The sequence below is a fragment of the Chelonoidis abingdonii genome, chromosome 1 (genome assembly GCF_003597395.2).
Source record: "Chelonoidis abingdonii isolate Lonesome George chromosome 1, CheloAbing_2.0, whole genome shotgun sequence".
NCBI classification, from domain to species: domain Eukaryota; kingdom Metazoa; phylum Chordata; order Testudines; family Testudinidae; genus Chelonoidis; species Chelonoidis abingdonii.
This window is the reverse complement of record NC_133769.1, coordinates 88,825,360-88,969,538: the sequence shown is the minus strand read 5'-3', so window position 1 is coordinate 88,969,538 and position 144,179 is coordinate 88,825,360. Positions and strand designations below refer to the sequence as shown.

The 144,179-nt window shown below is 41.9% G+C and overlaps 2 protein-coding genes across 2 annotated transcripts in view; one reads left to right on the top strand and one right to left on the bottom strand.

Moving 5' to 3' along the window:
* The window catches only part of CDK17 (cyclin dependent kinase 17), a 131,236-nt gene extending 89,902 nt beyond the window's left edge, over positions 1-41,334 (top strand). Inside the window, exons 5-17 of the mRNA XM_032788532.2 lie at positions 17,214-17,339; positions 21,834-21,890; positions 23,155-23,269; positions 23,885-23,979; positions 26,334-26,396; positions 30,046-30,169; positions 34,023-34,143; positions 34,676-34,773; positions 35,122-35,227; positions 36,156-36,198; positions 38,485-38,575; positions 39,128-39,205; positions 39,649-41,334. Of these exons, the coding sequence (XP_032644423.1) occupies positions 17,214-17,339; positions 21,834-21,890; positions 23,155-23,269; positions 23,885-23,979; positions 26,334-26,396; positions 30,046-30,169; positions 34,023-34,143; positions 34,676-34,773; positions 35,122-35,227; positions 36,156-36,198; positions 38,485-38,575; positions 39,128-39,205; positions 39,649-39,686 (1,155 nt within the window). The 3' untranslated portion in view covers positions 39,687-41,334. The remainder of the gene's footprint in view (positions 1-17,213; positions 17,340-21,833; positions 21,891-23,154; positions 23,270-23,884; positions 23,980-26,333; positions 26,397-30,045; positions 30,170-34,022; positions 34,144-34,675; positions 34,774-35,121; positions 35,228-36,155; positions 36,199-38,484; positions 38,576-39,127; positions 39,206-39,648) is intronic.
* Positions 41,335-48,979: 7,645 nt separating this feature from the next.
* ELK3 (ETS transcription factor ELK3) lies at positions 48,980-106,848 on the bottom strand. The gene is made up of 5 exons (XM_032788530.2): positions 106,443-106,848; positions 79,975-80,183; positions 62,743-63,540; positions 55,471-55,593; positions 48,980-50,847 (listed from the first exon to the last, which is right to left on the bottom strand). Exons 2-5 carry the CDS (start codon positions 80,179-80,181, stop codon positions 50,749-50,751), a joined length of 1,227 nt encoding a protein of 408 aa, XP_032644421.1. The 5' UTR covers positions 80,182-80,183; positions 106,443-106,848; the 3' UTR covers positions 48,980-50,748.
* Between the last annotated feature and the right edge of the window lie 37,331 nt (positions 106,849-144,179).

Sequence of the window (144,179 nt, the reverse complement as noted above, 5' to 3'; positions counted from 1 at the left end):
CTGGCCAGGCTACGGTGTGAAAGTTCTGTTTGTTTCTCCTTGATGAAAACCCGCCCTCTTAAGTGACTCATTCCATGTAAGCAAGCCACCTTCCCCCTTCGATCACAGTGTGCTTTCTAAGGAAATAAAGTCAGTATCATTAAAAATCGTGTATTCTTTATTAATTGATTATAAAAAGAGGGACAGAATTGACAAGGTAGCCCGGGTGGGGTTTGGGAGGAAGATAGGAAGGAAGGAAAAGGTCACTTCAAAAGTTCAAAATAATGACAGCCTTTTGGTTGGGCTGTCCACTGGGGTGGAGTGGGCGGGTGCATGGAGCCTCTCCCCCGCGTTCTTACAGGTATGGGTGAGGAGGCTATGGAACTTGGGGAGGGGGGAAGGCGGTTATACAGGGGCTGCAGCGGCACTCTGTGATCCTGATGCCGTTCCTGAAGCTCCACCAAATGCTAGAGCATGTCAGTTTGATCACGCAGCAGCCCTAGTATTGCATCATGCCTCCTCTGATCTTCCTGCCGCCACCTCTCATCTCGAGCTTCTCTCTTCTCCTCACGTTGATCCCTCCTGTCTTCACGTTCACTGGCATCTTTCCTGTACTTTCCTGTCCTTCCACTTATTCAGATGAGCTCTTTCATTGCGGGTCGATTCCATGATTTTAGAGAACATTTTGTCTCACGTCCTTTTTTTTCGCCGCCTTGTCTGAGATAGCCTTTGGGACAGAGGAGGGAAGCTTGAAAAATGTGCAGCTTTGGGATGGAGGGGAAAAAAGGGAGAGAAGTATTTAAAAAGATACATTGTACAGAACAATGCTTATACTCTTTCATGGTGAGCAACACTATTCACATTACATAACACAATATTTCAGTACATGGTCGCATTTTGCATCTTAATATTGAGTGCCTGCGGCTTTGGTGTTAGAGATCACAGACGCAGGTCCGGGCAACAGAATTTGGCTTGCAAGCGGCCATGGTAAGCCATTGTCTTTTGGCTTCTGCGGCCTTCATAAAAGCAGCGCCCTCCTTTCCCACATACCAAGCAAAGCCTGTTGAGTGCTGCAGTTTTCCTGTTAACGTGCAGCAGCAGAAACCAAACTAACCCGTCCCCCTTCCAATTCTCTGGGATGATCGCTTTACCCCTCCCCCCACCACGTGGCTGGTATCAGGGAAGATCCCTGCTAGCCAAATGCGAAAAGCTCAGCGCCAATTCCTCCTCCCTCCCCCCGCTTGGCTAACTGCAGGGAAGGATTTCATTTCAGCCACAGGCAAACAGCCCAGAAGGAATGGCCACCTCTGTTCCCTTAATTAAATTCCTGTATTTCAACCAGGTTACCATGAATGATATCACTCTCCTGAGGATGACACAGTGAGATAAAGAACGGATGTTGCTTGAATGCCAGCAAACTCTGGGACCATACGCTGCCAGGCTTTGTCATGCAATGATACCAGATTACTTGCTACTAGCATGGCGTGGTCAAGTGTCCTACCATGGAGGACGGAATAAAGTTGCACTGCCCAGAAACCTTCTGCAAAGGCTTTTGGAGTACCTCCAGGAGAGCTTCATGGAGATGTCCCTGGAGGATTTCCGCTCCATCCCCAAACACGTTAACAGACCTTTCCAGTAGCTGTACTGGCCACGAATGCATCTCAAGTCCTCAGGGCAAATTATTAATTAAAAAAAACTTACTTTTAAATCATGTTTTATATTTAGAAAGGTACACTCACCAGAGATCCCTTCCATGGCTTCATGGTCTGGGATAATGCCTTGGGCGGGTTGGTAGGGTACTTCAGTCAGGCTGAGAAAAAGCTCCTGGCTGTTGGGGAGAACGGAGTGCTGTGTGCTCTCTGTAAGCTTGTCATCGTCCTCATCATCATCATCCTCCCCGTCCGGAGAATCGTCAGCCATGGCTGAGATTACCCCATCTTCGGAATCCACGGTCAAGGATGGGGTAGTGGTGGCGGACCCCCATAGAATTGCATGCAGCTCAGCGTAGAAGTGGCATGTCTGCGGCTCTGCCCCGGACCTTCCGTTTGCTTCTTTGGTTTTCTGGTAGGCTTGTCTGAGCTCCTTAACTTTCATGTGGCACTGTAGTGACTCCCTATTGTGGCCCCTCTCCATCATGCCCTTGGAGATTTTTTCAAATGTTTTGGCATTTTGGAGCGAAGTTCTGCTAGCACAGAAACCTCTCCCCATATAGCGATCAGATCCAGTACCTCCCATACAGTCCATGCTGGTGCTCTTTTTCGATTCTTGGACTGCATGGTTACCTGTGCTGATGAGCTCTGCGTGGTCACCTGTGCTGTCCACACTGGGCAAACAGGAAATGACATTCAAAAGTTCACGGGGCTTTTCCTGTCTACCTGACCAGTGCATCCAAGTTATTGCTATCCAGAGCGGTCACAATGGTGCACTGTGGGATAGCTCCCAGAGGCCAGTACCAACGAATTGCGGCCACACTAACCCTAATTCGAAATTGCAATGTCAATTTTGGCACTACTCTCCTCGTCAGGGAGGAGTACAGAAATCGATTTTAAGAGCCCTTTATGTCAAAGTAAATGGCTTAGTTGTATGGATGGGTGCAGGGTTAATTCGATTTGATGCTGCTAAATTTGAACTAAACTCGTAGTGTAGACCAGGCCTAAGATCCTCACATCCTGAAGCCAACAAAAAAACCCAGTCCAGTATATATTGGTTTATATATTTGCAGGGGAGTGACAGTTTTTATGTTCAGTGGGTCATTCTTAAACAGTTTAATTTTCTAAGGAATGGTGTGAACTCTGAGTCTGGGTGACAAAAGGTCTGAAAAATTGGTTCACTAAGCATATAAGTGAAAATCCAAAGTCATAATTTAATTAAAGCATTCAACACCTCTGTGTATTTAGGATCTAATTCACAAAAGCATCCTAATTCAGGAAGGGCACCTCAGCACGTGCTTAAAGTTACTACTTTCTTGAATTGGAGTCATAGTTTGTTAGGCTGGTTGGAGAATCATCCATATGGACCTGAATTGATTTGCTTGGTGGTGATGATCATTTGTAGATATTTTTTTTAATTTTCTAGTGAGATTTACTTCAGAAATTACATAACAATCTAAGAAAATAACCCAATATGTGAGGTCCAAGACCACATATTTGAATTATTTAACATTTACTGTGTTAAAAAAGAAGACGGCTTCAGAATATAACTTTCATGTGTTTTACTTCATTTAACAGAACATTCAGTAGTTGCATTTAATTTAGCTAGTGCTATCAGCAAAGTGAAGTCATATATGAGATCTAAAACCGTTGTAAATCATTCTGTGTAGGAGAAACATTCATTTCCTATATGATGGAAGTGTTAGTCACTACCTTCAGTTGGGCGTGTGCCTGACCTGGGAGGATATTGTAGTGAGCCAATGTAGTGTGATTCATGTTTCACCGTTTCCTGAAGCCTATGGTTAGATAAGCAATTGTATAGTTACTCATTAGATACTTTTATTTATTTGGCTTTTTCAAAAATTAGAAAATACTACTCTCTTTTGGATTTATTCGTCATTCTGGTGATGAAGCATTATCTAGATGTTAGCCAGTGTCAGATCACTGTTAATGAGTATAGACTTGTCATATTTTTATTGTCTTCCTCTATCCCAGTGACAAATATTTGTTGTGCTTTGAAATTATTATTATTTATATTACAGTAGTGCATAGAAGCCAGGGGCTAATTGTGCTAGGAACTGTATAATGTAATAGAGACTAAATGGATGCATGGATAGATTTAAAAAAAAAAAAATCTTGCAGTTGGTCACAATAAAAAGATTGGGCATTACCAAAATATAAACATATGCCAATAAGATAACAATTTGCATAGACAACCCTCCCAAGATATTAAACCAATCAACTAAAATGCCTATTTAACAAGGATTTCTTTTATAAAAAAACGAAACAAAACAAAACAAACTCTGAAGATTGCACATTGTCTGGAATGAATGGGGTTTTTTGTATGTGTAGATTTTGATTTTCATTTCAAGGCTGCAGAAATTACTAACTCTAGAGCACTATAACTAAACAATAAAAAATATCTGTAAATCTGTTCTCTGTGGTAGTCTTTTCTGCTAACTTTTGCCTGTAGCATATTTATTATATGTCAGGTTTCCTTAGATAATCCATTTGGCTGTAAGTGTGCCAACTCTGTCATGTTACAAAAATGCAGTGAAATTTGATAAGGCATCCTTCAAAAACAACTCAATACCGTATAGGATCATAGCAAAGAATAGAAATACGGTAGATGTGTGCATAAGTATGATATAGGCTTCTACATTAGTGTTTCGTGTCTCATTTGTACAAACAAATACTTTTCATTATTTATTTTGCTTCCAGTCTGCATAACATTAAATAGCACATAGTATATTATGTCTGTTTTTATTTGTAAATTGTGCTGGGTGTGTGTAAATGTATATAATAGAAATAACAGACTTTTAGAGTCAGCTTGTTATGAAGTTGAACTGTGTAGAGTAGACAAATTATTATGTGGTTTGTTTAATCTCATTAAGTGTTCTTCAGTGAACAAAAGCATTACTGAGCAGCTTGTGGCTGCAGCTGACATGTTGTCTTGCTGATACTAGCTAAAACTAGTGAGATGGCTGATTCAGGCTGATACTTACGCCCACAAGAGAACAAATCATTTTCGTTTGACCTATTGTTGATTACTTGGGCAATCATACTGACATCTATGGACTTGAAAGTACAATTCTTTTTCTTGGTGGTGATGGTAAAAAACCTCAGTGATCAAATCCCAAAGTTCATCCTGAAATGTGAACATGGCATTTCATCTATTTGCTTGGTCTGTGCCAACATGCACTACAATGGTCTGGAAAATAAGTGCCTTATCTGTCTGATTACTGTATGCAACCTAAAACCTCAAACAGTAAAAATTGAGACTCTAAAGAAATTACCAATCAAAGGCAACATAATTCTCTTTGTTTGGTGTCTGAGACCAGATGGTTTTGGATAGTTAGGCATTTTCTTCCATTAACTTCTTCCCTATAACTTGGTCCTGCTGTGCTGCTTTTATTTTCACCTCCTGTTACCTCAGTGACAGGAAGAATCTTGAGCATTGTTACTTTAAAACTCCAGTTGTAAGCACACCTGTGGGAGGCACAAATGAAAGGAACAGTTCTGAAGTAATACTGTGTCATTCTAGTAATTGAGAAATTGACAGCATTTGCAGCCCAGTGTGTCTCAGAGAAGATTATTCATTGTTGCCTTCTACTGCCAGTCTAACAGCAAGCAAAAATTTGCAAACTGGCACATTGGTGGAAGACAAAAATGAAAGTAGTCTGGCATTTCGTTTCTCCCCCTTCCTACTTGAGATGCAGCATGTGACATAGTGGGAGTTGGAATCTGAAATTCTGCAACAAATCCTTCCATGTGGCTCTGTGGTTTCCTTTGTTATTTTGTTAATAATATGTAATATTTCTGATCATCAATAATGTCTTCTGCATTGTATAAAACAGAGAAAAACATCATCCCCATTCTAAAACAAAGTACACAGGGTGATCAGAAGATACTTTAACATACCACTGCATCTTTTAAAAAATAAATATTTTACACGTATAGCATATTCTAATCTGTAGATTTTAAACCAGTCCAGGTCGCTCTGTAAGTTTTAGTATTTCTTTTTATACAAATGGGATAACTGAAGCCCAAGACAAGTCTTGCTTAAGGCTACATGGCGAAATGGCATAAGTCAGAAATATAACTCAACTCTTCTAACTGCCAACCCCATGCTTAAAAACAGTTTAGCACTGCATCTTTGGTAGATTAAAGTCGTTAGACTTCGTGGAAGTGTGTACATTTGTGGCAGAATTTCAATGATGGGCAGGAAGCCTGATCCATTAGGTGAAAAGGAGAGATTTCCTAGCATAAAGTGCAACATAGAAGAAGGCTCACAAATCCAATTACAAGGATAGTTGGGATATTTGTGCTGAGCAGGGACAGGGGGAATGGAGATGAGAGAAGCAGTGAGGAAAGGAGTCGAGTTGTATAGAGCTGAATGTGAGAAGTAAAAGTTAGAGTTTGAGAAGGAAGGCAAGAGAGTGCCACTGGTGAGGAGACTCTTGAGAAGGGAGTGTCCTGATTGAATGGCCTATGAGGAAGTTGTATGCAGTGTTGTTGTAGCTGTGTTTGTCCGAGGACATTAGAAAAGGTCGGAGGCAATATCTTTTATTGGACCAGTTTCTGTAGGTTAGAGAGACAAGTGTTCAAGCTTACACAGAGCTTCTTTAAAGAGCTCTGAGTAAGCTCAAAAGCTTCTCTCTCCTGAACAGCAGAAGCTGGTCCAATAAAAGATTATTACGTCATCCTTTGTCTCTCTCTAATGTGAGGAAGTTGTTATTCAGAGTAGCAGTTTGGAGTAACTGAAGAGAACACAAGACGGGAAAGCCAGAGAGGCCGAGTTTTTTCTTTCTTTTTTCTAACTTGTTTGAAACTACAGGAGATGTAGTTTTTATATTGCCTAACTGGAATGCTGCACTTAAATCATCACTGCAGATATGCCAAGTAGGATCAAAAACAAGTTTTTCAGCTTCATACACCCTAAAGCAAGGTATTCTGGAATAACCTGGGCAGATGTATAAATCAACAGCAACTTGTGAGTTTAACATTATTGAAAGGCAGAGCTGAGAAATAGCTTGGTATGAGGAACTCAGGTATTCAGGGGTTTTTATTCCAGACTAGGTACAGCTGGGATAAATGTGATTTTGGTGCCCTACCAAATATTAAAAGTGGTCTGTCACAGTTCAGACCTGTAACCACACCTGTATTTCCCCTAATAGGGAACACACTCTCAGGCATCCAGCTCCTCAGCTGTTAACTCTCCTGGGTGGAGATGCACATCTCTTTTCCTTCTGGCTGGAGTATTTCTGGGCTACACAGTTCCCCACTTATACTGTGTTGTCTCCAGCAGAGACAGCCTGCCATAGCAGAATCTGCTTATTGTCTCTTTAGAGATGGTTAACAAACATAAATGCTACAGTTATAAGGTACCACACAGCACTTCCTTTGCAAGCCTGCTTTATTTTTAAGGTAAAAAGCATCAGGGAAAACATATTAAAAACAACAAAAGAAACTACCCATCCTAATGAACTTAATAGAGTTATCCCCCTACCCTAACATGGATTCTGACAGGAGCAGTCCTTCAAACCCCAACCCCAGGGAGATTCCCTGTGGTTACAAGTTCATCACAGCTTCAGCTCAGAACTAGCACCCCCACGACCTGATTAGTCCACTCTTTATAGAGTTCACGGGTTTGATCTGGTTTTTCCAGGAGCAGGTAATTAGTAGACAATGGGTATTCTTCCCAGGGTGTAGATTGACAAGGGAAGGTAGGTCACTTGCATTCCTCAGGTACTTCTGGGAAATCCACTTCACAGGTATTGTTCCAAAAAGGCCTTTGGAGTTCCTAATAACTTCCAGCAATTGCTTTAGTCAGTTTCCTACAGAAGGTACATATCTACAATTCCATAGTAACACATCCAAAGAAGTGGGCTGTAGCCCATGAAAGCTTATGCTCAAATAAATAGTCTCTAAGGTGCCACAAGAACGCCTGTTCTTTTTGCAGGTACAGACTAACATGGCTGCTACTCTGAAACATACATAACTGCATATTTAATACAATAAACTCCAAAGATGCTAAACTTCATTCAATAAAGTTTAACTTAATTCAGTAAAGTTCATTCTAGGTATTGCAGGATATTGTCAGTCTGTCACAGTCTACACTTAATTATTAAGATTCTATTCTAATATTAAAGCATGATTGAGAATACACACAATGCATGAGGAGAGGAAATGCAAGATAAGCAGAGGGAAAGGGGGTGGAGGGGAAAGCTCTCCTTCGTATTGTTACCTTTAGTGAAACAACTGGCATGTAGCGTGTTCTGGAGATAAATTCAAAGAAGGATGCTTAAAGCAGAACACTGTGTTGCTCATGGGTGCATAAATACATACTCTGGTTCGCCTGTATTTTACCATCCAGCAAACTTAAGTGGCACATCTTTTGAGAATCACTCAGATTTTTCTTTAAAAGTACAGTCAATCTGTAGTGAACACATTTTCTTCTCTTTTTGTCCATGATCAGCGATTGCTTCTGAATTTATTATTTGTAAGGATAGCACCATAATCTTAAAATGTTCCTCAGCCTGATCATTTCAAACAAAATGAGACTAAGCGCTACTTATCTGTAATAATACCATCAGCGGGGCCTCATCTTGACACCAGACCAGACTACCTAGATTTGTTTGAGTTCTGTAAGAAAATAGAATTAATCTGAATTTACAGAAAGGTTAAGAAGTTAAATTACTTTTTGACTTGAGCTGTTAAGGTATACAGGGCTGGAAACTGAGAAGAATTGCTGAAACACCTCAACGAGAACATAATTCAGTATTTCTTTATATCAAAAATCCATTGACAGATATAGCGGATCTATTCTTAACAGCTGACCTGTTTCAAAACCAGGCTTACTGGCCAGACAAAAAACAGTGGCTTACTGTTCAGTGATAAAATATCCCCAGGGATAGTTATGAAAGAATCATAATTGAAAAACTATCATCTTCAAGCAACAATATCTGACATACAAATTGAAGTTAGTTAAAGGTGACGTGCAAGGAAAATGCCATTAAATTAACTGCCTAAGGTGAAGATTTTTCATTTTATATATAGCATTCATAATCTACATCTTGTCTCTGAAGTCTAAAATTTTGAATACCGGGTGTCTGGGAGATAGGAATTAATTGAGAATATTTCTGTGCTCGCTGTGTAGAGGGAGTCACCTACTACCATCTTTTAAAATACTCTTGAGATCAGATGAATCTTGCTTTAAAAATAAATAAATACGTAAATAAATTCATTTAACCATCCTGGGATAGGGTGTCAAATTCTGGTTGTCTTACTTTTGAAATTATAGCAAAAGTTCAAAAGCTGAAGAGAGAGGGTGTCAAATAGGTTACAGAGAGAGTGGAACTTGTGTGATGGGAGATGACTAAAACTGTTTGAACATTGTGTAATGGAGATAAGTTTAAGGAACATAATTAAGGTACTCAGAATTATAAAGAACATAGGGAAAATCATCAGTCCCCCTGTTGTTAATAAAAGAAGGGGGCAGTTAAAATTTAAAAGGTAGAGCAAATATTAAGGCAGTGATTATTTAGCATCGACTAGATAGCTATTGATCTTTCCATACAATATTTAAAACCTGCTACAGCAATTCTGTCATCACAAAAGATATATAGTAATTAAAAGCAAATTCCTCCTCAATATGTTAAACTTCCCAAAGCTATATATATATATTTTGCTTTTGGAAGTGTGTGTGTGTGTGTGTAATATACACACATACACACTTCCAAAAGCAAAATATATTTATATATATAAAATATATTTTGCTTTTGGAAGTTTAACATATTGAGTAGGAATTTCCTTTTCTTTACTATTGGACGATTTCACATATAAATATCAAAATAATGTATTCTTAACAGATAATCGTGATTTTAAAACAGAAAAAAGTATTTTCATTCTCCCTCACCTTAGAATTGTTTACTTACATATTGGATACATATTTCATTACACAAAATCCATGTACAGATAAAAAGCCACAGTCCGAAATTAAAAAAAAAAAAGTATATTTTCAGTCACTTTTGCGTTTTCTTTTAGAAAAATTTGCTGTTTAGGGACTTATGTGTATAAAGGAGGTGGGTTTTTTGTTTGTACTGGTATTTTTCTGTCTGAGTCAGTCGTTATCCTTCTATGTTCAGTTCTCCTCACACCTTCTATGGGTCATTGTGATACAGCATGGCCAGAGGGCAGCAGGAGAGTGTTAGCAGGGAGCCTTATTCCCTGCAAGGGGAGGAAGGTTTGCTATAGATTAACTAGAGCACCTGTAGCCAATTAGAGCACCTGTAGCCAATTAGAGCACCAGCAGTCAGTCATGTGATAAAAACCCCGCTTCAAGTCAGACAGTGTGGAGTTGAGCAGAGAGCAGTTTGAAGGAGTTGGAGAAGAGAAGAGTTTTGAAGAGAGACAAAAGGAAAGTTTGGAAGGAGTGCTGCGGTGGGCTGAGAAATCCAAAAGAAACCCTAGGTAAGGGGCACCTGGCTTGTGTAGAAGGAGGGCAAGAAGCCCCTTCACAAGCTGAAGGGCAGGAGAGGGAAGTAACCCAGGGGGAGGAACCGCTAGTTCAAGTGGTTCACCACAAACCTCAAGGCCCCTGGGTTGGGACTTGGAGAAGAGTGCGGGCCCAGGTCCCTCCCTCTCCACTCCCCTCCTCAAGGACACTAGTGGTGTAATTAAAATACCTGTTCAGAGGCAAGCAATGGCGCCCTGAACCTTCCCCAAAGAAGAGAAAGCACGAGACCCAGCATAACAGTACCGGCAATTTGCCACAGTCATCACAATTATCACTTCAAAGGTGGGGTTTTTTTTCTCCTGCTGAGGATAGCTCACCTCAGTTGATTAGACTCTTCCACTTGGTATGCATACTTCCACCTTTTCATGTTCTCTGTATGTATAAATATCTCCTGTCTGTGTGTTCCATTTTATGCATTTGAAGAAATGAGCTGTAGTCCACGAAAGCTTATGCAGAAATAAATTTGTTAGTCTCTAAGGTGCCACAAATACTCCTGTTCTTTTCACATAAGTATTTACTTACAAACCCATACTACCTGTATTATGTATTGTCGGCACACCGTACTCCAGTTTAAAGTTCACAGTTCAGTAAAGTTAATTGAGACTAAGTGTCTCGTAGCTCCTGGTTTAAAAAAAAGGGGGAGAGGTTAGGAGCAGTTTTTTAAAAGTTCTTTGCAGATGTGTTCTTGTAATTACTGTACTGAAATATTTTGTTTCCAGTTCTTTACAATAGCCTCCAGAAGTAGTTGTTAACCTTTTTAGGTCCTCTGACCCAAAATTTAGTCAAATAATCATCCCACAATTCTTTCCATCTGTAAAAACTATCCATTGTTAGTGCATGCTGGGGCTTGTGATGTGAGTGGTGTGAAGTTTTTTGGACAAATAGTTAATTTGCTGAAAAATGCAATTTCAGTGGACCTGTAACTATTCATAAATTTGACACGAATTCATTGAATAGTTTCAGTGCAAAAAACAAACAAAAAACCCTTCTTTCACTCTAGATCACAAGCAGACTTTGGTGGCATTCATAAAATGGGATGGTGGTGGCGTCCCCCTTGTGACTTTAGCCCAGTGGCTGGACAGTTGCCCAGGATATGGGAGGGGTCTGTGGGGAAAGTTTCTCCTGTCTCCCTTATAACTTTTAGCAGTTGAAGCAGTTCCACTTTGTATGATATACTTAATAGTCACTGAGCCAGAGAAAGAGTGACTCTGTGGGCAGGTGGTTAGGGCATTCTCCTGGTAACATGGAGACCATGTTCAGCTCCTTTCTCTATCAGGTGTGTTGGGGGGTGGTGGGGGGAATTGAATCCTGGTCTTTCCCATCCTGGATGAATGCCCTAAACCACTAGGCTAAAAGTTAAGTACTCCTGGAGGGCATTCTGCACCACTGTGTGCACACAGAATTCATGTCCCCTGCAGATTTGTTTTGCTTCCTGGCAGAAAAATGACTTTCTGAAGGGGAAGCAAAGTGACACCACAAGACTGGTCACGTATCCCTCCCAGCAATGTGGGTGCGTTGCTTCAAGTGCCCGGAATAGCTAGTAGAGAGGTAAATCACTTGGCGGGGGGATGCCCTGACTGGTGGCTCCTACGCAGCACCAGGCTCAGCTGCTAGCTTCCTCTTTCCCTGCAAGGAGGGGCTAGAGCTGGGTCAGACACGTCCCCAGAAACTTCCCCCAGCTGCAGGAAGCTCCGCACCCTCAGCCCCACCCTGCCTCCTTCCCCACTCGCTCCTCAGCCACAAGGGGAGGTGACACTGTATGGAGAGCTGCTGCCCTATTCATCCAACCCAATGCATCTGAACCCCAGTACCCAGACAAGCTTCCCTTGTGCACCCAGAACTCTCCACCCCACCAAGACCCCTACACCCAAATCCCCACTCCACTGACCTCCTCACCCCGTGCATCCAGAGCCCTCTGCACCCAGACCTCACCCCCACTGAGACTCACCCCCCACAACCTCCGGACCCTCACCCAGACCCCATACACCCCCACTGAGCCTGCTGTACTCCAACTCCCACCCAGACAAATCCCACCCACCCCTGCACCTGGACTCCCCTGACGAGCCTGCCACACCCACCCAGACCGCCAACCAGCTGCACTCAGACCCCGCAACCCCCCAAGCCCCACTCCTCCAGCACCTGGATTCTCCCCACTGAGCCCCCAACCACCTTCACCTTGACGGCCTTGTAGAGTCCCATTCCCCCTGCACACTCCAGCAAGCCCCTGCACATCCATATCCCACACAAACACCTGGACCCCCAATGAGCCACCCACACCCACATTGCCCCACACAGAACCCTCTCACCCTATGCCTGGATCCCCACACACTAAGCCCCTCCACACTTGGATCCTGCTAGTCTGAGCCTGCTTGCCCACACCCAGATCAGTTGTGCATGACTGTCCCTCTCGCTTTCTGGGCAGGCCTTGCCCTTGCACTGTGTCAGGATCGGATGCAGCTTTACTGCTGAGTCCGTGTCCTGAGGTGAGGGCTGTAGGGTGATCTCTCACCTCTGTGCAGCCAGTGGCCTGTGCTCCCCACTGCTATGCCGAAGGCTCAACATTTATTTATTGACAAATAAAATATGCAGAATTTTAAAATATTGTGTGTGGGTGGGGGGAGAGTGGCACAGAATTTGTAATTTTTTTGTTGCACCATCGCCATCTCCTTGTTCTGTGAATCAAGCCCTTTTAAAAAATATCTGGAAACAAAATATTTTTGGGTCAAATGAAATGTGCACACTTCATTAATTTACCAAAAATTCTGAAAAATTTCAGATTTGGTTTGAACAGAACTGAATGGTGGGGGAGGGGTTTGGAACTGCCAGTGAACTTAAAACATTAGTTATTTACCTAGCTCTACATGTGAATGCTAATGGAACAATTTCTGTGGATTGGGAGGTGTTGAGAGAGATACTGGAGGTTGGCGATATGTCTGTTCCCTCTTTCCCACACAAATCTTAGCTCTGTTGGTTTGTCAATGCTGCTTCAAGGCTGCATAACTAACTGTGAATCACCAGTTTCTATGCGCGGAAGAAGAGTGCTCTGTAGGAAGGGAAGGAGGGATAAAGGGAGGGCGAGAACTTCTCTGTGTCAAGTGACAGTAGAGCAGCAATAGCAGACATGAGAGAGCTGCATCCCTTCCCTGCATAAACTCCTGCTTAGATTTAAGGACTGCAGCAATATTTCTGCTTTTCTTCCCCTCTCGGCTGGTAGAATGTAACTAGCTGAGAATGCCTTCCCAGCACCAACTGCTGAGTTGTGGCCCACCACTTGAAATGCCCTGGTTCACAGTTTCTTAAGATATTTGCTGTCCAACAGTATCACTTAATAGGGAATAGGGTGACCAGATGTCCCTATTTTGTAGGGACAGTCCCAATATTTGGGGCTTTTTCTTATATGGGCACCTATTATACCCCCCACCCCCCACTTTCCCGATTTTTTTCATATTTGCTGTCTGGTCACTCTAATAGGGAACCATTGTGTAGTAATACTCAGCCTTACTTTCATAAAGTCTGTAGATAGTTCAACATAATCTGATAACCTGCCTCTGTTAACCAGTATGAGATACTATCTACTGAATGATTACTTGACTTTCTGAAAAATCTAAACTCACCAAATATAATGCTTGTGGAAGATGACATTTTGAAAGCACTGGAAAATTAAATTCATGAAAATATTCTGCTTCTGTAGGTAAGATCATTGGTAAATCTTGGCTTGTTTAGAATCCAGTGTCAAGAAGGCATTACGTGAAGTTGAATGCTTCACCCTTCACCCCAAGTGATACAGCAACCCATCTGTACAGTGCTATATAGAAAAACAGAAAAACTTTATTGACCCTTATCACCAGAAACTAGCAGGAGATTTTATTATTATTATCAAGATTTCCGTTTAAACCAAAACAAATGTAGATCAGTAATAAAATTATCTAGCTCCTTTTTAAAACCTAGTCATAATATTTAATTTAATGATTCACCAGAGTAGTTCATTACATGGGTTGATCTGCATATCATGTAAACCTTATTTTTTCTAAATTTAATTATATACAAAAATCTGTATTAAAAAAAATGTATTTAAATTGTAGTATCATGCATGATCAGCATGGATTGAACTCTGCACCCACAGCATGGACATGTACCACTTAAGCTACAGGACTATGTTAACTGGCAGCAGGAGTACACTGTTATCCCAGAGTGGGAAATGGTGGGCTATTAATTCTATGTGCTGGGTCTAGGAGGTGGTTGGGAGACCCAGCTGAACTCTCTTCTCCCCTCTATTCTTGAAGCTGGGGAGTATTTGCCCTATGTTATGCTCCTGGAGAAGGCAGGGAAGGGAGGATGAAATGCTTGGGTCATATGCTGGATCCTGGATCTCTTGGTCTAGCCCAGTGGTTCTCAACTAGGGGTACATGTTCCCCTGGGGGTACACACAAGTCTTCCAGGAAGTGCATCAACTCATTTAGATATTTGCCTAGTTTTACAACAGGCAACATAAAAAGCACTAGTGAAGTCAGCACAAACCAGAATTCCATACAGACAATGACTTGTTTATAGTGTTCTGTATACTACAAACTGAAATATTAGTACAATATTTATATTCAAAATGATTTATTTCATAATTATGTGGTAAAATTAGAAAGTTGGCCATTTCTCAGTGATAGCGTTTTGTATTTTTAAGTCTGATTTTGTAAACAAGTAGTTTTTGAGTGAGATGAAACTTGAGGGTACACAAGACAAACCACTCTCCTGAAAGGGGTACAGTAGTCTGGAAAGGTTGAGAGCCACTGATCTAGTCCTCTCCCCTGTGCTCCCCATCCCCAGTGCTCCAACAGCTCCCACACATTCCCAGTACACTATGTAATGCAATGGCTGCAGCTGCTGCTTTGGTGGCAGGATGAAGCCTTCTCTTCAGAGCGTTGGTGTTTGGTTATTATTTTGGCGTGCTGCCAAAGTCTTCACATGGAATGCTAACAGCAGTAAGGAAATGGTGATTTTTTTTAAATGGTTTATAATTGAGGTAAGCTGAAACAGAATTTCATAGGACAATGAAAAGGCACTTCTCTAGCTCAGGGGTTTCATCCTTGCTGATTTTTCAGTGTTCCTCTGGAAACAATGGAAGCATTAGACCTTCTTAAAAAGAAGTCACAAGAATCGCTTATTGTGTCAAGTGTTAGGTTACCAAACTGAAATGCTGATTGACATTTCAGTCATCGCTTATTGTGTCAAGTGTTAGGTTACCTAAACTGAAATGCTGATTGACATTTCAGTCATCTCCCTCATTCAGATGCTCAGCAGCACTTCATTTATTACAAATTGTGTGCCTAATTTCATACTTCTGTTCAAAATATCAAACATTCATTTTGAGTTTTCAAAGTATGTCATGACGTGGGTATTAGACATAATCCTCACTCACTACAGAAGTCTAGATAAAGCACATAGCATTATATCTCATTAATGGATTTGGGGAGTGAGTGAAAAAGAAAGAGGCCTCATGGATGTGAGCCAAGTGCCAGAAATTCAGGTCTCGGTGGCATCTCACTGAAAATGTGCAAATGCACTGGCCACAATATGTAGCACATGCCCAAAGGTGAGTCAGTCTCTGGCATGCATTGTGGTGTGCCTATCCCTATTGGAAATGCCATGAACTGCTGAGTTTCATGCAGCTTTCTTGTATATTTATTTCAGAATAACATTATTCTAGGCACATAATGCAAATACATTGTAAACATGAAATTCTTCCCAGGCCAACTAGTCCATCAAAACTTCAGCTGTTAGGCAATGTGAGCATATAGGTAGGCTTTGCAGCATGCCCTACTAGTCAACAGACCTTGCCTTTGTTGAACCAAGGGGAGGAGCAAATTCCCGACTTAAGAATTCTTCACTAAAAACATCCTGCTGCCGACAGTGTCATTCTTGTTTAAACCTGGAGGCTGTTAGCTTTAGTGTCTCATCTTATCTCCATTGCTGTGGAAACACTTGATGAGCAAGGGAGTCTCTGAGGTACCCAAGTTAAAAGCATTCAAGGTTTTTGCTCTGCACAGCCAAGAGCACGGGCTCCTTTAGCAGGGTGTATATAGGGGTATATAGGTATAGGCAGCTTGTTACTGAACATGGAGTTGTTTACCCTGGGTAAACCCTATTTATTTGACAACAATGACTTTATTTTAGGAGATAATCATCTGCCCTTGTTGTGTATCTCGGTATCTCCTTCAAATACATCTCTGTGGTGGCAACTGAGCAACTAAAAAGAATATTTGATGTCTCATTTTCTGATATATTTAAGTTCAAAACCAAACTGAAAACAACCTGTGAAAATCTATATCTCAGAAATATCATGAATTTCTGTTTCAAAATTTACTCGATATAAAGGCGTTTTGACCCATACTAGCATTGGCTGATGATAGCGTTCTAAAAGTTAACAAAGTAAGGAGAGCTTAACACAGTAAACTGGGAAATGTATTTTTGACACTTTAAATTGTAATTGTCATATGATTCAAATAAGGGAGGTGGCCATTTTGCTGAAGTGGTTCTATTTGCTACATTGGCAAGGTAGGAGCGGAATGGATGAGATTGAAAACCAATTTCTAAGTTACTTTAATATTTAACAGAATCGAAACAGATGAGCTAACTCATCAGTCTACACAAGGGACACTTTTCATTTCACTGTTTTTATGAAAAGAGATTTCCTTACTAGTCTTGGGTCTACCTATTTTCTAATATCATAAATTATTGAAACTGAAAATATTTTTAAAATGTCAGTTACTTTTTACCATTTTTATTTGCTTACTTTTTACATTTCATTCAGCTTTTCCTATGACAATAAATTAGTTTCTAGATCAGTTTCTGAATTCTCTGGATCTCCTTTCGTAGCCAGTTGCTGAAGAGTTTGAGTTATATGTATAACAGGAGAATGTAATTTTTTTAAATTAGTAAACTGTTTCCCTTGATTCTTTTTTTAATTGTAGAAATACTTCAGTTGATCATCTTTTTAAAGACTTGTTTTAACAAAACCTAATTTTGAGCCCTAAATTGACCTGTGTCCTTTTGACAATATTTACTTATTTCTCCAGGATCTGAACAAGCGCTTGTCACTACCTGCAGACATCAGGATACCTGATGGATATCTAGAAAAGTTGCAGATAAACAGTCCACAATTTGATCAACCAATGAGTCGACGTTCTCGTAGAGCATCACTAGTAAGTTTCTGTGATCTCTGGTTCCCAGACAAACCTGGTCTGCTTGAAAAGTGTCAGTTCCAGTCATATCTCTCCATACCATGCATTTTCATGTTATATATTGTTTAACTCTATTTGAGACTACAAGGTGCTGAGTGCAGCCCAGAGATGCTGAGCACCCTTTACTCTCTATTAAAATTCATGGGAAAGCTCAGTAACTTACAGGATGAAACTCTACATTTTTCTCTTCCAGTTTTCTTTATTTCCATTTTGCAGACTTTTCTCACCATCATTCCTCACTGAGGGCCAGAGCCAGCATTCATTGAAGTCAGCAGTAAAGTTCCCACTGACCTCAGTGGTGCATATTTTATCCCTAAGTGAGCGCAGCCTAAGAGGAAAATGTTTTTTAATCATAGAGTTTGGGAAGAGCAAAACTCCACTAAGAAGTCCTCTATGAACGGTTGCTATGAAGATCTGTGTTACCTGTTCACCAATTAGATACTAATGACTGCTATACAAACACACATACATACACACACACACACACACACGTTCTTTTGGAGTTCAGTAAATATGGTGATAACAAATGTTCTTCTTTTCCCACTGTTATGCTGACATGGTGTTTTAGGTCTTTGTTTTATTTAAAAAAATAGATTCAAGGTTAGTTAACAAATCAATTCAAATAAAGTATGCAAAATTATATTTAGGTAATTTCTTCTTTTAAATAAATGTATTCTTTTTGGGGGAAGAGCTCTGTGTTTATAATTGGTATAATTATTATAGGTCTTACAATTTGAATTGGACTTAAGAGTTACAGTTCTGTCTCCTAGGAAGTGGACTATTACTTCATTTAACATAGGCCATCAAGTAGCCATCTGAAAAGTAATAATTTTTCAGTCATTACTGATCTAGGTTGGATTCTGACTATTGACCCACATATGAAAGACTTTCTATCCCATTCCAAACCAGGCCATTATCAGGAGCATTTTTAAGCATAAAAAATAAAGAAAGAAATTGAATAGCTTTATAAATTCTTTTTGCTGATTTTATTAATTTTTCTTGCAAGAACATTCTGCTTTATTTATTAATTAGATATGTGAAAATATCTAAATGTCTCTGCTGAATTGATTTAATTAGCTATGTAATACCTTTGTTTTAATACTTTGTAGATCATTAACTATTTGAGTATTTTGGAGTTACTGTTATTACAACTATGAGCTGTACCGTCCCCTGGTAACTTTCTCTTTTCTGAGGTAACAGTGTACTGCAGTAAATGTTGAAGGCTTGGATTATAATATTTAGTCTTTTTTTTCTCTGCATCTAAAATTCATACATATTAAATGTTAGCTCTAAAGCACTCTGATCTAGGATGCCGTCTGCATTCTAGAATGAAAATAAGAAAAACAGTGCCCTCTAATGAATATAATGTGTATTTAAAATGGTACATCTGTCACAAGTTGTTGTGGGGGTGGATTGTGGAGGTGTTGGGGTTTTTTTGTCTGCTTTTTTTTTGTTGTTGTTGTTGAGGTTTTTCTCTATACTTTAAAGATATTGTCAGGGCTGCTAAGTCTAAAATGAAACCTGCCAGCTGCATTTTGGTTTGTGGGCATGCACGTGCTGCTTTGTCCTTCCACCCTGTCAGTCTGTACTGCTCTCTTGAAATGAAATTAAACCCAGTTATCTGGGGTTGTGACTGAAAGGTTGCCTGAAGAGTAGTAATTACAGTTTACATATGTTGCATCCTTTGTTTTGAAACGTATGTTTTGAAAACCAATATATGTTCAAGGATTAGTAGAAATTTAAAAATATACAGTGAAGATTGGTTGAATTTTCGACCTGACTGTGCCTCTTTCAAATTTTACCACTGACATTATTGCATAATTTTAATAGGTTTGTGTAATAATTCATTTAATATACTAACGTGTATTGACAAATACAGTACTGTGAATGCAATTACATAATGTCCTTGGATACCTTCAGTGCATCAACTATTAAAATAAGAGGCTATAAATAGACATTTGAAACCTGCATATATAAGTCCTGATTTGCAGAGCATTACAGCAAAACTAATTTACAATTAATAAATTGCTTAGGCACCCTTTGAAGGAAAAATGAAAGCTTCCTATGTTTAAATATTCTTTCACTGGAGTTTTTTTTCTTTAGTGTTGTTCCACTAAAATATACCGCAACTGGTGCCAAATCTTCTGGGCAAGTAAGCCTTGGATACTGTTGAATATCTGTCTTGACATATCTCCATTACCCACCTTCTCCTCTAGCCAAGTGGTGGATTTTAATTAATGCTAGAGAACATGTGTCTTACTCTGATAGAATGCTGTATAGCATTTGATCTTTATACTAGGTAGCCTAAAGTCAAACTACAACTCTACCTCGATATAACGCTCTCCTTGGGAGCCAAAAAATCTTACCGCGTTATAGGTGAAACCATGTTATCTTGGACTTGCTTTGATCCACCGAAGTGCACAGTCCCGCCCCCCCGGAGTACTGCTTTACCGCGTTATATCCAAATTCGTGTTAGGTCGGGCGGCATTATATCGAGATAGCAGTCTACTTTCGAAAAAGAGTTTAATGCAACATACATTAAATTGGGTAAGTAATGACATTATGTTAACGTGTTTCCACAACTGTTAGAACATCCACACTATCTCCTTAGAGTACTAGTTCATATATGCTTTACAGGGAATGTAGTAATGGGACAAGGTAAATACCATTCCATGGTCCCTGACACTGCTTACAGTGATCTGCATTGTAGCATCATGAATATTGTAATACAAATGAGTAGGAGGCAGATTAGGTATCCCCGCCTCTGATTAATGCACTTGTATTGTATTGTATTGGCTACTCTAGATTCTATTCTTAATTAAATAATTGGAGAAAAAGATAGAGTAAACATTGTAAAATCTGCCAAAATGTACCCAAACTCATTATGTTAATTACAGTCTCGTAGCCTCCAAACACTCAGGTTAGTTCGTGAATTATCCCTTGAAACTGTTTTTAAATGCCAGAAACTGTCCCTGGACCCTGACACCAGCAATTGGGCTTCATTTCTCCTGCAGTACAGAAAGTGGTGCCCTGAAGTTCCTCCTCCTTTTTACTTCCTGCAAAACTGTATTTCCTGTACAGCCTCATGAGAGGAATGAACATAAGATTTGTAATGGAAGCCTGGAAGCCTTGTGATGGAGTGGGCAAAAAGCACATGCTGGTCTGTTTGGGAAATAGGGGGTGAAGCTAGCTCCACCTCACAGCACCTGCTACAAATACCAAAACTGTGGGGAAAGTCCCTCCATCTGGAAACAATGAAAAAGGAGGCTTCAGAGTAGTACTTCCCTGTCAGAGGAATCTTGAATCTGAGACATAGAGCTGCCCTGAATTAGAAAGTGAAGAAGCAGCCAAACCTAGGAAGTAGGCTTGGATCAGACTTTACTACCCTATTGATCATTAGTTTGTTAATGAAGGCAAACCCCAGGAAGAGCTGAGTTTTGACACTGCAGAGGCTATGGGCCCATTTTAAATATCTGCATTCTGGCCCCTTTTGGGCCAGAGCAGTGTAAAGTGGTCTTATTGTAAATAGGAATTACCCTATAGTGACCACATTGTAGTTACTTGTAGGCATCAAGCAGATGAGTAGAGAAGGGAATTGAAAGAGGAGAAGTTAGTGGGGTTGCAATCCAACTCGTGGGGAGCATTTGTTGGAGATGTGGACAAACAGTGCACCAAGACTTTGCATTGGCAAAGAGGAGGGGTCAGGGCTGGCAACATGCAAAGAGACAAATGCTGATAAATAGGGCCAGGTAGAATGATGCAGGTCCTAGAAGGCAAAGACAAGAAGTGGGAACTAGATGTGGGGGGATTCAAAGATATGGGGTGACACAACCAGAATGAAGTATGAGGATCTTACTGGCAGTGTTTGGTACGGACTGAAGTGGGACAAGATTTAAGTGTCAGGGAGGTCAGAGAGGACATGGCAGCAATAAGCAAGCCAAGTGATGGGGGCCTGAACAAGTGTTTTAGCTATAGGGATAGCAGGAAAAGACGTGATCTTAAAAATGTTTTTGAGGGAGAAGCATGAGAATTTGGATATGGTGAGTGGGTGGGGGGGGGGGGGGGTAGAGCAGTCTGAGATGACCACCATGTTACAGGCCCCAGTGATGGTGTCAGCAGTGACAAAATGGGGAGAATAAAGAGAGTTTGGGAGGGAAGATAGGGTGTTCAGTCTGTACCTTCTTAAATTTAAGTTGATAGCTGACTAGAAGTGATGTTAGGAGGGCAGGCTGAGCTTCAGGATTGATTCTTTGGAGACAAAAAGTCCTTGTAATATGATGTGCTAAAATAATTCTTAAAACCTAACAATTTTATAAAGATTGCTTCACCGCTTTAGGATATTTTCTGAAACAAATGTTTTTAGTTTGTTGAATAAGTGATATATACAGTGAAATACTTCTCCTGATTAATTTTTATGTTTATACTAAATGTACCATCTTTTTGCTTGCATTACAGTCAGAAATTGGATTTGGGAAAATGGAAACTTACATCAAATTGGAAAAGCTTGGAGAGGTTTGTATAATTTTCTTCAGTAGTGATTATCATTTTGACAATAACATGCTTTCTTTACTTGGAACTTACTTATGTGCCCTTGGTTTTAAAGTTGAACTACATGTATCTACATATTTGATAGAGCTCTTTCATTAAACTAAACATATATATTAACACACAAAGTAATGTCACTATCATTCAGCTTGTAAATATACATATGTTTATGTGCATACTGTTACCAAAAACGAAACAGCAACAAAACACAACCACCAAACAGAGTTTCATAGAGCTTGGGAAAAGCAAAACTCCACTAGGAAATCCTCTATGAACAGTTGCTATGAAGGCCTGTGTTACCTGTTCAGCAGTTAGATACTAATAACTGCTATACAAACACACATGCAAAAGCACACACGTTGTATACTATGCTACTTGACTTTGCAATTATGAATCCTCTGTTTTTGAGATGCAATGTTTCAGCCCTCTCCAAATGCCTATCATTTAATTCACCTCCTTTTTATGTTGGATAGCTCTATAACCTGATGTAATGTTACATATCTTTGTGAAAATGTTAATAAATATATAGGATGATTGTCTGCATAGATATGGATTTATTGTATTTCACTTTAATTACTCTATAGTGTAATGAACAATCCAGGATATGTAACTTTACCCAAGATGTTATTGTTCCTTATTTTTGATATTTAATATAAACTTATTGTAGCAATCTGCTGAAAAGGACTCTCTCTCCAGTACCTTGTATAATTATGTAACACATTTTCTGGGTGTTTTTTTAAGCCTGTATTGGACTAATGAAGCAAATACCAAAAGATGAGCTTAATAATCCATACTGTCCATTATGCAGCAAAAATGAAAAATTGTGTTTGTTTTACCTGTCTTCTCCTGTGAAATTAAATGTATAGTGAACATATTTTTATTCTTTTTGATAGCATCTTTTCCGTTTCCTTGACGTAGTCTTAAAAGGTTTGGGCCTGACTTTTAGAAGGTTCTAAACTTGCAGCTTCCATTGACTTCATCTAGGGTTGAGAGTGCTCAGACTCTTTGAAAATCAGGGCCTGTGTCTGAAAGTCATTGATGAATTATGCTTGTGTCAAAAAAAAAAAAGGGGGGGGGGGTGTCATTTCCAGAAGCTGCTGCTACCAAATGAAACTAATTGTAGGACCTGTCATGTAGATCTTATTTGTTTGGGGTAGGGGTTTTGTGTGTATATATTGCGCTTTCTATAAAAGAAAAGTTTTAAATGTATTCCTTTCCCCTTACCACATAGGGTACTTATGCAACAGTATATAAGGGAAGAAGTAAATTGACAGAGAACCTGGTAGCTCTAAAAGAAATCCGACTGGAACATGAAGAGGGGGCACCATGCACAGCCATAAGAGAAGGTACAGAAAATATTTTTTCCTTTTATTTAAAATATATCATTAACTGAAATTATACAGTTTGACCAAAGAATTGAGGCTGTTCTCATGTAAACTGGATATTACAATAACTAACACTATTATATGGGGTACTGCAATCAAGTTAATTCAGTTGCAATTTTGAGACGCATTGCAAATACATTTATTTAATGGACTGTAATTGTGTTCTCAAATAAATGAAGCTTTCTAAGTGTTAGAAATTATAATTATAATTTACTGTTAATTATAACAGAAGCAAACAACTTTCTGGAGTTTAGAGTATATACCATGACATGACTAACTTGTGCCTGAAATACTGTCTGTCCATATAGTGTATGAATTAATTATAACTGCAGTTCAGTGGTAGTACGTGGTCTTGTCTGCTTCACAGTGTGCACTAGATGAAATTTTCCTATGTGAATGAATGGGTTAACTTAATGCTTTAGGAAATATTAAATTTTGAAAACTACATTATTTAAATTACCATAGAAATTAAACAAATAACTCATAAATTTGGATTAATTAGAAATACATTTACTCCTTAGTTTTCCCCTCAAGTCCTATCCTTAAGCTTTAATTTTCTTTTTTTCTCTTTTGCAGTGTCATTATTAAAAGACCTAAAGCATGCAAATATTGTTACTTTACATGATATTGTCCACACAGACAAATCTTTGACTCTCGTCTTCGAGTACCTGGTAAGCATTAAAACAATAATAAAGCTTTACATTTAATGGATCTGTTTAGAAAGTCTTATTTAATTTTCTACCTAGAGAAACACAAACATGATTAACTTTGTGGTGCATTTTAAAAAATAAACAAATAAAGGACTTGATATTATTCTGTCATCATACTATTTTCCTACATATAATCCAGTGGAACATGGAAGCAAATAGCATATTTCACAGAAAGCTAGTTGTGTTGTTAGACATAACATTCACTGTCAAATTGTCATAAATTGCTTGGTGTAGGTCTGACTTATAGGTAATTATTAAGAGCGTAAGAACGGCCATACTGGGTAGGACCAAAGGTCCATTTAGCCCCATATCCTGTCTTGTGACAATGGCCAATTCCAGGTGCCCCAGAGGGAATGAACAGAACAGTTAATCATCAAGTGGTCCATTTCTTGGCGCCCATTCCCAGCTTCCAGCAAACAGAGGCTAGGGACACCATCCCTGCCCATCTTGGCTAACAGCCATTGAGGGACCTATCCTCCATGAATTTATCTAGTTCTTTTTTGAATCCTATTATAATCTTGCCAGAGGATGTTGTGAAGGCCAAGGAGTTCCACAGGTTAGCTGCACTGTGTGAAGAAATACTTCCTTTTGTTTGTTTTAAACCTGCTGCCTATTAATTTCATTTGGTGACCCCCTAGTTCTTGTGTTATGAGAAGGAATAAATAACACTTCCTTATTTACTTTCTTCACACCAGTCATGATTTTATATACCTCTATCATATCTCCCCTTAGCCGTCTTTTTTCCAAGCTGAAAAGTCCCAGTCTTATTACTCTCTCCTCATATGGCAGTTGTTCCATGACCTTCATCATTTTTGTTGCCCTTTTCTGAACGTTCTCCAATTCCAATTTATCTTTTTTGAGATGTGGCAATCACATCTGCTCGCAGTATTTAAGATGTAGGCGTACTGTGAATTTATATTTAGGCAATATGATATTTTCTGTCTTATTATCTATCACTTTCTTAATGATGCCCAACATTCTGTTCACTTTTTTGATTGCTGCTGCATGTTGAGTGGGTGTTTTCAGAGAACTATCCACAGTGACTCCAAGATCTCTTTCTTGAGTGGTAACAGCTAATTTAGACCCCATCATTTTATTTTGTAGTTAGGATTTTGTTTTCCAGTGTGCATTACTTTGCATTTATCAACATTGAATTTCATCTGCCATTTTGTTGCCCAGTCATCCAGTTCTGAGAGACCCTTTTGTAGCTCTTTGCTGTCTGCCTCGGACTTACAAAACTACTCAAGGTAGTTACCATCTGTAAATTTTACCACCTCAGGGCTGGTCTACACTAGGGGGGGAAATCGATCTAAGATACGCAACTTCAGCTACGTGAATAGCGTAGCTAAAGTCAAAGTATCTTAGATCAAGTTACCTACCGTCCTCACAGCGTGGGATCGATGTCCGCAGCTCCCCCTGTCGACTCCACTACCGCCGTTTGCATTGGTGGAGTTCCGGAGTCGACAGGAGCTCATTCGAGGATCGATATATCGCATCTAGATGAGATGCGATATATCAATCCCCGAGAAATCGATTGCTACGCCCCAATACGGCGAGTAGTGAAGACATAGCCTCAGTTATTATACTTCTGGACCAAAATGCTCACTTAAACCAAAATTATGGTTTTAGAAGTAAGTGGACAGAGAATAAAATAATTGCAGTATTATGTTGAATGATATTGGTACTGTGAGGCACCTAGCATACTTGCAGGTGCTGTAAAACAATAATAGTATAGAAATTACTATTTTACATTTCTTTTGAAACAGGGATGTTAAATATTATGGCCTACATTTTCAAACTTGAGTACCTACACTTAGACACCTAAGTCACTTTCCTGCATGATACAGATTGATAAATCATGTTTTGTTTTAGTTTTTTTCACTCCATATTACATATACATTTGCTGAAGTTATTCTAACCAAGTCTATGGTAACTGTGATGGAACATCTAAAGGTGTAGTGCACAGAGTTCATGAAAACTTAGTTCTCTTCCAAATAAAGAGAATGGGTAATAATTAAAATTCAACATAACATATAGCCTTTGGGGGAAAAAATAAAATGTAGTATATAATAAGTAGAACTGATCTGAAAATGTTGGGACGGGGGAGTTTGTCGGAACACTTTTACTTTCCTTATGGGGGGGGAGGGCGTTTTTTCTCTCTTTGGGTTTTTGATTTTTTTTTTTTAATTTGATGAAAACTCAGAATTTTCCACAGCACACAGATACTTTTTCTGAAAAATTCCATTGAATCAAAAGCTCAATTTTCTGTCAAAAAACTGTTTTATATTAAACAGTGGTGGTGATTTTTTTGACAGGACAAGGACCTTAAGCAGTACATGGATGACTGTGGTAACATCATGAGTATGCACAATGTAAAGGTGAGTGAATGTTTTTTTTAATGATAATGATTGATTTCAAACATTTTTTGTTCTGATTTTAAAACCACAGGGAACTTACAACTTAGTTACTCACAACTGCTCTTTCTGATAATAATAGATACAGTCATATTGAAGAGTTTAATGACACAAATCATGGCTTTAGTAAAAGTTGTGTTCTTTTTTAAATATTTTCCTATTGGGAAATAAGATTTTTAACAGAACAGTGTGTCCCCTTTAAGGACAGTTATGTCCTGTTCCATGACCTAGGCCGTGTCTACATTACAAAATTATGTTGACCTAAATTACGCCAGCATACAGCCACTCCAGTTATTAAATTGTTTGTGCACACTTGGCTCATTATGTTGGCGGTGCGCATCCTCACTGAGAGCATTTGAATTGATTGTATTGTCAGTGTAGGGCATTGTGGGATGGCTCCTGAAAGCCAGTGCCAGTTGACATAAGCAACACAGTATCTATGCTGCCACTGCATTGACCGAATTACATCGACCGTGATTCTATGCCATTTATGGAGGCAGTGGTACTAAATCAGCATACAGAGAACATTTGCCGGCTTCTTCACTTCCACAGCTAGATCAATAAAAAGCAGCTTACACTGACCTAACTGTGCAGTGTAGACCAGGCCTTAACCTGTAGATCAGGCATTCTGAGACTTACACGCTTTCTCTGGCATGATTGCATGACCAACATGGGGATAAGTCCTTCTGTGCAATGGGAGGGGCCAACTGACATTCAGATGATGTGGCTATAAGATTTTTTTAAAAAGCCTGTACCTCATTCAAGGGAGAGATCTCTAGGGAGCACAAAGACTCTCTTGCAATAAATTCATGATGATGGTAGGCCAAGATTCAGGGACAGCCCTTGGAAGGAAAGCTGTGGAGAATCTTGTACCAAAAGGAGGAGGACTGTAGTTCCTAGAAAGGCGGGCCACAGAGAACTATGTTCCAGAGGGCAAAAGACTGCTATCAGAAGGGCTGTGGATGGAGCCCAGGGAATGGCTTAGAGGTACTGTGTTGCGCTCAGAAAAGAGCCAAGTAAAGTAGGAGCAGGAAGGAACTTTATTCTGTTGAACCCAATACTGTGAAACAGAAAAGAACTTTTAAAGGGACTTGGAAAGGAACCACTTGTGCTTGGAAGGGCCAAGGGAACTGTTCATATTATTTTGCACAACAGTTTAGTAAACCAGGCCGCAAGAAGCCAGGACACTATTTTGAAATGCCTTGGAACTAGAAGGGAAAATGGGGGACACTGAAGCTGAGGTAACAGTGTTGTCCAGCCATGGTATGGCTTATGCTGGACTTCAGTCAGCTTAATTATTTAACAATATGTAATTTGTATAGAGGATGTTAACTGTTCATCGAAGGTATGTGGGGAATATTTCTACTCCTGTCAACATTGAACAGAAGTGTACTTAAAAAAACAACTTGGAGTCGTGGCACCTTAAAGACTAACAGGTTTATTTGGGCATAAGCTTTCGTGGGTAAAAAAATCACTTCTTCAGATGCAAGAAGTGTATTTTGTTACTTTGCAAGTGGTTGTCCTAAAAAACAAAACCATGCATGCACACACATGCAGGGAAAATTGGTTTGATACTTGTACAATAGTTAATGGCACAATTGTGGATGATGACATAATGTACAAGAATAGTATTTGTTTACATTGTGTTTCGTGCACATTCCAGCAGAATTGTTGTCCCTATTTTTACCTTCACATTATATTGTAAAGTCCTTTCTTTGTTGAAGTACTGTAGGTTTCAATTTGGATATTGGTTACTGTTTGTCGTTTCGTTTTTTTCTGTTTCCACATTAGCTTTAATGTCCTTTGGAGGCAAAATCAATTGTCAACCTGCTTTGTTGTCTCTCTTGGGACAGAGTGAAGAGGAAAATTCTTTAATGTAAATTCCCATATCTCCTTTAAAGAGATTGAAAAAGATGAAGAGGACATGTTAAAAAATCTTAGATGAACGTGAAGAGAAAGATCTTGCAGCATGTTTTTGTAGTTTGAAGCTAACCTCTTTATAAACTGTCTGTGAGTGCCTTAATGGCCATTGATAGCCCTCCAACAATATAGGCATAACTAGGTGAGACAGGACTTAGTGGCCCACAGCCTGCATTTTTAACATGCGTGGTCCCAATTTTTCTGCCCCAGTGGAGATAATCCCATTGTGATATAAGCAAACTGAGGTTAGACAAATATAACCTGGAGCTTGCCTGTTTGTATAAGTTTGTGAAAGACTTGGGGGTGTCATCTGCTACAAAAATAACCCATGTGTTGGGAAACTGGGTTATATAAAAACTTTCTGGTATTTCCCCTCAAAAGGACTAATCATGATGAATCTGTCATGCTGACTGACCTTCTGCTCTGCATAAGTGTCCTCTCTGCATTTCCTAATCAGTAATCTTCTGTCTGCTCACTCCCTTTCACCAGACTAAGGATTGTTGTGGGACAACTGGTGCTAGAAGTAGTTACGTAGAAGCACCATGCTCACACACAGGCACTCTACACATGAAGCAACTGAAAAGCAGTTTTATTTATGGAATACCACAGGAAACTGATGAGGATGCTTAATCCTAGACTTTTGTGTGTGTGTGTGTACTTGTTCTGTGCAGTTATGTCCTTGAATGTGGAGCTACTGTTGCTGGCTTGCTAGCCCAAAGGAATAGAGGGTGACACACTATATGAAGATACAAACACAGCAAAGGGAAAACATCAGACACAACTGGTAGAGCGTAATTTCCCCAATTATATTTCTTTGATTCGTTAATGTTTAGAGGTGTTGTATCTAATTGCTTCTTCTGGTAGTCACTTTCCCTACCGTACAATAAATAAATTTACTTTAAATCAGGAGTTGGCAACCTCTGGCACGCGGCTCACCAGGGTAAGCACCCTGGCAGGCCAGGCCAGTTTGTTTACCTGCCTCATCGGCAGGTTCGGCCAACCGTGGCTCCCGCTGGCCGCGATTCGCTGTCCCAGACTAATGGAGGTAGCGGGAAGTGGCGCGGGTGAGGGATGTGCTGGCCACGACTTCTCGCTACCCCCATTGGCCTGGGACGGCGAACCGCGGCCAGTGCGAGCTGCGATCGGCCAAACCTGCTGACGCAGCAGGTAAACGAACTGGCCCGGCCCACCAGGTTGCTTACCCTGGCAAGTAGCGTGCCAGAGGTTGCCAACCCCTGCTTTACATGATGGGAGTACAGGAGTAGAGTTGCATTTGTAAGAGAGAGATCTATAGCAGAAGGGAATATCAGTATGGTAATTGAGAGTGTTACATGGAAAGACGTTTAGAGTGCAGTAGTAAATGCTTATAAAGTAAATAGCCACTTGATTCTCTTCTGTTATATAGAGCAAATCACTCTCAAAATCTTTGATGTGCTAAGTGTTTCATAATAATGTTGTAGCTGGCTGGCATAAATAGGTCTTGCATCTTTAAACGATAGTTATAATATTCAGAATACATTAGCATGGGAAAGTGACTTGCTTGTGTAAGAAGGTTTTTGTCTTGCTTGCTTGCAATGTAGCCATGTAATTGCTGCTCTGATGGCCCAAAACCTGCTGTTAAGGGAAAAGTAACATGCTGCTTTGCACATTTGCCCATGAATATTTTTGAAAGTCTAATTTGTTTTTCTTTTAGCTATTTTTATACCAGATTCTGCGTGGTTTGGCCTATTGTCATAGGAGGAAGGTGCTACATCGAGACCTGAAGCCACAAAATCTACTCATTAATGAGAAAGGAGAACTAAAGCTAGCAGACTTTGGTATGGACTGAAAAAAAATTATTATTTTATTTGAGCAGTGTTTTCTTTACTGAGTTACAATTTTAAGAAAATCTTGGAAATAAACCAAGATTTATAAACCAGTAAACCTGGTTGAACCTAGAAATCATATGGGGGTAGGAGTGTTTATGTACATAAACCATTTGTAAGCAGCAGGGAAATTAATCACTGGAAATACACATTCACACCATTTCTGTATATATCTTTATCCATTCCAAAGGCTATTACTGAAGCCAATATTGTGTAACTCTGACTAGCTTTATATAGCTGGTGAGATCCTGTCTTCATTTTTTTTGCTGTTGCTTGTGTTCCCGAAAAGGGAAAACAATATGTTATTTAATTGAGATCATTAGGCTAGCTCCATGCTGCCAGATGGTTTCTATGGCAGCTAGGATAGATACCTCCAGTGTGGTGCATACTAAGCTGTCACTTGTAGCATGAGCTGACCTGAAAAAATAGATTTTTAAGTCCATTGTGTGCTGGATACCCTTATTGGTCAGCTCACTAAGGGAAGTCAGCCCACATGGTTTAAAGCTGCTGGAATTTCAGGTTTGCAGCTCATGTCTGACTTTTTGAAAGTCATCCAGATAATTCTTTTTTGTCTGTTAATCTGGTTTGGGTAAGAGTTTGATTGTTTGGCTTCAGTGTTGCTGGTTTGTTGTTGGTTTGTTTGTTTTTTAATTTGTTTCAGCATCCAACCTGAACTATGCCTCAGCCTTACAGCTCTTTCTATGCCTCATATATGGGATACAGTGATAAGTGTCATAGTTCTTTCTGTATTCATTCTGTCTGCCACTCCAGTTTCACACATGGTCTGTTAGTAGTGTTGTTAACCACTCACTTTTATCTGAGAAGGACTCTTACACCTGCTTTATGCTCTTTTAGTTGACATTTTAAATTAAGTTAAATCATTTTTTCTCTCCAGTATATGACATCACATGTTCACTTCTCATTGGTTTGTTTTATTTATTTATCCCACAAGCATTGTACTATGTTTTCAGAATAAAATACATTATATTCAGTTACAACTCAATCCCCCTGCCCCCGACAGACTTTCTCCGGCCAGGGCAGCAGCCCTTTGAAAGCAGACCTGTATAAGGCTTTGTTTATACCACGCAGCTTTTAGTGACACGGGTGTGCCTCTGCAGCCCCGCCACTAAAAGCTGCACAGTGTAGCTGCTGTTTGTTGGCAGCAGAAAGCTCTCCTGCTGACAAAAACTTTCTCACACACACACACACACACAAGTGGCAGCAGCTTTGTCGGGCAGAGGGCGCTCCTGCTGACGCAGCATCGTTTACACCAGCACTTTTCATCAGTTAAACTTTTGTTTTTCGGAGGGGTTCCTGAATGACAACAGTTTTGCCTACGAAGTTTTGGTGTAGACAAAGCCTAATTGAACTGTAATTAATCTTTTATATCACCTGCTTTCAATTTGGTAGTTAGGACCCCAGCCCTACCTTTGTTCCCTTTCTCTGGTTTTCTGATGAAGTCAATTTTCTTAGTAATTTGTGATTTCATCCTTGGACTCAGGAAATATTCCACAAACTGTATATCAATTCCTATGGTGTTTCCTTTGACTCAGTGGGAACCAACAGAAAGGATTTGGTTCAGAAATGCCTCTGAGGATGACCAATTGCACGTAGTTGAATGTGAAGTCGTAGGCAGGGAAAAGATGAGAACCCTCGATCTAGAGCCTATATTTGTGTGCAGGTGATCTGGTTTCTGTGTACTGAACTGGAAAGCAAAAGTTGGACTTCACAGTTTATTGGTCATCAGTATGGTATATGTGTGAGTTGAAATGTCAGCTGAGAATGAACTGAGTTGAGATTAGAAGTAACATTAGTGCTTCCTTTGAAACTGGTGATATACAGGCCAAATCATCACCACAGGGCCCAAGAAACTCCATAAACTTTATCTTGCAGAATTTTTCTACAAATAACTTTGTTAAGATGATGGGGAGGAGTGTTCCCCACCTGGTGAATTGTCAGAGGGTCTGGCCCTTCTCACCTATGGATATTCTAAGATACTTTGGGAAATCCAGTGAGCATCTACAATGGATTGGGGCATTCACGTGGATCCTATTGCTACTAGCCATTATTCTCCATGTCAGTAAAGCTCCACTAGTATCTATGTTACCATTGATTCCTCACCAACACCTGGACCAAAATTCCTCTGAAAGTAGCAGTTCCCAGCAGAGAACAGAGGGTTGCCTAAGACAGTGCTGGCATGGTCTGGCATTATTACTCTGGGAAGTCCGTTTGGACATGGAGGGAGAGAGCAGTTTTCCTGTGGCTCCATCACCTCATTGCCCAGCCATCCCCCTCACTCCCAATGTCACAGAGCTCCAGATGAGATAGAGCATAGGGGATTCCATAGACTCAAGTGCAAGATGATGTCACATTGACACAATGTGCCCTGCTGCTGATTAAATGTGAATAATCTCAGCATGTTTTGCTCCTTTTTCCTGCCTCGGTGCTTGAAAAAAGAGTGGGCATTATCTAGTCCTATATATTTAAAGATGAATCACAGTTTTATCGGAAAAATATTGAGCCCTATAAATATATAATTAATTATCCAAATTGGGAGGATAAGAAGTGTATTTATCAAGTATGTCATGCTAAACTTGCCTTTTAATAATTCTTCAATTCTGTTAAAAAAAATTCTTAAGCAGTACAGTACTCAACACTGGCACTACCCTGTGCCCTTATTCTGCAGGAATTTCTGATAGCTATGATAGCCCAAAATTTTAGTCTGACTTTATTTTTATAATTTGAGGATGACTCCCCCCTCACCACCTCATCACTATAAGAAGGGAAGGGGGCAGCCTTTGTACTGATACTTTAGATCTATGATTTCTCCCTGCTTGAGGTCCTTAACTGAGCCATTATCCAGGGAAAAATGCTTTGGGACAGTCAGCCATTTTAAAAATTCTTAATTTACATTCTGATTTGATGTGGTTCTGCCAGATTGGGTTGTCAATCAGTCTCAAGGGCTAGATTGCTCTCAGCTGATTTATATCCCCAAACAGCCAAAAATATATTTACATTGATGATAACTGAAATTTATGAAAGCAAGAAAAATGCTGCTTGAAAAGATACTAAGGTTTGATTTAAGGATATTTACTAGGTATTTTTCATTATATGATATTGACAATTTGTGCTTTAACGATTATAAAGCTTTAACTTCTTGAATCTCAATGTCTGGTGTCATTAAATAATTGTTTAACCCCTCCTATGGGTGAGTCCCTTCATTTCCTGCAGCAGTGAAAAGTTAAATCAATAAAAACAAAAATAAAAAAGCATAACAATAACCATCAATAAATGACAAAAAAAGAATAAATTTTGCCAAGCCTCATTATAGCAATATTTTACATTTATTTCAAAAGTCAAACACTTCTAAAAAAAAAATTTGAGTTGCTGAGTGATAATATCCTGATCTAGCACATCACTTACAAAACACAAGCACTTAAAAGTAAGGAAGTGAATAATTAAGACCATTGTAAATCTTACACTCCCCACGTGATAAGCAAATTATTCTCAGGTATAAAGTAATGCATATTTCATCACAACACAACAACCTTAACTCTGAAAGAATGCTATTCCTTTTGGATCAGAAATAATGGGTGTTGTGAATGGTCAGTATGATTTCATTCATTTTTGAGATGCTTGCAATAATGTCACTGCTTTGCACCACTTAGCAATGCATCAGACTAAAAATGAGGAAGCCAAGAAAGCAGAAGCACAAATAAAAGCAAATAGATATACACAATATTTTAATTGCGGGAAATGGTACATACCATTACAGAAAAAACACGACATTTTTATTTTTATGAAGGTTTGGCTAGAGCGAAGTCTGTTCCTACAAAGACCTACTCCAATGAAGTTGTCACATTATGGTACAGGCCACCTGATGTTCTCCTTGGATCTTCAGAATATTCAACTCAGATTGACATGTGGTAGGTTTGTTTTGGTCAGACTTTAATTTTGTTCATACTCAAGTTGATGTGTTATAACTGTCCGTTAATTCTTGTAACTGACTATAATGGCTCCTCAAAATTTCAGACAACTTCTGCAGGGTTACCTTTAAGATATGATAAATAAAATTGCTAATAAAGAAAGTTGCTAACAATGCATCAATAGTGTGATTCAATATTTAAATCCAGTTTGACATGATGGTATTATGATATTATATTGATTAAATATTTATCTTAAATGTCTAGTTTATCAGTAGTTCCCTTTGCTTTGTGTGTGTATTTTGGAAGGAAAAGATATAATCTATGTATTCCAGAGGTTTTGTTCAGCACTTGTGAACTGTTTGGCTGCTATTTTCCTCATTTACATCAATATTTCCAATGGAGGTATATAGTTAATGGCAAATATAGTTAATCCACAAATATATTGAGGAGCTGAATGTTTTAAAAGGTAAATTTTTTGTTAGTTTATTTTTTACTTACTTATTCATCTTTCTTTTTCTTTGCCTTTATAAAGGGGTGTTGGATGCATATTTTTTGAAATGGCATCTGGAAGACCTCTCTTTCCTGGTTCAACTGTTGAAGATGAACTGCACTTAATTTTCAGACTTTTGGGTAAATTGAATATTGTTATCAATAATATTACACGTGTAGATTTACTTCACCCTTCTACGAGAGCATTTTTGAAAAAGAATTTGTTACTATAAGGTACAGATCAGATCCTTTTTCTGTAAAGAAGGAATAAACTTTAACGTTGTATTTATTCATCTTCACCTAAATGCAACATCAGTCATTCTGTACAAGGTTGAATCTGTGCATTTTAAACAAAATGACTGAAGTTGGAAAACAGTCGTCCCTTTTCGATTGTGATATGTTCCAGGGCTAAATGCTTAAAATTTATTTTTGTCTTGTCTAAAATTAATATAACTTCTATATATTTAATTTGTTTTGATTTAAACACAGGAACTCCTTCTCAAGAAACATGGCCGGGCATTTCTTCCAGTGATGAATTTAGGAACTACAACTTTCCCAAATACAAACCACAGCCTCTAATCAACCATGCACCAAGGTATTTTATGTTTCACTACTAGAATTTCTACTTGTACAGTGGCTGCTATATTTTTGTGTCTATGCACCTATTTTTACACAAGAACAAGTTTCCATGTATACTGTGCTGTTACATGTTAACTATATGTCCCTTAAAAGACCACAGGTCAAACTACATGCTGTAGGCTGAAGTTAATGGTATCTACCAGAGTTCATTAATTTGAGATTTAGCACTGCTGCATTTCTGATTACTCAGAGCACTGTAAATCCAAACACTGAGATTCAATAGTGGCATATTTAACTGTTAGTTATAATGTCTACATAGTAGGACTATTCACATTGCACCTACTGAATTCCCAAAGTCCCATCCCATCATGTAATAGGATTATTGTAAAATCTGGGAAGAATTATTTGATACAGTCTATTCTGTGGTGGTTCTAAAGCCCTGGTTAGGAATCTGAAGGGTCTGTATCTAGTACATTTCAAGTATCATTGCCATAACTGAACTTTTCAGCAAAGCCAAGAACGTTTCTTTTGATTGTAAGGAAACATAGTTTTGCACTCTTGCCCTCAAACCCACTGATTGGATAGAAGTTTTAAAAACTATTGGGAAACAATAAAATTGCTAATGTCAGATGACCTTGTCAGCCTGTTGAGTCACAATCCAGGAGTCACGGTCCTTCTCTATCTCCCCACTGATTTATCATCAGTAAATTCTACAACTCATGTGATCACAGTCAGCCTTTTGAGATGTTGGGATATCTTTATGTATGCACATATGCATATACACAAACACACAGAAGATATTCAAGGTGTAAGTATTTCTTTAATTTTTAATTAAATTAACTTTGTTTTGAAGTGGAATATAACCTTATGAAATCCACTCCTTTCTAACTTTGCACTTACGAATATTGCTCACTCAACTATTTGGTGTTGTTTGTTATTTGTAGGCTAGACTCCGAAGGAATTGAATTGATAGCAAAGTTTCTTCAGGTAAGATGCTTTCCATGTTTTAGCTCTTTTAAAATGTATTTTTGGACTCCTTTTTAAAGGCTCAGATTCACAAAATCAGTTACATCATATATGCATTTGAAGTTTGACTAGGGCTTTAAGTACAGTTGATGAGAGGGTCATTGTGTGATGGCTAAGGCTAAGATTTTTTCACAGTTACTTTAGTAAAAGTCATGAACAGGGAATAAACAAAAATTCACAGAGCCCGTGAACTGTCCATTACGCTACTAAAAATAACCAGAGGCAGGGCTAGGTAGGGGGGAGAAATGAAGTCCCATGGCAGGGAGGGGCGGACAGGCTGAGCCCCTGCAGCATGGCAGAGGGCACTGCCCTGACTCCAGTGACTGCAATGGGGAGTGCAGCCATGGGAGATACACAGACCTTGCTCCAGAGCTGGCCCAGCTGCTAGGTAGGGGTGCACAGCCTGACTGCAGCCCCAGCGAAGTCCTGCCACAGTGGCGAGGGCACACAGTCCTGAGAAGCCATAATGGGGGAGGCAGGGTCCCCACTGCAGCCTCTGGGGCTGGGGCGCACGGCCCCGACTGCAGCCCCACCAAGCCCAGGATACTGCGAGGCTGGGGCATGCAGCCCCGCCAAACCTGGGAGGCTGCAGGGCTGGGGCACACAGTCCCCGCCAAGCCTGGGATGTCATGGAGCTGGGGAGCGCAGCCCCAGCTGCAGACCCCACCAAGTCCTGGACAACACCAGGCGGGGGCACACGGCCCCATCTGCAGCCCCCAGAGGAAGCCACGGGGCTAGGGCTGCAGGATCCTTGTTCCAGCTAGCACCTGTTGCAGGGCAAGGATACGCAGTCCCGCCTCCTCCTCCTCCTGAATCCCTAGAGGCCATGGAGATCCAGCAAAGTCACTGCCGTGACCTCTGTGACTAAATTGTAGCCTTAGTGGTGGCTAACTAAGTGGGTTGTAGTCCATCTACCCCCCAAGAATTCAGGGATTGTTCTCTAATTTTACATGGCCACATTTTTCTTTTCCTGGCTTTTATAAAATAAAATTTAATCCATATAGCTGAATTCTCACTACATTTCTTAACAGTTAAAGCTGAATTCAGCAAACCTAGGCGTGTAGCACATAGTGAACAGCAAAATGAGCCAAAGGGAGAAGAAAGTTAAGATACCCAAGAATAAAATCTTAAAATAAAATCAGACTAAAATCTTAGAAAAACAGAATGTAAAAAGAGAGCATTTAGAGACAGTAATTTTATTATGTATGAATTTAATAAATATGGTTCTGGCTAACAAGTGCTTTTCATGGTTAGGCTTTGCCTTTCTGCGTTCAGGCAGCAAGTTGGACTGTATTTGCTTCCTTTCCACATTGGAAGTCATTTTAGAAGTAAGCTGAGTCCTAGGGATTAGGCTGAGGAATGTGCCCCAAATCATTGGCTGTGTGGTGGGAGCCCTGTAACTGAAGTGTGGACCCAGTTAAATGCGTGGTATGTGAAATGAGTTGAAGATATTCTGCCTGTACTTAGTATAAAATTAAGATAGTTGCACCCTGCTGCTTAAAGCCATCCCAGTATCTGTCTTTTATTCAGCTGTGTATCCTGAGCAAAAACTACCTGCAGCTCGTGTCTGAAATTTGTTCTTGCATGCTCAGCAAGTTTTCTTAGTAAAATAAACTCATCATCGTCTTTGGGGTCCCAAAATGCAAACACAACAGCAGTTGAGTACACTGTTATGGATCAGGAGTTTGTGTGAAATCCTCTTTAATAGAAAGTGCTGCAGGGGTAGGGAACCTATGGCACACGTGCCAAAGGCAGCACGCGAGCTGATTTTCAGTGGCACTTACACTGCGTGGGTCCTGGCCACCTGTCTGGGGGGCTCTGCATTTTAATTTAATTTTAAATGAAGCTTCTTAAACATTTTAAAAACCTTATTTACTTTACATGCAACACTAGTTTAGTTATATACTATAGACTTATAGAAAGAGACCTTCTAAAAACATTAAAATGTATTACTGGCATGTGAAACTTTAAATCAGAGTGAATAAATGAAGACTTGGCACACCACTGATGAAAGGTTGCCGACCCCTGGTGTAATGCATGGTGTTGCAAAATCTTCTTTTTTAAAATCCAGGAGTGTGAGAGAGACCTTATTTCATTTCAGCTCAATACGAGCATATACAAATAACCCAATTTCAATCTTTTAATTAATTGTCAGGAAATTGTCAGGAAATTTTAATTTTAATTTAATTTTAATTAATTGTCAGGAAAACGAAAATATATTTTTGATTAAATCCTTTGTGTTAACAGTATGAATCTAAGAGAAGAGTTTCGGCAGAAGAGGCTATGAAACACGCATACTTCAGAAGTCTAGGAACAAGGATACAAGCTTTGCCTGAAAGTAAGAGAAATAAAAAAATAGTAATATGCCACTGACTTTGGTTGAGATTATCTTTATTTTATTAATAGCATGACGCATTATCTAAATTAAACTCTAAAAACACCAAAGATCTTTTGACATGGTGCGTCGGTATTTAAACAGATAAAGTATGTTATATCACAAGATGGGTAACTTTCTTAGGCAAAACTCTCAAAGACAAATCAACAGCATCAATTCAAAATATAATGGATTTTCTATTTACACGAGTTGTTAAAGATATTTTTGTTGGTCTGCATAGAAAAAAATATAGTTTATAATGAGTAGATTTGTGCGTGAGACTTTTGTGTGTCTTGTTTTTACTTGCAGGGTGCCCAATTCCTAAAGAAAATTCATGAGATATCAAGGCACATTAGTGGGCTCAGATATTTATCAGCATTTTAGGGGAGGTAGTTTATTTATTCCAGATGAGGATGTGCTTTTTCCAGATTTATACTGGTGTAACTGAGAATAGAATTTTGTCAATAAAATGTAATCACATTTGAGTGCGAACTTCGTTTTCTTTTATTGTTACAGGTGTCTCTATATTCAGTCTGAAAGAGATTCAGTTGCAGAAAGATCCTGGCTTTCGAAATTCCTCTTACCCCGAGACAGGTATGGAAACATTCTTCATGGTATGTCTCATGTTTTCAATCTAGAGTGCTGTGCTAGATGCACTATAAACTGAAAATAATGTGTAAAAATTATTTTTGTGAATATATGGAAATTATTCAGATTCATAAAATACATATACAGTTACACATACAAAAACAAATGAGTTTTACTTGAGATGGGAGGGATCAAGTAGCATGAAAACTGCACTTAAAAACAGTCACGGACTGACTGTTGAATAACTTATCTGATACACAGTGGAAGGAGCACCAAATATATTGCATCAAAGGACAGAAAATACACTGGACTCCGTTAGCAAGAGATTTAATATAGGATCAGATATTACAGCAAAGGACATTTATAGAAACACATCTCAGGAGAGTGCCGTAACAATGTGTGTTGTAAGAATGCTTCAGTTTTTTAACAGAATCCATGTTATGTTTTAGCACATGGGAAGAACAGAAGGCAGAGCATGCTTTTTTAAAGATGGTAATGCAGTTTCAAGCCCAAGAGTATCTCATCAATCAAGGACTCAGAACTGAAGTTTCTTTCGGCGGACTTGGAATCTCAGTTTGTCTACACTGTCCTCTTCACAGTGGAGTCTTTTATTTCCAACATGCAGATTATGTCTTTATATTTGTTGTCACAGTGTGACAATTTTTTGTACAGTTGGTTTTAAGGTCTCCTCTGCCATTAGAGCCAGTAGGTTACAGCTATTGATGTAACTGTAGCTGCAATTTTTGTGCAGAACTGAGAAACACAGTGCATTATTTATTGCGGAATCATTGCTGCTAAATAACTACTGTCTGTATAGTTAACACAACAGTTGAATGCCCGAAAAAGTTGCAATGGCTTTAGAATATGTGAATGCATCTGTTTCTCTTCATAAACTGTTCTATGGCTGCAGTTTTGTATTTTTTAAACTGCAGTGTTTCCTGGAATGTAAACATAGCTTTGCTTGACTATAGGTGAATCATCTTTAACGCTCTAAGTTCATAGCACTTAATTCCTTATTTAACATTGGCAATACAGTAGACAAAATATTATAAAGCACATTTTGTTTTAAGAGAGTTGATTCAAACAAGTGAATGGTTATCTATTATTTGCTCTCAGATCTTATATCAGTTACAGGTAAAGGAGATGGGATGATAAATTTTGTCAGGATTTACTCTGATTGAAGATATTTGCACATTATTGTGCATATGGTTCCTCCTGATGCAATGACTTTTTTACCTGATTTTTAACCTAGTTAGAAATATAAATAGTAAAAAGATAATTCGTGTACATTATGCCCTGTTTTTCTTTTGAAACTATCTTTGTCTTTACAAGAGAACAGGATGACTAATTACAAGAGCGTGGGAATAATGTCCCATTTCGCACCCTCTTGTTGCTCCCTCATTACGACATTATTCACTTGAAATCAACTGGAAAGATGCAAATACATACTTGATAAGAACTCACTATATGCTACAGACATTTGAAAACATGGGAACTTAGAGGGTTTTTAAGATCTTAGATGTTATCTGTTTACCAGATATAGTAAACATGTTACTACTATGCTTATGCATCTCAGTGAGTATCATAAGTACACCCTTGGTAATGGTAACTATTTTTAAGCATTTGTGTTCACCTTTATGAACCTATTTGTTTAGTGCATCTTAAAGAGACTGTAAATCTTTATTGGTATATTTTGAAATGGTCATGTAAATCTTTGGCTGGTATATCATGAATATAGTCATAGATAACTTAATTTTTTCCTGACATTCACTGTAAAACATTCAGGGGTCCTACCATTTCGGTTCAGGAAATCTTGTAGTTTATTGTTATTTAACAGTATTAAGTGAATTTTTGTATATTTCATTTTAACTTTATTTGTGAATAGTGATTGTGGCATGTTTGGGAGCGTTTTATTAATATTTCTTGATACTGGTAAATTTAATTGGGATTTTTTTTTATTTTCTGGAAGAGAAAAACTCATGTGTAATGGTGAATATTGGACCACTACTGCTTTTCAGCATTTGTAAACTGGTTTTATGTTAAAGAAACCCTGTAGGCCTAACAAACTGCTGTTATTTCTAATTGACAGACCTGTATTAATATTGTACTTTTGAAAGTATAAATATTATATGGAATTCCTTGGTTTTGTTTTGAAGTTTATAATTACTAAGGCTTTATGTTGTTAAAATATGGATTTGGTGAACTGCAGTTTTTTAGGAAGTTGTTAGTACAGCTCCATAAATAGCAGGACTGATTGATTCTAAACTTAGCTTATCACTAACTCTCATAACATTGAAGCAGTAGCAGTGGCATCAGCTGGACTCTTCAGTAACTGATCCTAGAAGGGATTTTGCCAGGAAAAACGGCCTCATTGTAATTACTGAGTGTCCAATTCTTCAGTTAGAGGAAATATCCCATGGATGTCAGGTAGGCATTTTGCCTAAGACTCAGGGTCCAATGCATATATGTGCTTCCCATTGATATCAGTGGGAGAGCTCTAAGTACGTTGAAGGGCAGAATTTTCCTGCGAGGAAGAACTGAAAAGATTGTCCCTAGATAACTTATATTTTTATACATTCAGTATGGAAATCTGATACAGACTGCAATGTATTAGTAAACTTTGCAGGAAAAAAAGACTGAAGTGTCATGTATCTCCTAAGATAGATATCAGAAGAAACTGTCTAGTTGTGTACATGCGAATTAAACAAGATTTGGAATAAAATGCTCTATGTGGAGACAGTAGAAATTAACGTTAATAAGACTCTACCATTTTAAATTATGCCTAGATTACAGTCGTAAGACTAATAAATCAAAATCTGGCATTTTTTAATGATTCGAGAGTAAGAACTTTTTATCAGTAAAATGTTTATATAATACGTTTGGAAGCTTCTTATGGAGTCACAGCTGGCACCTCCGTAATTAAGGATGAGTCATTTTGCACTCAAAGCAGGAATTCATTCTCTTGCTTATGTATGAAAAATACTGTGTATCCTCCATAAAATCACTGCAGTTACTTTGAGTATAGAACAATTTTTCTGAGAATTTTCAAGTGAATCTATTAACTATTTTAGGAGTAAAAAAATAGGTTCTTTAAGAAATTTAGTATTTGGTGTCAGGCTTTTTTTATTTTTTGGCCCAAATGATATTAATAACAAAATTACTCAGATTCTTTCAATTGTCCACGTAGTTTAAACTCACTGACATATTATGCATAGGCTAGATTTGAAGGGTTTTATTTAGAGTTAATAGGCATTTTTTCCTGTTCTTCATTATTAAAATGTCTCCTTAAGCAGGAGCTGAAAAATGTTGTAGTACTGAGAATTCCATGGAAGAACTGCCTGTTTTTCAGAATGGCTGCCATCTCCAATTGTGTTTGATGGGATTGAAGCCAGAGGCTCCCTCAGGTGGACATTTTGAAAAGGGCATTTCTCTTTCATTGTTCTCAATGGAACTTTTGTTCCTCTTGGACACACAGGGCACCACCATCTTCATAAGAGCATCTTGGCTTCATGCTCTTTAAGAACAATGGGAGAAGAGGCAGTTTTTCATGAGTTTCTGTGAAGATTTTACACATGAGCCTCTGCTGCAAGATGAATTAGCAGTTATGAAAAAATGACCATTAATTATAAATATTTATTTTCAAAAGCAAACTGTTGCAACAGGTCTACTCAGGGGCAGCTCCAGGCCCCAGCACACCAAGTGCGTGCTTGGGGCGGCAAGCCGTGGGGGGCGCTCTGCCGGCGCCGTGGGGATGGCAGGCAGGGTGCCTTCGGTGGCTTGCCCGCGGGAGGTCCTCTGGTCCCGCGGTTTCAGTGGACCTCCCACAGCCTGCCTGCTGTCCTTGGGGTGGCGAAATGCGAAGAGCCACCCCTGGGTCTACTCAACAGAGAAGGTGTGCATGTTTGTGGGCATGTGCAGGGATAGGTGAGATTTATGATGTGGGGGAAATGTACGTGTGTGTACGCGCGGACATGAGACTGTAGGGAGATCTGGAGAGTGCAGGGGATAGGAGGGGGAGGAGATTTTGGGATGTATGAGCTGGGAAATACAGGGAGGTGCAGAAAGGGAATTTGCAAGACAGGAAGGGTACAGTTCAACTACTTTGCACTGCTCTAGTGAAACAATGCATGTGTAAATCCAACTTTGGCTGCTTTGTTCTGCTCCACAGTAGCATAAAGCAGGCAGGGTTTCTTTCTGAATTGGCCTGTAGAAGTTAAAATTTAAAAACGTGTTTAAAGTATTGACATACTCCACATCTACAGATCATGACACGACAGCATCCTTTTTCAGTTTCTTCTTTAGAATTTATGTATGAAAGTTGTAATTAAAAAAAACAAGGAAATTCCCAGACCAAAAAAAAATGTTAAGATAGAGTTAAAAGTGAGTACATTATCAGTAATTTAGGGCAAAGTGTATTACAGGTATGTTGTAATCATTCCATAATCAAGTATTACAAATCCAGAAATTTCAGAGTTAGGCTTAAAAGAAATCCAAACCAGTTAAGGTATGGAAATACAGATAGGGCATGCAAACTACCTTAAGTTTGCTCTGCAATGATACCATCGGGGAGAAAAAAAATATCTAATGTGTCTTAAAAAAACAATTTAGCCTAATCTGAGTAAAATAGTTTAATCATATGGTTATTGAATGCTGTCATTACAGAGCAGAGTTAAGGTTGTTTGGGTGCCCTGTCTCTCTGTTTCAGTACCATAGTTCTTTTAAGTTTAACTCTGAATTTCCTGGATTTATAATACTTGTTTTTGGAATGATTACAACATCCCTGTAACATGTATTACCTTAAATTAGTGACGTGTTCTCATCCTTAATTCAATTTTACATTTTTTTGCCTGGAAAAAAAATTACATTTTTCAGTGCAGTGACCGACTCGGTTTTATGTTTAATACTAACAATACCTGGCACTTATAATTTTTTACTTTCTTCAAAGCAGTATACTTTTAACTGGTGGATCCTCACAGCACAGATATGTAACTGATGATGGGGGAGATTTTCCAAATAGTAGTTAGGAATCTGTGCCTTTTGAAAATCTCACCCAACAGCTTTCTTATCTCATGAGTTAGAGAGAACAAGTGATTTGTCCAAAGCCACAGAGGGAGCTGGTGTTGGAAGAACCAGGATTAGAGTTTGGCTGTTGTAGATTCATAATCCATCGTTCTGTCACTAGAACACGCTGCCCCTCTGATGCCTTCACTGGCAGATATAAAAGAGTTTCTTGGATGTGGAAAACACACAATTTAAGATTTTCCACACATTCTGATATATTCTCTAGTATCCCAGGTCCACAGTATATGACTACAGTCACCTTCAGAGTTCTTAAACTTAGCTAGCCTGTTCTGTCTGTCTTTTTCTTTCTGTCTTTCAGCAGCTCTCTCAGGGGCACACCATTGTAAGGCAATAAATGTCCAAGACTGTGCTGCATCCCCTAGAATCTAAGCTTTCATTTAAGAAATAAACATCTAATCTTCCTCATGTCGATAGCATTCACAGTGCAACTAATCAAATGTTGGCCTTGTTCAGTCTGCCTGCCACATACTGAAACAAATAATCTGCAAGAGAGCTGTGAACTCCCTTTATTCATTGTAATGGAGTATTACTGCTGAATCTTAAATACCAAAACTGGTAACTGGAGAAGTTCTCTTACTGCTTTTTCCTCCATTACCTTGCAGACCAAAGCAGTGCAGCTTGCTTCTCTGTCTTCAGGCTGAAAACAAACCAATGACATGAATATGTCCATCCTGCTGCATGTTTTAATGGCATTAGTTTTTCAGAGAGAGTTGCTCTTTGTTTCGGTTTATTCTCTTCCTCTTCCCTGTGCCACTCCTTAGTCTGCAGGTAAAGAGGAAGGTGTCCCGGACACCTTTTTTAGGGGTAGTTGAGGGTGTGTTTTATCTATCTAAGCAGTCGTCGGAAAAGAGGGAAGGTTCTCTCATGGATTGGCAACAGGTTAAAAGATAGGAAACAAAGGGTAGGAATAAATGGTAAGTTTTCAGAATGGAGAGAGGTAAATAGTGGTGTCTCTCAGGGGTCTGGACTGGGTCCAGTCCCATTGAACATATTCATAAATGATCTGGAAAAAGGGGTAAACAGGGAGGTGGCAAAATTTGCAGATGATACAAAACTACTCAAGATAGTTAAGTCCCAGGCAGACTGTGAAGAGCTACAAAAGGATCTCACAAAACTGGGTAACAGAATGGCAGATGAAATTTAATGTTGATAAATGCAAATTAGTGCACATTGGAAAACATAATCCTAACTATAGATATACAATGATGGGGTCTAAATTAGCTGTTACCACTCAAGAAAGAGATCTTGGAGTCATTGTGGATAGTTCTCTGAAAACACCCACTCAATGTGCAGCAACAGTCAAAAAAGCCAACAGAATGTTGGGAATCATCAAGAAAGGGATAGATAAGACAGAAAATATCATATTGCCACTATATAAATCCATGGTACGCCCACACCTTGAATACTGCGTGCTGGTGTGGTTGCCCCGTCTCAAAAAAGATATATTGGAATTGGAAAAGGTTCAGAAAAGGGCAACAAAAATCATTAGGAGTATAGAACGGCTTCCGTATGAGAAGAGATTAATAAGTCTGGGACTTTTCAGCTTGGAAAAGAGGCGACTAAGGGAGGATATGATTGAGGTCTATAAAATCATGAGTGATATAAAGAAAGTAAATAAGGAAATGTTATTTTCTCCTCATAATACAAGAACAAGGGGCCACCAAATGAAATTAATAGGTAGCAGGTTTAACACAAATATAAGAAAGTATTTTTTCATGCAACGCACTGTCAACCTCTGGAACTCTTTGCCAGAAGGTGTTGTGAAGGCCAATACTATAACGGAGTTCAAAAGGGAGCTAGAGAGATTCATGGAAGATAGGTCCATCAATGGCTATTAGCCAGTTGGGCAGGAATGGTGTCCCTAGTCTCTGTTTGCCAGAAGCTGGGATTGGATAATACGGCATGGATCACTTGATGATAACGTGTCTGTTCATTCCCTTTGGGGCACCTGGCATTGGTCACTGTCGGTAGACAGGATACTGGGCTTGATGGCCCTTTAGTCTGATGCAGTATGGCTGTTCTTATGTATAATTCTTATGGAATGGGCATGAGACAATCTGAAGGCAGCTACTGGGAAAGAGCAATAATATTCCTGGGAGTTGGGAGCCCTTTCCTATAAGAAGCCATCTCTCAAAGCCCTGCTAAAGAAGGCAGCTCCAGAATGCACAACCAAGGTTTGTTCTCCTTTTCATTTTAAGCAATAAATTGTCCTTTGCTGTGCTCCACCCCTTTTCACCCCATAGCAGTGGGCCCGCACTCCCATTACAGTGGTTAGAGCTCTCAAGGACTGCGTAGCCACGAGAACGTCGTTTAGTAAGTCCCTTTGTTTGGGACTTAGCATTTTAATGAGGGAGCAGAACGTGTTTAAAGCTGCAATCTCCAAATAGATTAAGGATAGGTATGATACATTTAGAATGTCCTATCTCATAGATTCATGTTCGTTCCACAAGACACACAGCAACCTATCCATAAAATACTACCTGGGCCTTGTTTTTTGTTTGGCTAAGCATTATGAGGTATAGACCTGGTGGCTTCCTCAAAAGCTTCTTTCAGTCACAAGATCCTGCAGTTTTTTCTATATAACTGTGAAGGAACCTACTTTCCTCTAAGGGCTAGGAGCCAGGAGGGAAAAAATGCATAATTCTGGGCAGAGATACCAAATAATTGTTGCCACACTAGTGAAAATTCACTCCAGTGGAATATCAGCTAATAGGTATAACAAAAATTTCCTAATTCCAGATTATAGTAGTCTATATAAAGTAAATAAAAGCACCTCTAAAATAAAACTTGTTTGCTCCCAAAATAAGTTTGAATACACGTATAAACTTACCTAAAAAATCATGCTCTAAGCCCATTGACTTACCTAATAAAAACAAGGGGAGAAATAAGTCCAACCTGTTTCTGTTTTGATGAGAACATGGCTGCCTCCATCAAGTAATCTCAGAGCCATCCACTGTCATAGAAATGTTGACTCTTCCATGCATATTTATTTACTAAAATTTCTCTGTGATTTGTATCTACATTTTAAGAGATACTCGTTAATAAAATTCAATAGAAAAGCATCAGAGTTTTCCTTGAACCATAGCATACCAAAAGGAGGCTAGTCTATTTAGTAGGCATAAAAAGTCCATCTTCTGGTTTGGGAAGGTGGGCAATAAGTCTCTGTGAAAAAATGGCAATATGATTCTGTATGACCCTTCATGTGCATCTTTCTTATATAACATAAACAGTAATCAGAATTCTTATTCAGGCGACATTTTGACCAATTTGCAGGCCAGACAGTACAGCACACTTTCATTCTGCTAAGCTACTTTTGATCAAACTTAAACTAAATCCTCTAAGCAATAATAAATGTGTTGTACCATTATTACTCTGTTTACTTGTTACTCTTTGCCACTAAGATATACGAGGCAACACAAGCACCTTATGCCTCCTGGCCTCTCCTCTTCAAAGTTGCCTACATCATGTTTAACTTGGATGTTTCACAATAATTTCATTGCTGAGTTTTTGTCCAAAAATAGGTATTTCTTGGCATCAAAAAAACGCTAACCCTGCAGTTTGGAAAGTGTACAAGACTTCACAGTTTCTTTCAAAAATGGTTGGTTACTTTCCAAGATATCAGATCCAGCAACAAGGAAAGAGAGACAAACTAATGAGAATCTGGATTTTCCTCTTGTAGGAGTCTGTTCTGGTCTTTGACATCAGAGAGTCAATAAAAAGACACTCCCTCCCACAATTTTACTCTCAACTTTTGCAGAGTGGAGTTTGACAGCACTTTTAATATATATTGTATTTTAATTGATTGAGTTCTAATATTCTAGGAAATATCTTTACTTTGTGAGCTAAAGGAGATGTGCCTCCTCATCATCTATGACATCTGATTCTTCCTCAGCTATCCCAATGTAAATCAGTAATAACTCCACGGAAGTAGTTACAGTGGTGCACAATGAGAAGAGAATCAGTTCCAGAATTCCCAGCACATGGACATTGTACATATGTGACTTAATTACTGAAAAGTTCCAAGCACCTGAGAGGCCATATATATTAAAAAAGAACAGGTTTGATAGAATAATTTAATCTTTAATCTCCTGTAGTTTTAATCTCTGATGCCTCCACTTAATTTTTCATGTGTTTGACCCAACCATTCAGATTGGTTCATCTGTGGCCACCTTTTTTTTCAGTCTGTTTTCAATTTAGCTAGCCTAAAACTTGCAGGACATTTTGTGTAAGATTCTCATTGCTGTGGTCTGTCATTGGAGTCCTTCCTTTCTAGATGGACATGATGGTGCCTATTGGGGTTCCCAAATGCTGAAATGCATGATGAGATTTTTTTTTTCCCCCCTTGGGTATATATAGATATGGTGATTTCTATTTCATTTCATCAGGATGAGATTCCCTCCCCCCGCGCCAGGTATATATTATTGCTTTGTTTAGTTAGATATGGTGATTTCTATTTCATTAAGACTGGTCTGCACTACATAGCTAGGTTGTTTTAACTACATCATTGAAGGCTGTGAAAAATATCATGCCCTGTGGTCATTGTGTCAACCTAGCTACTACCTCTTAGAGAGAGGTGGATTTACTACAGCAATGGAAAAACTCCTTCTGTCACTGTAGAAAGTGTCTCTGCTATAGCAGGGCAGTTGTGCCGTTGTAGTGTTTTTAGTGTAGATGATATGCAGGCGAGACAAACGTGGGTGAGGTAATATTATTTTATTGGACCAACTTCTGTTGGTTCAAGAGACAAGCTTTCGAGCCACACAGAGCTCTTCAGGTCAATAAAATGCAGGAGTCATTTTGGGTTGCAAGACCATGGAGCCTCAGGAAGAAGCTTGCTCTCATCACACTCCCTCGCCCCCAAAAATGGCCTTTAAATATCAGAACTTTACTAATAAAATGTTTATTTAGCACCTTTCATCTTGAAGGATTGCAAACCACTTTACAACTAAACACATGCATCACCACTGAAATGCATCCAGGCAGACAACTGGCACACAGCTCACTTCATACAATTCAAGAAAGAGGAGTTTTGCCAGTTACATGGGCAAAACCCACTAGTCACACAAAAAGTGCAGTGGGATCTTTATTGACCAGCTGTAACAAAGAAGATCCTCATTTGAGTATTTTGTTGTGTTTTAAAGATCTCATCTGAGAGATCCACACAGGATACTGCACACAACCCAATTTATCTACCTTAAAAGACAAGGGTTGTGTCAGCCCTGCCAAGTTTGGAATCTGTGGTGCCATGGAGTCTAGGTATTTCTAACCTGGCACTTTGAGATGACTAAGCCACCACCACCTCAAGCTAGAGTGCATGCTTAATACATTTATCTTTAGGTTGTATACAGATAGCGATGCAGCATTACTTACAAATCCACAATTCTCAGATACTTGATGTTTCCACATGTACAATCCCATGAATATGGTAGGGCTCTTTACAAGCACAAGGTGTTAATTTAAAGGTCAACAAATTCTGCAGCTCTGGGGAAAGCCTCATATTCTGACAGCTAAGTAGCTGCAATATTCTTCCAAGGGAAGCAATGAAAGACATTTGGAACAACGGGACAAAGCACTTGGAAAACCAACAGAGGGAACAATCCTACATCAGCCAGGAGGATGGAAAGTACATGATGGGTCTTTTCAGCTGTTATTCCAACAATTCATAAGCAATTTATGAAAATAACAAGTATTGAGTGAGTCTTCTTTCTCTGCAGACACATTTACAAAATACCATTAAAACATTTTATGACTGTTCAGGGCCCAGTCCCTCCCTGGTGTAACTCTGTGAAAGTCAATGGAGTTACGTCAGAGGGGAAAGTGGGCTTCAGCATTTATCTAGCTATGGCTTAGTTATTCTTAAATGCATTTCCTGGACATAACATTTACTATGTTCTTTCAGTTTAGCAAAGAAAAATCATACGGTTATTTTTTTATACAATTTGGAAGCACTTAATACAAAGTTACATGAATACACTGCATCATTATGGCCTATCTGTGGAAAAAAACACATAGGGCTGTTCAATACTAGTTATGTCTTTCAACCTTTATCTTAATACTAGAAAATATATAAATCATTTGCATAATATTATGCAAAAGAAGGCACAGCCGGTTATACTTTACACAAGCACAATGCATAATATGCAGAAAAAAGGGATAAAAAAAGCTTCACATCCTTATTAGATACATTGTTGAAATCCATTAAGAAAAGTACTTCATCAACAACAGTGTTCAACACTTGAGAGCTATGAAAAACACAATTATAGTTCACTTAATGCAAAACAGATTTTTATATATATAAAAACACTGTTTAAAAATGCTAACATAATAAAAGTAGATCCATGTAATGAAAAGTGCAAACCAAAGAAATGGAGGGTTTCACAATGTCCTTCTCATGACACAGGAAAAACTAACCCATGGGAATGAATGCATTAAATCTGTTAATGAGTCCTTAACGTGATGAGACGTCATCAGGATTTCTGAGCATTTGGAGAAAGCAGTACTGGAGAAGAGGCCCCATCCAAACTGGGGATTGGTACTGGTATGTGACCATTTAGCAGAGTTGGAAACTGCAAGAGGACAAAAGGTAAAATTCATTCATTATCTCAAAGGATTACTGCATATGCACTCAGCCCCAGTAACTGAACCCAGATGATTTTCCTTTCAAAGGTTGTGGTTCCTAAATGACAAGCTTTGATTCAACTAATAATGAGTAAAATTTATTAATGAAAGGATAATATTCTTTTTCTTAAATGTTCAAGAAAATATAGCTAGTTAATGCTACAAGACAACTGTCATCAGCTCACAAAATTGAGCAGTATGAAGAAAGATTTCTTGATATGCATAAAGGAAGAATGTTCCGTAATCTTAACACCTCTGCATTTGTAAGGTGTCTGAAAGAGATATGCAATGAAGATTCTTGCAAAAATGAAACTGTAAACGCATGGTACAGTTTCATCTGTGGGAGGGGGGAGGCAAATATATAAGCCTTCAAAATTATTTTGAAAAAGTATGTGTGTATTCGGTAGAATCTGTCAGCTATCTACAAGGGACCCTTTGTCATGTGGCTAAGGGATCTAAGTATTAAGCATGTCACATTTTCAAAGTGCTGTGCAAAGAATATTAACTAAATTAACACACCAGTATATTCTTTGTACACCCTTGCACCCTGACTGCAGCTTATTAGCACTTAATGTGTATTGACTGGTATTTAAGATCTAAGACTAGCCAGGGAGCTAGGTAGGAAAGTAGGATAAGCCTGCTACATTAGACACTCAGAATTAGTTTTTTAAAATGTGCTATGGATTATATTGGCCTATTTTATGGCCAGACTTAGGTCCTGATTCTATGAGGCGTTACTTAAATGGGAGTGCTGAGCACCCTCAAAACTTGTTGATTTCAACAGGCATTGAGGTCGCTGCACCTTAAAGGATTAGGCCCTAAATACTGAATGACCCAGTCCAAAACTGCCACTTTGTTAAAACTGAACAGCTACACAAAACGGGGTGAATGGGTGTGTAAAAAAGATATACTATAATATTCCCGCCCCCCACAGGACAGAGAGTGAGCAACCCTAATTGCCACCGTGTTCTACTACTAGCTCCAGGTTTTAGCTAAAGATTGTACTTTTTATCATTCAGTTTGAAATTTGAAAAGCATCGATCCATGTGATCAGCACTGGGCAGCAAGGGTCAGTGCACCATGGTGAAGGCTGTATCAAAAGTCAGTACTGGTTTGTTTCCTGCAGGCTTTATGTTTATATCAGCCAGCCAGCCAGCCACAAGAATCACCACCATGCCCCTGGAAAATCTTTTACCTATTTGATTTCAAGTAATTACGGGGGTGGAGGGAACCCTCCAGTTTCTTGTTTTTATACTGTATGTTCTTCAAGAGGGATATGTAACCCAAAATGTCCTTTGGGTGGTTTCTAAGACTACAAACCATCCCTCTTTTATTATTATAACTGGCTGTCTCACTAGGCTGGTGAGGTGCTGAGACTACTGATTATTATGCAAAATGTGCTGATTTTACTGTAACCTCTTCCCCCTACCCTTTTGTCCAGTTCTTCCACCTATTCTGTTTTATGGATGAGATGGGAGACTTAGATGGAAAGCTCTCTGGGGCAAGGACTGTCTTTTTTCCACTTATTTGTACAGTGTGTTGCACAAGGGGGCCCTGATCCTTGACTGAGTTCTCAGTGCTACTGTAATACAGATAATAAATAATCAAAACCAAGAGAATAAAATAGTTTCATTGGGATCATTGGGGCAGCTGAGATTTCAATGAAGTTTGGTTGCATTCCTCTGGGGCTTTATTTTAGGATAAAACACAGTTATGTACAAGTCTCTCATTGCTCCAGTCATATGGTAACTTTCAAACTAATGATGAAAATCTAAAGTGAGTTTAATTACATTCTAGTATTATTGCCACAGAAAGATCTTCCAATTAGGCCAAATTATGGAGGTAAATTGAATGAGGCAGAATTAACTGCAGATTTCAGTGGCACTTTTCATTTTCTCCAAGGCTGAAAGGGCCCAATTTTCTTCCCACACACTGGGATGTGGGAGTTGCTTTAGCTGTGTTGTACTAGTGAGGCACTTAATGGTCGCTCACTTTCAGAACAAAATCTAAAGAGCACTTCATCCAGGAAGAGGCGTTTTACTAGAAGTGATTGGTCTCAGTCAACATGGAGTGCCACTGTCTGCCTCCGTATCCAACAGCCTTCTGCTATGATGACAGTCATGTCCCAAAGGCACGGTACATAACACTGGAGGAAGCATTCTAACAAGAATGCTAAGACTCTCCTCTTTTCTCCCCTTTCATCCAGCATAGAGTAGTCAGCACTCCATCCTCTTGCCACCTAATCCAGTCTGGCTCTTAAGGGGTACGTCTACACAGCCTTCAGCAGCATGCCTCCCAACCTGGGTATGTAGAAGCCCTTTAAAGTCCACTCTCCCCTCTCAGCTTCAGAGCTCAAGCTCCAGCCCAAGCCACACTTCAAAACACTCTCTACACAGCTGTTTTTAGGAGGCTACTGAAAGCCCCACAAGGCCCAAGTTTGTCAACCCAGGCTGGGAAGCTTGTAGCCGCGGGCATGAGATCACCCAGTACGGGCTGTTAGCGAGAACTACCAGATCCATCTGTGTACAGTAGCCTCAGTAACAAAAAAAATCCCTTTAGCTCTTTAGGGAAGAGACTTTTTTTGTTGTGTGCTTGCACAACACATCTGAGTCCCATCCTGATTGACGCCTCTGGGTGCTACGAAAATATTAATATTCAATAAATAATTCTAGCCAAGTCCTGCCTGTTCTCGACTATGGAAGATGCTACACATGTGGAAAAAAGAAATTGGGGCCTGATCCTGCTTCCGTTTAAGTCAAGGGCTCTGAAAGACAGAGTCAATCAGCTTTAGGAAGTATTACTCTCAGCCCCCACTACTTTCAGGGTTTCCGCTTCCTTTTTAAGCAAACAATGAACGTTCAATTGTCCCTCAATGGGCACAGAAACGTGTCAGTCTTAGACCACCTTTTCCTTAGGGCATGCAGCCAGCTCTTTTTTCCTTGACTCCTAGATTTGCTAGCTAGAATTCTGAAGAGTGGGTTTGCCCTTGCAGGCACACAAGTAGCATCCCTAGTCTGGGGAGAGTTTTACATGCGCAGGTGCGTGAGACAGGAAGTAGCCCAGACAGGATCACTTGGGGAAGTCTGTTTTTGTTGTGAAGAAAACTCAGACTCGGTGGGTTAGCTCCATTTCAGCTGCTGTTGCCACTTCCTATTTGGTTTGTGAATTAAAACTCTATGCACTACAGATTTGTCACCTTGGCCTTTTTTCTGAGCCAGATGTTATTCAGATAAGGCCCTTTGGGTCCATCAGATGCGACAGATCCAAATCCACTTTCACTTCCAGTTCTCACTGTAGGTTGCTAGGTGCACTTGCAGTCTCATTACAGGACAAGTCTTGGATGCTTCTATCTCAGATTAAATGTCTAGATGTTTCCAATCATGTGTGCAAAATGATAGCACAATACGAATAAATGAGTCTATATGAGGTGAAACAAAGAACCCTAGAACTGCTGTACATAAACTCACATTATAAGTGAAAGGAATGGCTGTAACCCCAGTGTGGCACTGGAGTATTTGTGGTCATATCGCTCCCAGGCCTTGTGACTCTGCTGTATGATATGGCCACCCTTTCCGCCAGTCTCTGGGAGTTCAGGGGCTGGGTCGTCTTTGTTTCCCATCTTCCACACATTGTGTCAGTGCTGGTCTGCCCCAGCACTTGTGGAATTTCATTCCAGGGCTTTTCCTTGCATTCTTTAGCTCCTCTATGGATCACCAGCTTTCTTCCTGCCAACTGATAAGTAGTTTTTTCCTGTGCCCTATTGAATCAGCTGATTGGCAACAGCTTCAGTTGGCTGGAGTGTGGAGGAGCTGATAGCTCCACCCTCTTTCCAATTTCTGGATGGACGCTGGGGCTTTGAACAGCTTGTATTCCACAGTGATTTATTCATGTCCTTATTGGGTTTTATGTGGTGCTCTTCACTGCAATCCAAATTGCTCTCAAACATTCATTCTCACAACATCCTATGCTGCAGAGAAGTGCTGTTATCCTCATTTCACAGATGAGAAACTCTGGCAAAAAGGGATTAAGTGACTTGTCCCAGGACAAACATGAAATCTGTGGCAGAGCTGGGAACTGAGCCCAGATCTCCTGAGTGCAAGGCCCGTGCATTAACCACAAATCCTCAGTGACAGGCACCGTCACACGATAAAAGGATCATTTACTGCCTTCTGTACAAGGCTAGGCTTTGGTTTGCATGATTTTTCCAAAGCCTTTTCCTTTGCTTTTCCTCCCACCTTCACCAGCTGCAAGGCAGTCTCTTTGCTCTCCAGTCTCCTTCACAGGCTCTGAGGGCTCAACTGTTCTCAGCTAGGGCCTTCAGCTTTTCTTTTCCATAAAATATCTGCTATGTTCACATTCCATAAGGGATGTTGCCCTGGAGATTCTGACAGTGTTACAGTGAATCTAACTCTGCATGTCCCTTTTAAAGAATGCCTGATAATGTCAATATTTAGTTAAACTACTTGGAAAATTCAAAACCAATGTGCAGGATGTTACCCTGATGTCTTTTCAGTATGTGCGCCAAAGAAAGCCACCTTTAGAAATGAAATGTGTCCACAACAAAAACCTACCTGGAACAAGGTGTTTGGTCCTTGCAGCCTGGCAGGACTCAAAGGAGCTACAGGACTAAGGCTGCTCCAAAAGTGAATGCTAGACAGCAGTGGACTTGGGGTCAACAGTAATCCATTTGGGGTCTGCAAGACAAAAATACCAACTGTGTGCCTTGAGGCAGAAGACTATATGGGTTGGACCATTACAGCTCCATCGACAGTTTGCAACATTCTGAGGTTTCCCCCCCACTAATCTACTGACCCTTTCAGAACAGTAATTTAATATCCCATGCTATAAAATGATCTCCTTTTCAGAGTGATTTTATTGCCATTCAGGTTTGCTTAAGATTCAAAACAGAACCACATGATTTGATGCATATCTGTATCACAGTGTTACAGTACCATGCATGCCTCATTTTAGACACTGCCTATCAAAGTAAAAATCTAATCTCTTTCACAATAATGTTTGGTTTTTTGTACACTAGCAATTACTCGCACTGGCTACATCTTCTGGACAATTAACCCAATAATGTTTGGAGTCAAAAGCTCGGCTTTGAAGCTCACTCCCCTAGCTGATGCTTCTCTTTCACTCTGGTTGAAAGAAGGCTTAACAAGGTGGCTTTGTATTGGTTTCTGCAGTGAAGGATGGGTTTACAACCAGAATGACAGCTAAGGCACCAGAGAATGCAACTAATTCTATGCTAAGAGTCTAAATCCATAGAACTAAGAATCCATGGATTTTCTGTGCTCACAGATTGCTATTTGCAGGGTCATGACTCGGGTACAGAGCTGAGAGTCTTCTCATAATGTTTTCAAAGTGGAATTGCAGGCTGGACACAGTAAAAATGCAACTGGCAAGCAGATTTCTGCCTTTAAAAGAAAAGAGTCTAAAATCATATGTGCCATTCTGTATCCAAAATAACTTCTATAATTCCAAATAAGAAAATGACACAAGTGCTGTACTAAACTTTGAACTCAAGGGTTTGAAATACCACAGCTAATCTTTCTCACACCCAGGCCCCAAATTAGCAAATTACCCCATTTCACGAAAGGATTTAAGCACTTGCTTAATCTCATTGACTTCAATGGAACATGAGCACATGCTTAAAATTGAGCCTGCACTTTGCTGAACAGGGAAGTGTTTTGCTGAATGGGGTTGGGGGGGGAGACTGGCTGTATTTACAACATTTAAAACCTTTTTGGGAAGGAGAAGAATCTCATGACTCCTTGCGGGGAATTAATGTCCCCCACTCAGGCAACTCACATAATTCTGTGTGTGTCATACTGTTATGGCTGAGGTCCTGCTCTCTTTTCACATCCGCTGTGACCAAGGGTATAAACTTTGCCCCCTAAAGGGTCTCATTTGAGTTTGTTCCAAACTGTTTACTGTCACATCTGTCTTTGCATGCGCGCATGCGCACATTATGTTGCTCAGACACCACAGTTAATGGCACAGTAAAAGACCCTAGACAGAGAGAGACCAAAAGTCAAGGAATTTTAAAATCTGAATGATGTACTATTCCTATTGTGGTGATGCCTAAGGGGTCTATGAGGATTAGAGCTCCATTGCACAGGGGGCTGTACAAATCCACAGGAAGACTCACACGTGCCCTGACATACTTGCAATCAAATTCAAAACAAGAGCCTAAAGGTTAGTGTACCAAACAGTAGCTGGGAAGGGAAGAGTGGGGCAGGAGATAACCGCAATAAGATCACACAGTAACCTAGGCGAGCAATGCACACAACCTGAAAGCCCCAACCTATTGGAAAGGTGGTTCTTTAAAAAACCAAAAAGTCTAATCTCTATTCAGTGGCTGATTCCTCACATGAAGTGGAACTTGTGGAAAGACTCTAAAGCAGCAGGTAGTTGCCTTACGGCTCACGCCGAGCAGGTGCTCCATGCATAAGGGTTAGCAAGGTGGAAAGCACAGAGATGTTTGTGGGCGATATGGACAAATGGAAGTTGAAGGCCAGTGTCATTGGCAGAGCAAGGGGGCTACATCAGAGATAAAAGCGGATGAGATGGGAGTGGCGAACTTGTGAAGGGGCTTGAAAGGAGATGGATGTCAAGATGCCTGACACTGGGTGCAATGTAAAACTGGGAATCAAAACAGAGGTGAGCTTAGCAGCTGTGTGTGTCTGAATTGGAGAGGGGTGTTGGGAAGGCCAAAGCTGGAGGAGAGTATAGTGCTTGTGTCATGATGTAAAGAGGGGGGCCTGAGTAAGAACTGCAAGAGTGTGAACAAAGGAGAGGTCAGGTTTTGGAAAGCAGCAGCAGGATTTGGACCAGGCCAGGAAATGGGAAGAGTCAAAGATGACCTCCAATTATGGTGCCTGCATGCCAGTGAGAATCTCAATAGTGATGTCAAGGAGGACAAAGCAGATGAGGGAGTGGGAAGATGATGGGTGGAGATAGAAGTTCAGTTCTGGTCATGTTACGTTTAAGCTTGTGTCAAGACATCCAGGAGGAAATGTCAGAGAGGGAGGCTCATGTGCAGGATTGGTGGGAGGGAGGCAGATAGGTGGGTAAGGAGTTGGAAGGTAGAGTTACCAGTCATTGTAGATGTAAAAATGGTAGCTTATGCTATGTGAGCAGATGAGACCAATGAAGGGAAAAGGTGTAAAGCAAAAAAAGATGGGGCAAAGGATGGAGCCCTGCAGAACCCATAAACGGTGTAGATGACAATGACCCACTAAAAGAGATGATAAAGGAATGGCCAGAAATGCAGGCAGAGAACCATGCGAGAACTTCATGATGAAAGCAAGGGTGGGCAAGATTTAGAGAAGAGTCTGATTGATGGCCTCCAACGCAGCAGGGAAGTCAAGGAGCAGGAATATGCAGTAGGAGAGGGAGATCTGGCTCTGGGAAATGTAGTTTCAGTGGAGCAAAGCAGAGGAACATGGAGAACAGGACTGCAGGTGACCAATACCTTTAGGGGTGAAGAGAAGAAGGGAGCTGAGGGTGGCCACTGGATAGACAAGTGGGGATAATATTCTTTTCTTCAAGATGGGGATACCAGAGCAATCATGTCCTATGAGGGAGGGAAGCAGATAAGAGTGAAATATTGAGAACAGTGTGGGAGAAAAAGAGAGAAAGGATGGAGTGATTTGGATAGAAAGGTGCTAGAGGAAAAGAGCAGGCAAGAAACCCTAGGGCTGGTAACAGGAGAGCACGTTAAAGAAATGGAGTAAGCCACAATGGATCTTACTAATACCAAGTTGCTAGGTGCTGTTGCTACTAGCACGGATCCAACAGTGTTGACAAGACCGAAACGTATATGGATGCGCCTTCTCTCAAGGATGCAGTAGCCTCCAAAGCCACTATGGTTTCCCTCATAGCCACATATTTGCCAACTCCCTCCCCTCCCCCATGCCGATTTCCTCCCCTCATCCCAGGTAGCACACAGAAAGCCCTTGTGGAAGTAGGCTGTGCAGAATGTAAGAGGTCTGGGCTCACCAGACATGCCCCCCAAATCCTGCACTCCCATCTCCCCATGCAACACCACGCCAGCCCCACCGTGCCCATGGCCCTTTATGTCTATGGGGAAGAGGCAGCAGGGTTTGCCCCTTAAAAGTAACTCTGTCCACTCACAAACTAAACATTTCTCCCTTTTAAGAACAGCTAATAATCATGTACACGTTGGGTTGTTTCAGACGCCAGCATGAGTGGTGCTGTTTCCAGGCTGTGTTACTATCTGATAGCCATCCTCCTGGAGTGTATCCACAGGGATTCATGAGATATGGCAAACGATGTAACTGAACTAGATAAATGGTCAGAGATCTATGTTCTTAGGGTTCTGTAAGTTAAAGGCCATTGACTTGAAACCAGCTATCTCTGCAGCCAGAACCAATACAGTTCAGCGAAGTACACAGTATTACGCAGGCTGAGCTAGCTGTGAGGTCTTGGGACACTGTTCTGAATAAATCCCACATCTGCTTTTACTTCTTCCCAGAGAACCTTCTTAAAAGAATATATTAGCAGCTGTCATGATCCAGATGACTATGAATACCCAATGACCCAACAACTTTTTAAAAAGGTTCTTTGGGAAGAAATAAAGAGCAAAAGGCAGGAGGAGGGGTTTATTCAGAATTGTGTCCCAAGATCTGAACCCTAATAATGGATGCAAAGAGACCCTATTTCTCTGAAGTACAGTCCCTAAAGAAGGGCTAGTACTTAGAAAGAGATTTGAAACTGAGTCCAGTCAATCAATACTTCAAGGTGCGTGACAATAGTACTAAGGTAAACTCCACACCCTCTGAAGATCAGAGCACTAGAGTTGTCACTTTCAGCTAGAGCCAGGAGCTAGCCACAGTAAGGCTCGAATTTGGTTAATATTTAACACAAGAAGTGCAGGCTGCATTCCAGTCTTTAGATCATTGAGGCCATCAGAGAGCAGCAAAACCAGAGGAGGAATTTAAGGTGTAAACAACAGAACAGAGTCACCTGTCCTTAAATTACATGTGGAAATTGATCTATCATCTCATGTTATGCCCCCACTGGCAATATAATCAGTATTGTATTTTAATCCTGCTGGGATGCTATTATCCCAAAGCCAGCAATAACCACACTAACACAGAAGGATTAGATTTATCTCAGTCGCAGGAGCAGAGCTCCCACCTTCACCCCAAAAAGGAGCAAAGTTAGCATAACCCTTACTAGCACAGTGCATGTCGCATCACAATAGATGACCCCTATAGAAGTTACCCCTTTAGCTAACGTGCTATAAGGTTTGTAACCGTGGTGCTAAAGGACTCCGGCCCTGCAGATGACAAATGCAAAGGGAAGGGCTGTTGTGTACACGCTCATTTCATAAGTTAGGAATCAGTATATTGTAGAAGCGGATGCCTCAAGAAAACAGACATGAATCAGCTTTCCCCATTTTCCAGAGAAAGGCAACAGTGCTAGCAAAACCAAAAAGATAAATAATCTGCAGAACAAGCGATGGAACTGGGCAAAATACTCAAATTTTATTGTTATTTAAGCATTCCTGTTTTGAAATTCATTAAATGAAATTCCAAAACAAACTCTATCAAAAAATTATACCAATTCCTTTTCGTCTTTAAGAGCAAAATTTCCCAATATCTTCATGACACTTTTTTCTTTTGAAGTTGAGTTGGTCCTGTTTGGTTACAAAAATCATAAGATCTTTGTTATGGTTCTCTGATTGACTGAGCTTTTTATTTATGTGATCAAGAATAGTTGTTGGAAGCCATTTTGAATCATTTTGTCAGAGGGAGTGGCTGCATTTTGTGAGCTCTTGCTGAACCATTCAAATGCCCTGTCTGACTTCTAGAGTTGGGAACAGAGTGCATACGTCCTTGACTGCATCTAGTCCCTGTGTGTGTCTGAGATCAGAATCTGGTAAATAAAATGTAGTCGGATGTGTAGCACTTGCCATTCCCAAGTAAAATGAGATGAATTGCAGCATGTCAACCTAAACTCTAGATCGTATTACTTTCTATTACAACTTTACTGGTACCTAAATATGGTTGATGTATTTTGTATTTTATTATGTGCTCAATTATGTCAAACTTCTTAAAGATGTAGGTTGCTTTTTAAACAAGCCTAAAATTGATTGTTAATACGCAGGAAACAGCTACTGTGCTCCAGTGATGCTGCCAAATGTCTGGAGAGCAAATAGCCCCAAAGAGCACACCATGTCCCTCACAGATGCATTCAGTCTCTTATGTGATAGGACATGCTGTTAAGAAAGATAGGCTGAATGGTGGAATAAATAGATGGAGAACTGAATCACTGATGTGTTTGGTAATGGACTACAGTCAGTATCAATCAAGAAGAGGCCCATAGTGAACTACAAAACAAACCAGGCTCTTTCTAATTTTTCCTTTTTGAAAATCTTGGGTGTAATACACTATTTTATAGCTAACAAGGAAGCGAAGTATCCAAAGAAATGGTGAATGACTGGACCAACAAGGAAACAAATCAAAATGGCTCTACTGATTCTGGGTATGGTACTAGATTAAAGTAGAATTGCAATGGACCTTGCTTTCAATCTGTCCCATTCTGGGCCTAGTATGATTTATTTGTCAATTTTTGTGCCCTGAAAGTAAAACATTTACCATGGTTGTTATCACAGCTAGATACTCTGCATGCTAGTCAATGCATCTCAGTTCTGGCTTGCCACACTCCAGTTCTTCCTGCTAACTGTACTTTACGCTTGGAGTTTTTATGATGTGCACAAATGACAGGTAGAGACAAACAAGCTAATTTTCATTTGAGATCCAACCTTAAATCATTCCCTTGTGCCCAAGTACTGCAGGGCTCTAATAAAAGGAAGGCATAATATCTGGTGAATTCAGGATAAGGCTTAAATCATAACCCTAGATTTCCTTGCTTTTGTGAGTGAGTTAGCCACCCTACCATATTTTTTGTTATATATTCAATAAATTTCACTTAATATTGATTGCATGAACTTGTATGCCTACAGTCTCCATTTGTGAATATTTTTACAAATGAATTTTCTCTCTAATTTTACTGTGGTGCAATCAGACGCAAATGACCTAGCAAGATGCAAGCACTAAATCACCTGCTTCTTGCTGACTTTCCTCTTGTCCTTTGAATTACTAGGTTTGTCCAGTGACATTATTTTTAGTGAACTCCACTTTCAGGACAACTATTGTTCAACACTGACACTCCTACAATTGTGTAATTAGTTAACATCCACTTTACAGTGAACAGAAACAAATGGGTATTTCTTAGGCTCATGCAGAAAGGAGACTGCAGCAAATGCTTTCTGAACCTGTAAGGCCTTTTGAAATTGAAATTGGCTTAAGAGCCCTTTCTTAGAAACCAATTAATTTGATCTGCTTTGAAAGCTAATGAAAATGTCACACTTTATGAATGGGTGCAGCAAGTGGTACTAAAAAATCAGCCAAGCATCCCATGACATACATGTTCATATTTTGACCGAGTAACTACGTGTATTTGTTTCTTGGCCTTTTCCTCCTTGTTCTGCATACCTTGAAACTGGTTTTAAACGATAACTGATTGATGTTAACAGCTGCCCCAAGTGAATGTCTTGTTATCCTGTCACCCACTCTGTGAACTGTAATTACTTTTCTCCACATTACTAAGAGAGCGCTGGGCATGTGTGCAAGGAAGGACTGTACTTTCTACTTTTTATATAGGCATCTCCTACACCTTTTTTCCCTCCCCATGGACTCTTTTCAATGTGAAAGTCACAGGCACATAAAACTGATCCTTCATTTAGTCTTGACCAAATTAGAACCTATTTGTCCAAAACAAGAGTATATTAAATAGACATATCTTACCTGTGCAGTGAAGAACGCTGGAGTCAGGGATCCTGAAGGAAGTGCTGGGCTGTTGAGGGCGATGGAACCAATATCGGTGCTGGAAAGAACCATGGGCGGTGCTGAGATTTCCAAGCCTTTGGGTTTTTTAGCCTTTGGGGGAAGAGATGGAAATTTCGTCTTGGAACCTGAAGAAAGGTTCAGAGGCTCAAGAGAATCTGAGTCATGGCAACTGGACTCAAGAAAGAGGCTTCTGTGATCTGAAGGGAGGGGTGAGTGAGGAGACAGAGATGGAGACCGTGATGAAGACGGCGAAGTAGTAGATGAAATGCTGGTTGTGGTAGGCAACATTAAAGAAGATATTTTAGCTGATACTGAAGAGGCGAGAAAAGCAGAGCCAGCTGCTGCTTCGGACGTCGATGGCAACGACACAATGGGCCTCATCACTTGCTTGTCTGTTTTGTTTGTCACAAATCTTATAACAGTCCTGACTTCTTCCACCGGTGTGTTTCCTTCCGACTTCTCCTCCAGTTTTTCTGTTTTGATTGGCTTGTGAGTGTCTGGCTGGTTCTGCAGGGAGTTGATGGTGAAAGAAGAGTACAGCCCAGAATGGATATATTCATTACGGCTTGTGCTTTTCAGAGCTGACACATTGTGCTTGTGCTGGTCTCTGCCCTCGGAAAGCATCTTACACTCGCTGTCCTGCAGCAAGAGGCTCTCTCTGCTGATTTCCACAGCATGAGGATCCATTTTCAAAATCTCAGGAAAGGAGACGAACTTGTACACAAACTTCTGTCCAATCACTTTCTTGATGATGTTCTGTGAATACAAAACCACATGCTAACAAGGTTAGTGATCTGGATGCACTGAGTGTATTATTGTTTTCTATTTGTATTATAATGCCATGGGGCCATAGTTATGAACCAGGACACCACTGTGCTACTGTAACGCCGACAGACCCCGGTTGTGGGCGGGCGGGATCGAACTAACAACTTGCTGTTAGCTAAGGCTGTAGAGCAGACTCATAATCTCTCTCTAAGTGGACTCAGTACCACTAGATGGGACAGAACACCACACCCAGGAGGTGTTTGGGCTACACAAGGCACTGTGTACATAACAAAATACAGTCCGTCCCTAAAGAGCTTACGGTTTCAGTATAACATGAGAGGTAATGTATGGATCTAGACAGACAAGGAGTACAAATAAACCATAAAACAATATTGGTCAGCATAGCAGGCAGCAGTCGTTTACATGGTTTCACATATATAGGCTGACACTGCTCTTTGCTCATAGTCAGACAGGCATTTCAGTGAGTATTCAAACTCTTCCTTTCCTTGGGCCTGATTCCATCCAGCTACTTAAACATTTATGTTACATGCCTCCTCATCACATCTAACAAAATTGCCATCTCTACAATATATACACCATGACATGGATTAATCACCTCTCTCTTCCTCTAAAGCAGCTCAGAAATATTTTCTTTCCAATGGAAAAAGAACATTCTCAGCACCTTGGAGGTTTGAACGCCTCTGCCTTTAGATAGGCTATCATGGGCTATGTAGGAAACTCAGCTGTAGTTCTTGCAATCCATAGATCCATGCTCCGTAAGGGTTTAGCTTTCCTTTCAAATGTTTGCAAATTATAAAAAAAATGTAAGCAGAGTCTGGATGAGCTGTCCCCTGACATCTAGTTGTGAGCTGTGGGAAAAGACTTCAGAAGCTGATCTCATTTGCATGGACACACCCACCCTCCCTAGGTGCTCACCATGATGGGACTGCTTGCCCATATGATCACCTCTGGCTGGTGTTGGATCTCCTGTCTCCTTGTTATTGGGGCAGGAGTAATAAAGGGTTGTTATCCTTGTTGTGTGAACTGTGGGCAGCAGAACTGTACCTGGCATATCCCAATGGAGGGACTCACCCTCAATTGAACGACACTCGCTAGATAGGGGACATGGGTTCCAAAGCCCAATGAGTTGAGACTGGTGTGAGCTCTGTATAAGGATGGTTGATACTACTTGATCATTCTGCTCTCCCATTTAGACTCAACTGAGAGCCTTGTTACAGGTTGTAGAGCTGATCACTCATACCTAGATGTAAGTATTAGACCTACTTTGGAACAATGCCTTTATTGGAAGAGACTGCACAATGTGCATCAATGGTTAGGTTCCCCACTAACAGCTGAAATCACTAAGAGCTATGTTAAGTATGTGCGGGGGGCACTGAAGACATCTTGGTGAGTGGCCAGCCAGGCAGCTGGCAGAGAGGGATAGCCAGCAGGGAGGCTGGTGGAGAGGGCCAGAGCAGAGCCCTGCAGAGGCGTGGCAATCGGCTGTTGGGGTGACAAGCGAGTGCCTGAGCAGTGCAGCGTGTAAGGTGCCTCCTTATTCTCCCCCCTTCACACAGAGTGGGAGGTGAACTCTGCAGATGAACCTCTGGTGCTGCACTGGCCAAGGACAGCAACTGTGAGTGGAGTACAGAGAAGGAACAGGCACATTAAAGGCACTTTTGGGTTGCTGGACTTAAGACCCTGAAGGGAAAAGGACACTGCCCAACTTACTTGGTGGTGAGTCTTTTGCTCATGGTTTGTGTTTATGCACCCTGTTTGTGGTGTTTTCCCAAATTAATGCTGAGTTACGTCCCTCCTTTTATTAAAACGTTTTGCTACACAGACTCTGTGCTTGTGAAAGGGAAAGTATTGCCCCTTAGAGGCACCCAGCGGGTAGTGTGTAATTGTTCCAGGTCACCAGGTGGGGACTCAAGCCGGTTTTGTGTTGTATTGTTGAAAAGGAACCCCTAGATACTGAACCCGGCCCTTGTTGCTGCTGCCTCCACCTGGCAGAAGAGTTATATATACAAAAACCCATGTTCAAATTAGGGGTAGCCCATTAAACCTCTATGCCTGCATACATGTGCTAGTGTGCAGGCTTAGCTGCTGTAGTCTTGTGCTGCCAATTGACAACGATCACACGCCCTTCAGCAGTCATGAGACAGGAGCTAAACTTGTTACAAATGCAAATGTTTGCACAGTCTTTGATGTCACAAACAAGGAATTACCACCTCAGCTCAGGGGTGAGTACAGGGAAATCTGTTACTCAGACACAAAAAATAATTGCAACACAGAAAAAAATCCCAGCTATGTAAATTGTTGTTGGTACAACTGTTTGCTTTTCTTCATATTTGCCCTAATGAAAGAATTTACTGGCCTAATCACTTTAATGTTTCTGGGGGCTTGACTTTAATGAGGTGTGGATCAAGCCCTAAATCCACTGATGTGCTTTCTATCACAGGGGTAGCTGTGTTAGTCAGTGCATCTGAAGAACTGGTTTTTTTACCCATGAAAGCTTATGCCCAAAAAATCTCAGTCTTTAAGGTACCACTTGACTCCTCATTGGTTCTGATGTGCTTTTGCCCAATTATACAACATTTTAGACCTACAAGGTCCTTGTATGAGCTCATATGCAGTTACATTATGGTACCAGATAACGAGACCATGAAAAGGAAGAGAGCGGAGGGTGGGGGAACCTAACTGGCTTCAAAACTAAGCTTGATACATTTCTGAAGGGGATGTATGAGGAGACTGGCTACCTGCCATTGTAGGCAATCTGTGACTGCTAGTAGAAAATATCTCCAAATATCTCCAGAGGCTGGTGAAGGGACACTAGATGGAGAGGGCTCTGAGTTACTACAGAGAATTCTTTCCCAGATGTCTGTCTGGTGGGTCTTCCCCCATGCTCAGGGTCTAACTGATTCCCATCCTGATCCCCAAATATGGCATCTTCCCCCAGATCAGCTTGGCAGAGACACTGGGGGGGTTTTCACCTTTCTCTAATACAGGAGTGGGTCGGTGAGGTTCTGTGGCCTGCAATGTGCAGGTGGTCAGACTAGATGATCATGATGGTTCCGTCTGACCTTAAAGTCGATGAGTCTGAGACCTCCAGTCTATGAGATTTCCATATCAAGGAAGAAGAGGGGGCAGGAACAATTTTTCAGATATTTGAGACATTAATTTTTGTTTTCTTGGGGTCCATGGTTCTCTGACAAAGGATTCTCCCCTTTAAAAGCCTTTCTGGAGACTACCCCTCTCTCTGGTGCACAGCTGTTTCTTATAAGGTAAAACTGCTCTGTGGTAAGTAAAGTTGAATGTGAACTTACATTATTCCTGTAAACTTAATTTCTTTTTCAGTCAACCATAAATAGCTATTCCAAGACTTGGCAAACAAAGTCTCAGATCACTGTTCTCTTTCATTAACTATTTGTTTTGTTGGTTTAAAAAAGAAATTCAGCCTTAATTCCTATTTAGGTATCTAGATTCTTACATGGCTTCCATCACTCTAGGCTCTGAAAGCCTCATATACATTAGGGGATTTCTCCTCACCAAATCCCTGTGAGGTAGGGAACTGTTGTTATCCCTGTTTTACAGATGGGGAGCCAGACACACAGAGCAAAAGGGACTTGGCCAAGTTCACAGAAGGAATCTCCAGAGCTGGAAATTAAATCCAAATTTCCCAATCTACTCCTTTAACCGTAAGCCCGTGCTTCCTCCAGTCTGAGTTGTACGTGTATCTGTCTAATAGATTAAAATGATTACACAAAGACTATTTTTACAGTTCCGAAGATATTTGGAATCTAAATGCACGTGTGTGTTGATTCTCCTAGCTTCATTTTAGGACGTGGTTTAAGTTTTTGTCTGCTCTGGTGTAGCTGAAACATCGTTCTCAGTTTTACTTCACTCTGACTCAGTTTTACACCTCGTACTAAATTTTTGAATTACTTAAAATATAAAACTCAAGACTATTCCCAAAATGTTTTTTCCCCCAATATTTTAATTTAAAAACATCTACTTTTGGCTCCTGAGGGTTTGTTGCATCTAGTATTGGCAAACGGACCCCAGCACGAAAAGATTAAATAAAGTTAAGAGAGGCGCTTTTACAGTGGAGCAAGCTTGAAACAGGGAAACGTTTCTATAAACAGCCATTGACCTGGCTGGTGATTTTTATGCTTCTTTTGCTATTCAAGATAGAATTGTTTTAATATAGGGCCCTTTCAGTGCAGCTTTCTCATCTGCATGAGCCTGTAGTGAAGTCCTAATAATTAATGATGGGCAGAGCTAAAAAGGTTGAGTTCACATACTCCTCAAACATTTTGGATGCTGCTCTGAAATGCTGAGCCTAAAAACCCACCATCATAGCATCAGGGAAAATAAAAATGCAAATTAATTAGCCATTTCTGAAACACCATTGTCATATCTGTAGCCAGAAATGCATAGATTAACCTTAGCTTTTCTTCACCTTCAGGTTTCCTTGTTTCTTTGTCACTGGCTGTGTCCCTTCCAGAAATATGAAAGATATTAGACCAGACTCTGAAAGATGGGGAGCAAGGAGAGTATCAGCCTTGGCTACAAGCACTAGCCAAATGGTTTTCTTTCAATATCAGACGGAAAAGAAGGTTGCCTTTGTGCTAATGTCTGCTCCTGCTGAGTTAGGCAACTGTACACCATGATATCAGAAGAGCAACCACATGCACTTGCCCCGCCTTCTGTTTACATTTCAAATTAATTACTTCAGAGAGAAAACTTGCTTTTACTCACATCTGCTAACCTAGCTATCAGGGTGGGTTAGTGCTAGAGAGGGTGCAGTATGGAAAGGAGTAACTGTTGTGTTAGTGTAGCTGGAGGAGTAGAAAACAGGTCCAATGACAGCTTCAGTGCCTCCACTTCCTCAGTTTAGGAACTGTCTATTGGCCTTATCAGGGGACAGCAATCTCTCTAGTGTTCTGAGCATGGTCTGGGAGCTGGGACACCAGAGTTCTAGTGGCGGGTCTGCAACTGGTTTCTTGAGTGGCTTCCATCAAATCACTTGGCCCTTTGGTGCTCCTCTTTCCTCAGCAGCAAATTAGGGATTATATAACACTTACCCAGTTTTGTAAAGTGGGTTGAGATTTTTGGATGACTAGAGCAAAGAGGATCTGTGTCTGTCCATGCCTTTGTGCTAGAATTCCAACCACGTTAGGGAACTCTGTTAAAACATGGCTGCCCACTCACCATGTTATAATATGGTTTGAGTTTTCCTGTGCGTACCAGACAAAATTATATACTAACCAAGGGAAGGGAACCTTGTTAGCATAGTTCTTTTAATGTGGTCATAATTTGATTTGGTTTTGTCTATGCAGGAAAAACTAAACCACTTTATGATATGGTTAGGACACAACTAAGTTGTGGGTTCCCTAATGTAGCTGGGATTGTATTGTAGAAAGGCCTAAAGTGATCGATGGGAGCTGTCTGTCCAGTCTGATGGCTGCTAGTATCTGGAGTTTACCCCTATAGAGAGCGAGTTTTTTTTCCCCTGGGAGCAAATGTACAAACAGTTTTGATATGAATATTGGTTTGGTTGACGTTTGAATTTTCCCTTCATTTTGTTTGTTTTCATTCTAACAGATGGATGAGTACAGAGAATTGTTCAGCAGTAACTTCTTATCATTTTAAGGTTTCAAATTACAGAAGTGTTCCAGCACCGTCCTTTGATCAGAATGAAGAACACTGCTATTGTAAATTATGATTCACTGACTACTGCTTTCTGCACCAGAATATTATTAGTGTGTGCATATGCTGGGTATGCAGCTAGATGCTGGTAAATAAAAACACACTGTGTGTGAGTATGTTTGTCACATTGTATTTCGTTACTTTTTTTTAGTATTGAATTCTTTAGCAGATAAAATTCATTCTGTTTGTATCTTTGGAATGAGCTGACGAAGTGGAAGATTTTTACTTAGCTGGATTTAGACAAGACTTGGAAGCAAGTGCGTGTTATGCGTAACACTGACCTCACTCAACTTTTCACCGTCAAGAAATCTTGCATGAATAATTTAAGACAATGGTTGCAGTCATGGATGTGAGTGAGATTGGCATCGGGGGTATTTGCTTTATTGCTGCTATTACCTCCAGCTAACGAGCCACCCTGTGCGGCAATCCAAACATTCAGCAGCTATTCCATTTGATGATGAAGATACTTTCCATAAAATGAGCTGCTTGCTGATTCTAGCAGAGTCCCAACTGAGCATTAGCAGCAGAAGTGCCCATGTCAGCTCCAGAAACAGTAATATAAGGAAGTACCACCCAACAACATTCTTTGCCCAACACTAACCTCCCTCTCTGTGCCTTCCCCTCAGAACTACGGACCATTAGAGGAAGATACATAACTGTGCAGTTGATTGCCCTAAAATCAATGGTAAAATGTATTATGTTACACAAGGTCTGTCTGTGCACATGTAGTAGCGATCATTAGTTGTTTTAAATATGAGGTCAAGCAATGCTGGGAAGTAATTTTCTGCTCTGGAAAGATATCCTGGTTCCAGTTATTTACTTTTTCCACTTAGTGTTATCACGGGACCTGGGACCCCCATTGTGCTGGCACTGTGTGCACACAGAACAAAAACACAGCCCCTGCCCCAAGGAGCTCACTATCTTAGTAAAAAGCAATCGATTGCAGATCTCGATAGGCACAGCAAATATGCATATTGGTATCTGTTTGTATATTTAAGCCTGCCCAAGCATGGGGTGGAGGGACTAGATGATCTCTTGAGACGCCTCCTCCCATATATTTCTGTGATTCTATCATCCCCTTTCCTTCCTCCCCTCTTCTCTTGCTGTGTCTTCCAGATCCCACTCCATCTCTTAAAAATAAAATCACAGCCATCCACAGCCTCTTCCTACCTTGCTCCCTCCAGCTCCTGGCTCTCACAGAGACCTGGATCCCTTCATCTGACACTGCCTCTACAGCTGCCCTCTCTTAGGGAGGCCTCTCCTTCTCTCTCACTCCCCACCCCAGATCAGACCATGGGGAGAGTGTTGGGCTTCTCCTCTCCCATTCCTGCCACTGTCTATCTCTCCCACCTTCCCCTTCCCAATCTTTCTCTTCTTCTGAACACCATTGCACCTGACTCTTCTCTCCTTTCCCACTCCATGCTGCTACGATCTACTGTCCACCTAACTCCTCTCATCAGCCTTCCTCTCTGATCTCAGCTCCTGGATCTTTCTCTCTTCCTCTCCTGACAATCTCCCACACTCATTCTTGGTGACTTCAACTCCCATCTGAACCCTAGCTGCATGTTTTCCTCATCATCACCTCTTCATTCCACCTACAGCTCTAGTTCAATCTCCCACGTACCAACAGAGTCGTTCGCTTGACTTGCTCTTCACCCTGCACTGTTCTTTTTCTGAGCTCTCTCCTGCTGAGTTCCCCTCTTTGACCATCATCTGGCCTTTTTCTACATACCTCATGAGCCCCTGCTCTCTCACCTTGTCACTCACCCTTTCTGTGACTTGCAGTCCATCAATGGGGGAGGGATAGCTCAGTGGTTTGAGCATTGGCCTACTAAACCCAGGGTGTGAGTTCAATCCTTGAGGGGGCCACTTAGGGATCTGGGGCAAAAATCAGTACTTGGTCCTGCTAGTGAAGTCAGGGGGCTGGACTTGATGACCTTTCAAGGTCCCTTCCAGTTCTAGGAGATTGGTATATCTCCAATTATTATTGTTATACTATTAATGTCTATGACAACTTGTCTGCTCTGAGCTCAGCCCTCTCTTCCATTGATACGGTTGTTGATTCTCTCCATACATCCCTCTCCTAGACTCTTTTTTGCCACTCTCCCATAGGCAGATAGGCCCTGCCAACCTCCAGCCCTGGCTTCCGACCCCAAACATCCACTTCCTCCACTTGTGCTCTCATGCTGCAGTGCAACTCTGGTGGAACTCCTGTGACCTGGCTGACTTCCTCCACTACAAATTGGTTCTCTCCTGCCTCAGTTCTAGCATCTTTCTAGCTAACCAATTCTAATTCTACAACTTAATTGACTCCCACATCCACAATCACAGTCCCTTTTTCACTACCTCTGACTCACTCCTCAAGCCCTCCCCTTCTGCCTCCACTGCATTTTCTGCACACGTTCTTGCTAATTTCTTCCAAGAGAAATTCCAAGTGACCTTCCCCTTCTCCTTCTCCTCATCACAGATGCAGAAGTTTCTCACCTGCTTTCCTCCCCTAACTCCTCCATCTGCCCCAATAGCCCCATCCCATCTACTGATCTCCCTTGTGCCCCCTCGCATCCCCTACTTTACTCTTCTCCATAACCTCTCACTCTCCTCTGGCTCTTTCCCCTCACAATACAAGCATGCTTTAGCCTCTTCTATTTTTTTAAAAAGTCATTCTTGAGCCCATTGGCCTTTCCAACTACTGCCTCTCTCCTGAATCCCTTTTAGCTCTAAGCTCACTGAACGCAATCCCTGTCAGGCATTTCCCTCCTTCAATTCAATCCTCTTTGGGGCAGGGAGTGTCTTTTTGTTCTGTTTGCACAGCCTCTAGCACAATGGGGCCCTGGTCCACGAAGGGAGCCCCTAGGCACTATGGTAATATAAATCATCATCATCCTCGACCCACTCCTATTCTGCTTCCACCCCTTGCACTCAACTGAAATCAAAATCTCTCATGACCTCTTCTTAGCCAGAGCCAGGACTCCATCCTCATCCTTCTTAACCTATCAGCTGCCTTCAATAAATCAACCATTCTCCTCTTCTTGAAATCCTTGTCCTCCCTTGGCTTCCATGGAACTCTCTCCTCTCGTGGTTCGCCTCCTGCTTCTCCTACCTCACTTCTTCATAGTGTCCTTCAAAGGATCCTCCTCATCCACCCCTCTTCAGTTTTCTGTAGGAATTTGTCAAGGATCTGTTCCTAACACGGCAGCCGCCTGGAGAGTTGCTGGGGCTGTGCACTCTCTCAGGTCCAGTTACTCCAGTGGGATGCTCTGTAGCACTCTGGCGGTGATGGGTTCTCAGGCCGCAGGATGAGCCCTTCTGGATAATTCTCCCCCTTTCAGAGTTCTGGGGAATACATAAACAGCTCAGTAGCCGAAAAAGAAACACACAGGCTGTCTCAGCCAGGACGTTGGCCTCTCCCTTCAGCAGGGCCCCAGGTGGGCCACAGTCCAACTCAAAGTCCACTGGTTTTCCAGCAAAAATGATAGGAGATAGCCTCCCCTCTTCAGCCACATTTCTTTTAGGCCAGGGTGTGGGCCCTGCTTGCTGCCCAGCCTCTTCCTGGGAGTTGGGAAGCTCAGCAATCAGCTCCCGTCTCAGAGTTGCTCTTACTGAGCTGACTGAGTGTCATGCTTTTAAACCCCTCTTCCATTCCTGGCATGACTTGCAGGTGCAGCAGGTTGTGGCTACTCCAGCCAGAGCAGCTCCTTAACCCCTTCTAGGCTGGTACAGGGTTTATAGACTCTCTCACTGGGTCCCCTTATCTTTTCCATCTTATCTGTGGCTAATCTCGACTGCAAACAGAAATTCAGCTACCATATCTATGCTGACTCACAGATCTACCTCTCTTCTCCAGACCTGTCTCCTTCTGTCCAGGCTGAAATCTGAGCCCGTCTCTCTGACATTGCCTCATGGATGTCTAGTTGTTAGGTCAAGCTCAACATGGCTAAAACAGCGATCTTAATATTCTCTCCCAAGCCATCCCCGCTACAGTCTCTCTCAATCACTGTGGATAAAATCACCATCCTGCCTGTTCCTCAGGCCCATAACCAGGGTTTCATCTTCAAATCAGACCTCTCTCTCTAGGGTCTCATCTCCAGGCTGCGTCTAAATATTGCCAGTTCTTTCTACATAATATCTGTAAGATACAGCCTTTCCTATACATCCACACAGCTAGAACTATTGTCCAAGATCTCCTCATTTTACATCTTGATTACTGCAACATCCTTTTCTCTGGCCTGGGCCAATGTAATCTTGTCCCAGATATCCATTCAGAATGCTCTTGCAAAGATCATTTTCCTAGCCTGCTGCTTTGACCATGTCAACCTCCTGACATCCCTCCGCTGGCTCCCCTTCTCTTTCGCATCATACATAAACCACTTATCTTCACCTTCATGTGCTTTCACTGCCTGTCCCCACACTATCATCTCTCATTCGCTTCAAAACTTCAGCTTCTGTCTTTGATCAGCCTGTGATATCAGTCTCCATTGTTTGCTTTTAAATGTTCAAACAAGCACCTTTGAGCTTTCTCCCATGCAGCCCCTCACATTTGGGAGGAACTTTTTGGTAAACGTCTGCGGAGCTACCTCATTATCCTCCTCCAAATTTTTTCTTAATACTCCCCTTTTCTGAAGGGAGCATGCTCAGTTTCTCTGTGGGGATGGTACATGTGCAGTCCAGTCACTGGTAGAAGTTGGGAAGGGATGGAGCATGCTTAGTGAGGATGGAAACTTCAGAGATTTTAGTTGCTAAAAGACACAGGTCTTCACTGGAAACTTACATTGGTATAGCTCTGTCTCTCACCGAGGTGAAATATCCTGAGAGATATAGTTGTACTGACTTGACCCTCAGCGTGGGCAGTGCTAGTGGAGAACCCGTCCTGTCAGAGTAGATAGCATCTACATTGAAGTTCAGCAGCTGTGCCACTGGAGGGGTTTACGTGTAGACATACCCATAGGTCTCTACTGAGCAAGTGTGAATTGCAATTTTTCAAACGCTTACAACTTGTCCAAATTCAGGGAGATTTTCACAGAGGTGGCAAAAGGCAGATCCCTGCCACAAAGGCCAATCCCTTACCACATTTCATGTCCCTGCTCCAAAGTACAGGGGCTCAAACACTGTTCAAAGTCACCTGAATGTTTTAACATGGTCAGAACAACATACTTTTCCCTGGTGTGATGGGGTATCCACTGCACACAGGACTGATGGGGGTTAAGATGGCCAGGTAGGCCAATTAACTCCTTAGGCTGCACTTAGAGGAGAAGCCAGGGAGCAGGGAGCTAATTGAAATCAGACTCAGACAGGCAGGACCGGGCAGGCCCTATAAAGCCAGGAAGCTGGCAACAGAACGAGGCTGCCGCTGGGAAAGAGTAGTAACTCCCTGAACACACTTCTCCTGCACTGTTTTGTATGTGGATTTTATACAATTCCAGCTGCAGTCCCTAACAGCATATCATGGTTACTCTCAAAGTCATGGCTGATGAAATTGCTGTCAATTGTATTTTTTTCTCAAATACTGGAATTAATTCATGTTTAAACTCAGATGAATCATTTGATGAATTTTAAGACACCAGTGTTACCTCCCCTCCCCCAAGCAAAATGGCTGAGCCAATAAAACTGTCTTCATCCAGTGAATGGTCTTCACTTCCCTGTGACGACCAATTTTAAAAATACACCATGTAGCACTAGCTTGGCTAATGCTGCTAACATCAGCTGTGTTAAGGTGGAAACTGCCCAAAGACGGAAAAATCCATCATCACGTGCTAGTCTCCTATCTAAATGGCTGGTGGCTTTTGTCACAAGTTGTGGAGCACTTGCATACTCTCCTCACCCTCGTTTGCAAGACCAGCAGGGTTGAGAGTGGGCAGATACTGAAAAGCCCCTCCAGATGAAGGGATGCCGGCCTCAAACCCTGCAGATTATGCCCAGCAGGTCCCACTCTGAACCCTCCTGCAGCCACTCCCCAACCATGGCACCACAACAGATCCAGTGCTCTAGCTGGCATTGGGTATGAGTACGGAGCAGAGTCACAGAGCACACACAGCCGTTAATGCACCAACAAAAAACACTAACTTCCACCAATTTATCCAACAAATCAGCCACAGCCTGGGAGAGAAGTGCAAACTGCTTAGTGTGGCTCCCTCCCCAGCTCTGGCCCTGCCCACTAGGATTGCCAATTTTGGTTGGACTGGATGTATTCCTGGAGGTTTCATCACATGACCTAATCTTTAATTCTTGGAGACTCCAGGACAATCCTGGAAGATTGGCAACAGTACTGCCCATGTTTTGCAGAAGTGAACAAAGCATCCCATGTAGCCACATTTTCCCTCCACAGGGCCCCCCAGGGGCTCTTCCCATATATTTTTCCCCTCCATGCTGTACAGGCTGGGAGAAGGAAACATGGGCCAGAGTAAGTATGGGGAGAAAAGGTGTTTGGTACTTGGCCCTCCCCTGGTTCATTAACATTTAATCCATTACTTACTGACCTTTCATTGTCCCCTGAAAAACTGAAATTGCTTATCCGGAAATACAAGTTCTTCAAACTCTGCAGCAGGCTACCCTGCCTCTTCTGCTCCCTGCCAGCAATCTACCTTTCCCCATTGCTTCTGAATGAGTGTGACAAAACACGGTCCATATCACCTGCTAACCTCTGGCTGGCCCACAGAGAGAAATCTCTCTGCTGCTACCAGCCAGTAGAGTTACTCCTTTAATTTCAACAGCAGTAGCCCATGGTTTTGGTCTGGGGTTCAAACCCTGCTGATGACACAGGGGAGGAGGTATCACTATATCAGCATTTTGGAAGAGGCACATAGGAGGTACCCAGAATCCTCCTGGAGGTGCTGAGTTAAAGCTTTTGGAAAGAGAAAATGTATAGCAGACAGCAAGCAACAAAGGGAGGATGGACTGACTGAAAAGATGACAGGCTGCAAATGCCATGACGAAAGATACATGAGAGGGGAAGGGTCGCAAGTGAAAGGGCACTGTCACCTAAAGAGACATTATATTTCACTCACTTGGAGAAAAATGGATTTGGAGAGAAAGCATTATGAAGGAGAAATGATTTGTCTCTTATTTTCAAACAGCATAAATTCAGCCACTTACTGTATTAAACTAATGGCTTTATTCAGCAGAAGCCAGGCACAAATGGTTCACTCACCAGCAGGCACTCTGTGTGCATTGATCCTAGTCAAGTTTATAAACTGAGAGGCTGGAGTCAGATAATGATGTGAATTTCCCCATGCTGAGCAGGAGCCTTTTAGTACTTAGTGAGGGAGAATTCACCATGCTGAGTGGTTAGAAAATCATATCCACCTATAATAGAATATCCTTCTGTTAATCCTTTTGTGCTTTCCAAGCCACCTTCAAAAGGTCTTAAGGAGAGAAAACTTCAATGGGCCGGACTTCTCACTGAAATCCTAACATCTGTTTATCGTAGTAGTTATGGCTTTAAAATCCTACACTGAAGATGTTTCATAGCCTGTTAGAAGGAGAACTCCCTCAAAGTTCTTGTTTAAGCAACAACAAAAATATCAATCTACCAAATCCTGTTCAATACATAGAAAAGAATTTGATTTCACGTGCAGTGATGGATTTTGGGATGTTTTGTTAACGCTGCTTGCACAGTACCTAACACAAGGGGGACTCCCTGGGGGTTAGTGTAACACAACTAATACAGGACAACTATACCTTAAGCTCAATTTGGCAATAAATGAGTCTGAGTTACCCTGTGTAGCAGGCAAACCTGCCATAATCATGCTAAATTTTAGTGTTAGTCACTGCAGGGTATAATCTCATCTCATTTAGCTCCTGGAAAATCAAGATGAGAACAAGCCAATAAGCATAACTAGACTTTAAAAAAAAATTTAAATTAGCATTAACCCTGATTTTGCAAACATTGTATGAAACAGTAAGAATAATAAATATGAGCCCACTGTAAAAATCAAGAATTTAGTCATATAAAGAATAGTGATCCTGAAATATACAATTAATAGTAATCCAAGAGTAGCTGGAAAAATAGTAGTCTAACATCCAGATAGGGGAATTGCACTAGATATTTTAATGCCTCCAGTGTTGTGCTGTGCAATAAGTCCTCCAGTAATTTGTCTTTCTAATATCTCATCACATAGGAGAGTTCCCCTCAAGCATTCATCCCTCTGCTATACCCAGTTTATCAAATACAATTTCTATGTTACCCTCTGTTCTCTTTATCTCCACATATTTTATTCCACTGCTGCCACATCTTACTTAACCCAGGAAAGTAGATGACTAGACTGGACACCAACTGAAAGGCCAATAAAGTACTTGCTCTAGCACTGTTTACTCCTAATGGTGACCTTATGACGTTCCCAATATACTCAAGTGGCCTGGTTTTCAGAGGTACTGAACATCTTTATCTCCCATCAACCTTATCTGAGTTGGTGAGTGCTCAGAACTCCTTAAAATCAGGCTAAAAGGTGCCTATCTGATCTTAAAAGCTCTAAATAACTCCAAGCAACAATAACCAAGATGTTTCTATTCAGGATTTCATTTTGACAGAGTGGTTGAAAAAATCTTTACATGAAGCTACCCAGCAGGTATTTTGGCACATTATCAGCAGTGAGAACACTGGGCCAAATCTATGCCTACATTCTCCGTGTGAAGCTGACCTCTGGGGATGCTGACATGCACTACAGAATAGCATAAATACATACCAACTGTCAACTGGTAGGTATTATTTATACTCAGTAAGGTCACTGAATTTCCAGCACAGATACAAGGGGCAAAATCTAAGTTGTATGCAAGTGGATGCCACATCCATAGAAATCTTTGGAACAAATCCAGCAGGGAGGTAAATGATGTACGTTGGTAAGTACACACATATGCGTGAGTGCATGGAGTAAATGTCATAACTTGGATCAATTTGCCATTTAGCTGGTGCATAATTTCATATGTGATGGGGGAATAGCAGGAAAAGCATGATAGGTAAAGCTAGGAAAGCTATAGACATACTAGAATGAAAGGTTCTGGGATTCTGCAAATGGATGCAAAGCTCTTCTGTTCAGGCTCCACCCCAGGCCCTGCCGCCGCTCTTCCCTGCCCCACCTCTTTCTGCCCCATTTCACCCCCACCCTCACTCTGCCCCCTCCCGTCCCCAGCGCCTCCTGCCCGCTGCTGCACAACTGATCCACAGCAGACGGGAGGCACTGGGAGGGAGAGAGGGGGAAGAGCTCATTGGTGGGGCCACCAATGGGTGCTAAGCACCAACCAATTTTTTCCCATGGGTGCTCCAGCCCCAGAGCACCCAGGGAGTTGGCGCCTGTGCTTCTGTTAACCCACCTGTTATCAAAAGTTAGAGCCTTGCATAAAGCCTCAGCGTAAATTCTGCTGACTTATTTTATATGGTTAATTCTACCAGGATATAAGAGAGGTGGATGTGACCCTCTGGTCAGAGTGAATCAGAGGCAGAGAGAGAAAATGTGCAAGAACCCCTAGGAACAGCTAGATATTGAGCAGGAAGCTTGGACTGAGGTTTATGCTCTGTCATTATGATGTGGGGGATCAATAAAGAGAACACTGGGAATGGGAGTAAGTTTCACAGTCTGCACTTGTGCAGGCTTTACCTGGAATGGGGTGAGACCAACATCTGCTCACACACGTTTTATCTTAGACAAAGCTCTGTCTTTTTGTTCTGCGTTTGTACAGTGCATAGCAAAATGGGCTCCTGGTTCATGACTGGGGCTCCCAGGTGTCACACAATACAAATAATAACAACAATAATAATGCGCCTTGCTGTTAGTTGCTCTTCTTGTTGTAAGTTACACTTGTTCTGCACATCCCTGAAAACGTCAGCATGGTACATGTGTTTTCTAACCAAATTACACCCAACATGTAATCTAGCCTATTACTTAAATCAACATAGAGTTTGTCACAAGATATTACATAAAATTTAAATATTACTTAAGAAAAAGTGGGCATTAACTATTGATCAATTCCATGGAAACTCCTGTGCAGTACTATTGTGTAGCCACAGGCATTCTAAACAATGTTTCAAGAGTTTAATGTTCACTGCATTGCAAACCAAAGGAATTGGGCTCAATCTATGAAGTGAATTGAAAGACACTCTGCCCTCATTGATTTCAATGGTCATTATATTATGCCCTTAATGACTTGCCATTTACTGTCACTGACATTTCTTAAACTCAAAACATTTTGTAGAAATGAAGGTGAGACTACCAAATTATTGGCCAAAAACCTTATGTGTGTTTCAATCACGTGTGTCCCTTAGTTGGCTTTGAAAATCTTATCCTCAATGTTTAAACTGAGTGTGTGTGTGTTCACCATTTTCATAGCTAGCGTGGCGGTGAAGCCACTAACATAACTGTTATAATTACAGCATTGCTACGCTCCACATCTGATCTTCCCTGGAGAAAGTCCTAAATATGCTGTGATAACCAGTCTCTCTTTATAATAAACAGCCATTTTATTATTGTCAACAGTTATAGAGGGTGTTGGCCAAAATTTCTGCTCCGCCCTGACTCCAGTATTGTGCAGTGGTTTACTGAGTGCCAGTTAGTTGTCACTCCACCCAGAGGTGGCTGCCTGCAATGGTGCTCTTTTTATACTTTGTTTTGGGATCTTTAAGAATGAAAGCATCTACATAAAGGTAAAGTATTATTTGCATCACCGAATTAGTTTATATGATTTTGCTTCTATCTTCTTAATCTGCTTCAGAATAACAATGTTTACCTTGTCATAATAGTATCGGAGAGCTCTGCTCAGCTTGTCATAATTCATATTAGTTTTGTTTTTTCTGAGTCCCCACAGCTTGGCCACCTCTTCTGCTTTGAGTAGCTTGAATTCCCCATCGTTGGATGTCCAACAGATCAGGTGCTCGTGTTTCTGATCCAGCAGCATTTGCAATAGGAACTGCCACAGTGTGATTGCACTCTCCATACCTACAATAGACAAAAGACAACACTGTGTGAAAGCCATTCAGTAGCACAGATTTAGGCTCTAGGTTCATCTCAACCCAAATCTTCATGTAGGATTCATTCTACGTAGCTAAAAAACAGCTTGGCAAAGGAAGGTGCAAGGCACTAAAAAATCATTCTAAGCACAAAAATACAGAAGACCGGCACTCCCATGTCACAATTTTAGTTGGAACGTTCTTTTTCCCACATTATTTTTTGCTAAAACATACACACCAGAGTAAAGGGAACATAAAACACTGTGCATGCTGTTCACATAAACCCAGTGTCATTTCCAGGCCCTTAGCACTTCCCATTTCAATTTCTGCATCAACCACCGCGCTCTGGCCTCCTTGTTCCCACATCGCTCCTCTATAGCCCATACAAAACATGGCCTCTAAAAATCATCATCCTTGCCCATCTCCTCCATATCCACTGCATCATGTTTAAACTTAGCCTCATTTACAATGCCCTCCATAACAGCCTCTGCCTACATTATCTCACTGGATCACTGTAACCTCTCCTCCACTAATGACGCCAGTCTATGCTGGTTCCTGCTCTCAGAATTCACTTCCAGGGTACTACCCTCTCTTCAGGAAAACCTCCTGATACTGCAAGTACCATAAGAAGGGAGTCAGGAATTAAATTCATTTAACTAAACATACACACCGCTGTGAGGTGACCTGCCTTACCATAGTGACTGCGTAATCGTATTGCTGTAATCCCTCTCCTTTCTCACCAATCCTCTTTCTCTGCTGCTTTGTCACCTCCTTTGTGGCATCATGTCTGCACTTGGGCTGTCAGCTATTTGGAACAGGGACCATTTTATCGGCAATGTAAGGAGCCTAGCACACTTGGGAAGTGTAAAATAATTCCCCCAAAGGGATTCACCTTAAACATTCCATCAGTTACGTAAGAAGTATCTTGCCCTTCAGTATCGCAGATGGAGCTGGCAGCTAGGAGAAAAATTTCAGAAGTGTCCTAAGTCAGTTGGAAAAGTAAATCCCATTGAAACAGTGATTTAGGCATAGGGTAAAATTTTCAAAAGGGGCTGAGGGCTTGTCTATGCAGGAACATCCAGGAAAAATAAGCCAAATTAACTAAAAATGCATATTTGAAGTGGATTAATTAAACCACATTAAACTTCTGTCTGAACACCCTCTTTCATAGAATCATAGGATTGGAAGGGACCTCGAGAGGTCATCCAGTCCAGGCCCCTGCACTCATGGTAGGACTAAGTATTATCTAGACCAGGAGTTCTCAACCACAGGTCTGGGGCCCCCTGGGGGGCCATAAGCAGGTGTCAAGGGGTCCACCAAGCATGGCTGGCATTAGACTCACAGCCTGTGGCCTTGAGCCCCAACACCCGGGGCTGAAGCCGAAGCCTGCGCAATTTAGCTTCACAGTTCCCCCTGTGGCGTAGGACCCCGGGCAATTGCCCTGCTTCCCACCCCTTAATGATGGCCCTGGCTTTTATATGGACAAAAACAGTTGTTGTGGCACAGGTGAGCCATGGAGTTTTTATAGCATGGGCGGGGGGGGTCCTCAGAAAGAAAGAGCTTGAGAAACCCTGACCTAGACCATTCCTGACAAGTGTTTGTCTAACTTGCTCTTAAAAATCTCCAATGATGGAGATTCCACAACCTCCCCAGGCAATTTATTCCGGTGCTTAACCACCCTGACAGTTAGGAAGTTTTTCCTTATGTCCAACCTAATCCTCCCTTGCTTCAGTTTAAGCCCATTGCTTCTTGTCCTATCCTTAAAGGTTAAGAACAATTCTTCTCCTTCCTCCTTGTAACAACCTTTTATGTATTTGAAAACTGTTATGTCCCCTCTCAGCCTTCTCTTTTCCAGACTAAACAAACTCAATTTTTTCAATCTTGCCTCACAGGTCATGTTTTCTAGATCTTTAATCATTTTTGTTGGTCTTCTTTGGACTTTCTCCAATTTGTCTACCTCTTTCCTGAAATGTAGCGCCCAGAACTGGACACAATACTCCAGTTGAGGCCTAATCAGCACGAAGTAGAGCAGAAAAATTACATCTCATGTCTTACTTACAACACACCTGCTATTAGATCCCAGAATTAAAGTGAGTAATTAAATCACAGTGAGTAAAAGTAAACTGAATTAAGGCCACTTTATTTCTGAATAAAAGCATCATGCAGGGATTAATTAAAGTTTAACTAGTCCACTTCAAATTCACACTTTCCATTAATGCATATTAATTTTCATGGGTGTCCTTGTGTAGACAGTCACTTCCTTTTATAAGATCCTGTCTTCTATTGCTTATATAGACAAACTAGGACATTTCAGAGAGTCCATATTCTGATTTGCCATATGTGTGCACACATTTAAATCAAGATTCAGGATTGTTAACATTGAAGGTCAGGCTATTTTTACAATCAAAAATTCATTTTCAATTGATCTTTAAACTAGAAAATGAATAAGCAAGATTTTTCTCATTTTCAGTAATTTTGGAATTTGTCAGCATGTAAATATTACCTCTAACCATTGGTATAAGTATCAGGCCTGGTCACTCAGGCTTTTGTGACCGCTGTTCTAGGTATCCAAATAAGATAATTAGTTGATATCCCTAAATCAGGGGAAAATAGGAGTCGTAAAGCCACTAATTCAATATTTTTTCTTAGCACTTGCTTAATTGCTTGTTCAATTCTGACCTTGTTTCACATATCTGATACAGATATAAAAATCTCAGTATTATCAGGTTAACTGGATTTTTAGGAGTATCCACTGTCTACATCTAAGTCCAGCAAATGAAATTATCTCCAAAACAAAATTAGTAGGGTCTAGGTCACTAAGGTTCGAATATTATTCTACAGTGCGGCTAGTGTGTTATCAGGCTTAAGGCTCTACAGTTATGTTTGGTGTGACTGCCACAAGGTGGCACAAGGCTTCTAGCTATTCAACCATATGAGACTATATGTACCTGTATAAGCAGTTCACTGAACTTTAGGTATTTCTCTTCACTCATATACATCAGGGTGTTAATTAATGTTTGTTGCTTTTCACTCACTAGAAAAACAATCCACTAGGTCCTATGATAAACAAAATGAAACTCTGCATGTAGAATATTTAATGACAAAAATAAATAATTTATTCTTCACTAAAGTTATTTTACTGAGTCAGCTAAAGATACTAGAGAATTAAGTGAATATCTTTAGGGGGGAGGCAAAATAGAAGTGGGAACTTGCTTTGGTCTAAATCACTTCAGAGCACCCACACCAAAAGAGGTTTTCCAAATTTGTCCATTTTTTTATGACTGCAAAGGCCTCATTTATCCATTGCATTTGGAAATTCAATTTGAACACAAAAGGCAGGACTACATAGCCGACGACTCCCAGATGTGCAATGTAACAGTAATATAGTCTACGACAGAGGGCAGAGGTCCATGGGGAGCCATTCCAGTCTCTTCAACAAACCAGTATTTAAGTTAAATGTAAAACATATATTTAGAATTAAAGGCACAGTATTTATTCAGTTACATTAATTTTTATGCCGATTTTATGTATTTTTATACTAATCCTTTTTTACCTCATGTATGGTAAGAAAAAGGGTATAAACACATATATAGATACAGATATTTAAAGTTACATCATGTGCCTTTAAAAGCAGATATAGTCTATTGGATAAATAAGTATTTAGCCTTCCATAGAGGATTTATCCAAGACATTCTGGTTAATCATGTAACTCTATTCATCTGACTCTCACATGTATACACTAGCCCCTGGAGTTAAAAAATGTGTTTATTTTATTACACAGGGAGCTGGCTCATAATCATATTGTTACAAATACATTTTTATTTGAGTTTCTCCCTTATAACTAATAATATATAATATAAAGAAATATCCTGCACAATTTTAATTTACATCTGGTGCCTCTTTGTAATAACAAAAAGCATCTGAAATCATCAATTTATTTTACTCTGGGAAATTAAAAATAGCTTAAACTGTTTTAGACTTTTGTAAAACAAATCTCATGGGCTAAGACCTTGAAGACAGAATTTCAGTTGAAGAAATTAAAAAGGGTAAGGGGTTCTGAAAACACCAACACAACCTTCGCAATCATGATGACATAAGTCATATTACTAGAATAGTTCAGACACACAACGTGCCTTTCTTTGCTTTTAGAGCTGGACTACATCCTCTTCTCTATATCAGAGGAAAGTTTAATTGGACCATAACTGGTTTAGAAGTGTGTTTTGTTGCAGCACCTTCCTGATCCTTCAGCCCTGACCAAGAGCACGTATTATAGGTGGTGCAGGTAGTGACAACTATAGCTAAGGTTGCCCAGCAGTTTCCATTATAAAACCTTGTTTCCAGTTCTTGTAACTTCCACAAACAAACTGTACAGGCTGAAATTTTCCGTGCCAGGTATCTGCCTCAGGGTGATTTTTTTTTTTTTAAGTTTTAAATAAAATGGGTCAGCTGTTTCCAAGGACATAGTTAAGGGAGAATATATGGAGCTGTGGAAGAAGAGGAAAGGAGCAGGGGGATCGCAGCAGAGGAGGAGATAAGGCTGGGGGAGACAGAGTCCAAAGGATCTGTAATCCCTAGAGATCACTCCCCTGCAGAACCTGGAATAGTCTCATCTTTTCTTTGCTATGTAGCAAATAACTGTGAAATTCACCAGCAAAGCATAGGTGTCCATCTCCTCTAGTCCCAGGGTTCACATAAAAGATAACAGCCTTCCATTGCTACCAGTTACTCCATTAGCTTAAGTAATACAGAACTGTGCTGTGATCTATAGATCCCAACCCTGCTGTTCACCCATATGCGGGAGGGAGGGATTCAATATGGTTCTATGTGATACTTTTTTTTTTCAATTTGTTTTTTTATCTTAGGAAATTACATCCAAAAATGCTACAGTAAAAGAATGTTAATGTTGCAAAGCCAAGCACCAAAATGTTAGGTTGGTTGGGTTAGTTAGGTGCAAGCTTAATTCAGTCCCCTTGTGCATACGCATTATGGTAAGTTTTTAATTATATGATCACATTCTATTTTTTCCACAGGATCCCTGCCTTTTTCAGTGCATAGGGTGGACTGAAGCTGTTGTCTGTAGGACCCTGCTCATTTGTTGCAGAACCTGGGAGGAGTGTAATGGATGAGGCAGGGAATTGCAGGAAGAGAACGGACAGTCTCATGGTTAAGGCAGTTAAATGGTGCCCAGGAGAAATGGATTCTATCCTTGCCTCTGCCACAGACTTGCTATGTGAAGCTGGGCAAGTCACATATACCAATATATTCACAGGTGGCCATTCATTGTCTATTCCTTATTTTCTGGGTACCTAATTTAAGACACCTAGTGTCTGATTTGCAGAAGTACTAAGCACCCACAACTGAAACTGAAGTCAACGGGATCTCTGCGCTGAACATACAAAGCGCTATAAAAAAAGGCCAAATGCTCTGAACAGATTGGTCACACAAAATTAGTTAACACTGTTATAATTTTGGCTTCTGTCTCTGTCCCTCAGTGACCACGTGTAAAATGAGCACAATAGCACTTCACCTCTCGGGGTGCTGCAAAGGTGATTTCATTAATGTTTGTAAAGAATTAAGATGCAGTACAGTAGATTCCGAATATCAGCAACTCCGTGATGGAGAGCCAAAAGTTGCTATTAATCGGCAGTTGCCAATAAGTAAAAAGAAGGCTTGTGGGGCTGCAGCCCTGCAAATCGGCCTGCAGTCAGTGCCCAGCAAATCCCAGTGCTTCGTTCCAGCGCTGCGCCCATGGAAGAAAGCGCTGGGGCATGCAGAGCACCAACCGTAGGCAGGTTTGCAGGGCTGCAGCCAGGGAAGGAAACATTACGGCTGCACAACACCTCTCCCTTCACTCTCCAGACCACTGAACGCCCAGGCTTGGTACATCCATGCACTTCCGTCCCTGACTGCAATCCCACTAGCCTGCCTGCAGACAGGGCTTTCTATAGGGAGTAGGGGTACTAGGATGTACTGAGCCCGGACCCCCAGCACCAGGGTGGAACACAGCACAAGGAGAGCACAGGGAGAGGTACCATGCAACCCCATGGGCCACCAGCACCCTGCTCCCTGTGGAAAGCCACCCCCTCCAGCCTCCCGGCTGCCCAGCCTGCAACCTGCTGGGATTCCACATGCACCAATGCTTCCTCCCCTGGCTGCAGCCCTGTAAACCTGTGTGTGGCCTGGGCTTGCCACAAAGAAGTTAAAAATAGCTGGCATTCCTGTCCCCAATATCCAGACCAATTAACATTCTAGTCAACTGGACCCAATTGGTTCCAGGAAGAATGTTCCTATTTATAGGACATTGTTACTAACAGGGTTTCTATTAAGCAGAATCTATTTTGCTACAATGAGAGCCCCACAGAAAAAGTGGAGGAAATTAATAGAGCTGGTTGGGAATTCTCTGTCAGAATGATTTTCCAACAGAAAATGCACTTTCTCCAAAATCAAAATTTTTGCTGAAAATTTTCAGATTTCTGTCAGGAAAATCTAAATGAAATATTTCATTTTGGGTGGGTTTGACCCAAATTTGAATATTTTGGTTTTTGATCTAAGCCAAAACATTTTCTTTCAAATAATTATTTGGGTCCCACCTTCTCTCCTATGGGCTGGACTCCCTGGAGAACTACACCTTCTGATAATGCAATGTAGATTTCCCCCAAATGACTGCCATGGTGCATCATGGTTAGATGGCTCTAGGTGCATTATGGGAGATGCAATCAAGCCCAGATAGGAAAATGGTGGCATAAATTACAATTATGAGGCAATGAGCCACTATGTGACAATGTATTTAATATTGAACTAACTTGAAACAAAGCATTTTGATACATTTTGATTTTGGCAATGTCAATGTTTAGTTTCAATCTGAATCAAAATTCCACCAAAAATTTCAACTTTTTGTCCCAATTTGGGGAAAAAACAAATTCAGAACTGTCAGAATTTTCATAGGAATTCCTAATTTTCCTCAGCAAACCTAGAAATTAATAATTTTTTACTCAGTGCAAGGTTTGAATGGTGTGCAAGAAATAATGCCTGGGGCCACACATTGAATGATGAGTATAAAAAGAAATACTGACATTTCAGCGAACAACATCTATCCTGTGCACTGAATGAGTCAGAGGATCTATGGAAAATATTGTATGTGACCAAATAATTAAAGAATGCATTATAATGCATATGCACCGGGGAACTGAATTAAGGTTGCACTGGCAACCTTAATTCTGGCATTCCTAACTTTTGAGTTTTAACTTTGCAACCTTAATGTTCTTTACATGTAGGGGGTTTTGATGTAGTATATTTGTGGAAGGCACATATACACCCAGTGATGTCAGAAGTATTAGGTTGAGCTGAATAGTCTAATAAATTTTTCCCCAATGAACACAATCTCCACTGATATAAATAATTATTGGTATAACAACAATTATGGAAATAGAATCTTTTATGGCAAAGGAATAATCCGTATAAAACAGGGATCCACAAACTTCTCAAGCAACTATCACAGTTTACCAGACTAACTGAGAAATGAATAGATGCACGGCCCCAAGGCCCCAAAGCCCAAACTTGAGGTTTACCACTAAGATAGGAAAGAGGAGCCTAGAATACCAATGCTGACACTATGTGCTAGTGATTGAGAACCTGCTTTAGAGTACATAGACAGGAGTTTGATAAATATTATGAAAGATGCCCATCAAAATGCCTATTCCCAGAAATTTCCCTATCAGGAGATACAACATATACATATATACACACACATCCATTGTGGGGTATTAACATTGCTCATTCCAAACAATTTAAATTAGTTTCCAGACAACAATGTAAATAAATTGAAGTTCAGACTGAGTACACATCAGGGTAATTTGAGGGTAAAAAAATGAACCATGAACAAAACCCCCACCTTACAAGAATGTTGTTGTCGTCAAAAAACAACCATGAGAAACACAGAAAATTCAGAATTAAGGTTAAATTAAGAAGTCACCTTATGTCTGTTTAAATGTTAATGACATGAACTGGGAAGTAGAAAGTAGGATACTTTGTGGCGATATTAAGATCTGTGGGCCCTGGGATAGGGGGAGCTAGAAACTGTACAGAGTAATTAGAAGGCAGAAAGCAGGAAACCCTGTGGTGTTCAGGAGCTCTCCATAGTCCCTGGCTTCACAGCTGATTTACCTACATCTGGCCCCTAATCCCAGGTTCTCCTGTTTCTTCTAGGTTCCATGCCTGGATTTTTTTCTTCCACTCCCAGGTTTGCCTCTCTGTGGACTTCCTAGGGCAATAGGAGCTGCTACAGATCACAGTAAGTCGCTAGGAACTAATGTAAACTTTAAAATTCACAGACGTGATTCTGCATATCCACTAAGGTCAAAAATCAAGATATGGAACCTGGGTGAACAGATTAGTCAGGGAGGTTGACTGGAAGACCACAGGGGCTGCACAGTCTATAACAGGCCAGTTAAATCTGCAAAGTTTGGAATGGCTCACAGTGGTCAAATATGTACATGAAAAAGATTAAAACACAGGCCTAGCCAGAGCAGGGAAATTAAATTCACTAAATACATTAAGAAATTACCCAATCCTTTTGCAACCAGAGCAGCTGCAAAACATACAACTACTATACACACACACACACACACTCTCACTCATCCAGCCACCTCACCCTCTCATGCACACACGTGCATTTATGTCTCATACAGGAAAGTACTTGTTTTGCAGGCACACGCATTTCTCTTTAAACAGATGTCTGTCTTCTTTTCAACTGGTCTGGAAAACGAGGGTGTATTTTTTGTGTGTTTATTGCCTTTGTATCCTAGTTCTGGCTAAGAGCACGTTTCTCTGAGCAGAGTGACGCTGTGCATTGTTAGGTCTCTCATTCACGTTAGCTTTCAGCTTCCTCTATTTCTACAGGTTACAGGCAGGAAACTGGAAAATGGGCCACAGGAAACCTGGCCTCCTACATCTGTCCCAGTTTGTAATCGCAGCTCTGGTTTTATTTTGCTAAGTGTCTCAGGTTTGTTTTAACCCTTGAGATGATGACTGCATTAGCTTGCAAAACATGGCTATTTTGCTGTTAAACTACATTATTTTGGTAAGGTGTTTTTTTTTAATGTAATTACTGGATACAAGAAATGATGAGAGAGCTGAGTAATTATTTTAAACAAGACAATATCTAGCAGGGAAAAAAAATCATTATGCAAGTTTAAAAAGAATTCATTTTTCACTGAGATGACCAAAATCTTTCAATTTACTGTAACTAACACTCAACGTTTAAAATAAATGAATATTTTTAGACAAAAATACAGAAAAATGTAATTTCTAGCACTTTTATCTTATCTATATTCTTTTTTAGTTTAATTGCAAACATAAGAAACATGCAGGTTGTGAAAGCAAAAATTAATTTTAATATTATCAAGAACAATTGTTTTACACATGACTCCAGATGCAATTCGAGCTGATGACGATTTTGAGACAGGTTGTGTTTCTAGAATAATTAGCAAAATCATTAAATTTTTCCCTTGATATTGGTTTGTGTAACAACCAACAGATCACGAGAGGTTAAAGAACGTGGCGAGTACTATCCAAATGGCTGCACAGGAACATTGTAAAAGAAAAAGCCAAAAGTCTGAGTCAATCTTCAAATTATATTTCTCAACAGTTATGCTTCAAGGATGACAAATACGATGTGGTCAGTGAAAAGTTAGCATTTCTACCAAAATGAAGGGAAAAAAATATCAGTTTGTTTACTTAGAAATTTTGTCAAATATCCAGTGAAGGAGATCTTACTGCTAATTTAACTGACCTTGAAAAAAATAAGCTTGCAAGTAAATGTGTTGTAAACATTCATGTATTAACTTGATGAAGAACTTTCTCTGGTAAATGCCAATAGAACTAACTTGCGCTGCAGTACACACCCGCAGCACTTTAGGGAACTCTTTGTACACAATATAGTGTGTTGGTAATTTTTCCATATCCAGCAACTGGAAAGTTTCCTGCTAGAGCATCCTCAGAATTTTTCTATTGTGTTGAAACTGCAAAAACTTTCTAAATCTGGACTTCCTCCTATTATATTTTAGAGGTGTCTTTCTGGGAAATGCAGATTCAAGTCAAAAAGTTGGAATTCCTGCAGCACCACCCAGTGGAAACATTAGAAAAAGTTAAAAATTGACCCAACACAGAAGTTCTGAGATGGCTTCAGAAGAGCAGTAAAACTGCCACACAATTAAGGTGTTTTAAGGGTATGTCAAAAGACACACAGGGCTTTGTTGCCTGCAGTGCTTAGCAGTATTATATGAGATAAGCATGCTTCACCACTCATGTATAAACAACTAAATAGTTTTTCCTTAGCTTTTATTTTTGTAGGATCTTTTAAAAAGAAATTAATTTAATAATTTACAGAGCATCTTTCCCCCTCCTCCTCCCCCAAAAAATCACCACCAGTCACTTTGGGCTCTGTACAGTTTATCAGACAACAACAATTAAAACAGCACAAAATAGACAACAGCAACTCAAAATACATTATTAAATGACGTATCGACATAATTAAAAAGGAAGGATACATACATGGGGACTATAGCAGTTGCAGAAGAAAAACACTTCTGATAAAGCAACATCTTCAATAGATTTTTAAAAGTAGAGAGGGATGGACTGAGGCAGATGTCTATGAGTCCACAGGCTTGGTCCCTTGCCACACTGAGGTGTGATGACAGAACCCCTATGATGTGACCTTCTTCAGAGTAGAGACACCCAAAAGGGTAAGCCTCAAGAAGTAGCCTTAATAAGAATGGAATATAAAGCCCTTAACATGAGGGAATGTGGCCTTTTCCTCCCTGTTAAGGGCTTTAATAAACAATGTGTTTAACTATTTCTAAGGCTAACCCATAAACAGAAGTGCATAAATCTATAATGGTTCCAAACATTCATCTTGAGATAGATGTAAAATGACTACAGACTCTTTATATTTCCTTCATCTGCTCATATGGTGTACATCTGTGGCATGTTGGCAGTACACTAGGTTGCAATCCAAGGGACTTCCAGGTTCAAAGGCAGCCCTGTATCTTTATTCTCCCAGTATGAATTTCTTTGTTACATTTTTGCCTGTGTCAGTGGGGCTCAGTTATAATTATTTTGTTCCGTTATATAAAATCTTTGAAAGTCTCCCTTTTAAATGTTGAAAAAATATACGTGCAAGTGGGAAAACAGCTAGATAAAGGCAGTGTAACTACCATGTATTTAGATATTTGTTTGCAGGTGCGGATGCCACTTCTGAGGAGTTTACTCAACATATCCAGAGATGATTACTCCTAGAAGTAAATATGACTTCTTTATGAGCCTGTACTTGTGTTTAAAAGCTTCACATTTTGTGACAAGGTACAGAAACATAAGCTTTTATAATCAATATTGATGACTACAATGAGGAGATGCATTTTTAATAAGTTTATCAGTAGAATCATAGAATACTGTAAATGTTCCCTGTATATCTACTGCTATTTTTATTTTTAAACCAATCCTCCACTCTTAACTGACCTGTCGTTTACTAGAAACTCAGGAAAACAAACACATCTCTTAATACTGTGGATAGAAAAGGATAGGGAATGCAATTCCAGTAATTTAGTTTTGCCTTAGTTTGAAGGTGAGACTGAGACTTGAAACGTAGTGAGGTGATGGGTAACATATGTTGGCAGACTTAGCTACCCTTCTTCTGTAAATTGAATTTTCAGAATGTGTTGGCTTAGGAAAGTTAAATCGTAAAATTATAAAATAGCATAAGCAGGTTATCTGTGTACTTACTCATTACACTGGGATTTAGTTGTATAATTAGACTAAAAATTGAATGGTCTGATTTAGTAAAAGGCAATTTGTGTACATATATAGACATTTGCCTACATAGAGTCTCCTAAAAAATAGCAAATGTTCCTTTGATAGCTATTATAGACTAATCCAAAATCATGAATCCCTTATTCACATTGGTGAACAGTTACTCACAGGAGTACTAAGATCCACAGTTGCTGGCTTCCATAGGATTAGTCCTGTGACTAACTGTTCACCAGAATGAGTAATGGGTTCAAAATCTAGCCCTAAATTAAAAATCACTGGTATGTACACTCATGTATCTCAAATTCCAAGAATATTAGTTTCCTTCTCCCTTTCTCAGATACAAAATTGATCCATACAAGTCCTTTTATGCCAAAAGCTATCCAGGTTCTGGTTTGTTCTAGTGCAGGGATGAGCAACCTTTCAGAAGTGATGTGCCGAGTCTTCATTTATTCACATGCTCAGGGTTTAGCTGAATGCCATATTTGGAGCTGGGAAGGAATTTTCCTCCGGGGCAGATTGGCAGAGGCCCTGGAGGTTTTTCGCCTTCCTCTGCAGCATGGGGCATGGGTCACTTGCTGGTGGATTCTCCACAGCTTGAGGTCTTCAAACCACAATTTGAAGACTTCAATAACTCAGACATAGGTTAGGGGTTTGTTATAGAAGTGGATGGGTAGGATTCTGTGGCCTGCTTTGTGCAGGAGGTCAGACTAGATGATCATATTGGTCCCTTCTGACCTTAAAGTCTATGAGTCTAATTCAAGGTTTTGCGTGCCAGTAATAGATTTTAATGTTTTTAGAAGGTCTCTTTCTGTAAGTCTATAATATATAACTAAACTATTGTATGTAAAGTAAATAAGGTTTTTAAAATGTTTAGAAGCTTCATTTAAAATTAAATTAAAATGCAGAGCCCCCAGACCCAGGCAGCGTGAGTGCCACTGAAAATCCGCTGGCATGCTACCATGGATTGCCTACCCCTGCTCTAGTGCTAATGCTGAAGCCTAATGAAATAACTAACTTTATCACTTAGTCTGTCCCATTTTTCACAAACCTAGTAACTCACTGATAAGACCTATAGGTATCACCCAGCATCTTGCCTCCACTTCATTCATTAATGTAAACACTAAAATAGCTAGTGGGCTGTAAGTTACAGTTTAAGGTGAACATTATTTAAACAAAAAAAATATCTGGTCATTGTCCTCCAGGTCTGGTAATATCCTGTATACTTAAATCAATTCCTAAGGTTGCTTCAAACTATGAAGAAGAAAGGGAAGGAGCATCACTTAAATTTTTGCCACAAACATCACTGGAGAAAAAGTGCCTAAATCACAAAGCTTTAGAAATGACATTTCTTCACCACCTAATCTGTTAACATCTCTGCAGCTTCCCAGGACACACAGCAATCGTTATTTTTGTTCTGTCTATTGCATCATGGATGAGGTATTAGGCCACTCTCATCAGATAAGATCTAAAGACTATAGCTACTCTCCTCAGGCCTCACCATGCTACATAGCGAAAGGGGATGGATGCCACCTTTGTACTCTCCCACTCTTGGATCTGACTGGGGATCAGTTGAGCCACTGTTGTATATTAGAGCAGTCTGGGGCTGCTCTAATTTGCAAACAGCTTTAACCTCCATGGCGCCTGCAGTAAACAGAGATCGCTGGAATGAAGCAGTGCTATAATTAGGCTCCCTATACCAGCCCTGCTCCTCTGAAGGATTCTCCTCAACTGACCGTTTAGACCAGCTTTAAGTCTGCTCTGAGTCACTAAAATAGGATAAAGCAAGAGGCCAAGATCTGACCCCTATATCTAGAAACTAAACCCAGATTCTGATCTCAGTTAAGCTAGTGTAATCTGAAACTACTCCTCTGAAGTTAGTGGAGTTTTTCCAGACTCCACTAATGTAACTGAGATCAGAATTTGTCTCTCCCTTCTATATACCTTCTAATATTATTCATTCTTCTATTTCATTACTGTATGTTTTGCTCAGAAAAGCTGACTGAAGTACTTAGATTGTAAACTTTTGGAATCTGTTTGTACTAGCACAAAGGGGGCTGCTGAACACCATTGCAATATAAATTGTTTAATAGTTGTAATACATACCAGGACCTTTCTCAGAAAGCTCATGCTGAAAGGTACTCAATTAATTCTATTTGTAAAGAACAGGCACATGATAAAGGGATATGTGGAGATATTACAGTGAAATGCTACCACCAGAGAAATGTATGTTGTAATATAAGTCTGTTCTGCAGCTGTATTAGCATGTCAGTTGTTTCACAAAACTAGCAGAGTGAAACTTTTACAATACCACAGTTAAATAACTTTAACAAATATCCTAAGTAGATGATTGTACAAATGTAAAAATACTATGTTTTAAACAAATTCCTATTTATGTTTCGTTTTTGCCAGTATTTTTGAGAAAACTTCATCTTGCAAGATGGCATTTTACACACAGCTAATACTTAGTGCATCTTCTATGTTAACACTCAGAGAGCCTGTTATACATTTGAAAATTATTTTAAAGATTGAAAATCATGTACTTGGGGATACTGTGACAATGATTAATTATGTGACTTAACAGCATTTTTGTTAGCAGCTAACACTGTAGTATGTTTAAAAATAAATGAAGAAAACATTGTAAAGGGCCATGCATACTGGTATGGAACATTGTGAAGGGTGAGAGAGACAGGATTTTCTGTTATTACCCTTGCAGTTAGGATGTTAATAAACCTGAGGTACCACATGAACATAGTACACATTTCAAAAACCCCAGAAAATGAGTCAGCTTGGCTGCTCTGTATTTGGAACCCTCTGATATGGAATAACACGTTGACATAGACAGCACAAGACAAGGTGGAAATGGTTCTGTTCTGTGAAACAGACTTTAGGGAGATCATGTAGGGACCAACATCCTCTGCACGCCATGAAGTTGCTCTGCATATCCTGACACAAGTTTTTGAAACAGGACTATGACACACCAAGAAGACCTTTGGCCTCTGTAGGGTAGGGGCAGGCATAGGAGTGTCAGGATCTACTCCAGTCCCACTAAGGACTGCACTAGCAAACACTTTATCGTGTGCTTAACTTAAAGCATGCAAGTAGTCCCATGACACTAATAGGAGTACTCACGTACTCAGAGTTAAGTATGTGTTCAAATCAGTTGCAAACAATTTGTGGCCTGCAGGATTCCTTCTCCCTCATCTCAGGAAGGGAGTTAGCTGTATCTCTGGGGCACCTCTTACTTACTGCTATTGATTAAATTTGGGGGGCAAAAGAGGAGCACTTTCTGTGCTGGGAATTTGCCATCGAGTTTGATAGGACTCTGAGCTGGTTGCTGTGTTTTGAAATCTAGACTTGGTTGTTGACTGTCCTGCTAAGTTGCCCTGCAGTTAGGTAAATTAGCGGCTCCTTTCTAGCAGGGGCTCTTAGAAGTGAGAGCAGTGCAGTTTTTAACTGCATAGGGCAAAGATAAGAGGTAACTGAGAGAGAGGCGTTGAGTCACCCATTCCAGTTGTGTTTGGGGCCCAGGCTTTAAAAAGCATGCGGCCTCCCTGTAGGCTGGTGAGATGAAGGCAGCTTCAAGACTAAGGGAGTTCACCAGTGGAGGAAGGCAGGGCTGCATGGTTGTTTTTTTCCCCCCTTTCTTTAACTTGCAGGTACTCTACAACAGTGGTTCTCAACTGGGGGTATGTGTACCCCTGGGGTACGCAGAAATCTTCCAGGGGACACATCAACTCATCTAGATCTTTGCCTGGTTTTACAACAGGCTACATAAAAAGCATTAGCGAAGTCAGTACAAACTAAAATTTTGTGGTGTTTAGATGTGCTTGTAATTATTAGAACTGGAAGCACTGGCTGTTGCGAGTGGGGAGGAGTGGAGGAGGCTGAGTGAGAGTTACAGAGTGTGGAACAGCAGCTTGGTAAAGGGGTTTCCACTGTAAAAATAAAGTCCTGTTGAAGCTTGTTAGTACCTTGCCTGCTTGATACAACAAATTTCATACAGAAAAAATGAGAAAGTAAGCAATTTTTCAGAAATAGTGTGCTGTGACACATCTGTATTTTTATGTCTGATTTTGTAAGCACGTGGTTTTTAAGTGAAGTGAAACATGACGTGCGCAAGACAAATCAGATTCCTGAAAGGGGTGCAGTAGTCTGGAAAGGTTGAGTCCTACTGCTCTACAAGGAAGAACCTACCATGGGATGGAAAATGGCATGTCACCAACACCACCAGCTGCTCTTTCTCTCTCCCTGCATCTGTGGGGTCCCCGATCAGACAGGCATCCTAATCCTGGAGGCTTCCACCCAGGCCCGGGCTTTGACCTACTGGGACTGGGGCCTGCATGTCCCTGTTGACGAAAGTCTGACAGGGAAATGACCATGTGTGAGAGGTGTCTGTTGGTGGAATCCCTCGGGAAACAGGTAGGAAGAGCTGCAGGAGGAGGTGCCTCATCAGTGTAGCATACAGGAGTCTGAGGATTTCATTGACAGGACATACTTGGAAACATCTAGGATGGAGGATGTTAGCCAACTACAGATGACTACACCAACAGCAGTGGAAGAAGGAAAACTGGGGCTGTACAGAGAGGAGACTGGCTACTGGCCACCCTGAACAATAGATAGTGCTTCACCCCCACCCACGTCCATTGAGGTGAGGGAACTGTTCATCGTACTGGCAACAAGACACAAGGAGCAGACTTCAATTGCTGAGGAGGAGGAGCCACCTGCCCCCAAAGCTGGGAGGCTCACAGTCACGTCACCCAGGAGGAGTAGGTGTAGGGTGCTGGTGGCTGGGGACTCCCTTCTGAAGGAGATGGAGGCATCCATCTGCTGACCTGACATGATCTCTGCAAAGGTGTGCTGCCTGCCTGCAGCCCACATCTGAGATGTTACGGGAAGGTTGCTGAGGCTCATCCGTCCCTCTGACCACTATCCAGGAGCAGCTCTGGGCCCCAGCACACCAAGCATGGGTCTGCTGGTCCCGTGGCTCTGGTGGACCTCCCACAGGCGTGCCTGCGGAGAGTCCACCGGAGCCGCGGGACCAGCGACCAGCAGAGCACCCTCTGCAGCATGCCGCCGTGCGTGGGGCGGCGAAATGTCTAGAGCCACCCGTGCCACTATCCAGTGTTACTCGTCCATATGAGCACTAATGATATTGCTAAGTATGACCCTGAGCACAGGACTTCTGGAGCAAGAGTGAAGGCACGCAGATTGTGTTCTCATCCATCCTCCCCATGGAGAGTAAGGGCCCAGGCAGGGACACACGCATCCTACAGATGAATGCATGGCTATGCAAATGGTATTAATAAGGTGGCTTTGGCTTCCTCAACCATGGGATGCTGCTCTGAGAAGAGGGTCTGCTGGGATGAGATGGGGTCCACCTGACCAAGAAGGGGAAGAGCATCCTCGTGCCCAGACTCACCAACCTAGTGAGGAGGTTTTAAACTAGGTTCAAAGGGGGCAGGGGACAAAAGCTCAAAGATAAACAAAAAAAAGGCAACCTTAACAGAGAGTTAGATGTTGGGGGGAGAAGGAGCATGGAAAATTATAATAGAGTCATAGAAGAAACAAGAGGGACATCAGTAGAGGAATTTCCTCCACATCTTAGATGTACAAATGCAAAGAGAATAAACAGGAAGAACTGGAAATATTAGTATATAAGCTAAATTATGTCTTAACTGGTGTCACAGAGACTTGGTGGGATAAGTTCCATGACTGGAATATTGTTATAGAGGAGTATAGCTCGCTCAGGAAGGACAGGCAGGATAACAAGAGAGGAGGTGTTGCATGATACGTCAGGAATATGAGCTTGTTCAGAGATTCAGAAGGTGGTCAGAGCAGACCAATTGATGTCTCTGGGTAAAGACGAAAGAGGTAAAAAGTAGGGGTGACATCATCGTAGAGAGTCTACTAAAGACCACCAAAAACACCTCTACCTTGATATAACACTGTCCTCGGGAGCCAAAAAATCATACCGTGTTATAGGTGAAACTGCATTATATCGAACTTGCTTTGATCTGCCAAAGTGCGCAGCCCTGCCCCCCTGGAGCACTGCTTTACCGTGTTATATCAGAATTCGTGTTGCATTATATCGGGGTAGAGGTGTAACAGAAATATCCCAAACACAAGATCCAGTAGTAATGGGGGATTTTAACTACCCAGGCATCTGTTGGAAAAGTAATATGGCAAAACGCGGAACTTCCAATAAGTTCTTGAAATGTATTGGGGACAACTTTTTGTTTCAAAAAGTGGAAGTAGTAACCTGGGGGTCAGCCATTTTATACATGATTCTGACCAACAGGAAGGAATTGGTAGCAATTTGGAGTGAAAGTGCCCATGAAATGATGGATTTCATGATTATAAGAAAAGGAAGGAGTAAGAGTAGCAGAATAAGGACAACAGACTTTAAAAAAAGCAGACTGGAACAGAGAACTGGTAGGTATGGTCCCATGGAAAGAAAATCTAAGAGAAAACATAGCTGAGGTGAGCTGGCAGTTGCTTACTGAAATAATATTAAAGGCACAACCGCAAACTATCCCGATACAAAGGAAAGATAGGAAGAATTCTAAGAGGCCAACATGGCTGTAACAGAAGCTCTTTAATGACATAAAAATCAAAAAAGAATCCTACAAAAAGTGGAAACATGGACAAATGGCTAAGGAGGAGTGTAAAAAACAAATAGCACAAGCACATAGAGACAAAATCAGAAAGACTAAGGCACAAAATGAGTTACATTTAGCAAGGAACAAAAAAGGCAATAAGAAGAGGTTCTTTAAATACATTAGGAGCAAGAGAAAGACAAAGGAAAGTGTAGGTCCTCTACTTAACAGGAAAGAGCTCATAACTGATGGCATCAAAATGGCTGAGGTGTTTAATGCCAATTTTGTTTCAGTCTTCACTAACAAGGTTAACGGTGACCAGATACACAACACAATTAATATTAAAAACAAGGGGAAAGGAACGCAAGCCAAAATAGGGAAAGAATAAGTTAAAGAATATTTAGATAAGTTAGAAGTATTCAAGTCATCAAGGCCTGATTAAATTCATCCTAGGCTACTTAAGGAACTAACTAAAGCAATCTCAAAACCATTAACAATTATCTTTGAGAACTCATTTTGAAGGACGGGTGAGGTCCCAGAGGACTGGAAAAGGGTAAACATAAAAAGGGAGAACAAAGAGGACCGAAAGGAATTAGGTCAGTCTGACTTCAATACCTGGAAAGATACTGGAAGAAATTATTAAACAATTTGTAAGCAAGTGTGGCTACTCAGGCTTAGCCTGGGGCACAGAATCTAGTCCCTAGTTAACTTTTTTCACAGTTTATGGATATATCTCCTTGAAGTATGTAAGTATCAGTCTATGATAAAGCAGACTGCAAAAGCATCAGTAATGCTAGTGGGTCAAAATCAGATATGGTATTAACAGGCATAACTCCACTGGAATCGATAAAAATTACTTCAGTGGCGTTCTGCCTGCTTACACCAGAGCTATACTTGGGCCATTTTGTTCTTAAGTACATCATTTAAAGTTAAAGCTGCTACTGAAGTATGGAGTTTTAGAACAGATTGGGAGATACTGGCCATCTTTATTACAGAAGCCGAATAGACCAAGAATTTCAGGATAGATTTCTCAAAAACAACAAGGAGTCTGGTGGCACCTTAAAGACTAACAGATTTATTTGGGCATAAGCTTTCATGGATCAAAACCTCACTTCTTCAGATGCATGGAGTGAAAGTTACAGATGCAGGCATGATATAATGACACATGATGAGAAGGGAGTTACCTCACAAGTGTAGAACCAGTGTTGACAGGGCCAATTCAATCAGGGTGGATGTAGTCCACTCCCAATAATAGATGAGGAGGTGTCAGTTCCAGGAAAGGCAAAGCTGCTTTTGTAATGAACCAGCCACTCCCAGTCCATATTCAAGCCTAAATTAATGGTGTTAAATTTACAAATGAATTTTAGTTCTGGTGTTTCTCTCTGAAGTCTGTTTCTGAAGTTTTTTTGATCAAGACAGTTACTTTTAAATCTGTAAAAGCAGCAAAGAATCCTTTGGCACCTTATAGACTAACAGATGTTTTGGAGCATGAGCTTTCGTGGGTGAATACCCACTTCGTCGGATGCATGCAATGAAGTGGGTATTCACCCAAGAAAGCTCATGCTCCAAAACGTCTGTTAGTCTATAAGGTGCCACAGGACTCTTTGCTGCTTTTACAGACCCCGACTAACACGGCTACCTCTCTGATACTTTACTTTTAAATCTGTTATAGAATATCCAAGGAGGTTGAAGTGTTCACCTACTAGCTTTTGTATGTTACCATTCCTGATGTCCGATTTGTGTCCATTTATTCTTTTACATAGGGACTGTCCGGTTTGGCCAATGTACATGGCAGAGGGGCGTTGCTGGCACAGGATGGCATATACAACATTAGAGATGTGCAGGTGAATGAACCCTTGATGGTGTGGCTGACAGACTTCTGAATTGCATGTCCCACTATAATAATTTTAAAAATCAGAACTTCATTAGAAGAACACATGGAGTAAATATACTGGGATTATATGATACTGAATTAATCAGTAGTTAGTTAGTAGGGCAGTGATGTTATTGAATGTAGTGCTTGTTACAGGATATTTTTTTTTGTTATATTATATTGCTTAGAAAAACAACAAAAATATTTTCCAAAAGTGGATCCAAGCTAAAATCTATTTTTAAAGATAAACCATTTAAAAACTTTAATTCTGGAGAAGTTACCATTAGATATAAAGATGTAAACATAACCATTTAACTAAACACTGAACAAAGACAAATAAGCATGTTGTTTTAGGAAAAAGAACAAGAGTTCTTGTGGCACCTTAGAGACTAACAAATTTATTTCAGCATGAGCTTTCCTGAGCTACAGCTCACTTCTTCGGATGCACAGAATGGAACACACAGACAGGAGATATTTATAAGTACTCTTGTTCTTTTTGTGGATACAGACTAACACGGCTGCTACTCTAAAACCTGTTTTAGGAAAGTACACACACAAGCTATATTGTGTCTCTCACCTGGTTTGTTTCCATACATTTACCATTTTATTTTTCTGTGTAGTGAGCTAGACTTTCTGTTCTTACTTCTCAACATTCTGCTGCAAATCATGACTAATTCTTAAATCATACATAATTCAACAAAGTACTTCAACATGAGGACAGATATGTTCAGTCTTTCAAGAGCTCTCAACAGTCTCAAGAATATTAGCTGATTCATTAAACAAGCTACAGACCAAGTAAACATCTGCCTAATGATTCAGGGTTATATGATTCCTTATTGTGGAAAACAGTGAGGAAAAACTCCATAGAAAATTACGATTACAAATCAGTAGCGGGACCTACAGAACAGTGTTTTCAAAAGTACATTAGCAACAGCCTGTTGTAATTGCCATTGGGTGTGGTCACAAAAGACATCTAGCAGCTGAAAACCAGCAGAAATCTTGTTGGAACTGGCACAAAATAGACCTATGTCCTGGAATCTATCTGGTGGCTCTAACAGAAATTCAGAAGTCAATATTCAGAATCAGTGTAAATTGGAATAAAACCACCACAGGAAGGCTATGTGGATTGATGATAAATCCAGATTTCAAACACATCCAATAAGTCATGCCTTTATGTGATGGACTGGTTGATCAAACAATGTAGAGATCTTTTCCATCTCTAGTTTATATTATTCTGTGACACAGGACTCTTTGGCCCACAAATGACCACAAATGGGTATACAAACTTCTTAATGATTTATCACTAACATGTATTGCCAACTGATTAAGGCAGGCTTAGCTTAGGGTCCCTTTTTCCTAGGAAATTACACTTTCTACAGATAACATGCATCATAAATAACTGTGCACTAGGCTTCCTCCTCTGTTAGCAAACACCACAATCCCTTTTTCATCAGTAGCCAAATCTTGAGTTACTTGAAAGTCTGCTGCTTTTCATTTTCCTGAAACTGGCATGACATCATGTAACTGCATTTCCCACACCTAAGAATCTGCACCCATATTTTTCATGCATCTTTGTTACTTAGCTTCCCTACACATGACGCATTGTATGGGAGCGTATGGCCCTTAGCCACTGCCTGGGGCTCAATGCATCTGTGTGAACCAACAAATTAACGTAACATTTTCATTGTATAATAATTCTTTCATAACAAAAAGCATTTAAATTCTGTTGTACCTCAATATCAGGTTTATAAAATCACTTGATTGCTATTACCCTCCTATAACATTCCTCCATCCTACACACACTCCCTGAGTTGGCATCTATTTCAAAAATGAGATTACAAGGTAAGTGTACAGCTGACACTATCAAATTCACTGTATAAAGAAAGACAGAACTTCAGCCTTTGGAGTAAAATACTTACTTTGTAATTGTGACTTAATTTAAATGAAATACCATCAACTGAATATAGTAAAGCACACTATGAATCAGTGAGTAGTAAGCCTCTCTAATGATTGAAAGTAAAACTGATTGTATCTCTAGAAGTAAAGAATAGGCAAGTGTGTGTAGTGTTTTGTAAACTTATTTATAAGGATGATTATTTATTTTATTTATTTGAGATTGTGCTATTTGTCTTGGTCTACTACATATAAGTGATAATGTAACATAATAAGGGTACATGGATTCTCAGAGTGTAAAAAATTTTTCTTTATATGGTACAGCTCTTGGAAATGTTTCAGTTTATAAATACTCTGAGAAAAACCAAATGTATGGAACTCTTATAGTAGAAATATTAGGTAAATATAAAATGAATAATCATTGTAGGTAATGATGTATACTTTTTTCTTAATCACTTTTTTATTTTACTCAAAATATTTAAAGAATGAGATACTATTTATAATATATACATATACAAAGCATTTTTATAATTTAAGGGGAATCGCATTACTCATGAGTGGAAGAAAAAATTTGGACTTTTTCTCTCCACACTTGAATCAATGTATTTTATTTATAAAACGCTTGTGGACGTTGTTTTACTGTTTAATTCAAATACGTAGTACATATAACTGATATTACTATTTTCATGTTCATCATTATGAAGGCATCACGATGTTTTTACTTATTCTGAATTAAATGAAATTAATATAATTAACGTATACTATACCAGGGTTTCTCAAACAGGGGTCGCCACTTCTGTGGAGAAAGCCCCTGGCGGGCCGGGACGATGTGTTTACCTGCCCCTTCCGCAGGTCCAGCCGATCGCAGCTCCCACTGGCCGCGGATCGCTGCTCCAGGCCAATGGGAATTGCTGGAAGTCCCTCAGTAAGTCCCTCAGCCTGCACCACTTCCAGTAGCTCCCATTGGCCCAGAGCAGCAATCCGCGGCCAGGGGGAGCCACGATCGGCCGGACCTGCGGACAGGGCAGGTAAACAAACTGGCCCGGCCTGCCAGGGGCTTTCCCTACAGAAGTGGTGACCCCTGTTTGAGAAACCCTGTACTATACATATGTGTAGTCTATATAGATGCAACAGATGGGATTTTGAAGTTCCAACAATGTTTACATAACCCTGCTAATTAAACTAGAGTGTAGATTTAACAGAGTTCATGTTTAATGTTAGGGACAGTCTAATAGGATTTTTGTTGTCACAGAATATTCACTGGATTATAACTTGAATGTTTTGGTTCCTACCCAACAGACTGAAATATTAAATGTTCCCAGGAATATGATTCTCTCTTGAAAACTCAGATTTTTACTGAAAGATGAACTCTCTGAAAAGAGAAATAACAGTTACTGACTGAAGATCATCTTTGATAGCTGACCAGGAATTAGGCATTTTCTATGTTTAATATATCTCGTCTCTAAAGTTCTTGTGTGACCATGTATGAAATGAATGTGTGTCTCACCCTGGCTGTAGTGGGCAGTAATCCACCAATGAAATTGCCTTGCAATGTGGCATTGGTCAAAAATCTCTTCTACACAGAAAAACTTAGCACACGATGAACACAGAAAGTAAAGGAAATGCTGAGGATGATTTTAGGTAAAGACATGTTATTTCTTCATTCAATCATATTTTTGCACAGTATTTAGTAGCTAAAAGGTGCCAAATGCAGTGTTTCTTGGCATTACTGTGTTTATCATATATAGTTTCTTTTACACACTTTTTGCTTTTTCGATATTTATGTCAGAAAACTCTTGTGTCTAAAACTTCATTTTCTTTGTTATATTCTTTGTTTGCTCCATGCTCCCTTTGTACAACTTCTTACTTTAAATTAGACAGTAGGCATGTTTGGAGGCAGGGAGAATATCTTTCTGTGTGTGCAATAGGGCACCAATTTTGAATAGAGCCTTTGTGCCCTACTGCAGAAGACATAAATAATAATAAAGCCACTTTATAAACCACATAAGTTGAAAGGCATAAGCATGAATTAGATGTCAATTTAAAATTAACCAAATAAAGTGACAATGCAACAAGATTCTGTCCTTTTGTCCACTCACCACAGTTCTAATGTACCCATCACCATAGTGTCCCAGCACCTACCAGCAAAAGTGTAGTCTTTAGCTGAAAAAAATCTATGCAAATCCATAAGATCATCATAGATATCTGGAACAAGTTTAACTAAGTACAACCTCCTAAATATTCCCCTTTTCAGACAAACCCTCCCACAACTATTAAATATTTGTAAATTACATTTACGCTTAAAGTTCTGAAACTAACCAAGATTTTGCAAAAGCAAAATATTAGATGAGTAATGTCTCTTTGTTAGAAATTAAAATGACACCACTGACTTTTTTTAAAAGCTGAAGACCCCATGATTGAAAAGATGCTGCATTAAATAAACTGGTCTGAATACTATACCCCTAAGTAAATAAAGATGTAACTTGTCTCCCTTTCAACTGCAGTGGTAGAAAGGCTGACAGGGCTTCACAAAACCCTCCTGTGTTAGGGAACGGAAACTCCTAATGAGATTAGTTGGTGTGTGTGCAGACATTACTTAGCCATGACTAAATGGGCTCTCTTCCTGCAGCCAGTGGAAAATTCAGGGAACGTTTTCCCCCTGCAGCATCAGAGTCCCTCTAACCTTCAGCAAAGCCAGATCCAAAAACAACTCTCCACTTTCTCTCTTTCTCCCCCGCCCCACCCCGGTGAAATGTATCAAAATGGGCCAGAAGGGCTTTTGGGGAGGGGGGACCTAAGAGAGCGGGGGAGGGCAGAGAGGGGAACTCTGAAGACTACAAAGGAAACTGTGAAAAGAGCAAATACATAAACCTGAGAAGGAGAAAACCACAGAGTTTCTTTGTGAGCTGCAGTGACTCATTTTCAAGATGTTGTCTGCTGCCAGTTTCAAACCGGAAGCGCATGGCAATTAGTCTTGCTGTTTCCAGACAAGCCTGAAACTCTCCCGACACTTTTTTTTAAATCCCCCCTTTTCAGTTTCTGCAAGAACCCTCCTCCCCACACAGCCCCCTTCAGCCCTTGCAGGGGGCGGCGGGGATCGGCACACACTGCCCCAGCGCCTGGGCGTGCTGACATACACCCAGACCCCTCCCCCAGTCACTATTATGATTATTTTAATTTAAAAAATGGCCCACGTGGCCCTGCAATTGGGACACCCTGGGCAGCGAGTGAATGCAAAGCGCACCCCAAAGGGCTTGCTGGGCAGTCAGTTCTTTCTGTCTGTGATTGATGCTCCCTCCCCAGAGAGCCCTGACAGATGGTGGCCCCCTGCCTCTCGTCCCACGCAGCCCCTGCCCCCTTCCCGCCCCCCCCCCCCAAATACACACATTTCTGTTTCTCCTTGCAGAGCGCTGGCCCCTCAGCTTCTTCCCCTTTCGACAGGCAACTATTCCTCGTCTCCTCTCTCCCTTCCCCAGCCGGGGCAGGCAGTGCCCCCCTGAACCCCGTGTCAGACCGTGACCCTTCTGTGCCCAGACAAGACAGTGACCCCCCCTTGTTCCCCCAGACAAGCAGTGACACCCCCTTGCTCCTCCCAGGCAAGGCAGTGACCCCCATTGACCCCCTCGGGCAAGGCAGTGACACCCCCTGCTCCCCTCAGACAAGGCAGTGACCCCCCTTGCTCCCCTCAGGCAGGCCCCCGCCGTGCTGCCAGGTATCCCTCGCGGGGCTCCGGGCCCTGCCCCCCGAGTTACCACCAGGCATTTCTGCCTTAGAGTAAATAGTTTGCTCTGGGTTCCTCCACTCGTTCCCTTGCACGGACTGCCCGAGAAGCTGCTGTCCCCGCACCCAGCCCAGGCCCCTTCCAGCCACATTGTCCTTTATCAGCAGATTAAAAGCCAGAAGGGAAACACTCTGTGTGGTGCCTGTGGGAAGAGCAGACCCCTACCCCCTTGGGCCCCGCAGCGCAGCTGCATCCATTCTCCTATTTGCCTGTCTCCCCTTTGCTCTCGTTCCCTGCCACCTTCTCAAGCCCCCAAAACTTTGCAATACTTAGCCCGAGCTCAGAAGCACTTTTACATACCCAGAGCCTGGTGGACTTTTCCAATCTCTCCTTGTAGTTTAAAGGGAGCTGGGTAAAATCCTCTGGTTTTCCATGCTGACAGTCTTCTGCAAGCGCTCTGTTGCTCTTGTAATGAGATCCTGGTTTTTTTCTTTTTTTTTTTTTTTTTGGTTGGTGTGTATGTGTGTGTGAGAGCAGGAAGTTGGAGCAGTCAGACAGAGAGCCGGCTCACTTCCTTTCCTGCATTATTCCCCAGGCGGTTTGCAGTCTGTGTAAACAGGCTTTTCCTCCCCTCTCCCCTCTCTCTGGCCGCTGATGTGCAGCATTGCTGTAATGTAAGACACACACATAGTAAAATGGAAACGGTAACTACACACACACACATACACACACATACAAGGAGCTCCAGCAGCTCCCTCTGACCTCCACCTCTTCCTGTTCTACACCCCAGGGGAGGAGCTTCAAACAAGCTCAACAAACTGGCCCGTGAACAGCCTCTGCTAAGAGCATAAGGTGGCTTTGCAAAATAATCAGTTTTTCCAAAGATAGTGGCTCAGAGCTGTTAAAGATGAACACGACCATGTTAATATTATTTATTAGTAATTATTACCACTTGTTAAGTATCAACAGTGCATTGAGCACCCTACAAGACTGTGAGAAGACATGGCATTTGTCCCAAGGAATGTGCAGTCTCCAGATTTGATCTACAAAGCATGGAGCACCCTCAACTTTCATTGTTTTCAGTGGCAGGGTCAGAGTGTTCCACACCTTGGAAGAGGTGCTGACCACTTCTCAGAACTGGACCTTAAGTAGACGGACACCTCAAAATACATAAACAACACCAAACATATCTAGTGTTAAAAACAAACTGGAAAAAGACAAACAAACCATGTTTAAATAGTGAAAGCGTATTCAAAATCTGAATTGAAAATCCCAAATCGGATTCTATGGTTTTTGGTTTGGCTCATCATAATGCCAGGGCATTTGTGAAATTCAGATCTAGGTTCAGATTTTGAAGCTATTTGAGGATGTTCAGAACTAGGGTTTTGGTTCAGACTCATCTCTGTTAAAAATTATAAGCATACCCATTTGTAGTTTAAAGAATCTTTCCATGTTTTGCATGTGTCTGTCCTGTACTGTTTGTTTCTGATGTTGATCATAAACTTCTTGAGTCAGGCCCCACATCATCTTCTGTGTCTATATGGTGCCAAGCACACATCAATGATATTCAGTAAGTAATAATTATATATAAATCAAATAAACACTGCCCAGTAACATCTTTTAATACAGGGTAATTAGATTTCAAAAATGTTCTTGACATAACATTATTTGGATGTTACCTTATTTTTGCTTGCTGTGTTGGGGTTTATGGCTGCTATATTAATGGTAGATAACTGGAGTCAAAGAAGGTAACAGGGAATTGTCACAGTTGCCACTGAAAATTAGTCATTAGCATCTTGACATTTAGCAATGGGTAGATTGTAGGCTTTTCAAGGAAAATAGGTAGGACTCCATATTCTGGTCCCTTAATGTCCCACGTACAAGAGCATTGGGTAAGGTGAAATCTTTTCATGCATGCACATGTAAAGGTGTCAACTGTTGAGAAATGCCTTCTGAGATCATGCGGAGTTTTAGAGTATGAGTTTGGGGGTCCACTGAAATCTCATTAAGTTAACGGGGTGGAAATGATGAAATGTTGGTACAACTTTAAATAATTTACCACTTCTGGAAAAAAATATGCACTGGGCATAGCCTTTACTTGTTTTAAGCACTACTGTAAATTTTTAGAACACAGTAGTCAAACTTCATTTGAGAAGCATACATGAAAACATATGCAGGTAGATAATCAGGATTAGAGTTTGGTGTGCAACAGAGAGGTTGTCACGGCACCAGAGTCAGGAAGATGATTTGCTGAAGTTCGTGGGTGCCAGAATTCCTCTTCTTGAAGTTATGATATGTTTCATTCATTTCTTCTAAGATTTGGGGCATGGACTTTCCAATGCTGTCCTCAATTGTTTCATTTGCATGGTGAAGCAACAGAAGGGAACAAATTGTTTCAAAAAAGGAATTACGTTTCCAAACAAGCAAGTGATTTCTTTTCCCTTTCAAAATAATGTTCTGCCACTTAAAATATTGGTTTACAAATTAAAGTCCTTTGTTCACACAAATAACAGTCTAGGAAGTCTAGATAAAGACTCCAGACTGAGAGAAAGATGTGGTTGGACACTGTATGTGGGGTCTTGAGGGTAACTTGTGAAAAATGGAGACAAAAGTGTGGGATTTTTTTGTTTACTGAAAAAAAGTGATCATGATTTGTTTGAAGCACAGAGATTTGATGAAGTTCTGTGAGCAGTGGGAAAACTCTTGAGTTTTTAGATGGGGTCATTGACACAAATAATACAGGTAGATATATGTTGGATAAAAATCTTTTTTTAAATGATTTGTATGCAGGGTCGGTGCAACCACTAGGTGAACTAGGCGGTCGCCTAGGGCGACAAGTGATTGGGGGAGCCAAAAAGCAGTGCCCTGGCTCAGCAGGGAGGAGCCGCCTTCCAGAGGACTGGAGAGCCAGAGCGTTGGCTTGCGGGGGCAGCAAGCCCCAGCCATGGAGGAGCCGGTGCGGTGCAAGGGGGGCAGCAGCCCTGCAAAGGCAGCAGCACCGCTAGCGGGGAGTAGCTGTGCACCCCGCCCCTCCTGCCCAGGCTGTGGCCTGGCGTCCACCCCAGGGGCTCCTGCAGGTTGCAGCAGATGCATGCGGGCAGCAGCCCCTGTGCACCTCCCATCTCCTCCCATGCGCGCTCAGGCTCTGCAGCTCCCAAGCATGTCAGCCACCGCTGCCGGGGCGTGGGGCCCTAAGCCTGCTCCAGGAGAGGCAGCGGTGGCAGCAGCTCACACTCCTGGGAGCCACAGAGCCCAAGTGAGGTAAGGGGAGAACTGGGAGGTGCACGGGGGCCACCACCCACATGCATCCACTGCAGGAACCCTGGGACAGCGCGGGTTTCCCCCTCACCACGCTCGGGTTGTGCGGCTCCTGGGCATAGGAGAAGGACAGCTGTAGGTGGGAAACAGCAGCAGCAGCGTGGCCTCTCCTGCCCCATGGCAGGCTACGCGCCCCGCCTGCCCCTGCTGCTGCAGAGGCTGCCACTGCCCTGGGCTCAGGCCCCCTGGCTCCCCCTGAGTGGCTCCTGGTTCCTGCTGCTCTCGGCTGGCAGGTGCGGGGCCTAAGCCAAGCCCAACTCCTTGCCTCTCTTCCATGGCTGCATCCCCTGCCCGCATCCTCCCAGGCGGCTGTGGTGGCAATGGCTGGGGAGTTTGAGAGGAGGAGTGGCCCCCAGGCAAGCGGGGGAGACTCCAAGGTGAAGATGCTGCTGGCGTGGCCTGAGCACTGGATACTGACAGGTATCTGCCCCTGCCCCCGCCCGGCACTGCCTGACCCCCAGCCTAGCCCAGCCCATTGAGAATTCCAGTGGGCGGTGGAGACTGCAGGAGCTGTGGGATAGCTACCCACAGTGCAATGCTCCGGAAGTCAACGCTAGCCTCGGTACTGTGGATGCAGTCCGCCGACTTACTGCACTTAGAGCATTTTTTGTGGGGACACGCACAATTGACTATATAAAAACAATTTCTGAAAAACCAACTTCTATAAATTCGACTTAATTTCATGGTGTAGACATACCCTGAGAATCTTTATGAGATGTGTGCATGGGTAATATTGAAGGAATAAAGTATTTGCCTTAAAAGTCTGCTTTACAGGCTTTGAGTAGAAATTAGTCACCAGGGGATAATGGCCCTTTGGGGCAAGGGGATTTGTCACCCTGCCTAACCTGGCTGGTGATGCAAAGCAAGGCTGAATTGTTTAGCTTTGCACAATAGCAAGACTTTGAATGGGACACCATCAGAGGCAATGGCAAACAATTGAAACACCTTAAAGATAAAAAAGAAACATTACAAAGCCCTTACCTTTTCTGAGAGGCTGTTTATAATGCTAAGTTTACTAGTTTTCAGAGGTTGGGGGGTGAGGGGAGCAAGGTGGAAGTTTCGCCTAGGGCGCAAAATATCCTTGCACCGGCCCTGTTGGTATGTGCTCCCTACAAACATTGTACTGTAAAGGACTTTGATTAGAGGGAAACTTTTTATCCTGTGTGGATGATAGCAAGGATGATCTAGTCCCCTGATTACTCTAAAACAGAGGTGGGCAAACTGCAGCCTTCATGCTGGATCTGGCCCACCAGCCGTTTTAAGCCGACCCTCGAGCCCCTGCTGGAAGCAGGTCAGGGGCCACTCCATGCAGCTCCCTGAAGCAGCGGCATGGCCCCCCTCCAGCTTCTATGTGCTCCAATGGCCCCCTCCAGGGCTCCAATGGGGGCGTTAGGAGTGATGCTTGTGGACAGGCAGAGTGCAGAGTCGCCGGGCCGCGCCTTCATGTCGGAGCTGGAAAAGGGGCATGCCGCAGCTTCCGGGAGCGGCTTGAGGTAAGCGCCACTCTGCTCCTGCACCCCTGAGCCTCTCCCCATGCCCCAACCCCCTGCTCTAGCCCTGATCCCCCTCCCGTCCTCTGAACCCCTTGATCCCATCCCAGATCCCCGTCCTGCACCACAAACCCTTGATCCCCAGCCTCACCCCAGAGCCCACCCCCTCAGCTCAGAGCCCCCTCCCACACCCCACTCCCCCACCCTAGCCTGGAGCCCTGTCCACACTCTGAACTCCTCATCTCTGGCCCTACCCCAGAGCCCACACCCCCAACGAGAGCCCTCACCCCCTCCCGCACCCCAACCCCAATTTTGTGAGCATTCATGGCCCACCATACAATTTCTACTCCCAGATGTAGCCCTCAGGCCAAAAAATTTGCCCTAAAACACTGATTCAAAAGTAAAATATGGTGAATGAGGGAAAATGTTCATTATGCTATAGAAGGCTTTGTCTGGCATAAAAGTAGTTGCTTAAAGAAAGGCAAGGTCGGCTTAAGGAACTGCGGGGCCTGATTCAAATACCTGGTGGTGGTCCTGGTCTTCGGCGGCAGCAGAAGGTCCTTCACTCACTTTGGGTCTTCCATGATGCTGAAGGACCCCTGGCCACCGAAATACCCCCCAAAGACCTGGAGCGAGTGAAGGACCCCCCGCCACCGAAGACCCAGACAGCTGCTGGGTATGTAAAAAAAAATTAAAAATTAAGAAGACGCCTAAGGCGTGGAGCCATTCGAGGCGCAGATGCAGGGCCCGATTCCAGGGAAACGGGGAATCGGCCTAAAACTGGCCCTGGCGACAGATGTCCCGATGGTGCAGATTTAAAAATACTAACAATTTACTAGGGTAACCCACTGTCAGTGTATGTTGCATGCAGGGCCGCCCAGAGGATTCCGGGAGCCTGGGGTCTTCGGCAGCAGGGGGCCCCCACTTCAGCAGTAATTCAGTGGCGGGGGGTCCTTCTGCTCCGGGACCCGCCGCCAAAGTGCCCCGAAGACCCGCGGCGGGGGCCCCCAGCCGCAGAATTACTGCCGAAGCAGGACCCACCGCCGAAGCACAGCCAGGTCTTCAGGGCACTTTGGCGGCGGGTCCCACTTCAGCGGTAATTCGGGTGCAGGGGGTCTTTCCGCCCCGGAGTGGAAGGACCCCCCACCGATGAAGACCAGAAGAGGAAGAAGCTCCGGAGGCCAGGGCCCTGCGAGAGTTTTCCAGGACCCCCGGAGCAAGTGAAGGACCGTGCTCCAGGGCCCCCGAAAAACTCTCGTGGGGGCCCCTGTGGGGCCCGGGGCCTGGGGCAAATTGCCCCACTTGCCCCCTGCCCGGGCAGCCCTGGTTGCATGTCTCCATCTGATCCACAGGAGCTGTATCTGTTACACTGCCTGCAACAAAACCTCGCCCTTTACTTCAAGCTGTAGAGATTAATTATTTCTTCTCTGGAGTTCCTGGTTCAGAGCTCAATGTTGGCTTAGATGGCAGCTGTCATGCTAGCAAGACAGTAGACTGTAACTAGTGACTAGCTCCATTGCAACTGAGTAAGACGTAATACTGCTGCTGGTGATCTGCCAGCTGGAATTCCCAAACTGATGGGGTAGAGTGAACCCAGGCAAAATATATGCACCCCAGATGTCTCTTAAGTTCTGTTTGTCTAAAGACAATCAAACTTGTGCAAGAAGCTAACTGTTTAGAGCAGTCCCTTCATCCCCTGAGTAAGAGTTTCCCCTAATGCAGCCCCAAATGTACAATGTATAATTCTTCTTCATTTTTATTAGACATCCTTAATTAAGCAACCAATTTGTGTCTGTCCCTTAAAACAGATTTCACTGTGTTTCTAAAGTTGACTATAAATCTTGTGCATTCCTGTAAGCACCCAATCCTTTATTTATATAGTAAAATACAGGAAAGTTTTTTCTGTGATTCTGTTCTCCATTTAAACTCTTCAAGGATCATGTCTAGATCTGTGTTGGTACAGGACTTATTACAATTTTGCTCTAATCTCTGGTACCTATACGCATTTTTTTTCTTAAATCTATCATGGTTCTATAAAAATAGCTAACTAATAAGGGCTAGGTTGCGGGCAGATGAGGATAGTTGTCAATTTATTTATAATAGTTTTATAAATGCAAATATATATTTAAAAAATCATATATATTGTATCCCTTACCCCTCCCCATTGTTTGTGTTCATTTGTTTTCTTAGATTGAAAGTTTTGTGGTACAGGGACTGTTATTTTGTACCTACTTGTATAGCACCTAGGACAATAGGTTCTACAGTGATATCAATATTAAATAATAATACATCTTTTTATGTAATTCTAATCTGAACAAGTACCTTCCTGACTACTGGGGTATCTCCAAGAGGTTTTGGAATGCAGGCAAGTAGAATGTAATTACCCAATTTGGAATGATGAGCTAATTTATCTTGGGTTTTGTTTCACACCTGTCATTGTAATATCTGAATGCCTGACAACTTGCATAAATAATAATGAATGGTCCACCGATAGACCTGGGTTTTCTCTTCTCTTTGGCCTGGTCTACACTACGGGGTTAGGTCAAATTTAGCTGCGTTAGGTTGATTTAAAAATGACTGTGTCCACACAACCAACCCTGTTCCATCGACCGAAAAAGGCTCTTAAAATCGACTTCTGTACTCCTCCCCGATGAGGGGAATAGCACTAAAATAGACCTTGCTGGGTTGAATTTGGGATAGTGCGGACGCAAATTGATGGTATTGGCCTCCTGGAGCTATCCCAGAATGTTCCATTGTGACCACTCTGGACAGCACTTTGAACTCCGATGCACTAGCCAGGTCAGTGTGGTGAACTCAGCAGCACCGGTAACCATGCAGTTCCCCCAGAATCACAAATGAGCTCCAGCATGAAAGGGAGACACTGGATCTGATTGCTGTATGGGGAGAAGCATCTGTGCAGGCCGAACTGTGATCAAAAGAAGAAATGCAAATATATTTGCCAAAATCTCACAGGGCATGTTGGACAGAGGCTACAACAGGGACACCCAGTAGTGCTGCATGAAAGTTAGGGAGCTCAGGCAAGCCTACCAAAAGACAAAGGAGGCAAACTGTCACTCCGGGTCAGAGCCCCGTACATGCCGCTTCTATTATTAGCTGCATGGCATTCTAGGGGGGGATCTTACAACTATCCCACACCTGTCCATGAACATCTGCAAGGGGGGAAGTCTCACACAACAGGGAGGAGGATTTTGTGGATGAGGAAGAGGAGGAGAAGAATGCGCAGCAGGCAAGTGGTGAATCCGTTCTCCCTGGCAGCCAGGACCTTTTCATCACCCTGGAGCCAATACCCTCCTATGGCGGGATCCCCAACCCTGAAGCCAGAGAAGGCACCTCTGGTGAGTGCACTTTTGTAACTATAGTACAGGGTTTAAAAGCAATAGTGTTTAATGTTTTATTTGCCCTGAAGAACTGGGATGCATTCGCGGCCAGTATAGTTACTGGAAAAGTCTGTTCACATGTCTGGGGATGGAGCGGGAATCCTCCAGGGACATCTCCATGAAACTTTCCTGGAGGTACTCTGAAAGCCTTTGCAGAAGGTTTCTGGGGAGGGCTGGCTTTCGTCCTCCACGGTAGGACACTTTACCACGCCAAGCCAGTGGCAAGTATTCTGGAATCATTACAGCACAAAGCATGGCAGCGAATAGTCCTGGGTTTTGGTCGCATTCAAGCAACATTCAGTCTATATCTTTCTTGTGTTAGCCTCAGCAGAGTGATATCATTCATGGTCACCTGGTTGAAATAGGGGAATTTTTGTAAGGGAACATTAAAAGGACCCCATTCATACTGGGTTGTTTGAGCTTGGCTAAAAGGGATCATCCTGGAGAATAGCCACACGGCAAGGGAAAGGGAGAAGGGATCATCCCAGAGAATAGCCACATGGTGGGGTGGGGATAGGTGTGTGCTGCACATCTACCCGAATACTGAAGCCCCTCCTTTTAAATGTGAAACCCAAGCCATTGCTTGCTCTGGGAAAGGAGGGTGCTGCAGTTTGAAAACATTCTCACGTGTTACGAAGGTGTAAGAAGCCAACCCCGTGTACCAAAAGGCTTACCATGGCCACCTGAAAACCGAATTCTGTTGCTCAGCCATATGTGTGATGTGTCACCATACCAGCAGGAGCTCAATATAAAAGGCAAAATGTGACCTTGTACCTAAAGCACATGTGCTATCTGCTGTGAATTGCTTGATTCACTGTGAAACAGTCTCCCTTTAGTTTTCAGAAATGTATCATCTTAAATTTTATTCTCCCTTTTTATCTCCCCCTCGAGGTGCAAATGTTTCTATGCTCCCCCTATCATCTCCGTCCCTGAGGTTATCGCAGATTAGAAGGCGAAAAAAATGCACTTGCGATGACATGTTTTCCAAGCTCATGCAGTCCTCCTGCACTGATAGGGCAAAGGTTAATGCATGGAGGCATTCAGTGGCAGAGGCCAGGAAAGAATTAAGTGATCAAGAAGAGTGGAGGCAGGACACGATGCTGAGGCTAATGGGGGAGCAAATGGACATGATGAAGCGTCTGTTGGAGCTGCAGGAAAGCCAACAAGAGCACAGACCCCATCTGCCTCCACTGTATAACTGTATGCCCTCCTTCCCATGTTTCATAGCCTCCTTATCCAGATGCCCAAGAATGCGAGAGGAGGAGGGGGCGGGGAGGCTCTGGACACTCAGCCACTCCACTCCAGAGGATGGCCCAAGCAACAGAATGCTGCCATTCAAGCAGTTTGATTTGTAGTGTGGCTACAATAAACAATGTGGCCTTGTCCTTCCCTCCTTCCCCACCCCACCCGTGCTACCTTGTCCGTTATCTAATTTTTTATAATTATTAAAGAAAGAATGCATGGTTTCAGAACAATAGCTACTTTATTTCGAAGTGGGGAGGGTGGTTGGCTTACAGGGAATTAAAATCAACAAAGGGGGCAGATTTGCATCAAGGAGAAACACACATAACTGTCACACCGAAGTCTGGCCACTCATGTGCTAATAAAGTTTGCAGATGACACAAAGCTGGGGGGTATTGCTAACACGGAGAAGGACCGGGATACTATTCAGGAAGATCTGGACCACCTTGTACACTGGAGTAATAGTAATAGGATGAAATATAATAGTGAAAAGTGCAAGGTCATGCACTTAGGGATTAATAATAAGAATTTTAGATATACGTTGGGGACGCATCAGTTGGAAGCGACGGAGGAGGAGAAGGACCTTGGGGTATTGGTTGATAGCAGGATGACTATGAGCCGCCAATGTGATATGGCTGTTAAAAAAGCAAATGCGGTATTAGGATGCATCAGGCGAGGTATTTCCAGCAAGGAGAAGGAGGTGTTAGTGCCGTTATATACGGCGCTGGTGAGACCCCACCTGGAATATTGTGTGCAGTTCTGGTGTCCCATGTTTAAGAAGGATGAATTCAAACTGGAACAGGTTCAGAGACGGGCTACTAGGATGATCCGAGGAATGGAAAATCTGCCTTATGAAAGGAGACTCAAAGAGCTTGGCTTGTTTAGCCTGGCCAAAAGAAGGCTCCGGGGGGATATGCTTGCTCTATATAAATATATCAGGGGGATTAACGTTAGGGAGGGAGAGGAATTATTTAAGTTTAGTACTAATGTAGGCACAAGGACGAATGGGTACAAACTGGATATTAGGAAGTTTAGACTTGAAATTAGACGAAGGTTTCTAACCATTAGGGGAGTGAAGTTCTGGAACAGCCTTCCGAGGGAAGTAGTGGGGGCAAAAGACTTAGCTGGCTTTAAGACTAAGCTTGATAAGTATATGGAGGGGATGTTATGATGGGATAGTTTAATTTGGGCAATTGATTTTGGATTATCGGCAGATAAGTCTGCTCAATGGTCTGTGAGGGGATGTTGGATGGGATGGGAACTGAGTTACTGCAGAGAATTCTTTCTTGGGTGCTGGCTGGTGAGTCTTGCCCACATGCTCAGGGTTTAGCTGATCGCCATATTTGGGGTCGGGAAGGAATTTTCCTCCAGGGCGGATTGGCAGAGGCCCTGGAGGTTTTTCGCCTTCCTCTGCAGCGTGGGGCATGGGTCGCTTGCTGGTGGATTCTCTGCAGCTTGAGGTCTTCAAACCACAATTTTGAGGACTTCAATAACTCAGTCATGGGTTACGGGTTGTTATAGAAGTGGATGGGTAGGTTCTGTGGCCTGCCTTGTGCAGGAGGTCAGACTAGATGATCATATTGGTCCCTTCTGACCTATGAGTCTATGAGTCTATGAAACTGATTTTCAAAGCCTCTCTGATGCGCAGCGTGCCCTGCTGTGCTCTTGTAATCGCCCTGGTGTCTCGCTGTGCGTAATTGGATGCCAAGTGATTTGCCTCAACTTCCCACCCTGCCATAAACCTCTCCCGCTTACTCTCACAGATATTATGGAGCACACAGCAAGCAGCAATAACAATGGGAATGTTGGTTGCACTGAGGTTTGACCTAGTCAGCAAGCAGCACCAGCGAGCTTTTAAACATCCAAAGGCACATTCTACCACTATTCTGCACTTGTTCAGCCTATAGTTGAATTACTCCCTTACTACTGTCCAGGATGCCTGTGTAAGGCTTCATGAGCCATGGGAGTAAGGGGTAGGCTGAGTCCCCAAGGATAACTCTAGGCATTTCAACATCCCCAACGGTAATTTTCTGGTCTAGGAAGTAAGTCCCTTCTTGCAGCTGCTCAAACAGCTGGATGTTCATAAATATGCGAGTGTCATGTACCTTTCCTGGCCATCCCTGCTGGTGTCAGTGAAATGTTCCTTGTGATCCACCAGAGCTTGCAGCACCATTGAGAAGTACCCCTTGTGGGTCATGTACTGATTGGCAAGATGGTCCGGTGCCAAGATGGGGATGTGTGTTCCGTCTATCGTCCCACCATAGTTAGGGAACCCCACTGCAGCAAAGCCATCCCGTATGACCTGTACATTTCCCAGAGTCACTACCTTTGATAACAGAATGTCAATGATTGCATTGTCTGGTTGGATCACAGCAGCCCCCACAGTAGACCTGCCCAGTCCAAATTGATTCCTGACTGACCAGTAGCAGTCAGGCGTTGCAAGTTTCCACAGGGCTATTGTCACTTGCTTCTCAACTGTCAGGGCAGCTGTCATCTTGGTATTCCTGCACTTCAGGGTGGGGGAAGGCAACTCACAGAGTTCCAGGAAAGTGGCCTTATGCATGCAAAAGTTTTGCAGCCATTGTGAATCATCCCATACCTGCAATACTATGCGGTCCCACCAGTCTGTGCTTGTTTGCCTGGCTCAGAATCGTCATTCCACTGCATCAACCAGCCCCACTGCTGCCATGATGGCCCAATTGCCACAGCCCGAGCTTTCAGGAACATCTGTGTCCATGTCCTCATCAAAATCCTCCTCGTGCTGTCATCCCTTAGCCCGGTTCTGCGTATACTCCAGGATAATGCGCGAGGTGTATACAATGCTCACAACAGCAGCGGTGATGGTTTGCTGAGCAGGCTCCATGCTTGCCATGGTATGGCATCTGCCCGGGTAGCCAGGAAAAAAGACAAGAAACGATTGTCTGCCGTTGCTTTCATGGAGGGAAGGGCGACTGCCAACATGTACCCAAAACCACCCAGGACAATGTTTTTGCCCCATCAGGCACTGGGAGCTTAACCCAGAATTCCAATGGGCAGCGGAGACTGCAGGAACTGTGGGATAGCTACCCACAGTGCACTGTTCTGTAAGTTGATGCTAGCCACGGTAGTGAGGACGCACTCTGCCAACTTAATGCACTTAGTGGGGACTTACGCAATCAACCGTATAAAATCGATTTCTAAAAATCAATTTCTATAAAATCGACCTAATTTCATAGTGTAGACATACCCTTCTTCTTTCCTGTAGCTGGACAAATCTGAGCTCCAGAGCCAGCAAGACTGGTCTTGCCAAAAAATCCCATGAGATCTTTATTGCTCACAAGTGTCCAGCATCTCAGTTTTATATGTCATTTTAAAGCAATGAAAGTGACACCTACAGTACCTCAATGGGGAAGCATTTGTTCTATGTGCATGTTGTTTCAAAAGGACTGACTATATGCTTTTCCCATTGAAGCATTATTTCTGTCTGGGCATTCTGCTGAGCTGTGGAGAGTCTTGCAGAGCAGACTTAAGTAGAACTGCAACTCCTAGACTAACAACTATTTGTCTTAATTAAAATAAAGTTAAAACATTGGACCACATTCTCAGGGACAGTAAAACCCTGCAAGCTTCCTTTTAATCATTCTGTCACAGAATAAAGAAGGGGTAATTGCTCCTCATTCCATGAAACACATAAGTGGAACACCAAAGAGAACTGGGGCCTTTGCACTGTTTCCTGGGTTTCCTCTTCCCCTGTAGTAGCACCTTCAATAGTAACTCTACAGCAATGCATTCTCTGTCAGTGGAGTTTGCAGGCCCAGACGAAGAGTTACTGCTGGGTTTCAATTATAAATTTTCCTGCACCCTTAAGGGAGGATTCTCTAGAGAGTATCAGAGGGGTAGCCGTGTTAGTCTGGATCTGTAAAAGCAGCAAAGAATCCTGTGGCACCTTGTAGACTAACAGACATTTTGGAGCATGAGCTTTCGTGGGTGAATACCCACTTCGTCAGACGCATGTAGTGGAAATTTCCAGGGGCAGGTATATATAACACGAGCTAGCAAGACACAAGGCTGAGAGTAAGAGGTTAGTTCAATCAGGAGAGTTGAGCCCTGTCTTAGCAGTTGAGGTATGTGAAAACCAAGGCGGGGAAACACCTGCGGTTTGTAAATTGGCAAGCACATTTCACAGTCTTCTTTAGTCATGAGCTCTGAGTGTGTAGCATTTGCAGATGAACTAAGAGACTCAGGATCAGTCTTCTTGGTCTGATCAAGTTATTGCTGCTGGTATGGCCCCTGTAAGGCCTCTATACGTCCAAGGGTGTGTTGAAGTGCTCTCCTACAGGTTACGTATAATTGCCAGTTCCTGTATATCTATTGTGTCCATTTATCCTTTTCCTATAGGAGACTGTCCATTTTCCCCAACTGTACAATAGCAGAGGGGGCATTGCTGGAATATGGATGGCGTATATTAATATGGTGGACGTGTGCATGGTCAGCGCACGCCATGCATACTGCACAGCATCCCGATCTGCTATGTACAGGCGCGTACTGAATTTCGTCACTATAGGTTCATTGTCGTGTTGAAACAGAGAGAGAGAAGATATCCGAGAAAGAGAGAGAGGACGCGAAGTGAGGTCTAATAGACCACACCAAGTAGAATATGTTTAGAAAATGCCAGCAGGGCCTTTTCTACTAATATGGAGATCGTGCGCAGAGAAGCGAATACTATATCGCTGCGAGCAAGTTTGCATGGCTCGCAGGCTAATAATGAGAAATGCAGGTTTCAAGCTAGAACATTAGTATTCTGTTTCTTTTACCCAATCTGCTAAGTGCTAGGGACCTAATCTGCGAGAGCTACGTACTTTAGACACAAAGTCACGTGACATAAGATAGCAAGAGAAACACCATCATTGGTTCCGTAGCATAATTAATTTCCTTGTATGTTGCGAGGCGGGGTTTGAAGAGGAGTTAAGGCGGGTGGTGTGATGGAGGCAGGATGGGGAGAGAGTGAGAAAGGGGCTGGGGAGTACTCACAATAGAAGACATAAGAGATTTAAGGATCGGAGCCTGATTTAACGACAATCTCTAACTCATCCCCTTCGCTGTCTTAGACCTACAGAGGTCTATAACTGCCCTTCACTTGAATGGTTCTTGCAATGTGATTAATGTCCTAAAATGCTAAAACAGATCCGTCTGCCTTGTATTTCATCTGTACCAGGGGGATGCACAAGTGGGCAAGCAGGGGCACAGGCCCCCATATCAGCAGGGCCCGGACTCTCTCCCGGGCTCGAGAGTAGAGAGAATGCTTCTGCCTTGCTGCAGCCGCAGGGTGGAAGTTTCACTCTCCCACACCAGCCTGGCGCGATGAGAGCGTCTGTATGCCTGTCTACTCCAGTCTGAATTAGAGTCAGAAATAGTGCTTAGATGAAACCTCCTCTCATCGAGCTTAATTACCAGTGATCTATAAGCGCGCCACCACAAAATTCCAGTGGTTGGCTCATCTCTGGTCTCCCCAAACGTCCGTGGGGATCCCCAAGACTTGCCAGATGCCCCTGCATCTCACAACAAAGGAAATACTCACTTGCCTCCCGTCTTAGCTCCTCTCAGGCTTCACCCTCGTGCGGTTACCGCTGAGGATACTTGTACTTAACTCCTTGACATTTACAAAGACAGAGAGGACAATTCACCTTCGCCCACCCCCTTCTTTTCCCCCCTCCCAGTCTTTCCCTGAGAGAGACCGTAATCCTGGCACAGAGATTCCTATCCCCTTGAGCCTCAACTAGAAAAGAAAATCCAACAAGTTTTAAAAAGAAAGCTTCATATAAAAAGAAAGAAAAAGACGTAAAAATGGTCTCTGTATCAAGATGACAATATACAGAGTCAACTGCTTAAAAGAAAAAATGAATAAACAGCCTTATCCAAAAAGAATTACAATTTAAAACATTCCAGCAATTACACACATGTAAATACAAAAACCTATATTGTCTTATACCTGTACTTACAACTGGGAAACAGAAGATTAGAAAGCCTGAAGGTAGAGAGATCCTCTCAGAGCCAAGAGAGCATAGAGCAGAGACACAGACAAAGGACACATACCCAAAAATTCCCTCCCTGAGCTTTGAAAAATCCAGTTTCCTGATTGGTCCTCTGGTCAGGTGTTTGGTTCCCTTTGTTAACTCTTTACAGATAAAAAGAAATATTAACCCTTAGCTATCTGTTTATGACAAACTCTCTCCCTCTCCCCACCACAGCCCAGGAGCAGGAGGAATTCTGTGCCCTTCACTGGGACCCCAAGGCTGGAGGATTTCTGCATTCCCCACTGTGCCTCGGTGCAGGAGGAGCTCATTCTTTTCACTGGAGCCCTGGGATGGGAGTAGTTCAGGGCCCTGGGTCTGGAAGAGCTCTCTACCCCTCCCCTACTTTTCTACTCTGGTATTTCCTCCTAACATGTGGTGGGTAAACTCAGGGAGGTCATAAATGTATCCCTATAATGTGAGGTGATGGATGCACGTTTGCCTACTTGGCTTGCACATGTTCCCCCTAGAAGGTTAAGAGCCTTCTAGGGGGATTAAAGGTACTGTTTGTTGTAATGGTGACTATATTGCTGTTTATTTTTGTATATGAGTATGTGTGTGTGTTGTTATGGTTTCATGTGTAGAATATGTGTGTGTTCAATGTGTCCCCTCCCTAACATGGTAAAATTTAAATTCCTGTACACGCCCCTCTATCTGTGACACTATCTTTTCCAGAGCTGAAGAGCTCTGTGTAAGATTGAAAGTTTGTCTCTTTCACCAGCAGAAGCTGGTCCAGTAAAAGTATTACCTCACCCTCCTTGTATAAGAGTATGTCTACACTTAAAAGACTACAGTAGTGCAGTAGACAGGAAGGCTTCTTCCGTTGACAGGGTAATCGACCTCCCCTGGAGGCAGTAGTGAGGTCAGTGGAAGAATTCCTCCATCAAGCTAGTACTGTCTGCATCAGGGGTTAGTATAGCTACGTCTCTCAGGGGTATGGACCAGGCCTAAGACTGAGGGCATGTCTACACTACAACCTTAAGTCGACCTAGGTTAGGTTAACTTACAGCCATCACAATAATTACTGCGGTGGCTGATGTTCACCCTACCCTCTTTCTGTCAGTGGTGCACGTCCTCCCCAGGAGCGCTTCCATGGACTGAAGAGGGGCAGTGTGGGGACTGATAGCCCAGGCCCTCAGCTTTGCACAGCTCCCACAAGGAACCCAGATGCCCCCGGGCTTCTCACCTCCCCAGTCTTGGGAGCAGGGGGGAAACTGCCTGGGGCTTCTTGTCTCCCTGCTTGCACCTGGTGCGGGGGAGAGGAGAAACCACCCCGGGCTTCTCACTGCTGGTGGGGAGAGCCATGCCCAGAGTCTGGCAGCCCAGCTTAGAGCGGAGACCTGGTAGCAGCCCAGCTGAGGAGCGGAGAGCCAGGTTTCGTATCAATTTCATGGCTTCAGTGTGAAATCAACAAGACAGGCAACAACCAGTAAGGCAGCGTCTACGTTGATACTGCGTTGCTCTAACTGCACCGACATAAGCCCTAAGCCTCTCGTGATGGTGGAGTTATGATGTTGGTGTAGTAGGGCACTTACACTGGCAGAAGCAAGGCTGTGATGTGTACGCTGACATAGTTAGTTCAATATAAGCTGTTTTATGTCGACCTAACTGTGTAGTTTAGATGAAGGCTGAAAACTTTTCTCTTTCACAACAGAAGCTGGTATAGCAAAAATTACTACCTCATCTATGTTAGCCAAATGGGCTCGTTCTCCCCGGAGCCAGTCAATTACTCTCCCCGGAGGCACAGAGAACAAGACTGAGTTTTATACAGACCTTTATTGCGCGTTCAGCTGAGCGGGTGTCCTCCCCGACTAATACCAGAGGAGTGACACCCCAAAGCATAGCAGTTAGTACATATATATACCATTATTTACGTCATATCAGACCACACTGACACAGCATATTTTCCAGGGGTTTGCAGACGTGGGGTACATAGGTATATTTGCCTGTACAGAGGGCTATGTGCCTGTTGATACACTTTAAACATTCCACGTTGTTCTTTTGACCAAAGTACTTAGCAATGTTTGACATAGGTTATGAAAGTAGGTCATAGAATCATTTCACAAGCACAGCATGAATTATTTTATCTATCAATCCCCCCTTTGTATGAAAGCATTTTGAGAGCTTTTTAGTATCCCCAATCTTCAGCTTTTACCGGCCGGAATAGTACCATTATTCTTTGGTTTACAATTTGATTAGTCATTCGTCGAATTAGTGCTACTAAGCAGGGCATAAGACAAGCCAAAGCTAGTAGGGCCATGATAATACACACAAGAAGAAGAAAGCCCTGCCGTAGCCATTCCCTTTGTGGCAACCAGGAAGTAAGCCAGTCTGTGTTCCACTCCTTCCACGTTTGGACTGGGACATGGGCTAGCTTTCTCATCTCCTTTGTTAACTGTTTGACTGCCTTTCCATTATCATCTATTTGTAAACAACAATTAGACTCGTTTAATTTTGCACATAATCCCCCTTCTTCCGCTAGTAAATAATCAAGGGCTATATGGTGTTGATAAATTGCGGTCCTCATTTGCGTCGCCTGATCAGCTAAAAGGTCGAGTGCTGTGGCGGTTTGGTTGGTTACTATTTCCAAAACAGCCTGTAGTCTTATTATTCGATTTAGGTTATAAATCGGTTCCCTGGCCCCCGTTACTAGCTCATTAGGGTTCCAAGTGGCTGGTCCATAATGTTCTATGATTCTTTCAGGAGGCCACTCCTGTGTTCCCCATTTTTGGGAGCTTCCGGAGGTCAAAGTAGAATCAAGATACTGCTTTTCCCTTATGAGGTCATCATATACTTTAATTCCTAAGGTATTTCCCTGTAGGAGAGGTAGTAAGAAAAATAGGGGTCTAATATATCCTACATAACATATTCCGGACCAATTTGGCGGTAGTCGTCGATAAGCATATTGTCCACAAATCCAGTAATGGCCTTTTAGGGCCCATGTCCCATTAGCAAAGGGTCCATCCCAGGGGTCAGAATCTCTTCCAGGTGACAGAGCCCAGAAGCTATGTGTTTGTGTATATCGTGGTTGTTCAAAATATAAATGATCACCGGGCCCTAAAGGTCCCCCCATAAGCCCGGGCAAAATAACTGTTTCACTGGTGGAATTGCAATGCTCACATTTCCATGCCCCTGCTCCCGCCTTCCATACACAATTACAGCCCCACTTTGGTTGATTGGTACTGGACCAAAATTGCTTAAAGTGGTTTGTTCGGGTCCCATTATCGTGTTGCCATGCCCATCGATAGAACCGTATTACATGGTTCTTGCTAGTGGTATTATCGCGTTGGCAACTTAAAAAGAGGAAGTCATTAAAGAATTCGTCCTGTTGTACTGCTTTGCAACCGTCCCCATGATAAAGTTCATAAAGCCGGTAGGAACAGGCCACCCAGCTATCATTAGTCAGCCTTACATGGGTGTGGTTCCATCGCCCCTGATATTTAGAACAATCGTATGGTAAACAATCGGCATCCCAACAATCAAATCCCGGGGACAAAGTCCATTCACACTTACTTTCTCCTACGTGCACTCCTTCCTGTCTTGTTCGATTAAGACAAAGAACACCTACTCCAGAAGAACAGAGTCGCCATGGACTATTATCCTGAGCCGACAAAATCCAGCCAGGCCCAAGAAAGCCCTAAGTTCACGTGGATTTCGCGGTTGGGGACTATCGCGTATAGCCCGAATCCGTTCTTTACCTAAGCTACGACTTCCCTGCATCAGCTGATACCCAAGAAAGGTGACCTGCTGTTTAACCAATTGGATCTTGCCTTTGGAAACTTTATATCCCTGTTTGCCAAGATAATTAAGGAGCTCCACAGTTTGCTCCTTACAGGCTGCCTCTGTTTCAGTACTTAACAGCAAATCGTCACAGTACTGAACTATGTTACAGGAGGGATGTCTAGCCAGGAATGGGGCAAGGTCTCTCTTTAGCTGGCTGCCAAAAATCTCGGAGGCACAGGTCAGTCCCTGTGGAATAACAGTCCACAGATACTGAGCCTTATAGTGCGTGTCCGGATCTTCCCATTCAAAAGCAAACAGTTTTTGAGATTCAGAGTCAAGGGTTTGGAAAAGAAGGCATCTTTCAAATCTATAACAGAAAACCAACCATGATGTTTGGGAACCTGGCCCAGAATAGTATGGGGGTTCGGGACAACTGGATAGGGGGCCTCGATGTGTTTGTTCACTTGTCTCAGGTCCTGTACTAGAAGGTACTGTCCATCAGGTTTGGGTATCCCTATTATTGGAGTATTGTACGGGGACATACCTTCCCTAAGCCATCCACACCATTGAAACTTTAGAATTAAGGGTTTTAGCCCAATTTGTGTTGCTTATTTTAGAGGGTATTGTCGGACGCGAACCGGGCTGCTTCCTTCTTTAAGCTTAATTCGTACTGGGGAAGCATTCCGAGCTCGGGCAACGCCCCCTGTCTCTGCCCAAACCTCGGGGTCAACCCTTAGCATTAAATCCTCTTGTGTATCCTGGCAGTTGGAATAAAAGGTTCCAGCACTCATCAGAGCCATTATGTAGTTCGAGGCCTGTTGTTTAGGTAGCCGTACTTCAATATTCCCATTGCGGAATGAGATCTCCGCCTGCAGCTTGGTGAGGATATCTCGTCCCAGCAATGCAATGGGGCATGACGGGTGACAAACAAACTGGTGGGAGACCTGATGGTCCCCCACTTTTACTAAAAGGGGAAGGGTTTTTGCTAATACTACATTTTGTCCTTCAATCCCTTGGACAATAGCATGTCCCGGGGCTCTGCCTGGCGGTGCTGTCTTAAGGAGGAGTAAACTCAGGGCAGCCCTGGTATCAATCAAGGCTTCAACTCGGCGGTCCCCTACCTTAATTTGTACCGTGGGATCCAGTCTAGCAGCTTGCGCTGCTAAGAGGGGCCGCTGGGTCCCTCGGCCCCCTCATTGGGGGGATTCGTTATCCGATCCCCCTGTATTATAAAGAATTGGGGGTGGTATAGTCTCAGTCCTACGTCCCTGTCTTACCATGCTCCTGTTGGGACACTCATTCTTCCAATGTCCTTCCTGTCTGCAGAGGGCGCACTGGTTTCGTCCTAAGTGGGGACCCCGCGTTTTCCCTCTGTCCCCTGTATATACACACTCACTCACTCTCCTCTGCTTTTCACTCTCTTCGTTTCCCTTTCTTAAAGCCATTGCAAGGGCCCGTGCTCCCTTGTTCCGGTCTTCCTCATCACGTCTATCATACACCTTTAAGGCAATTTCCAACAGTTCCTCTATATTCTTTCCTGATGCTCCCTCCACCTTTTGCAATTTCTTTCTAATATCATCATAGGATTGGCCGATGAAGAGAGGGATTAATATCAGTTTCCCATTTTGATCTCCCGGGTCTAAGTCAGTATACCTTCTACAGGTTTCACACAGGTGCTCATAAAAGGCTGCTGGATTTTCCTTTCTTTCTTGTCTTATATTGTATAATTTGGCCCAATTAGGAGTTTTTCGAATGCATCGCTTCATACCCTGTACTATAGCAGTGGCGTATCTCTGATGCTCCTGGATCCCCACCTTATTATGCGAACAGTGCAGGTCCTTTTCAGGCAATAGGTCAGTCACTGAACCTGCATGTGCATATGTCTGTGTCACCCACTCACGGGCCTTTGACAAAACCATACGTTTTTCGTCAGCTGTTAATAAAACATTCAATGCAACTTGCATATCTCCCCATGTTGGGTTATGCGCTGTTATCAACATTTCAAAAATTGCCATCAGGGGGGCCGGATCCTCGGAAAATGGGGGATTCTGCTGTTTCCAGTTATACAAATCACTTGTTGTGAACGGAACATATATCACAGTACGTTCGCCATCTTGCCCTATTGTTTCGCGTAGGGGCATCTCATGCAGTGTGCTTTCCTGGGTGCCACTAGTGCGACTCCTTGTAAATTGAAACACACCGTCCTCCGTTGGGACAGGGATTAACGTCTGTTCTGGACTTGCCTCCTTCGCCTTTACAGGCGGAGGGCAGTCTGTACCTTCCCTTTCCCTCCTATCTAGGTCCCTCAGGCTGGGGTACGATGGAGCGGCCAGGGGAGAGGGAAGCACGTAGTCCGGGGTTTGTGGGATTACAGGAGGCGGGCATGGCTTTTTAACAGGGGTACTGGGGTTTTTAATCGGGACACGGACCATCAGCATTTGGATGGTGTTTTGTCTGCACTTTTGTAACCACGGAGGGAAATTTGACACCAGATCCTGCCAAATATCAATATACGGATACTGGTCCCAATGTCCGTCTCAGGTCACAATGCCATGCACGGCTTGTACTATGTCTAACTTCAATGTACCCCCATCTGGCCAGCCTACTCCAAACGTTGGCCATTCAATTGTACAGAATTTTATAAGATCGTCCTTACATAATACTACACCATAGTCTGCCTGGCGTCTAAACGCCTTCCAGTTATCTAACATACAACCTAAGAGTGTCCCTGCATAAAAACTTTGTGTGGACCCCTTATCATCATATACTTCTAAGCACACACACAAAGTTAACTTATACCAGAGGTGGGAAGCTTCAGACGGTCGGCTGACCCCCCTTGCAATCAAGATATCCTGGTCATCGGATTTCCCCTTGCAGGAGTCTTGGGGCGGCTGGAGTCAGCCTACGCCTTCCCTATTCCCTCACACTTCAAACAAAACCTTATTATATATTCAATCTTTGATATAGACTAAAAAGAAGAAATACAAGCATTCCTACGAACAGTATAAAGCTGAACAAGTGAATAACCCATAGACTAGTTGAATCCCACTTAGTATGCATACCAACCATAAATCCGGATCCTTACAACACATATAACATGCACAGACTTACACTAGTCCATACAACACATACAGCATTCACAGACTTACACTAAAGTTACTATCCATATACCTTCCTGTATACAGGCTGCCCACCAAGTTCCATTATCCAACCCACACTTCGGGGGCATTCATCCTCAAACCCTAGAGGTAAACGCACTTACCACCCGGAGTGGCCGCGTCTGGCTCTGAGGACCTGGAAAAAGGTAAACTCAATGCCTCTGTGTCCTTTGGGACCTTCTCTAAAGAGGACACCGCCGCCTGGATATGCAGAGGTGGTCCAAGAGCATGAGCCGCACAATCAGCTCGAGGTGGCCACTTCTCTCAGTACCAGCTCACTAGCCCCCGGTAGCGTTAGCGCCCTCTACAGGGGGGGTCCAGGTGGAGTCGCCAGTTTGTTAGCCAAATGGGCTCGTTCTCCCCGGAGCCAGTCAATTACTCCAAGGAGGCACAGAGAACAAGGCTGAGTTTTATACAGATCTTTATTGAGCGTTCAGCTGAGCGGGTGTCCTCCCCGACTAATGCCAGAGGAGTGACACCCCGAAGCATAGCAGTTAGTACATATATATACCATTATTTACGTCATATCAGACCACACTGACACAGCATATTTTCCAGGGGTTTGCAGACGTGGGGTACATAGGTATATTTGCCTGTACAGAGGCCTATGTGCCTGTTGATACACTTTAAACATTCCACGTACTGACCAAAGTATTTAGCAAGGTTTGACATAGGTTATGAAAGTAGGTCATAGAATCATTTCACAAGCACAGCATGAATTATTTTATTTATCATCTACCTTGTCTCTCTAATCTCCTTTTGCTGTTTTCAGATGCTTCTATGTAAAAGGAACACTACCTCTCCATTTCAACCAAGCATAGATTCCAAGATGTTTTGTAGTTGGATTAAATTGTGCAAAAGTATGCTAACATGTGTAGTTAGATTTGTATATTTTCTAGCCTGAAAGACATTTCACTTTGACACCCATTTTCTCCCTAACACTTTGCAATTGCCTCTGAGTGATTGTACGTCTTTCTCTTCTAATATATTTAATTTATTAATTTATTTTATTTATATTGATAAAAGTGCCCATCTGTGCTCTTGGTAATGGATAAGCGTTAGGAAACATAGCATTTAAATAATAAACCTTTTTTTTTTTTAAAGTCCATCAATACAAGAAAACAAGCTATTACCCATTCTCATTCTCCATAATACACACTCTATACAGAAGACAGATGAGAAAACAAATGTTCAGAGTGTTCTGAAGGTCCCCAAATCTGGGCTCTGGTTGATCCAGTTGAGAAGGACATTCCAGAATCAAGGACCCCTCTTTGCCACATGTTTAAACCATGGAATTGTTAACTAAAGTATGTCAGTTGATCTTATCTGCTAGAGCTGGTCCTAAAGTAGTTCCAAACTACTTAGGCTTTATCAGTCAAACTTTAAAGTTTTCAGATAAATCAATTGTTAGTCAGTATAGATTACTGATCAAATGCCTCTTGTGCTCCTTCAGGGGAATGATGGAGATCAGCATAAATATGTCATAGCTGCTCTTAGTACACTAAAAAAAAATCAGTTCTTTAGGGAGGTGTTTTGTTTCGTTTTTTATTTAGAGAGGTAAACAGTTGGATCCACCTCAATTTTTTGGCATTATACACACATTTCTCTAACTTAGTGCAATGTACTTTCTTCACGGTTTGAAGGGATGCCTGTTATGCCTCATATTCTGCCTTTAAATGTAACTAAAATGTTCCTCTTAGGCCATCTGGGAGGGAAGTTTAATTCAAAGATTATTTTGCTGTCTATTTAAAAATAAATATAAGAACATCATCCATTTTTCCTACTTACAGTACAGATGTACCTACATCTGATTTATTTAAACATGATGTTAATTTGATCCTTCTAAATATTCAGCAGATATAAGCCTGCAGCCTGAACCTGATCCTATTCCAAAAGACAGTACCAATCTAGCATCAACCACTGAGCATCATTGTGTATACTCTCTCAAGACACCTTCCCTACATGTACCCTAAATGTATATAAAGTGAAAACTTGATAAATATGTTTGAGTTTTTGTTGTGCTTTCTTCATACCCTGGATACAGTCATGATCATAAGAGATAACCAATATGCATCCAGAATTATGGCTACATAAATATTATCTTGACATTTAGTTGCTGAGCATTACCCAGGTATGCTCAAGAAATGCCACATTTCAATTATAGTCAACAAAGTATTATATAAGAAACTTTCTTAATAACGAGTTTGCAAATTCAGGATCCAATTCAGCAAAACACAAGCATAATCTTAAGTATATCCCTGTTCATCAAAGCACTCAAGAATATGCTTTAAAGTTAAGTATATACTTAGCTGCTTTGCTGAAGAGGGGCAGACTTAAGCACATGCTTAAATATTTTGCTGAATCAAAGCTTTAGTACTTTATACAAAGCCCACTGAAGTTAATGGAAAGACTTCTATTTTCTTCAATTGGTTTTGGATCAGGCCCCTAAGCAGTTATGGTGGAAATGTTCAAAGGGCATAATTTTGTTTGTATCGTGGAAATTTAGCCATTTCCTCTAACATACTGTACATAATAGCATATATTTAGTGCATAATCTACATATCTGCTGTTTTGACCCTTGGTTATTTCATTAAAATGAGAATATTATGCAAAAGGATAAGTGCTTTAATTTTAAATGACTGTATTTAATGTAACCTGCATAATTTATTTTTTTAAATTATTTTGCGTATATAACAGAACAGAGATTACAGAGATGTATCAACACAAACTCATATTACATGACATCGCAGTGTAAGGGTACTAGAACATTTAAAGAGAAAAAGGAAATTTAATAAACTGTTGGTAAATTTTTTTGGATGCTGTTTATGTTTGAACTTTTCTCCGTTTTCCTGTAGAAACTTCCGTATCCTGTTCCTGTGTCCCTACAAAGGTTTGTACAATGCAGTACAAGAAATGCTACATGGGCTGTACTCCACCTTTCTCCTTCCTGCAGGGATATCCTTTCCATGAAGAAACATGAAAAATATAATGTTCATGTTAAAATGTTCTATTATTCTTTATCTCAGTCATTTTCTGTAATCTGCAATAGATTAAACTGACTGCATTTGCAATGACCCATTGATCTGATATCTAAGGCATCAATTCTACATTTTTTAACATACTACTTTCTCAGCCAAAGGTGGCTAAAACCTACTAAAAAGTTGCTTGTTTACCAGAGTCTTATCAAAAGTTCATGTCTAAGCCAAACAAGACAAGGGTGGGTTGGGTTTTTCTCTTCATTGTTTTAACTGAATTAACAGGAAGGGGGGAGTCCTTTACCTGTCTAACACCAGAGCAATATTCATTAACTCCCACTTTTCATTTGTCAGTCAAACCGACTCTGTCTACATCCTTGTTGCAATTACATAAGATAAGTTTCTTGATTTCAGTAATAAACAAGAATGTTAGAAAAGAACTTTGATTTGAGATCCAGTGCCTTAAATTTTAAAAGTCAAAATTTATCATTAAAAATGCAAGAAACTTTTAGATGTTAGTCAATATTCTATGTGCATGGTCCTAAAAAGTCAGTGCACGTTTTTACCATTTTACTGTACCGCTATCCATCAAAAACTTTATTTTATAGCCCTGCTGAGATCTCTATAGGTTTCTCATTTAGTTCATTTAGCAGAACTTGCCCTGCAATAGCAATAAGTACAAACATAATCCTTGCTGAAGAGTATTCATTTGTTGCCAGAGGGGTTTGAAACCAAAAGGCAAACTGATAATCCATTTAAAAAAGAAGTTTATATGTGCAAAATAATAGAGGATCTACAGAGCTGGCAAGCTGAAATCATTTAAAGGAGGGCAACTTAAAAAATGAGTAATATTTTAAATGATTCACTGACACTTATAGCAAAATCTTTCTTAGTAAGATGTTTTGAAAACTGTCTTTAAATTAATATGGGTCAAAGGAACATCCCTAAATAAGTGAATGTTATCGAGTCAAAATTTACTCTTTGCCTCTGTAAAGATCATCAATCTTTGATTTTCCCCTTCACTTTTTTGGTTAATATATACATTTTATGTATATATTTATTTTCTTTTATACTTTAACAAATAAAATAAACATATGCATAAGGAATGAAATAACATGAAGAACAAAAACAATGATGTAACCAACAGAAATTGCTATATAAAACTTTAACATTTGTCTGATTAATAAACATATTGCAATTTTATGTTTATTATATTCACATTCACCTTGTCACTTGACTTTTCTTCTTATGACAAATGAGTCTCTTAATGCCTGCGCTGTAGAAAAAGAATATTACTAAGATTTAGTAAGACGATAACGTTTCAAACACTAGTGCTTGAAAAAAATCCAATTCTGAAGAAAGCTTTATGCTATGAAATTGTAAAATTGGTTAGGATGTTGTTTTGCAAAGTTAATCACAAGATCATAACTACTGAATAAAGAACTGGATTTTTGAACATGAAATAAACATTTATAATCGTATCAAAGAGTTCTATGATTGTGACTAATGGGTTTGAGGCCAAATTCTATTCAGCCTTGCACTGGTGTAAACCTGCGCTGAAGGTAGAGTGACCAGACATCCCGATAAAATCCAGACTCTCCCGATTTTTAGGCATTTGTCCCGCGTCCCGATCGGTGTTAGGTCAGGACGCAATTTGTCCCAATATTTCGCACTCCTGTTTTTGTTCTGTTCTGTTCTGTTTTGTTTTGTTCCGCTGACGGGACTCCGCTTTTTAATTTTTATTTTATTTTTTTCTCTCTGCCAACAGGACTCCGGGGTTGGTTTGTTTTTTGTTTTTTTTCTCTCTGCCAGCAGGACTCCGGGACTCCATGTTTTTTTTTGCTCCACTGGCGGGACTTCCCTCCTCACCCCCACATATGTCCCAATATTTTCTTCATCCCACCTGGTCACCCTAACTGAAGGTATTGGAATTATTCTGTATTTACACAAGGCTCGGTAATTAAGAACATGATTGGACCCTTTATCTATAAATGCTACAAGAAAAATTCTGTGATAACAGTAAAATATTGGCTCACCATTCTTAACAGAAGAGACACAAAGTACTTTTTTCTGCAGATTTCCAGAGAGGTATCCTGTCTCCTCTTTTGTTTGATATATGTCCGCTAGGCTACTTGAGGAGTGTAACAGGTCGGGACTCACCACCTGGAGCCTCCTGCTGGTCACTTCTGGGAATTAGCTCATTTCCAGTGGAGCGCCCCCTCCTGGTGGTGTCCTGTCCGTTATCCTGCCCTTGGTCGGCGTCTCTGGACCCACGTTGCTCCCTGCTCGGCGGCATCCTCTTCGAGGCCACTGCCCTCCGGCAGTGCCCCTCAGTCTGTCTGCATCCCCTTCCGGGGATCGATCGTCAGCAGTCTCACATTCCAGCCTTCATAAGCAACCACCCGCCCTCCAAGTCTAATCCCTCTTGGCAGGGATCTGGCGTGGTCTCTACAGCTTGTGGCTGGATGTACTGCCAGGAGGCGGGGGTGGGGGTGGGACCCAGGCCCGCCCTCTACTCTGGGTCCCAACCCAGGGACCCTCTGGCGTTAGCCTTGCTGTCCTCCTCCTTTTCCTCCTCCGTCTGTTTCCCTGGGCCGCTTCCTCTACGGCCCCTTGCACCCACTAGGCCCTTTCTTTCAAGGCCTGCAGCCTGGCGGCTAGGGGCTAGAACTTTCTAGCCTCCTTGAGCCTGCCCAGCACTGCGCTAGTCTCCCCCTTGGAGACTGACCTTCTCCCTTCAAAGGCCTAGGACAGACTGACTGCTCCTGCTCTGGGCAGCCTTTAGATACCCCTGAGCCTGGCCCTGATTGGCTGTCTGCAATCTGGGCCCTGATTGGCTCCCTATAAGCCCTTCTCTGATTGGATCCCGGGCTGCGCAGGCTCCCTGGCCTGCCCCAGCCCACTCTCCCAAGGAGTGGGGCAATCTGCCCCACTACAAGGAGATTGTGAAATGCTACGGGCTCCAATATCGTCAATTAATATAATATAGAATACAATAACCATCTGTGGCTCACACCACCTTTTACGCTTGTTTCGTCTTTGATCTTCCAGCTTCTTCCAGCTGTGTTCTCCTGCCATAGCCTGATAGAAACACAACTCTCAGGGAGTGGACACCTCAGTCCAGACCCTTTGTCTGAGACTGAGAAGGGGATGTAGCTTCCAGCAACATTTTACTCTTCAGTACCTCTCCTTAAAGGTTACATAATTTTTTTCTCCTTGGGAACCTCTGTATAAAATTACCCATATGACAGTAATCAAAACAAAAACAAGATTTATTAAAAACAGAGTAAAAACGGAGTTGAAAGACAAGGTGTGTTTAACCGCTTTAGACTGACACCTCCCGTAAGCTAAATTAGATAAGGCACTCTCAGTTTAGTTACAGAAGTTGAAGGAGAAAAGGAATATTTCCATGCTTTGAAAACAATCCTCTCTCTGACCACTTGCAGGTCAGACTGATAGCTTCTTTTACTGTACCTCCCAGTACCATCTCTTCTTCTGTGTCCACAGAGCTCCCTCACAGCATGCCCAGGCAAGCCTCCCCAATCCAAGGCAGCTACCCCCACTTTCCAACTTTCTTCAGTTACTGTACCTATTACACACAATAAGATTTGGACTCCCAGCTCCCTCTAGGCTATTGACTATTGAGGATACAATGTTTTAATGTTTATTAGTAGCCATCTCTCTAAGGTTTACCAGCCCAGCTCAGAGACCACATTTTCACTGATCAAGTTGTCTGGCTCAATCTAGTTTTGACTGAGCTTTTTGTTAAAAGCTTCAAACAATTATTTCTTTTCCCAAGAAATATAAATTAACTAACAGCTTGATTAGATTAGTTTTTTTTTAAAAAAAAAATATGTGTATGTGAAGACTTTATTGAGGGAAAGACATGTCAAAAGAGATAAGTTTTACATTTAGTTCTAAATGCTGTGAGGTCACCTCATTCTCATATCTCTTGTGGGACAGAGATCCATAAGTTGTATCTGGTTCCCGTAATATTTGTCTCCCATTCTCATGAACTTCCCTCTATTAACTGACAGATTCATTGGTCCAGTGAACATAGCTGTCAAGGGAGGTTAGGGTTGTGGAGAGACAAAAGGACTCCTGTCTGAAGACTAATTTATTGATCCGTGGGCAGATGCCCTTGCTAATGTGGGATGTTATAGAGGAGGCAAGTTCTTAGATGTATTTCTTTCCTTCTATCAGCTTCACCTCCATCTTGACTGGATTCATCTTTAATCAGCTGCTCTTCATCCGGGGACTGATTTTGGCTAAGTATTGAGGAAGCTTGAAGATGTAGAGTTGGGTACCATCTGTGTACTATTGGCTCTTCAACCTGTGCTGTTTCACCTACTCTTCCAAAAGTTTCACATAGGTGTTGAATAGTACAGGCAAGAATGAGCCTTTTGAGTGAGTGCTCTGAAGGCAGATGAATTGTTGCTCATGATGATCCTGTGAGTTTTGTCTGAGAGGAAGGAAATGTTACTTACCTTGTGCAGTAACTGTAGTTCTTTGAAATGTGTGTGTATATGGGTGCTCCACTTCAGGTGAGCATGCGCCTCTTTAGCTCTTGATCAGAGAGTTCTAGCTAGCAGTGTCTGTTAGGTCCATGCATGCACCCTGTTCCTCCTCATGGCACAAACTGAGGCTATATAGGGGTTCATGGGTGAAATGCCCTCAGTGCCTTCTCTACTAAGGCATGTCCTAGGGAGCAACCAAAGCAGAGAGGAATGGGTAGTGGAGCAGCCATGGGGGTCACACATCCTAAAGAACTATATACTGCCCATGGTGAGTAATATTTCCTTCTTCTTTGAGTAGTGTCCTATGGGTGCTCTACTTCAGGTGACTTCTAAGCAGTATCCCCAGAATGAGGAGGAGGAGCAGAGATAGAAGGCTCCTTACGTCTATCAGTGTCAGAGATGAAGTGTCTAGGTGATTTCCTAAAATGTGTAGTTCTATCCAGATAGTAGGCCAAGGCCCTTCTAATGTCCAGGATATGGAAATAGGATTCCAGCTGAGAACTAAGAGATTTTGGAAAAAATACTGGTAGATGGACAGCTTGGTTAAGGTGAAACTCTGAAAATCTTCAGTAGGAACTTAGAATGTGGAAGTAAAGAGACTTTAACATTAAAGACCATTGTAAAAGTGGGGATCTGGCATCAAGGCTCCAATCTCCCTGACCCTATGGGCCAATATTATGGCAACTAAGACAGCATAAATAAATGAAGTAGAGAGCAGGTTGCCCTTGGTTCAAATGGAGGTCTCATAAGGCAGTTGAAGACCAAGCTGAGGTCTCAAGATGTAGTGAGGGGTCTAATGGGATGGAAGAGATTTCCCAGACCCTTAATAAATCTAGATGATACCAGGTGAGCAAAAACGGAGAATCCATCACCTGAGGAATGAAAGGCTGTTATGGCAGCCAGGTGTACCTTGACCAGGGCCGGTGCTACCATTTTGGCGACCTAGGCAATGGCCTAGGGTGCCAGAATTTTGGGGGGGCGGCATTTTGCTGGGGGGGGCAGCACGCGGCTCCGGGGGACCTACCGCAGTCATGCCAGCAGATGGTCCGCTGCTGTGGTGGCTCCGGTGGAGCTGCCGCAGTTGTGCCGGCGGACGGTGTGCTGGTCTAAAGGCTCCAGCGGACCTACAGCTGTCATGCCGGCGGCAGGTCCACCGGAGCCTTTAGGCCAGCGGACCGCCCGCCGGCACGACTGCGGCAGCTCCACCAGAGCTGGGGGGGGTGGCGAAACGGCCATCCGCCTAGGGCATCAGAAACCCTGGCGCCGCTCCTGACCTTGACTGTACTGATGGATAACCCAGATGTCTTCAGATACAGCAGATAATCTAGGGTGAGGGAAAGGGGAATCAATTCAGACCAGAGGTAGCAATGACTGTACCAATGCGTGAATCTCTTCCATTTCTGCAGTAAGTAGTGCGAGTTGATGTTTTCCTGCTCTTTAATAACACCTGCTGCACATCTGTAGAGCAGGAAGTCTATATTCCTCAGAATCATTTAGGATCCATGCCCTGAGGTGCCCCTAGGGTGGAGTGAAATGTGTGATCCCCATCCTGAGACAGGAGATGAAGAATGGTCAGGAGCTTGATCTATGGTTGGCCACAGAGTTGAAGCAGGTAAGGTTCCCAAGCTTGTCTTGACCAGATAGGTACTATGAGGATAAGTCTGGATTTGTCCTGCCTGATCTTGTTCTGCACCCTTAGAATTAGGGTCATTTGGGGAAAAGCATAGAAGAAACTCTTGTTCTATAGTAGCAGGACTGCATCCCCCAGGGATTAGTGACCCAGATCCCCCCTTGAACAGAAGCAAGAACACTTCCTGTTCTCAGAGGTGGTAAAAAGATCAATCTCTGGCAATCCCCATCTATGGAAAATTCTGTGGAGAACCTGAGCGAGTAACTCCCATTCATTGTTGTTGGAGAAATGTCTGCTGAGGGCCTTGGTTGTGGTCTAGATGCCTGGGAGGTGGACTGCTGAAATCTGGATATGGTGAGCTATACTCCAGCTCCAGAGCTTTATGGCTTTTATTCACAATGAGGGAAATCTTGCTCTTCCCTGCTTGTTGATGTAGAACATGCAGGACACTTTGTCCATCATGACCCTGATGTTGTTGCTCCTGGTGACAGTCAGGAAGTGACTGCAAGCATTCCTAACTGCCCTGAGCTCCAACTGATTGAAGTAGAAACTGGCTTTGTGGGCTCTCCATCTGGCCTGAACTGTGAGGGTGTTGAGGTGGGCTGTTCATCCTAACATGCATGTGTCGGTTGTTAGAGTCATTGATGGCTTTGGGCAACAGAAAGGGATGCCTGCACTAACATTGAGTTGATCCTTCTACCAGTTTGGGGAGTTCTTTATGTGCAAGGGGACTATCACCTGCCTGTCAAAGATGTCCCTGCTTGGAAAGTAAATTGTTCATAGCCAATCCTGGAAGCAACAGAAGCAAAGCCGTATGTGAGTGATCACAAAGGAGCAGGATGGAGGGTGTTGTGGACTGTAAGATATTAAGCAGCATGTGCTGAGGATCCTTGACCTCCTCCAGAAGAATCTGCCAAGTGTCTGCTACCCTTCTAATGAGGTCCAGAAACTGCCTGTAGTGGTGGAGAAATAACCGCCTCATCTGGAAACAATGATGAAATGGGAGTCTCAGGGGTGCTTTCTTCATCTACTCTAGCCTCCTGCTTTTCAAACATCTCCTGTGGTGGTGGATGGGTAGGGGGAGGATGTATAACCTTGGTCTCCTTGAGGGGTGGTACCAGTGATCTGTTAAATTGCTGCCAAAAGGCAGCCCACATGTCCCAATATGGCCATTGTGGGGATCCATAAGAAAGGGGGAGGCATGTAAGGCTGGTTCCACCATCCTTGGTGGCCTGCAAGGTCCTCCCTCCGTGAAGGTGGATTGCTGAAGTATAAAATCAAGACAGCTGGTAATCCTCTTGCTCTTCCTCAACATCCTTCCATGTGCGGGGGCTGCCTTTGAAGATGAAGGAGAGTCTGTGCCATGGGATGACCGCTCAGAGACTGAGGTTTCGGTACCAAGAGACACTCAGTACCCATCAATAATGGTAATTCTGGTTCATCCAACACTGAAAGGTCCCTTGAGTATCGGAATTCCTGCAGTACCGAAAACGACCCCAGTACCAACGCCACAGCCAAGGTCTCCATGATGACGATGGGCATACTGCAGGCCCTGTAGATGTCAGGTGCTGTTGCTTGCTCAGTGCCCAGGGTACCACTTGCACAGGTACTCCCAGCTAAGCTGCTTGCATTGGTACTGGTGGCTGGGTTAATGTGACGGCACCAATGGCTGAGTAAAATGCTTTGGTACTGATGACAGGGCTGAACTTCATGGTATCTTGTGCTTGCCCTCCTTACTGGTAGAAGGTACTAATGCTCCATCAGATCTGTGCTTCCTGTCCTTGGAGCTCCAGGGTTTCACAGGCCTGCCGGCATCTGAGATTTGAGTATTTGAGTCCTTGGCCTCAATGGTACCCTCAGAGACTGAAGACCTTGATGGGAACCTGGTATATTTTGTAGCTGGCTCCTTAGAATGAGAGTCTGTGCTCCTCTTTGTGGAAGCCTCCCAGCAGGCTCCAAAGACTTCCTTTTCTTAGGGGAAGCATGCCCGAGGCTGATGGGGAGCTGGATCTGTCCAAGTACAGATATACTGGGTGCGGGGTGTCTCAGAGGATAGTTGCAGGAAGCGTTTCATGGCTTAACAGTCTGTGCTTTGTCTCCCTGTTGTTCCTTGCCCTGGATTTAAGGGCCAAACAGAAGGAACACATCTGGGAGACATGGAACTTCCCCAGGCGACGGGACACATTTGGAGCGCTTGTGACTTACCAGTATACCCTCCCGGCAAGAGCAGCAGCATTTGAAGCCTGGCCAGCCAGGCACGCTCTGCCAGGAAACAAGTCTCCCGGAAGGAAGAGAGAGGGAAAACAATCCTCTCACCTAAAATTAACAAACTATACTAAACACTAACTGACAACTATAAAACCTAACCACACAGGGGCAGCTCTAGGTATTTTGCCGCCCCAAGCATGGCAGGCAGGCTGCCTTCGGCGACTTGCCTGCGGGAGGTCTCCGGTCCCGCAGATTCGGTGGCACACCTGCGAGAGGTCTGCCGAAGCCGCGGGACCAGTAGACCCTCCACAGGCATGCCGCCGAAGGCAACCTGCCTGCTGCCCTAGCGGCGACCGGCAGAGCGCCCCCCTGTGGCTTGCCGCCCCAGGCACGAGTTTGGCTTGCTGGTGCCTGGAACCGACCCTGTAACCACATTAAAAACTGAATGCTGCGTAGGCACTAGGCAAACATGCTTGGGTTCCATCTCAGGGCGAGGTGGTAGAGAAGGAATTGAGGGCAGTTCTCCTGTTCACTTCATATCGCTGTGGTGTCTGCCATGAGGAGGCATAGGACTGGCTCCTCATGCCCTGGCTGAATAGATGCAACTCGCTAGAAATGTCTGATCAAGGGCTCAAAAGACACATGGCACCAAAACTGGAGCATGGGGCATTACTCGAAGAAGAAGAACCTGATCCATATCAGGACATTCCCAGCTTCTTGAAGCTATGAAAATAGTATCTGTCATTCAGTGGAATCAAACGCTACAGAGTGACTCAGCAAGACGAGTAGGGATGTCCTTCTGTTCTCTGAGTTTAGGAGGAGACCATCCACCAGAGCAGTAAGTGCTGTTTCTATACTATGGTCTAGCCTGAATCCTGATTGAGACAGACCAAAAACACTGGCAGCTGGTATTTTACTTTCAAGCTTCTCAATTAAATTGCTTAGAAAAGGGAGATTAATCTCCAATGGTAAGGTACAGTCCTTGGTACTCCACAGCACTTACATGCCAGCCAGGTGATTTGTGCAAGAGTTATGGCAAAGGAGTCATTTGTCCATCCTCTAGGGAGTGAGGTGTCAAGTGTATTTGTCATAAGGGAGGGGAGAACTGATTGGGGAAAATATCAAGGCTCAAAAAAGCAAGGAAAACTTCTATCAAAATCCCACCTACGTGGTGTGAAAGGAAAGTTCTGCTTTGAAGAGCTGCTAGGCAAAGTGCACGTCCTGTAAAAATGGGATAGAGGAAGGAAACAAAGGGATCTTAATTTATGTCTGAACTACTTAATTCCATATGTGCTTATTTCTTAGACAACAATAATTGCTTAAATGGTTCCAAATGGGCTTTGAGGTTAAAACCTAATTGAAGTACAGTAGAACCTCAGAGTTATGAACACCAGAGTTACAAACTAATCAGTCAGCCACACACCTCATTTGGAACTGGATGCATGCAATCAGGCAGCAGAAACAAAAAAGAAAATAGCAAATGCAGTACAGTTCTATGTTAAATGTAAACTACTAAAAAAATATAAAGGGAAAGTTTAAAAAAAAAGATTTGACAAGGTAAGGAAATCTTTTCTGCGCTTGTTTCGTTTAAATGAAGATGGTTAAAAGCAGCATTTTTCTTCTGCAAAGTAAAGTTTCAAAGCTATATTAAGTCAATGTTCAGCTGTAAACATTGAAAGAACCACGATAATGTTTTGTTCAGAGTTATGAACATTTCAGAGTTACGAACAACCTCCATTCCCGAGGTGTTTGTAACTCTGAGGTTCTACTGTACTCAGAGCTTTTTTAGGGTACCCATGAAACTCTGCGAAAAAACTTAATTGTACGTCTAATCAAAGTCCCAACATTTTGGCAGCCAACATCCTGCACTTCATGACCAGTGCAGAGTCAAGAACTCAAATTTGCACCTACAACATCTTGCATATCCCAAAACTGTGTTGGAAAAAGCAGGTAGCAAGTGAAGGCCTTCTTTCTAACCACACTTACCTTTATAGTTTTTTCCTCTTTTTGGTGGGGGGCCGGGGGGTGATGAAACTGTGCTTTGGACATTATCAGCATTCATGGAGTTTAAGGATTAGTTTGATTACAGTTGGAAGCAGAGATCATAACTGTTTGTACTGTGTATTCAACTGCACTACAGGCAATTGAGCACACCCCCGACTCAGTGTTTTTCCAGCTATGTTTTTCAAGCATTGTTTTAGTTGTGTTCTTCCTTGGAACACTGATAACAGTGTCAAAAAATATTTGGGGGTGTTTGTGAAAATAGATCAATTAATTTAATTGACTTTAACATTGGTCCCATTAGGAAAAATCTTATCCTAAGGAACTCATTTATATATTTTTCAACTCTGCTCAGACACTCTGCTAGAGTATATGTGTATATATATATATATATATATTTATGGTGGCTTATCCAGGAACTTCAAAGTAGCCTGAACATGTGATAAAAAAGACATATTTCAGTAACAAAATGATCACTTAAAAAAAGTATTATACAATGGCCTCATCAAGGTAAGAATATATATAGAGAAATTCTTAAGAAAGATCAATTTATTGCCTTTGAAACTGTAAAGTACTCTCTCTGGTTTTCTTTCACCAATGGTGCAGACATTTTCTTCTATTAGCTTTTATGTTGTTTGTTCTTCAGTCATATCAGCATATATTTGGTTTCTATAAATCTCCGCTTTGCTCATATTGATTTTCAGAGCCATGTGGTGCCACATTTTCTGTTTCTTATCAGACTTTCTTCTCTGTCTCCAAATAAATGTTTTCCTTATTTTGAGAATTTATCAATAAGCCTGGTTTTCTTCTCAGAAAAATTAGGTTTTCTATTTTACAGGTCTGGATTTCATTTGATATTCACATTTAGGTGTTTGGGGTGGGGGGGAGAGGTGTTGCTTCCCCTCCCCCATGTGTTTCCTGTTTGTGAGTGTTGTGAAGGAATCACTTTCCCTGTAATTTTTTTCTTTATAAAAGCTCTCAAATTCTGTTCAGATTTATTTCAAATGTTTTGCAGTGTTAAATTGTCTCCAGGATGAAATTCATCCTCATCAAGTACTTGTAACAAAATAAAGGAGACCGTTTGTGGAGGCAGTCAGGAAGTTGTGCCCTTTTGACCTGGAGAGCCAAGAGGAAGGTTGAGAGGAAGATGATAAAGAAAAGGCACAAGGCGGAGGCTATCTGAATGCACAGGTTATCGACTGTCCAAGTTTTTCAAAATCCCATTAGGAGAAAAATTAGTATTTTCAGGGAGATTTCAAAGAGGACTTGAGGAGACTATATTGTGAGTCCAATTCACTATGTTGCACTGAATCTTTCTCCCTGTCTCCTGGAGTCCAATCCATACCTTGGCATAAGCTGTTCCAGCAGATTTCAAAAAGAAGCTTTCATAGGATTCTGGTTTCCATGACCCCCTTCAATAGGTTATTTTTTTAAAAAAAAAAGGGTGGAGGGCACATTCTCCCTCCCATTTGTTCCTATCTTCCCATTCTAGTTGTACTTTCCAACCTTCCATCTCTTCTTTTTCTCTTTCCTGCTCCTTATCTTTCTCAATTTATATAATACATGTCTACACTTCCAACCTCCTGGCTGTCCTACCCGACATGCCTTCAGCATCTTTCTGCATGAAGTGCTAAATCGTCCCCTCCTCATTCTGCCAGTGGAGAGGGTAGAAACAAAGGGGATGCAGGCGGGGAGGTGCAAGGAGGAAGTGCTGCTTCTATGGCATCATTCCTTCATTTCCCCTGCCCTGGAGAAGCTGTCCGTGGGAACTAGGTAAGGCTAGGGTCTGTGGATGGGGAGGGGGTTCTTCCTCCTTGCTATGAAATTGTTTCCCAAAATAAGAAATAGGTGACTCAGCCCTTCCTCTCATTCACAAGAAGCTGAAGTCAGCATGAATACCCCATGCTTCTGCTCTACCTCCTGGCCAACTGAGGCTATCAGCATGTGAGATGTGGATGTGAGAACAGCTGGAAGGGAACTAGAAGCAGGATCCCATGAAAGTCCAGACCGCAAACTAACATAGCTTGAAAGCAGTAAAGAAAATCTGTGGTCTTCTGAGGACTATGCCTGATACTTCTGAGAAGCAAGTTGGGGTCGGGAGGGGTCGGGAGGGGTGGAACTACGGTTCTACCACCCCTTGCCCTACTGAACGGTTGGGCATAAGTTGGGGGGAGTGAGCTGTACACTGAAAGGGGATGGAGTAAATTACTCCTTCCAGCTACCCTATAACCAAAAGGGGAGCCTGGGAGGAATTATGCTTTCCCATAGTTCCCTTTGGGGTGGGGCAGCTGGGTTCTGCTCTTTGCTCACAGCTAAGTGCAAATAACGTGGTCTAGCCTGAAATGAAAAGGGACGTGTATGGTCCTTTCTATTAAACTCAACAGTGT

What these genes read in the sequence shown, in the direction of transcription:
- ELK3 (XM_032788530.2), bottom strand. Translation starts at nt 80,181, where the DNA reads ATGGAGAGTGCAATCACACTGTGGCAGTTCCTATTGCAAATGCTGCTG. An exon ending in CAGCGTTCTTCACTGCACAG is followed by an intron (nt 55,594 to 62,742) that starts GTAAGATATGTC and finishes TTTGTCTTGCAG; the next exon opens with ACCCCAAATGGATTACTGTT. An exon ending in GACCAAACACCTTGTTCCAG is followed by an intron (nt 50,848 to 55,470) that starts GTAGGTTTTTGT and finishes GTCCTCTTGCAG; the next exon opens with TTTCCAACTCTGCTAAATGG.